We start from the raw sequence: 139,912 nt of genomic DNA, 5'->3' as shown, positions 1-139,912 counted from the left end.
CTCCGCCGTTATCATGACAGGCAAGTCCGTACCCGGGAGCTCGAGGTCGGAGACCTTGTCCTGCGCTGGATACAAGGAACGAAGGCCGGGAACAAGTTGGCTCCGAAATGGGAGGGCCCCTTCCGGGTAGCAGCTGTACCTTTTTTCGTGCATTTCGAATTTTTTTTGCAGCATCTCGGGCTTGGTAAGAATCTGAAATGCAGGATAAGGATAGGGATCAGGCACACGGTGATACTCGTGGAGTACTCACAGGCCGTGTCGTCTAGCGGGTAGCCACTGGTGCATGGCGACCGCTTCAAGGCTCTTACCATAGGAGGGTGTCGCCACGTGTGCCGCGGTAGCTCGGCGCGCGCGGCGGCAGGATTCTCCACCGTGCCTATAAAAGGGCATGGTGGCCACGGAGCAACTCAAAGCAAAGCTAAGAAGATGGCGAGTGATGCAGTAGAGAAGCGGTGGTGGTGCATTTCTCCGAGCACAAGCGCCGAGGGTGTTCCCGCCATCGCGTCCCTGCCACATCACTCCACCGGGCGTCTCCAAGGCAGGGGTTGCCGTAGAGACGCGATGGTGGTGCATGCCATCAGTGCTCAGCGCCGATGGGTGCACAGCCATCGCAGCCTTGCCGCATCCCCCCAGCAGGCGTTTCCAAGGCGAGGGTTGCCGCAAAGACGCTATGGTGGTGCATGCCATCAGTGCTCAGCGCAGATGGGTGCACTGCGATAGCACCCTTGCCACATCCCTCCAGCAGGCGTTCCAAGTGCAGAATCGATACATTCGGTAAGAGAACAGACAGCTAAGTGCATTATCCTATGCGCCTAGCTTTCTAATCTCAACGCTGGCTCGCTGGTGTGGGTCGGGTCTTGCGTGTGGCTGGAGTGTTGGAAGGACACTTGCGGGGGGAGTGCACTCCTCATGCGGCTTGCGGGTCCATCCCGTAGGCGCGTGCTTGGGAGTAGCTAACTCGCAAGTGGAGTGGTTTGCCACTGCTACTTGACCCCAGGTCGGCACTGCGGGTCCGTCTCGGGTCCCTGGTCTGGTTAAGTGAGTAGCGTGCGAGTCCCCGGCAACACAAAGCATAAACACACGGGGACAGAAAGGTCCACCCCGCGAGTCAATTTCAGGAACAAGTACCAAGTAGAACTAGAAAGCGAAATTTCTAAAAGTAGCGAATGATTACATGGGCTAATAAAACCATAATTGTTCAACGTGCCAAGCGCCACTTGCAGGAAACAAAAGTAAAACAACTAGCAGGGGACTACGACGACTGGTTGCCGGCGTCTTCTGCTGGGGGCTCCAGCTCCTGCTCCGGCTTCCTCTGCATCCGCTCCACCACTTTGTCAACGAACTTGCCCACTGCCCTGGTGTGGGAGGGACCGTCCTCGCTGTCCGACCACGCGTCCAGTAGCGCCTCGAAGGGGAAGTCGGGGTGGTAGTAGTGCACCCGGGGGAGGATCGTCTCGGCGTTCTCCCTGGCGCATGACGCTATCTTCCCGTTGCAGAACTTGGAGATCCACACGTCCAGCGCCCCGAGCTTCCTCACCATATCGGAGAAGAATGGGATCAGGGTGCTGACTTTTGTGCCGTCCACCTTCGTTGCCTGCAGCTCGAACCTCGGCAGCAGAGCGCGTACGGCCTGGGCAATCTCAAGCAGCTTCTCAGTCTCCCTCCGTCGCTGCTCCGCCAGCTTGTCTTGGTTGCTGCGCGAGGACACCACCGCGAGCTTGGCCTTCCAGAGAAGTTCCGTCAGCCGCACGATCTCCTTAGCCTTGCTCACATTGTCCTCGCCAGTTTTCACGAACTCGCCCTGGGCGGTGGTTAGCTCGGACTCGAGATGGGCACTCCTTTCCTTTGCGGAATTGAGCTCCCCACGAGTTCATGCTCCCAGGTCCAGAACTGCTCCCGCAGCTCCTTCTCTCGCCGTGCTGACGTCGCTGCCACGTCCTCCGCAGCCTTGGCCTGCTCCTCCAGCTTCACGCGCAATGCTTGAAGTTGGGAGGAGTAGCCGCTGACTAGCTCGCTCTTCTCATTGAGGCGAGCTTGAGCTGTTGCCAGCACATCCTCGTGCTCCTTGTCGGCCTTCTCCCGTGCCGCGGCCAGCGAGTCTAGTACTTGCTGGTGCTCGGCGCGTTGGGCCTCCAGCTGCTGGTGGAGCTCCGCCTCCGAGACGACCGGCGTTGTGGCCTCGTCCTTGGCCTGCCGCGATAGCCGGGTCTCCTCCCTTAGCCAGGAGAGCTCCTGCCGCTCCTTCTCGACGTCCTGCCGCACTTCACCCAGCTGAAGCTTCACGAGCTCATGGTGCTCCCTTACCTTGTTGAACGAGGTGACGAATGCCAGCTGGTGCTCCTTGATGGCGTCGAGGAACTGGTGCCCCTGATAGTAGATTTTTGGGTCCCAGGTGATTGGGTCCCAAGTCGCCCCGGCAAAGATGCCGAGGTCTGGGCTGGAGGTAGCGGCGGACGACGACGAGACCCCACTGCCATGCTCTAGCCGGGTGGAGCATCGTCCCCTTGCAGGGGAGCCACCTGCTGCTCCCCTACCAAGTCCTCCTCCACGCCCGCGGCCGTGGGTTGCGGGTCTGGTGGAGGGGCCGCGCCCCCAGCAGTAGTCGTCTCCTGCTGACCGGCCGCAAGACCCACGCCTCCGGCCTGCACGGCCGGGGACGCGCCGCCGAGCCCCACTCCGGTAGCGGCGGTGGGCGCCACCACCATCGTGTCTGGGGCGGCGGGGCTTGGCACAGGAGCCACCTCTGGCTCGTCCCCCAACTCAACGTCCTCGACGTCAGAGGTGAGGTCGATCACCGTATCGTCCGCCCCCTTGGTGGGCGCACTGGGACCTGCGACAAGGGCAGAATAAGTACTTCAAGCTAAGCTGAAGCACCCGGCGATGAGCGCAAGGGAGTTCTGGATGAGTACCTTGCGGGGTCGTCGCGCTTGCGGGGGGAGATTTGTTCCCCTCTGCCCCGGCTTCAACTGCCGGGCTGCCCCCTGTAGGCTAGGTTTCGCCTGCAAGCCAAGGTAATCGCACGGTTAAGGGTTAACGTGCAGAACGAGCATGTACAGTGGAGTCAGGGGAGGGGTCTGTACCTGCTGCGGGCTCCTCCTCCTCTGGGACTGGGTCGGCGGCAGGCATAGTGGCGGTGCCGTTGGTCCTCGTGCCGGTCTGACTGGCACTAGCACTGGCCCGGGTGCGCGGCTTCTTACTTGGCGCAGCGGGTGCAGTGTCAGTTCTCCCCCTCTTGCCGGCTCCAGCCGGAGCGCCGTCCCTGCAAGACATCAACAAAGAATCGAAGGAATCAAGGCAAGCACAAACTTGTAAATAAAAGGGGGAGAAAAACGTCAGATTACCTTGGGGGGTTGAGCTTGAGTGAGTAGCCCGTGAAGATCCCCCGCTTGGGCGGGACCGCGGACCGTCGTGGAGTTGCAGCAGCCCTAGTTGCCGCGGAAGCCGCCGAGGTGCCTGTGGCCGTTGCAGAGGTAGCCGCTGCCGTTGGCGCTGCCGACGCAGCCGAAGCCGCTACGGCAGCGGAACCCGCGAGAGATGAACTCCCGCCGGGTGATCCTGCCGCCGGCGCTCATGGTCGCTGCACCAGCGGCACGTCGTCCTCGTCCTCCACCTCCGCCTCAGGGAGGACCGTCTGGGCTCCGGCAACGCTACCAGCCTCGTCACCGGAGGACTCGTCACCAGGCCAACTGGAATCCGATCCCCCCTCGCTCTCCTCGGCCACTTGCTTCCCAAGGGCTGCGGGTGGCGGAGGCTGTGGGGCTGGGACCGGGGGATCGGACATCAGCCCCACTCGTTGCAGGGTGGGTAGTTGCCGATGATGTCGTGGAGGCCTGTGACGCCGGCGTGAAGGGATGGAGCCCCCGGGGGCAGCTCTGTGAATCGGACATCCTCGCCGGTGATTCCCTTCACCCACCCCTGGATCACCTCTGGCGTCACGCCCACGCTTTGTAGGCGTGTGGAGTCGCCGGGCCCCATGTACATCCACGCGGGGCAAGACTGCAGCTGCAGCGGTGCGATGCACCGGCTGATGTAGGTGCGCGCCACGTCCAGATCGGTGAGCCCCGCTAGCCGCAGGGCCTTGATCTTCTTGACGATGGGAAGGAGCTCCGCGTCTCGGCTGTAGCGGTCCCGCCAGCTGCCGTTACTCGTCAGCAGCTCGGTGGGCGTATGGATGAACTCGTCGGGCTCGTCCACACGACCCCAACACCAGTCCGCGCGCCACTCCTTCTCGATCTTCTTCTCGGTCCGCACGATGAACTCCGATTTCATCTTGTCGCGGGCGCGGAACGAGACCCCCGACGACATCGCACCCGACTGCTCAACGCGCAGGTAGAAGTAATGGCGGAACAACGCCACTGACGGCATCACCCCGACAAACCCCTCGCAGAGAAATTGGAAGATGGCAAGGAGGAAAAGATATGTGGGGTGGAGCTGCGCAACCTTGAGCTGGTACACCGCCATGAGAGCATGGAGAAAAAGAGAGTACGGAGGTACCAGCCTAGCGAGGATGAAGCAGGCGAACACCCGGAAGTCGTTGTCCTGGTGGTCGCCACCGGCAGGGAAGATGAGCGTCTCGTTGAACGAGGTGGCGACGGCGTGCCAAATCTTGTCGACCCCTTCGCCGTTGTAGCCGAGCTTGAAGAAGGCCCGCTTGGCCCTCATCTCCCGGTTCCTCTGATCCTTCTCCGACAGGGGCTTCTTGGGAGCTTTCTCGCCCTTGTCTACCGCAGAGCTTGTGGAACCCTTCCCTCTCTTGGGGGCCGTGGGCGCCATGGGGAACGTGGGTGGCGATTAGCAGGGTTAGAGGCGCAAGGAGGAATGGGGAAGAGGAGGAAGGACTGGGGGCTAAGTGATTTCCTCCCCAGCACAGCGGTGGGGTTTTATGGCACCCTAGCGTTGAGCAACGGTTACATCCGCACTCTATGGGTGCACTGGGGATAACTGCGTTTTAAGAGGGAATGCGCGACGTGGCCTTAACCGCCCGCAGTTAAGGGGAAGGTTAGGGCCGAAATCTCGCCCCCCACCACTCTGCCTGTAACGGCGGAGTCCCTAGAACAGCGGATGGTCGGGGACCCGAAACGACTTGGGACCCACGCGTCGGTTAGGGCGTAGCCCGGCAACCAACCAAGAATGATTTCGCCCGGGAACAGGCGTTGCCGGCGCACGCCCGGGGGCTACTGTCGCACCAGTGGCAACCGGGGTACCACCGTTGCTCAACGCGTGGGTCGCCTCGCTTGCTCCCCGCAAGGACTGCACCCCGGGCAGCACAGTGCGAGCTGCCCGGGAAGCCACCAGCCTGGCAGGAGCCTGGGCAGGGGGTGGCCCTGGAGCAGGACTAGCCGGGCTGCGGGGGTTACCCCGGATGATAGCGTGAAGATCCTCGTCAGGATGCCCCGCGGGAAGCTCACTTGCCTGGGGGGGTGTCTTCTGGCGCAGGCGCTTGCAACAGGGCCGGTGCCCAGTGCAGGCAGAGTATCGATGCCACGTGGCTGCCCGGCAGGCTCCTTTTGTGCAGGACTGGTCAGAGCATGGAGTATGGCACAAGCCGAGCATTAAATGCTCCGACAGGGAGGTGGTTTCCTGTCTAGTCAGCCTACAGTGAGTAACCTACAGTGAGCAGCCCGCAGTGAATCTAGAGCACGTATGGCCCTAGCTATAGTGCGTTTTACCGTGCATGCACGCCAGCGCAGCAAAGGCAAGCTGCCCTGGGTCTTTGTTCGGCGCATGTCCTAAGGCGCGTCCCCATGCAGACCAAGGCACCTGTGGTATCCCCTTGAGTATAAAAGGAGGACTAGCGCCACCGGTCAAAGGGTTCCGATTTTCCTAAGGTTAGACTCGAGCAAGGTTATGATCCCTAGAGATTTAGTCCCGAAGTAGCTAGTAGCCACTTAGCAGAAAGGAAGAGAACGCCCGGGGACTCCCCCGGCAACCTGTAAACACCTGTTCATTGGCTAATACATACTGAGAAGCAGGACGTAGGGTTTTACACCTCCGGGTGGCCCGAACCTGGGTAAACTGACTTATGCATTGCTACGCTCATCATTGGCCTCGCCGGCGATCGCCGGAGCGATCCCCAACTCCCACTGCCGAACCTAAAAGGGGGTGCCTCGCATCCCCGGTGTCTAAGACCCGGGCTACGACACTAGGCGACTTCTATCGAAGTTGGGGTGTCTTCTTGGCTCCTCCTCCTGGTCCTTTATATATGCAGGAACTCAGGTCTAAGGTAGAGTCCAAGTCGGTTACAATGAGGAAATATACGCTAATTAATCTTCCTTATCTTGAGTCGCAAGATTTAGCATGTAGACTCCTGGAGTCGTAGTAGGCTTCCTTGTGGGCCCCCAGCTGGGCTGCAACGGGTATACTTGAGTCGAGTATGTGGTTAGTCATAACCACGTCAACGGGTGCTTCAAGCCGGAGCAAGACATGCGGCGATAGGCGATTTTCGCCTCTGTCGTCGCGGGGAACCAAGTCCTACGGCCGTCGCGGCCCTCGCGCCGGTGAAGACGGAGGAGGAGGAGGAGGAGGAGGCCGCTGCCTCCTTCCAAGCCGCCCTGGAAGCGTCAAAGGTGGAGGCGGCACCCGAGCCGCTCACCGTTGAGGAGGAGGCGGTGATCAAGGAGGCCGAGGAGCAGTCGATGTTCGAGGAGCTGGGTGGTGGCGTGGCCAGGCCTTGGGATGGACCTCCACCCTCTCCGCCCTCCCCGCCGACCAAGAAGAGCCTGCATCGTGCTGGCCGGTACAGGTGAAGGAGGAGGCGATGGCGGCCGTGAAGGAGGAACCACACGAGCCCTGTTGCCTTGGTCGAGGTAGGAAATGGTGCTGGAGGACTCGCCGCCGCCACCGCCACCACCGCTGCCGCCGGAGGTGATATGCTTGGATTCAGATTTAGGAATGATCACCTCGTAGTTCGTAGTAGTTTTAATATTTCATGCAGTAGTTTTTATATTTCAATGTATCTAGTTTCAACTACTATGGATGAAATCTACTATGTTTTATATTAAAATGGGTCACCCCGTTGGGCGCACTCGCAGGCCCAAACGAACTCAGGCTAGGCACGGCCTTTTTATTTTGTGTCCACCCAGTGACCAAAACGGACACAAAACGTCGGCCCGCTGGAGTCGCCCTCACACCAGCTCCGGCCTCCTATTTTTTAGAAACCATCAGTAGATAACGGAAAAAACAAACATTGGGTAGTTACATGTGGGAGAGCCTCACCGACAACGTCCGCAGTCCGATTCTGCCGTGGGAGTGTTTGTTTTATGCCAAACTCAAACTCTTGTCCTATCCATTCTTACCAACATTTTGGCTATCTAGAAAATCGGTGAAGATTTTGGTGGCCCTTGAGTGGGTCAAAATTAGCAAAAAAAACAAATTAGAGTTGTCTAGAAGTCATTGGCTTCTCAAATTATTGGCTACAATCTTTATCTTTATATTTACACTTACGAAGATTTGAGTTGGTAGTCATCAATTCATCCTATCCAGACTACTCCCTAGCATGTTGAATAATCACTTGATTGCCACCCATTCAATGTGTTATCTTTACACTTATAAGATTCGAGTTGCTGGTCGTCAATTCATACTATTGAGACTACTCCCTGACATGTTAGATAATCACTTGATTGCCACCCATTCAATATGATATAGATATGCATCAGAAACTTTTGATTGTAGTTGCTTTGGTCTGACGTATGCTTTTTTGAGATAATTATTTCTCAAACAAATATTTGACGTATGCTTTTTTGAGATAATTATTTCTCAAACACATATCTTATAGTTGTCTAAATACGGCAGTACAATTTGACATACATATTTTATATATTTATAGCGAGAGTGCAATTAATTTTTGAGAGATGTAAGTTTCTGCAGTTTAGACCCTAACAAAAGAGAAACTTGCAAATTAGAAAATCAGTTCTGTGATATAAACACTTAATATGCTTACACAGGATTACTTGTGAAAAATAAAAACCCATGGAAAGAGCCTATTCATATTAAATCAACACTATTAAAATTACCTCTTGAATAGTTCCTAATTTAATCCTGTGTTGTCTTCCCAGTTTATTTGCAGGATGGATTTTGACAAATGCAACCATATGTTTAGCAACTTAAAAACACTGTCGCTTGGTGAGTGGGGTGTGGCTGATGACTTCAGTGCACTAATTTACTTTGTCATGCAATCACCAATTCTAGAGAGGATTACTCTTCAACTTGGATATAAATTACTCAAAGAGAAACTTCGATTTGATGAGGTAAATGATTTTTAGCTAGAAAAAATTTCGTTTGAAGTTATCAACAGACGTTGTTGATTAATTTTCGAATATTTCTGGTTTGCAACAACAGGAACCTATGGATGAAACTGCTGAAAGCTACATCCCCTTTGAGCAATTCGCGGTATCGAAGCATCTAAAGGTAGTCAAAATCAAATGTCATAAGGAAGATGAAAGGATTCACTAAATTGTAAAGATCATAAGTACCCTTGGAGTTCTTCCTGAACATATTTATATCGAAAGGACTGCCTATACTTCTGAGCTTGAGCGTAAGTAACTAATAATATATTTCACTCTTATTATGTTTCTCTAATCAAAATGTGTAAATATTATCAGTTTAAAAATATTGGATTCATTTAGAGATTTAAATTTGCAAGCTAGACATTTTGACATTTGTTATGCTTGAAATGAATAAATTGTTTATTAGACTGTTGTGCCACATCCACCACCTTAGTGTTGCTCATGAAAACAACCTCGTGAGTCATGACCCTTGGAGAATTAAGCAATTTCGAAAATAACAAATTAATAATTAATTCCAGAATACCTCGCTTTGATCTTCTCCATGAACTCCTCGTAGTCCAAGTCGTCGTCCCCCTCTCCTCCCCTTCCAGCAGTGACTCCACCGCCTGCCAAGGTACGTCTTCCTCCTCGCTCACGCTCACCTGCTCTCCGATCCTTTCCGGGGCGCACGCATTGAGACCAGATGTCGCCGCCTTCCTCTTCTGCCCGCTCCGATCGCCGGTGCACGCGTCCTTCGCCGCTGCCTGGGTGCAGGGCTGCAGCGAGAACTCCTCGCCACCGGCCACCGGTGCGCTTGATCCAGATCCGCCAGCACTCGGATTGAGTGGAAGCTCCTTCTTGTCGTCGGCCATCGGTAGATAAAATGCCTCAACTCGCCGAGGGATCTGATTTTCGAGTTGGGTGGACGGAGATTTGTTGATTTCTAAGGTGCCGATGTCGGGGGATTTCTCGAGGACGAGGAAGTGGCAGTATATAAAGGAGGTGTCGGCGTGGACTCTCCGTCTTTGAATTTCTTTCTTCCAAGACCGGACACGTTGGGCTAGGTCAGTTTCCAGCTCGTTAGCCCAGACTACTTGGAAAGAAACAAAGGGCATGTACAATGGTTGATAAGATTGCCTTATCTCATGTGTGACACGTCAATTAGAAAAGACAACAAAACATGTTGCACAATGGGTTATCTCTTATTGTTATATCATAAAATTAATTCTTAGATGAATAAAATTAACTAAATAAATGCTAAGAAAAGTCAAAATCTAGTACAATGGGAAATTTGCCTTATCTTTGCCTTATCATTCTGCTAAGAGAAGACTTACGTCATCCCATTGTACACGCCCTAAGTTCTACTAAAAAAATGTATTCTGCTGAAGGGGGCCCAATTATTTTGGTCTAATTTTCTTTACGAAAAGTCCAAGGCCATATATTAAAATCAATCAACCATTACGGAACCATCTTTAAATAAAGTAAAAAAGAAAATTACACGCAAGTTTTTGTAGGTAAACATTGTTGTTTTCCTCCTGCACTCACCGTTGGCGTGCCGTGGGCGAAGCTCGATGCTGCTGTTGGACCATCGAACCATGTCGGAGCCAGAAAATCGTTGTTAACGTAGCAGCCGGGATTCGCCGGTTGGAGCCAGAAGATGCCAACGATAGTGATCTGAGAAACAGACCGCCGTCCCGAAGAACAAATGACGAAGAGGGTTGGATGACCATCCAAGATCCGGCCAGACGGATCCGACAAGACTTCGCCGCACTAACTCCACGACTAGGTCGAAGCTGGCCGAGTCTGATCGATCAAAAAGGAACCAATAAACCGAAACGTGTAGACGACCTGTAAAACACAAACACTGAACCAGATCCACCACTTCAGAAGAGCAGCGACCAACCGCTCCGCACTCCTTACGCCACCGGCAGGATCGCCTTCGACGAGGTGGACGACGAGTTGACCCGCACAGTGCCACCATCACCACCATAACGCCGCTGCCGGTTGACCAAACCCTAACTTTTGAAGATCTAGTATAGCACCAAACGTAGAAGAGATAGGGGCGTCGTTCTTTGCCGGCCGGTCGTCCGGGAGACGAGATCGATCTCGAGGCGGCGTTGTGTGGCGGCTAGGGCATGAGGCTTTTTCCTAGCTATGTTGGTCTAATTTGACCACGGAATTCTCAAAAGCGGATCAATCAAGAGCCTAACCGGATTTCTCCGCCAACCTATCAAACTCGCATCTTAAAAAAAAGTTGTCAAACTCACATTGATACTCATGACATTGCTTGTATCTCCTTTCTCTTTTTGGTGAGAGTTAAATAAAGGTGAGTCCTCATTTAAAAAAAACTGTCAAACTCACACAGAAGCAGAGATGGCAGCTGCACCGGAGCGGATGCATTTCATTTCATTAAGATAAGACTTAATTTAACTAACAATAATTTTATTAATATGCAATTTATATGAAAGAAAACCATAAAATAAGTAGTATGGTTTTGAAAACGAATACTCTCTCCGTCCTATAATCTTAGATACGCACGTATTCCTAGATTATCGATTTAATTAATTAAATATGTATTTTTCTTAACAAAAAGTGCACCATTAGATACAGAACTTTCTAATAATATGATTTTTTTTAATTTTTAATTTTTATTTAATTAACTGAATTAACGATATAAGAATGCGTACGTGACGGAAGGAGTATATTGTGTTCTAAAAACATATTTTAATAAGGTAATTCTTAATCAATCCTTGTCGAACTCAAATAGGAGTACAGTTTTGATGAAAAAGAGGAAGTACATGGCAGTATATTGTTGTGATTGGCCCCAAAGCCGTGGCAATTTAATTTTGGTTTTGAGTCGAAAACCCTAGCATTGTTCGATTCCCAAAAGGTAGCCACCACATCTTTGAGTTGGATCATGGTCGGCGGCGGCGGCGGCGACCTCTTGGGCTCACTGCCCGATGAGGTCCTCCAGCACGTGCTCTCCTTCCTCCCCTCCCGCGAAGCCGTGCAGGCGTCCGCGCTCTCCCACCGCTGGCGCGACCTCTGGAGATCCACGCCCGCCGTTCGCGTCCCTGGATTCGACGCCGGCCACACCCACGGCCTCGAGCAGGCCTTCCCCACGTTCGTCAACCGCTTCCTCCTCCTACGGGACGGGGCCTCGCCGCTGTGCTCCCTGGAGATCGACGTCGACCTCAGCGACGGGGACAATTACGGCGAGAACGACCACAACCACGCCTTCATCAACAAGCAATTCGACCTGTGGATCCGGCATGCGGCGCCGACCTGCCGCACACTCGCTCTCGCCGCTTGCATCTCCTGCAAGCCCGAGATGCTCCGGCTGGAGGCCCGGCCCCTCGCCGCCTCCCGGCACCTCACGACGCTTCGCCTCTCCTGCGTCAAGCTAGGCGGCGGATCCCTCGACTTCTCTCGATGCCCGGCGCTGCTGCAGCTCGACCTGTGGGGATGCGACGTCGACGTCGAGGCCATCGCGTCGCCCTCGCTGCAGGGCCTCAGCGTCGTCGACTGCAACCTTGTGCCATGGCCTCGCCGAACGACGACTGCGACGAGGATCTCCACGCCGAGCCTCCGTCGGCTGCAGCTGTCTGATTGTGTGGGTGGCGCTCTTCCGTGCCTCGAAAGCACGCCGTCGTTGACCACGGCAATCGTACGGCTCTCAGGGGACAAAAGAGAGGACCGGGGCACTCATTGCCTGATTCTTGATGCCCTGTCGGAGGCGACGACTTTGGAGTTGACAGCTTCGTCTTATGATGGACAGGTTTGTTTCTTCTTAATTCCAGTTACCCCTCATCATTATTTTAATGGAATAAGGAATGTTGAGGTTGTCGCCTTAGAAATAGACAACATAGAGCAAAGTATGTTGATTCTTAAATCAAATTTACCAATGTGAAAAATAATTTGGCAAGCTTGCATTTTTTTATATATCTGTACATCCTTTTCTTTTATGTGTTTTTAATATATTTTCATTTAATTTGGACAAAGATCCTTTTTGTGTACTTCAGTTATTGGCCGATTTAGTTTGGGCAGGGTCTGTTTAACTCTTAACTTCCAAGATTGACATGTTTAGTCTATGCTAAATGAAAAAAAAAATGAAATGTAAAACAGGAGGCAGGATTGAAAAAGCATATCAGTATAACTAAAAAGTCAAAATCAGGAATCGAAAGAAAAGTCTGAAAATCTTGGGAAACAAATAAGAAAAATCAAAAATATTCCCAGAAACTAACTAAAAGTCAAGTAGTTTGACCTTTGTTTTTTCCTGAAAAAGTGACAAAATTATGAAGAAATCAAGAGAACCTGGAAATTTGAGAAAATACAGCATGATTCATGAGAAAATTATGAAGAAATCAAAATGTTGTTTATGTATTGATCTTCTATGGTATATTTCAGTTTTCTTTTACCTTTTCCACTTTTATGAAAACATTTCTTTTTATAAGAAAGTACAGTTCTATTTTTGTTTTCCCTGAGTTTTCTAAATATTCTAATTTTCTCTTTATTTGTCTTATATGGGCTATCAAAGTACCAATTGTGCAAAACCATATATTGCTATGTCATTGATCATACTATTCTCTTAAATATGCTGATACTCAAAGTCGAGGTCAAAGTTATCTTGGTTTGAAGTATAGAAAACTCAACAAATAATTGAGGACCAACCAACAAGATTGTTATTTTGATTAACACAATTTTCTTCTACAGGATCCAAACTTTTTCTCAGTTACATATTCTACTTAGCTAAAGTACATTTGTATAATCTATAATCAGTTGCACTCCCTCCAGGTTATATTCCAAAGGGATTTGAGATGGTGTCCTACATTTAGCAAGTTGAAGACTTTGATACTTAATGAGTGGTGTGTATATGACGACGAAACAGCACTCGCTACTCTTCTTCAGCACTCGCCAATTCTAGAGAATCTCATCTTTGAACTTTCCACGGTACCACCACTTTATATATTTTTCATCAGCTGAATATACAACCTTGTGTGTTGATTTTCTTGTCGCAAATGTGTTAATTAACTTACTATATCACTTTTATTTCGTGTATGTAGAACTGTCCGTATAAGTTGAAAGTAATCCGAAGCTATAATACATGGGAGCAGTTAACTTTTCAGCACCTTAAGACAGTTGAAATCAGGTGTCAAGTGGTCAGTTCAAAGGTTTATAAAGTCTTGAAGGTGTTAAGTGCATGTGGGGTACCACTCGGCAAAATCAATATCCAAGGAACCACCTCACAGTTTGAATGTAAGTCTATCTATATATTCTTCTACACACTGAATTGTTTTGCAGCTCTCCATCAATTATTTTCCGACAGCTAGTAGTTAAGAAAATTGTGCAATTTCCCTATTTTTCAAGCACATTATATATAAAGCTGTGTCGATTTTTCGATTGCCCTGAAACATGAATTATAATCGGTTCGCTGTGTCTTTTCATTTTGTTAACAGGTTTCAATTTTGTTTGCACGGGTTTCAGTTCCAAAGAGTGTTGACGCGATCTATATGCACTCTTGGATTTGTTTTCTCTGGATTATTCAGAAACTAGCAGGTGTGCCACTCGGCAACATGAATTATTTTTATTTTCTATGTAGGTAACTCATTGTGCCGTTGAGGTCGGCATGCGGGTGTGGTGGCGTCGGTTGTAAGACGGGGTAAGAGAAATCGTGAAAAAAACTCGAGAAAAAGAAAATAACGCACAGTGACATATTAGTTGTAATTTTAACGATGTAAGACGGGGTAAGAGAAATCGTGAAAAAAACTCGAGAAAAAAAAAATAACGCACAGTGACATATTAGTTGTAATTTTAACGAAATTAACCTACGGCGGGGACCGTACCATCACCACCAAATCCAATTTAAGATATTGGTATAGATATATGGACGGAATATGCATCTTTGGAAGCAATGCAATGGATTGATTTTTTTATTTGCTGCGCCCATCCTTCAGATCCTGGCTACGTGGATTCAAAGAGGATGTTATTCTGTTATATAACACCGCCTTAATCCCCTCCCTATTAATTACGGAGTATGATGCTTATTTGGATAGATGGGTAGCACTCTCCTTTTGTACAGCTTTGCTCTAGTCTTGTACAAGTAGGTCACTTTTGTACATAGCCCTTTTATACTTTTGTCTATATTTTTTATTAACAGAATCCTGTGGGTGGCTCCGGTGGCTCCCCTGCAGTTTCGGGGCCAATAAAACCTGTAGCAAAAATTATGTGAACAATCAAAATTTCTAAGTCCAGCAAACTTGCAAAAATGCATCAGAGACAAGCATTCAACAAACTTTGGGTAAAGAACAATAAAACAAGAGTGTCGGACAAGGAAGGTTTACAGCGGCGCGCGACCTGGTGTACCCGATTAAGAGCGCATGATCTCACTTGTCCTGAAATGAAGATGGAGCTAGTGCGCTTGAAGTTGCTTATCGCGTCATATTCCTCAACTTCACAGCACGTTCAGGTACAGAAATGCGCGACAGTTTGCCCGCATAAACTGAGACGAACATCCAGAAGCTACATAGAGCAACACCACGTCTCAATGGAAGTGCAAAAGGACAGCGCGAATTAAGAACAGGAGACGTGATTAATCAACACGTACACATCCATTACAGCCCAATACACAACAAGCAAGTTGTAATCTCTCAATGTAGGTGCTAGGTGAAGCAGAGAAAGAAATTAAAACAGGGGACTCTGTTCTTGGTTTCAGCTCTCTCTCGTGAGAGCCTTCCTTTTCATTTTCTTCAGAGATCAAAGTGTATAAACATTTGCACTCTTCTCTCTTACATGGCTGCTGTGAAATGCAGCGTTACAGTGGTCAGTGGACAGACAACTTGCCCATGCCTTCCCTTACCATCAGTTATATAGATCGGGGTGGCCCGATATTTCGATGAGATTGGTAACTCTCGATTTGGGTAGGAGATGACGTTGCGATCCGACTACGGCCCAAGAGGCAGCGCCTTAACAATCGATACACCAACTCCAGCACTCCAGCGGGCTATTGATCACGGCGGGACACAATCAACCTGACCACGAAGGTCTTTGTTCCTGCAAGCAATCGAAGAACAAGCAAAAACAAGATAAATAGCCGATGTAATCTGAAATTGCGAATATACTATATCAAACCAATGTCTCAACGAGACGATAAGTTGGGGTTCCGAAAGCGGTAAAACAGGTGGTCTAACCGACACACGCGATTACACGAAGTAGTAGCGATGACTAATTTTTAACTAAACAAAACCCAAGACTCCTTAGGGGGGGGGCTCATGGGGTATATAAAGGAGGAGGGAGAGATATTTTCGTCCACCTTGAGTAAGGAGGCCGAAATCCAACTCTATCTCTAACTTTCCTAACAAACTACAACTCTTTAGGAAACAGAAAAACAGATCTGTCAGCTTATTTTGTTCGCCACGGTCAGCACGAGTTGAATCTCTTGATGAGGCCAGATCCGTTGGAAAGGTCTTGTAATTACCTTTCCAGCAAGTACTTGTTTGCTTGATTTGGACTCCGGATGCGGCCTAAGTGATTAAAACAAATTCGCGTCTCCTGACAGCTCGGACCCGAATCGGATTCAACTTTAATTCCTGATATCTTTCTCTAGCAAGTTCCGAATCATGTGCCGTTTGATTTGTTGGAAAGTAGACTTGATAGGCTTCACTTTGAATCTTCCTTTTCAGGCTATCACACTTCATCTTCACTTTGGACTTCTAAAGTTCAATAAGATGCCTACATAATAAGATTACACAAGATAGTAGCTCCGCGTCTTTGCAAGTAACATATTAAAAAAAATTGTAATTAAATTCACCTGATTATAATTGTTATTAGATATACCAACAATTAGAATTTTAATGGTCGTATGCATGGTAATCATGTCCATATCAATCAGCCACAACGTTGCTGACTTCATGCCAGTGCCACTCGATGCCCCTGCTGCTACCTGCTCTGCAGCTGGATGGAGTCAACACACACATTACTAGGACAGTGCTTACAAAACACTGCAGCTGCCAGCTGTCCCAGTTTATCAAAGTTTAAACAAACATACATATGTGACTCAAATTCATAGTACATGATCAGTCCTAATGAAGCAATCTGAAATTCTTTACATATGTATGTTTGTGGGAGTAGTAATAGCTGGAGTAGTTTCTAACGCAGACAAATGCAAACCAAGGAAGCTTTCTTGGCGCCGACGCGAATAAGCCCCCCTGCCAGTGCCTGCAGCCTGCCCTTGCCACCGCCTCTGCCCTTCTTGGCGTCGTCGTCTAGGGCAATTCTGATCCTCGCCATGGCGCACATGGCGCGCACGGCGTCATCCCACGGGCAACTAGCCTTGGCGGCGTCCATGGCGACGGCGCGGACGCGCTCGGCGCCGCCGTGCCGCAGCTCGAAGGCGACGTACTCGATCCAATGCCCCCGCCGCCGCCGTCGGCCTCCATGGCGATCCACGCCTTGTAGACGGTGGCGTAGTCCTTGACGCGGCAGAGGGCGCTGCGGAGGAGCTGCCGCGCCTCCTTCATGTCCCCGCCGTCGGCGCTGCGTATCTCCACGCGCCGCCTCGCACCACCGCTGCGCGCAGCCGGGATCCAAGGCTGGGGCGGAGTCCGAGATCTCGTACACGCGCCGGCGCCGCTGACGCTGGGCCTTGCCGGCTCCGGCGGCGGCCATCGTCACGTCGAGCAGCTGCTATACGGCACACGGCGCGGGATCGATTCGATCGACGAACGGAACAAGAGATTAGATTTGATTCCTGGGCGGGTACCCGACATGAATGTGGGCAACAATTAGTTAGCAGAGGCTACGTGTCCGAGTCCTGTTCGGGGAAGAAGAACTGAAGCTCCGTTCTGGAAACGCGTAGTACGAGTGGCGTACGTGCCGACTACGCACAAGTTCTCCGAAAACAAGTCGGCGCCCGTCCGTCCGTATGCTAGACGGGATCCTCTGCAAGTTGCTGCCCCGGTCCCCATTATCGATCTCACCAGCTGCAAGAAACCTAACCGCTAGATACACGTCTGCGCGTAGCCCGTCGACATGGGGATGACCGTCGGAGCCGGCGAGACCCAGCGGCGGCGGCGGCGGCGGCGCGCGTACGAGTTCCTGGACTACGTCAACCCGGAGCGCGGCCGCGCGCTGCGGTGGTGCGAGGCGGCGCGTGAGCTCCGCAGCGCCGACGGCGGCGACATGAAGGAGGCGCGGAAGCTCCTCCGCAGCGCCCTCTCCTGCGTCAAGGACTACGCCTCCGTCTACCGGACGTGGATCGCCATGGAGGCCGACGGCGGCGGCATCGGAGCCGCGCGCGAGCTCGTCTTCGCGGCGAAGGGCACAGATGGCGAGTACGCCGCGTTCTGGCTCGCCTACCTCGCCTTCGAGCTCCGCCACGGAGGCTCCGGCTGCGAGCACGCGCGCGCCGTCGCAGTGGACGCGGCGCGGGCCTGCCCGCGCGACGCCGCCGTGCAAGCCAGGTGCGCCACGGTGCTGCTCCAGGGCGCCAAGAAGAAGGGGCGGGACGGCTCGGGGACGAGACGAGTCGCCATGATGCTTGCTAGTAGTACTTCAGTTCTGTAGATCAGCAGTCGCGACCAGATCAAGTTAATTGGATCGGTTACAATGTAATTTTTCTGTTCATGTGTTAAATTACCCATGACAGTGCTGACTGATCTCTGTAATAACAAGATGTTAGTTTGACAGCACTCTGTAGTAACAATATTAATTCCAATGTATCACGAGAGATTCAACCGCGCCGAGAGTTCTTAAAACTCGATGGAGTTCTGGGGATCAAATCGCTTGTATTGATCAAATCAGATCAATTGCGCTGCAAGGGCTAGCTGTACGTCGCTTAGCGATCATGTCGTTAATCTGCACTACTCTAGCTGGTCCACTGAGATGTGGTTTTGTAATCCTGTTTCTAATTATAGCAATTTCGCCTATTGATAACATTCCGTTTTTCGTGATGTTTTTGTTTGTGTGCCAAGAAAAAAAAACTGATTAATTGTGAAGAACTTGTTCCAAGATGTGATCTATATCTTGCAAAAATGTGATCATTCATATCTGCTGTCCCGCCTCCACGGCTCCCTCATGGCCGCATCGGCCCTCTTCGTCCTCCTTGTCATCCTGGGCGGCAGCAGTGCAAAGGCTTAGGCCGGCATCGAGGTGCCGCTACGCTTCTCCAGCAGCAAGCTCGCCATCGACCCGGTCGCTGGAGGCAGAACTCGTGGTTCAAATTGGTCGAAGCTGAAGTGGCGATCTCGTTGGGGCTTCTCATAGGAAGGGGCAGCTCGCTGGTGACGGCGGGAAGGAGGGGCTTCTCATAGGGGGAAGGTGGGGCCTACGAAATTAAATTCGTCAATTCATGGGCAAGCAAAACCATGATATGACAAGCCAAAATTTGTAGGTAAAGCTTGCGTCAATCCAAACACACCCTAAATTGCTCTACGTATTATAAAATGGTGGATTTATATGTTACTCGAAAAGCAATAGGCTATGGGGAGGAGCCAGTTTATGGTGGTCGCAATCGACTTAAACATTAAACAAGTGAGACCCCGCTTCCCCGAAACCCTGCACTCTGCTGGGCCGCGTCATATTTGGGGTTGGCCCAGTTGCCGGCCGGCAGCGCGGGCCGCGTCCCTTAACTATTCTCGAGCTTCGCCAAACGTTTTAAATTATTTTTATTCCTCAGGAAACAATTATTTTAAAATTGCATGCCTCCATCCGAAAAAATGACATGTATATTTGTATAAGAATGTATACAAATCAACGTCATTTATTTTGAGACGGACGAAGTAGTTGTCTTTGCCGAAGGTTGGGCTTTAGCTATCTTTGCTGGAAGCGTGCATGAGCCTTTTGCCGTGGGCCGTCGAGACTCATTGCCGGAAGTTTTTTTTTTTTTTGCCGAAGATCATTGACAGCCTTTGTCGGAGGCCTCGGTTTTGCTGTGGGCTTTTATGTTGTCCCACGACGTATCGGTTCCATTACTGAAGGCTCGATGGAAAGCCTTCGGCAAAACCTCCAGGCTCCAGTCGGCAAAGTAAATTCTTCCGATAGTGAACCTCTGTTTCGATCCCTTCTGGTCTAAAATAAAGAAATGAGAATTCTTATAACCAAATTAAAATAAAGAACATATATAAGCTATAATTGTACCGCACGGCGCTTGCGCTACTATTTGTACTCACACTACTGTTACATATCGATAAAGATCGAGCTTTGGAACTCTCCATTGAATCATTCAACAGTATCACATAGATACTCGATACTACTCCTAGCTAGATGCCTAGATCGTTATAATTAGTCACATAGATCAATCCAACAGTATCATCTCTGTGACTGTAACCCAAATACGGGGAACAACTTTACATTACATTGTGCTTTCTAATGAATCTGCTGTCTAATGAATCTGGTCTACTTCTGAACCAGGATATCACGGGGACTCGTCGGCTATGTCGCTATAGAGCAGCGACTTCTTGTTGCAGGAGCCGCGGCCGCGTCGTCAGTCGTCGAGACGACGCTCCGCCACAGCGCACATGGCGCGCACGGCGGCGTGGCGCGGGCATGCCTTGGCGGCGTCCACCGCGACGGCGCGGACGCGCTCGGCGTCGCCGTGCCGGAGCTCGAAGGCGACGTAGGAGGTCCAGAACGCGGCGTACTCCTCGGCGGTGCCCTCCGCGGCGCAGACGCGGCCCCACTCCAGGACGAGCTTCCGGGCGGCGGCGACCTTCTTCGACTTCGTCCCGATCTCCATGGCGATCCACTCCTTGCAGCCCGTGGCGTAGTCTCTGACGCGGGACACGACGCCGGCGTCGGCGCCACGCATCTCCCGCGCCGCCTTGCGCCAGCGTCTCGCGCAGCCGGGGTCCAAGTCTGCGGCGGAGTACAGGAACTCGTACATGCGCCTTCGTCGCTGGATCTCGCCGGGTCCGGCCATCGTATCGATCGACGAACAGAAGCAGAGAGCAGGAAGCGCGCTGGACTGGTGGATCCTCCTGATGATCGATGGGTCTGCTCTAGGGAAGCAATTTGTAAGCTGCAGGGGTTCCGAGTGCGCGTGCGGATGTCCGAGTCCTGTCCGGGCAAGAAGAACTGAAGCTGAAGTTTTCCGTTCTGGAACCGGAAGTGGAATCCCGTGGCATGGACACCGACTAGCTTGTTTTCGGACTTGTGGAATCGCGTCGTACAAGCCGTACGTGCCGTGCCGACTACGTACGCAGAAGTTCTCCGAATCAAGTCTCGGCGCCCGCCTGTACGTACGTACGACGCGATCCTCTGCTTATAAATTGCTGCCTGGCCGCAATGCCATTATTTCAGGAGCTGCAAGAAACCTTACGCTAGACATCTGCGCTGTATCCCCTCGACATGGCCGTCGGAGCCGGCGAGATCGAGACCCACCAGCAGCGGCGTCGGCGCGCGTACGAGTTCCTGGACTCCGTCAACCCGGACCGCGGCCGCGCGCTGCGGTGGTGCGAGGCGGCGCGGGAGCTCCGCAGCGCCGATGGCGGCGACATGAAGGAGGCGCGGAAGCTCCTCCGCGGCGCGCTCCGCTGCGGCGTCAGGGACTACGCCTCCGTCTACCGGACGTGGATCGCCATGGAGGCCGAGGGCGGCGGCGGCGGCATCGGAGCCGCGCGCTCACTCGTGTTCGAGTGGGGCTCGCTCTGCGCCGCGAAGGGCACCGACGACGAGTACGCCGCGTTCTGGCTCGCCTACCTCGCCTTCGAGCTCCGCCACGGTGGCTCGGGCTCTGAGCGCGCGCGCGCCGTCGCCGAGGACGCCGCGCGGGCATGCCCGCGCGATGCTGCCGTGCAAGCCAGGTGCGCCACGCTGCTCCAGGGCGCCAAGAAGAAGGGGCGGGACGGCTCGTGGACGAGACGAGTCGCCATGACGCTTGCTACTTCAGTTCTGTAGTACATGTCGCTATATCAGTAGTCGACCCGACCTCAGATCAATTGGATCGTACCTATTCGTATTACAATGTAATTTTGTTCGTTCATGTGTTAAGTTACACGGCATGCATGATGGTGCTGACTGATCTCTGTAATAACAATGTTCAGGTGTATAACGAAAGTTTCAACCGACTGATTTGAAACTCGATCCCCCTCATATTGTATTATTCAGGGGATCAAACCGTTTGTGTTGAATCAGATTAGTGATCATGTCGTTAATCTGCGTTGCCCCTGGTCCACTGAGATGTGGTTTGTAAATCTTTCGTGATGTGGTTTTTGCATGTTTATGTGTCAAGAAAAACAACTCAGTAGTTGTCAAGAGAACAACAAAAGAAAGAACATCACTTGAATTTTATTTTATTTTTGCGAAGAGGAGAACCGATCTATGATTAATATTTAATACTCATCAATATCGGTATAACGAGGACTATAAGTAATCTATATCTATACCTATCTAAAAAATACGGACCGTTCCCTTCATCACACGGTTTCGTCGCCTGTCAAACTTATCTCCGCCAACCCTGCCCCGCGTGCCCCTTCGTCCACTCGATAAAAAACACCCTACCTCGCAGCCTCGCTCTCTCCCTCCCCTCTCAAAACCCTAGCCAAACCCTCCTCCCCTGCTTTGCGGCACGCCAAAGCAAGCTGAAACTCAAGCAAGCTCCGAGAGAGCCAGCGAGATGGATCGGCGCAAGGGCAGCGGCCGCCGTGACGCGAACGGCGGCCTCACGGAGGCGACGGCGTTGAGGCTGAGCTTCGAGGATGCTGATGAGGTGGCGGAGGAGGTGGAGGAGAGCGCCGCCGCGGAGGGGGAGGCGGCAGCGGCGGAGGTGATCGGCAGCAAGAAGACCAGAGCCGACCCGAGCGGCGTGTCCTCACTCGCGCCGCCGTCCCCCCGTGCTCCGGGCGTGCGCCGAACTAGCTCTTCTCGTCCCCGCCTCTCTGCCACATGCGTGTCCAGTAGCAGAGAGCGCCTCCCCTCGTCTTCGACCGCCCACGCCGCCTGCTGCGCCGCCCAAACCGCAGCCCCTCTGGTCGCTGCTGGCGCGTGCCTCTCTGCCCAGGTCTGTCCGTCATCTCAAAATTCATATCCTTTAAGTGATTCTTGGTTGGATCTCTAAATTACATTGCACCATCGGCGCACCTGCTATGGTTGTCGCTGCTCCTCCCCCCGCTCCCATCCACCCTGACAGGACTGTGGGGTGCAGTAGTGAGGAGATGGCGCCGGCAGTGCAAACCCTAAAAGCAACCTGGAAGGAGACGACGGGGTTGTGTTGATGGGGAGGGGCACAAGGCTGTGGGAGATCAGGTAAATCAGGCCATGGTAGATCATGAATTTGGAGGTTTGGTGTGGCCACTATACTTATTTGTTAAGTCATATTCAGAGGCTATAAGGAAATTTGGTGTAGAAAGCACTTCAAAAGCTAAATTAAGTGTTGAGCTTGAATTGTTATATTGTTTTCCAACCTAATTGAGGTTACCTAATGGAGTTCTGTTAGTGAAGATGAAAATCCTTGCATTGCCTTGGAAGCCTCAATACTTTTGGTCATGTGTTGAAAGTAAAAACCTCTGTAGCTTTTTGCCAATGTTCTTGTAAATTTTAAATGAACTTTTGTTGTCTGTGCAGAGTTTCCACAAATACATGACTTACAAGAAGGATTACAACGAGCTGCTTCTGCTCCTCCTGCGCACACTGGTGAAGGACGTCTTGCACTTTGAGGAAATCATGTCGGGATCAACCACACGCTTGACTCACATTGAGGTTAAAGTGGATGACCTTGGTGATAGCCTGATGGGAACACCTTTGCTCATGATTCTTCCTCTAGAAACGGTGCCACCTCGGCATCAGTTAACATTTCCTGACCTCTATTTTTCCTGCCAAATACAGGCCAGGAGTTCGAAATCTATGACCTGAAGCCATTCTTCTCCAGCTCTCACTTCAGCGACAACAACTTTGTCCTGGACGAAGGGCGTGGCATCACCAAGCATCCTATTGTAGCTTAATAACTATCTAGGCCTCTGTCGATGATGAACACATACCTCTTTCTGGATTAAGAGCGAGGGATGAGTACCGAGCGACGTCCACTTGCAGCACAGGCGATGAAATGATAGGTGTTGCACGCTAGACTGGAATTCTGACATCTGTGTATTGTTTTTGTTATCTGAAATTACATTCAGAGATTTGTGTACCCTCTTGACATGGTACAATTCTGAAGTGTTGATGCCCAATGCCCTCGGGCCATGCTGAGAGATGTATGCATTTGCGGTGTATAGCGGAGCTTGATTTGAAAAATTGTTCCTCGTCAAGGTGCTCTCTCTCTCTCCCCGTTGGTCGGCCGTGGCAGCGCACGGACATTTTGCTAGTAAGAGTAAATTTTACAAAACCACGGTTTTTGTGACAGTCGTGTCGTTGGACCACAGTTAACGGAAAACCGTTCACAAAACCACATTTTGAGTCAAGTTGTCCCAGTCAGCCCGAAAGCGAGTCATTTGACGATTTTGCTTGATTTCTTACACGTGGGCCCACCTATTGTACGCCACGTCGACCCCAAACCCGACCTGACCCGTTAGCCCGTGATTAAAGCCCCAGCCCCCTTTTCACTCTAGCAAATTTTCAGGGCCGACGTGGCATCTGACAGGTGGGTCCCACAGTAAAAAAATCAAGCAAAACCGCGAAACCACCCGGTTTCAGGCTGACTGAGACAACTTGACTCAAAAAGTGTGGTTCTGCGAAAGGTTTTCGTTAACTGTGGTTCAGCGAGACGACTATCCCAAAAACTGTGGTTTTGCGAAATTTACTCAAGTAATAAAAACGGCCTTGCTATTTTTAAGGCGACTAAGAAATAATTATTTATAAGTCGACGCTAACAAGCATTCAATCTAACCACTGAGATTCATGCAACATCCATATAAATATTAAATGATGAGAAAATCTTTATTGGATGGCTATGATTGCCGACTGAGAAATAACTATTTCTAAGTCGACTGAGAAATATACACTCCAAATAAAAAATACAAATAAGTCGTTAGACCACCTAGTGAAGGCAACTATCACTTGAACGAGTCAATGTTGGACCACCATCCTTGCAGGAACCGGGCAAAACTTGTCAAAAAGAGCTTTTCGTAGTAGATGGTGGGATAGTCGTCATGCTAAGGCCTCAAAGGACCAGCGCACCACAGCATCAACCATCGCTGAAGATGAGAACCCAAAAACAGAAGAGATTCGCCGGTAACCCGAAAAAAATCACATGAATGAAACCACAACAACAAACATGAAAGCCGACCTAATTCTAAGGGATCTGCCGGTAACCCAAAAAGCCGACCGGATCAACCTGCCCATCACACGTGCTAGGTGTACCACCGGAGTGAGGACGGCACGGGAAGGACCTTATTGTAGCTGCAAAATGTCGCCGGCGCCTCACCTTCTCGATGACCACTAAAAAACCTAAAGCAAAGACGAGAAGTCCTTCCGCCGCCCAACAAGTGGCCGGACTCTGCCGGAGGCCAAGGAAGCCAGCAGAGGCAGGACAGAACAACGACAACGTCAACGAAAGGGAATGACGGGAGCCCTTGCTGCCACCACAGCTACCAGCTGGGGGATCGCCTCTTTCGGTCTCGTAACACTTTGATATACCGATTTGTTAACATAAGCTCGAATTCAAACCAAATATATTCGCTCTCGTATTCTCGGGCTAATTCACGGCTGAACACTAGCTCCGTGTCAAAGAAAAAAACAGATGTAAATGGGCCCCATTTCTTCTTGAGCTAAACACTACGAATTAGAGATGCCATGCTCACAATGTTAATTATAAATTCCTGGACGATCGATGACATGGCTAGTGGTTTCTACCTAGTTGCCTCCGGCTACGTACAGTTTTTGGGTAGTGTTCTCTGCATGTTTTTTTAAGGATATATGTGTTTGTTGCCTGCGCAATTTTCTAACAGTTTTGCTGACGAGAAGTCACCAGTTCTTAGTTAGAGATCAGTCGACATGTTTGGCCATCGGATCTTAATCCAACGATAGCAAGTAGGAGATGAGAGAATAAGATGACCCTCAGATCTCAATCCAACAGCTCCGAAACGTAGAGTAAGGTTTAAGTCATATTTCTTAAAAGAAATAATTCCATTTTACCCCCCTAAACTAATCGAGAAGTTCAAAAAACACCCTAAACAATGAAACCGGGTATTTAACCCCCCGAACTTTCAAAACCAGACACCCGACCCCCCCCCCTCCCCCGGCCTGTTTCCACCTGGTCTGGGCAGCTTTGACTGGGTTGACCAGTTGACCGGTTGACCGCCACATTGGCTGCCTCTTTGGCACTGCAATGTTGGCTTCAAGAGGCACACATGAACTGCAGCAAGTGTAATAGCAACAGTCACATCATACATGAACTTCTTGCTCATCTCTTCCGGTTCAACTCGCAGGTCATTGACCTCCTTTTCCAGCTCTTCAATCCTCAGGTCCCGTGAGGCCAATTCAAACTCCAGCTTCGTCTTCTCTTCTTTAGTCCTCCTCAGTTCATTCTTCAGGTCATGCTCCTCTGTCTTCTTCCTGGAACTACTGCAGAGATGCTCGTCCATCATCTCAAGGAAGCGCCCTCGCTCATCTGAAATACCCCAGCTACAGGCCAATCTCCCCCCTCTTCAAGGAAGTCAGGCATCTACCCGCCCCCCTCTTCAAGGAAGTTAGGCATCTACCCGCAAATCAAATCGATTAGATACAAATCAGAGGGGAAACCAGCGGAGGAAAGAGAAGGAAAACCAAATCGAATAACGGCGACGAACTAGGGTTCCTCTGGTCGCCGAAGCTAAAGAACAGAATTGAGAATTGAGCGAGAGAGAAGACAGAGACGGGCACGGGCACGGGGGTGGGTGCGGGGGTAAGACAGGCTCAGATAGCCCACCTGCCAGCGTGGCAGTGCCAGAGAGGCAGCCAACGTGGCGGTCAACGGGGTCAAAACCGCCCAGACCAGTCGGAAACAGGCCCGGGGGGTCAGGTGTCTGGTTTTGAAAGTTTGAGGAGGTTAAATACCCGGTTTCATAGCTTAGAGTGTTTTTTGAACTTCTCAATTAATTGAGGGGGGTGAAATGGACTTATTTCTTCTTAAAACTCAGGCGACTTGGATATAGCCACACCCATTTTCTAAAATGAAGAAGTGTGAATTACTACAACCAAATTAAAGAAGAAGCAGATCAAGAATACAAGATCATGAGCTCTAAGCAACAATTGGACTGCGCTAGTTTGTAGTTAAACATCGATAGACCAACAGTATTATCTGTAATCCACTACGGGAAACAACTTTACATCGTGCTTTACATTGTGCTACAATCTAACGAATCTGGTCGACTTCTGAAGCAGGATCACGGCGACTCGTCGATTGACTATATAAGTACGACGGAGTCACCCATTCCCACGCGACGACGCCGCTCTGCCACGGCGCACATGGCGCGAACGGCGGCGTGGCGCGGGCATGCCTTGGCTGCGTCGGCCGCGACGGCACGGACGCGCTCGGTGTCGCCGTGCCGGAGCTCGAAGGCGACGTAGGCGGTCCAGAACGCGGCGCAGACGAGGCCCCACTCCAGGACGAGCTTCCGGGCGGCTGCGACCTTGCTCGTCTTCGTCCCGGCCTCCATGGCGATCCACGCCTTGCAGACGGTGGCGTAGTCCTTGACGCGGGAGATGGCGCTGCGGAGGAGCTGCCACGCCTTCTTGTTGCCGCCGGCGTCGGCGCCACGCATCTCCCGCGCCGCCTTGCACCACCTTTTCGCGCAGCCGGGATCCAAGGCTGCGGCGGAGTCCAAAAACTCGTACATGCGCATCTGCCGCTGGATCTCGCCGGGTCCGGCCATCCCGGCTCGATCGACGAACGGAAGCAGAGAGCAGGAAGCGCGCACGCTGGTGGATCCTGATTCCTGAGTTCCTGATCGATGGGTCTCCTACTCTACTCTAGGGAAGCAATTTATAAGCTGCAGCCTGCGGGGTTCCCAGTGCGCACGGCTGTGTCCGAATCCTGTCCGGGCAAAAAGAACTGAAGCTGAAGCATTCCGTCCTGGAACCGGGTAGTAGGCGGTGGCAGTTCAATACTCCGTCCGTTCTGGAATCGCGTGGTACGCACACCGAAACGTATTACAATTAGAAACACAAGAAGTAAGTTTTAGAAAAAAAAAATCAGTAATTCATGATGAACTTCAAAAACAATTTGACTGAACTTTCACTAATTTGGAACAAATTTTGAAAAAATTGGAGGAAGATTCAAAACAAACAAGGCAAAATTCTATAAAAAAAACTTGAATGAAAATTCAACAGGAGACAACCACGTGGAATCTCCCAAACGGTTGATTTCAACCACCTTGTTTTTTCCGATCCATTTTCGGGTTGTCAGAAACAACTCAACTTTGCTACACACTTGTTCTCCCTCTTCTCGTCGGTCAATGGTCCACCAAAATGCCCTAGCCAATCTGGCGGTCTTTCGCTCAGCGACTTGGTAGCGCAAGGAGGACAAAAGAAATTTAAAGTCGGGCAAAAATTCTAAAGTATATAAACAATGATGCAAAAATCAAAAGTAGTCTAAACACATTAATACTAATTTGTATTGTTGTAAACATAATCACTTGGCACAACAAAATTGAAACCAATGATTTCACCTGTGTCTTGTGCCATGTTGGAGTTTTAGAGGATTGGCAGCATTTGTTCTTTGGGTGTCAATTTAGTCAGAGGGTTTAGAATTACCTGCAAATTCAGTGGTCTCCTAGTGTGGATTTCAAACAAATCATTCGAGACACTCAGAGAACATTTGGTCACCCCTTTTTTGTGGAGTGGCTGTCATGAGTTGCTGGAATATTTGAAAGCAGCGCAACAATAGGATCTTTGAAGGCATTAGACCTAGTTTCAAAGCTTGGAAAAGAGATTTCATTGAAGATATCTCCTTCCTTCAACATAGATTTAAGCCACCTTGGATAGCTCATTTTCTTCTTTGGTTGAGGCCTTTCCCTTAGCTCTGTAAATATAAACCCCGTAGGTAACACCTTTTAATGAAATAGACTCTCTGCCGGTAACCCTGCAGTTTCTGGTCAAAAAACAAAATTCAAACATCTTTTCTATATCTAAACAGGAGCACCGCACTACTTGATTTCTTTGAAAATGCAACCATGTCAACTCAACAGACCCACCATGTTGGTACGCAAACCATGCCATCTCAACAAGCCATGCAAGTATTCATTTACACTTTTGCATTGATCTATCAATTCAAACCATGCCACCTCATCAATTCTATCATGTTTTTTAGGAAAAGTTTTTTAATCCATCATTTTGTCACATGCTTCGTAGTTTTTATAGTTTTTAAATGTAAAACAAGAACACTTATTACATTTTTTCCGATTAGTTTAGCAAACCATGTCACCTCATCAATCCAATCATTGTTTTTTTGGAAAAGTTTCTCTTTTAATACATCATTTTGTCACATACTACATAGGTTTTATTGTTTTTAAATGTAAAACAAGAACACATTTAAATTATTTTACCATTAGTTTTAGCAAACCATGCCACCTAATCAATTCAATTAATCATGTTTTCTTTTTGAATTTTTATCTTTTTTACACGTCATTTTGTCACACATTTCTTAGGTTTTATTGTTTTGAAATCTAAAATAAGAATCTTTTATATTTTCCCTTTAGTTTTATTTCATTTTAATAATCTATTTATGATATTTATGTAATTCTTTTAACATGGTTTTGCAGCAATGTGTGGGGCATTATCTAATACTCCGTAGCAAAAGAGAGCAGCATTGATTTCAGAGCTAAATTCGAAAATCGCACCGAGCAATGTATTCCGCGGAAAATGGAAATGATAGGGCGGAGCAGCCCAATGAAGCCAATCACTCACTCACTAACCCCGAGCCAACATTTTTGTGCGGATGAACGAAAACAACTTACTATTAATGGGCCTCTCCAATAGGCCTTATCCTTGGTTCAATAAACTACTAGAAAAAAAGATTACACATGAAAGGTCAAAACGGTTAGATCAGATTATACATTTATACTAGCCCCTTCTCCCGGTATTAGCAAAGCATACTGTAAGAATCCTCGAAAAATAATTACAAGTAAACTTTCGGTTGTAAATCAGAGTTTCAACGTCTAACTAGTGTTCACTGAACCAATTCCAGAAATTTGTTGCGTGAGAAAAAAAAATCTGGAAGACAACAACCAATCGTGATACCCAACGATGAACAGTTTGCACAAGTATCAGCTCCATGATCAGGTGTTAGATAAATTGCAATTAACTAGCTACTAGTTTGGAGATCTATAAGTTACTACACAAATGTATCTATACTACTCCCTCTGTCCCATAATATGGCATACTTCTACTTTCTAGGTTGTTTTGATTTGAAGAAATAAAAATTAAGTGGCTGAAAGTATTCAGAGCGTGAATCAATCCGCTTTCCGTTTTTTTGTGGTTTGCATAAGAAAAGGCTGTAGAGAATACATGGACCAACGGAGATGGAAATCTTCGTGCTGGAGAATACAACAATACAACAAGTAGTGCCTGCGTCTCTTCATCTGAATGATGCACACGACCAAAGATGATTATAGACAGCGTATAGGAAAAGGCTAAAAAAGGACTACAAGTAAAGAAATGCCATCAGACTTGTGCTCTGTTTCAGATACTGAGACCACATGCAGCAGCAAGGTATTTTTACTCCGCTTTCCAAATGTTTGTCTGACCGAGGAAAAGAAAAGATGGTAACAACAACAAAATATAAAATGGCTCTTCTGGATGTCATAAGTTTTTCATATCTGACCATCTGTCTATGTCATTCCATTCTCATATTCGGAGTAGCATTTTAGAGTAATAAATCTTGGGTGTTTTGTTAGTTGGGTCCTCCCTCCGTTTCTAAATTCTTGTCGTTGTTTTAATTCAAATTTAGCTAAAACATCGACAAGAATTTAGAAACGGAGGTAGTAGTTTTTTGTGCTCTGTTCAGCTACAGAAACTACAGCAGAAAACTATTTTTGGCTCTGCTTCGTTTCAAGCCAGCCGTTTGGAGTAACTAATAATCTTCAGTGTTTGTTGGGAAAAATTTGTGCTCTGCATCTGCTTCAGGTACTGAAACCACATGCAGGCTGCATTAGCAAGCTTCTGAATGTTCATCCGCCGAAGGAAAAGGTAGACAAGAACTGAATACAAAATTGCTGTTCTAAATCTTGAAAATTCTTTCACATCATTTCTATGTGTTTAGTATATTGATAATCACATTCAGAGTAGGATGAATCTTCTGTGCTATGTTAGTCGACTACTTTGTGCTCTGTTAAGTTCAGCAACAGAAATTCAGAAACCACACCCGAAAACATCGTTTTGCTCTGCTTCTTTTTAAGCATGTAAATAACCAAAAAGTTTTGGGGTACATAAATCATCTGTGATCGTTTGCAGCAGGAGAACACGTAGACAACTACTCCCTCCGATCCTAAATTGTTGTCGAAATATTACATGTATCTAGACGTTTTTAAATAAATACATTCATATTTGAGCAAATTTGAGATAAGAATTTAGGGTCGGAGTGAGTAATAAAGTAACACAAATCAAAATAGCATATCTGATTGTCAACAATTGAAAGAAAGATCAGATGATAATTTATTACTCTATGTGTAAATTCAAATAGTTAATTACATGGATCATAAATCACATTTGTGGACACGATAAGAATAACAAAAGGAATATATTCCAAACCAATCTCTACTTATGTGTAACTACGCTGACATATGGCAGCTCGACGGAGCCCATGTAGTACTTGCCATTAGCCCTCTCCATTATCTCCGTTGGCCTCACGCTTTTTGGTTCTCTCATCTCTTCCAGCACCTTCCCATTGGGTCCGACCCTCACGGCTAGTAGGTGGCTACCAAATTCAAAGGGAAGCTCGTTCTTCTCGCGGTGCAATGCAACCCAGTAACCTCCCCTTCTGTCTTGCCTCACATTGTCAGGATAACCTGGAAGGTCGGCAAATGGCTCGGTCTTGCCAACGTTGGGCCCTTTGATCCAGTATCATAGAAGTTTGCACGAGTCGGTAGACGCAACCACGAGGTGCGTCCAGTCACGGGACATAGAGACGCCGTTCGGGTACGTGAGGCCTGACTGCAGTGTGGTAACATCATTCGTTTGTGGGTCGTACCTCATTAGACGGCCCGTCGAGTCGCCTGTTCTGGTAACCATCTCATGTTGTGATCTCTGGTAGTTCATAGAACTGTCCGTGAAATAGACTTGGCCGGTCATTTGGTCAACATCAACCCCATTGATAAAGCGGAGGGGTGCACCATCCACCTGGTTCATGAGCACCGTCGTCTCTCCACCGGCAGGTCCAACCCGCATGAGCCCCTTGTAAGAGTCAGCTATGTATAGGTTTTCCGACTTGTGATGAAATTGCATGCCGAGCGGTCGGCCGCAGTGGCTCTCAGTGACAGTCTCCGGGCGGAACTTGGACGCGGTGCACGCTTCGTTGCTGTAGTCAGGGCCGTAGGCAAAAGTGGTTCAACCTATCTTGTCGCCGTTCCATTTGAGGACGCGGCCGTCGGAGATTAGGAAAGGAGCGTGCGTGCCGTACGTGTCTGGGTCTCGGCCTCAGCCCCGCAGCCAACCCGGGCACAGCCCATTAGTATTTTTCTTTCCTTTTTATTTTTTCTGCGTGCCCCAAAGAATCTCTGAAAAAAAGTGGACATCTTTTCTGCGTGCACTAGCGGCAAGACCAAACATGAAAAAAAAAAACCGATAGGCGGATCTGAAATCAGAGGAGTATTTTATTTGTCGATGTACAATCTGACATTCATTCATCAGTGAGCCTGACAACCTGTTTGCCGACGTTGCGGCCATGGAAGAGGCCGATGAGCGCTTCCGGCGCCATCTCGAGGCCATCAGCAACGTCCTCCAGGTACACAACCCTGCCTTCCCGTATATGCGGGACAACCCAGGCAGCATACTCCGGGTACAGATGCTTGTGATCCGGCTCAATAAATCCCTGAATCCGGAGCCGCTTGGAGACGACGCAGGCGAAGTTGCTTACGCCCTCCTTCTCCCCGCCGGCGAGGTTGTACTGCGAGATGAGCCCGCAGACGGCGATCCGGCCGTGCGTCTTCATGTTCACCAGCGCCGCCTCCAGCATCTTGCCCCCGACGTTCTCGAAATATATGTCGACCCCCTCCGGGAAGAACCGCCTCAGAGCGCCGCTTAGATCGGCGTCCTCCTCCTTGTAGTTGAAGGCTTCGTGGAACCCGAATTTGGTCTTCAGGAGCTCCACTTTCTCCTTGGATCCCGCGCTGCCGACGACGTAGCAGCCCATGAGCCTGGCGAACTGGCCTACGAGCTGGCCCACGGCGCCGGAGGCCGCGGAGACGAAGACGGTTTCCCCTTTCTTCGGGGAGCAGATCTGGTGGAACCCCACGTAGGCGGTGAGGCCTGGCATGCCCAGGATGCCGGTGTAGTAGGACAGCGGAAGCTTGTCATCTTGTGCTAATTCGGGGTCGATCTTGGTGAGGAGGCCGGTGAAGGGCGGCTGGACGACGCTGTAGTCCTCCCAGCCGGTGATGCCCCAGACGAGGTCGCCGGGGGCGAGGCCGGGAAGGGAGGAGCGGAGGACCTGGGCGACGCCGTAGCCGGTGAGGACGGAGCCCGGGACGAAGGCGCTGGTGTAGGAGGACTGCCCGGGGATCGGGCGCGACATCTTCGGGCGCATGTATGGGTCGCAGGAAAGGTACAGGTTCTTGACGAGCACCGACGGCGACGACTCTGCGGCGGGTCGGTCGAGGACGGCGGCGGCGGGGAGCAGCTCCATGTGCTCCTCCCTCGGGTAGCCCTCCACGTACTCCGTGAGGATCACTCGCCGGCTCTTGAGCCCCTTCTTCTCCGCCATGGAATTTCCAATTTGATTTGCTTGGATTGGATCTAGTCTAGTGTTTTGCGACTTCTGCTTGGAACTGTAGGAGTGTATATGCTAGCTGCTGCCTCCGGTGGGTCGATTGATTGGCAATTCCTCTGCGCTATTATTGCTGCCCGTGCTTAATATGTGCTTCCAAACGTGTAACACGCGCTTGCCAATAATTGGAGCAGGGTATTAATCGCTCCAAAAGCTAGCGCGCGCACACCCGGGCACCCGGGACATCGCGATCCATCGATCCACCTGGCGTACTTATCTGTCCGGCCGATTAATTCATGTTTTTGTGGATTTAAATTCCACTGCAGCAATTGGTGATTTTGATACGCCACGATTTAACAAGTCGAGCTATCCGGTGAAAGGGGGAGGACGAGCTCCCCTCGCATTCCCGCCGACAGCGCCCGTGGAGGAGAAGGGGAGGGGAGCGGAGACGGGAAAGAGGTTCTCGCAAGGGGAAGAGAAGACATACAAAGTGAGATAAAGAAGGAACGCACCGAGCCTGCGAGAGATGTAACCGGATGGATCCTATGGCACGTCGTTGTCCTTACAAGCTGGCGGCATCCATGCAAGTATTCACAATTTGCATCCATCCTCTTGGCAACCCCAACATTGACATTGGCAGCAACTTCATCTTCCACCTTTTGTTCTTCATCCTTTTGAAGATAGTATATGGTTGTTGCCTTGCCTGAAGAATCGAACCTTCAGAGATTTCATGAAGAAGCCGATTGTTGCCACAATACCTGCCAACTACATCGTCCTCCCGCCACCATGGCTGTGCGAAGGTGACTTGGTCGGTGGAACCGAAGTAGAACCAATGCGATGGGTGATTAATTTTTTTTTAGTTGACATCCAATAGCTCGAAATCACATCCATATCCACATTTGCACGGCATAGCCCTGCTCCTCGTGGAGAACATCACCATATCCACCACCACGTCGTGCTGCTGGGATCTTATCGACCTCTCTCTCGCTTGCTTGATCAAGAAGGTGTACGTGTGGATATCTTGGAGGAGCCATCCGTTCGGCACAGAGATGATCTCAACGAAAGTAAGACTGCACCAATCACGATCTTTAAATCGTAACACTTTGTGTTCTTTAAGGGTATGAAGTTTATAATCCCCTCCTTACTCGCATGTACTAGATATGATCTTGAATTTCTTCCGCGCTTCTCGTAGGAAATTTTTTGTTTTTCATGTAACAAACCATCAATGCTCTGATACCACTGATGGGTTTGTCGCATGAAAAACAAAAAAATTCCTACAAGAATGACGGAAGAAACCCAAGATCATATCTAGTAGATGCTAGTAACGAGGGAATTATGAACTTCATACCCTTGAATAACACAAAGCATTACGATTTCGAAATCATGATTGGTGTAGTTGTACTTCCGTTGAGATCAATTTCTAAGCCAAACGGACAGCACCTCCTCGATATCTACACGTACAACTTGATGTCGTCTTTTCCTTCTTGGTCCAGAAAGCGAGGGGGGAGGTTGACGAGATCCCGACACCACGACATGTGATATAGGCTATGCATGTGGATTTTCTCCACGAGCAGAACGACGCCGTGCACATGAGAGAAGAGGAGATGGGATTGGGGCTTAGGAAAGAGGTAGCCTAGGGCTTGGTGTGACTCTCCCCCCGCACCTCTCCCTCTCTTTATATAGGGGGTTGTGGACTCTTTATATAGGCGGTTGTCGCCACAGTTTGCCATTCCTCTAAAAAAGAGTTGGTTTGCCCTTCCTCTAAAAAAAAATGGTGGGCAGAATTTGCCCCTCTTCCGAGATGGGATTGGCCGGGCAGTGAAGGGAAAGGAGTCCCAGCGCTCTCCCCACGCACGGTGGCCTCCCACCGTTCTCATAAAAAACTTTCAGGGTTTAGATCTGGCTCGGCAGCTGCAGATGTACACGTGTTGAGTACAACTATGGGTGCTGTGTACATGTGTTCACTTTGGGCAGTACTGTAATTTCTTACTAGTAATCCTGAGACTTTCTGTGCTGTTACGAAGTTGTATCGTAATACACCTAGGGAGTTTATAGAACAAAAAGAATGAACCCTCCTCGCGTTCACAGGTGTAAAATTGATTAGAAGCAGGAAACCTCAACATGATGAGTTGCTTTTCTTGTTTTCACCACGTGTTCTCACTTGTTCCCGTTTTTTTCCTTCACAATACAAAAGCAAGAATTTTTGGCATCAACAACCTTTCACCTAAAAAACCAAGAGAAACTAACATCGCATAAGAACAAACAAGTTCGACGCCTAGATTTTTGGCCACAACCAAGTGAACCAACCGAGACGCACAGCAAACAGGTGCCACAATTTACATTACTTCGATAAGATCAACTCCAGGTAGACAGACAACTTCGCTACATAGAACAAAGTACCAGAGGTATGTTTGGTGTTCTCCACCAGATGCACTGTCATTAGCTACACACGATCCTCAGAAGATGTACTCCGGTGTTTCCAGAGGGAATGGCGCCACCGTGACATCGAATGGTTTTCCTTCTGGACGGGTCAGCCTTACCAAAGGAAAACAGTATCAGATCCAATACCAACAGAAAGAAGAACAAGAAGATTCCTGTTAGCATAAGGATTCATGTCATCAATTGAAAATTCTGTAATTAACTACTCCCGACAAGTATTTGGAAAACGAGGGAGTACAACATACCTCCCAGGCACAAATGTAAATGAGCCTTCCACGGATCCAGGACTACCGTTCAGTGGAGTGCAACTCTCATAGACAAACTCTTCCTGGCCTGGTAATAGTGAAGGATACTGCAAAAGACAAGCCACAATGACTACATTTTTGTTCTTTTGAAAAGTAGCTGCGTGTTCAAGATTGCAGAATCTAGTTTTCCTTTCTGGTTCCAGCATACCTTCCCAATAACACCTTCGCCGTGCACATCCGAAACAACCCTGTCTCTGCATCGAATGATCCAGTGGCGTGATTGAAGCTGGCAGGAAGAATAGTAAACTCCACCTAGCATGATTGCCTCAGGAACTGACAGGCGAATGGAATAACTGTAAATATGTCTTCTGCCATGCCCCTGAGAGTGAGGATGTTCTGGTGCAAATACAGCAGAGGCACGCACCTATAATCATTGGATATGTCAGCCCAAAGGTCCAATGAGATCAGTCCAAGCAGTGGCATGGGAGGAAGGTGGAGGGTTCCAAACATGGTATGCCATGTGGACTTCAATCTGAATAACTAAATGATAAGACAATCTGTGGAGAGTAAAGATTTATTACCTTCACACCATTTGTCGTTGCTGACGTACACGATGGGGTTCCTTCTGGATATAAGCAGATATACCTCGATGTCTTGAGCGGACGGGTCTTGATCATGCCCGTCTGTAAGCGCCTAAGGTGCTCTTCCAACCACAAAAGTAATCCATCTTGGGGCATATCATTATTAGTTGGCTTTATCAATGATTTAGGTACACATGACATCATTTCTCCTCCTGGTAAGTTGGCAGTGCCAACGTAAAGTTCACCATTTGAACAATTGAGGAGAAACGCTTTAGGATGATACCATGAAGTTGCCACTAAGGCGAGCTTCAGCTCATTGAAAACACCTTGCTCATTCAACTCAAGATAAAATTCTTTTGTCGCTTCAACAATTTGCTCAAGTGATGATAAGTGCACATTCACACAGTGATTATAGAACACATAGCCTCCTATTATGCCAAGAGGAGCCATGCGCACATCCTCAAAGTGGTCTCCAGTAAAAGGCAGCTGACCATTGCAAAAGCGGTACAATAGTTTGGTGGGCATAGGAAGCTTGAAACCAAGATCATCTTCTGCTGATCTTATCTGAGCTTCAGAAACACCTTTATTCAAAGTTCTGAGTGCTTCAGGAAAGTTTTCAGACAACCAGCTTTTCAATGAAGTCCAAAACAATTTCACTCTCTTTACCAGAGGTAGCGGGTACATACCAAAAGACACAAGCCAAGCTTTATATGCATCCTGAAAAATTGATTACAGCTTGTCATGGACTTAACCATCTAATTTGACGCTTTAGGCAATTCTCATTGGCCTGAATTTTTTTAAAACCTCAGTCACCTAAATCTGCAAACTAATCTTGCAAACGACTTGGAGATGAGGATGGTTGGATGTGGATCCAAAGGCTTAAAAACGTGACTGAGGTTTAATAAAAGTTCAGGGAAGTGATGAATAGCCAAATCTTAATTTAAAGTGCAAAGATAGGTAGTCATTCGTAAGAATAAGATTACGTAACATCATGAATTATAATGCCACAAGAAAAGAAAATTTACAAACAATGAACAATTTGGAGTTTCTTAAGTGAACAACACCAAACACAACTACCAAAAGAGTACTTGTCTACAAAAATACAATATAATGAGTATTGTACTTTCTATGATTTATTTTTCCTAACTATTATTTTTGTTGTCACGAGGAAGTAGACCAAACATCAGGGATGAAATTTGTCAATAACAGAGAATAGCTCAAATGAATCTTTGTTGTGTATTGCACAACCACAGAGCAAATGTACAGTGGACGCATTCCAGACCACATAGTATAATACAACACCAGCAATAGCAATACCCTTTAGCAAAATAGTAGTACATTTCTAAAAGATCATGCATGAAAAGTTGATAACTGGCAACTACTTGTCAAACACTTTGTGATGTTTAGCTCAAATATGCTGGTGCGGAACATTTCTCATGCATGAGAAAGAAGCACATCAAACAACATGGAACTTTGAGTTCAGGTGCTTAACTGGACGCATTCGTAACTAACCAAGAAAATGCTGGTTATTTTAAGTTGAATAAGAATAAGATGTAGGTACTTCACTTGGATGATGAGTACATGGAGTCATGGATCATGGGGTTTACGGGATTAGTTAGATAGGTGAATACTTGATGTCTTGATCATTTTGAAAAGCAAGTTGTTCCTATTGGAAGGATTACATGCAACGATGGAAGGACTACATTGCAATAAGGTCTGCACTCTGCAGGCCCATACTATAAGCTTGTGCAGGCTGCGCACCTGCACAGGGACTCCAAAAATTAGGGGCCCCCAAAATGTTCCTGTAGTAGACAACTAAAGACTAAAGGAAGAGAATATTTGAAGAGATAACTCATTATCGAAATGGGCTCTTGATGGGTCTTTTTAAAAAGAATAAAAAAATTCTTACAATAACCACTAACCAGATATGTATGCTAATAATGACAAAGTTTGTGGCGATGAGACCAACTGTGCTATAGTTCAAGCAATAGAATTTAATTTTGAAGATTTCGCAACAAGGAAAGCCAGGTCGTCAAATTTCAACTTAGGTCGTTAGGATTTTTAAGACATGTGGTTAGGAAAGGTGTATTCTAAAAAAGTTATACTACTGGTATGAATAAACATTGTTCTTGTTTTCATATTGGACCTTCATGCACAAGCAATAGAATTTAATCTTAGATGTTCCACCTGCCACAGATTTGTCAGATACAGCTCTGAAGGCAGTAGGGAGTGGTACGATGCTATTTCAGTTTTTAAGTACATAACAAGCAAGGATAGCACACAAAAGTTGAAATATAGGTTTTGAACAACTTTATTCACTATTTGGATTACTCTGACCAGTAGCAACTCCATTTCAAACAATAAGAGCTTAAAACTCAATGATTGCTAGGCAAAGTAATGGTTGAGCAGGAGACTATTAATTAGGTAACCAGTTACTATCATGCAACAAAAACAGTATTCTTCCTCGGTGGTACATAAGAACTTACATACACATGAAATGTTCTACCTAAGAAGTGAGAACTGTAGCCCACAAGCAAAACTGCTAAAATACTCTCTTAGTAAGATCATGTATGCGAACATTAATCAACCATCTCCATGCCATATTGAACAAGTTACACACAAAAATAATGACGACGAGCTAACAACAATAGATGCATGGGAAAACAAGAAACAAATCATGATAGGGAGGGTTTACATGTCAAACTCTATGACAGATATTGGGGCTATGACATGTCATGCATAAAAGGACTAGAAATTAGAATATATATAGTCTAGGAGTGAAGTATCTACTTAGTGATCCTTCAAAAAGTAACTCCTTAGTAATTGAACCACTGTTTATTTCACTCTTATGTTTCTCATCTCCTTCGCATTACAGTGAATCTGGGTCTATTCTTCTCCAAGACGTTTCCCAACTACGGAAACAGTGAGATTGTAAAAAATAGTTCTACAGCCTTCCCTCCTACTAATTTCGACACATCTACCTTTAATATCTTCTGAAAAATGACAAAGTTCCTGCTATGTCTTCTGAATTTACTATCTGCTTGGCACAACAATGAACTAAGATCGGGAGATCAAAAATGAGCCAAGGGCTGAGTGGGAGCATAGGCCCTCACTTCAATTCATAAATTTCAATTATGTTCTTCGTACCTATTTGTATTTGTAGAAAGGCTAACCCCACCCAAATTGTCTGTTAGGTCCATCCGTGCAACGTAAGACTGGTCATAGTGGGGAGTAATATAAAGTAGTACCATGTATATGTTACTAGTCTAAGTTACCACCTCCATAGTGGGTAGTAACATATATGTGGTGTCATGCATTGTGTCATTTATTAGGTCGTAGACTCATCTTGCTTTGGTTTGTGTGATTATGGTAACATATCTAGTTACCACCCCTTCTTTTAATACCATGACACGTCACCAAAATGTCTAATTTACATCTTACGTTACTCTGTGAGTAGCCTAACAATAAACGCAAGAAAATCATCGAAAGTTCTACACACAAGGAACCACACCGCCAAGCGATAGATCCGATAAAGGTTGCGTCTTGATTCTTGTGTTCGGGCAAGTGGTGGGGGGAAAGGGGCGGGAGATCAAGCCAGAACAAGACCTTGAAGGAGGGAAGCGGACGGTCCTCCGGGTCGAGGGGCGCGTCGAGGCCGAGGTCTTGGGCGCAGAAGCGACGCCACACCGCGTCCTCATCGACGGCGGTTCGCAGGTGCGTGCTGGTGCAGGCGAGTGCGGCCGCGGTGCGCGCGCCGGCTTTGGAGATGACAGTGTCGAGGATGAGTCCCTCCAGGCTCTCCAGGCGCACCGCGCCCGCGGGCTCCGGTGGCGGCGCAGCCATCAGCGTGGCGCTCAGGCAGGGGGGTGCGGCGCGGTGGGATTTTGGCGGTGTCGAGACTCGAGAAGGACGGGACAGTAGCATCTAGAGAAAAGGGGGATTTGCAGCCAGCTGCTGCTGGACCCACAAGATAAAAGAGGGGAAAGAAGGGTCAAAATCGACAATTTTCATATTTTTAAAATTTTTTGGTAAAAAATATTCAAACTTTAGTTAAACCCTTTTGCCCGACACCAGTCGCAGTTGCATGATATACCTTGGCGTCGTCTAAGGTATTCGCAAATGCCAAGTATTAATCAACTTTTATTTGAAATTTGTTGACACGGAGAAAAAAGAAATATGAGAGAAAATAGAACTGACTCTTCGTGTAAATTCGGATTTTAAGGATATAATCGACGAACAGTTAACTAAGAGTCGACCTATTTACCATTATATGACGTCACATTTAATGTTAATAAATTATCTAAAGTCATTTAAAGACACAAGCCATTGTATGTGTTAATTTACCTTTGACTCTAGATGACCTGAAGAGTCGCCACTAACTCTATTATTGTGATGCCCTTAGCGACGAGCTACATGAGATTAGATTCAGGTGTGTTTAATTTGAGCCCAATTCTTATTCTACCAAAATATGGCTAGCTTTTTTCCCATGGTATGTTTTGCTAATGTTGAAGACTTAATGCTTAAGAAAAGGAGTTTTAACCCTTCCATTCTGCACCCTCTATTCATAATGTAAGGTATATTTTGATTATCTGGACATATATTTACTGTAAAAAAATTGTATAGTATTTCATTAATGGTTACCAAATTTCAGTAATAAAAGTGATAAAAAATTGTTTTGAAGATCAACACAACAATATAAAAATAGTTTTCAAGTTGCATGACTGGGCTAAATCATGGCCAAAGTTTGGATTTGGGAAATAATAAATAAGACCTACGTAATGGGAAGGTGGGCAGGATTTATTCTTGTTATATATAATCTTGGATGTTTTGCGTAACCAAAGGATATTTGTGTTTCGAGAAACATGTTATAACACACGCACACCCTATCGTTATGGGCACTCCGAAGACTGAGCCGACAAGTATTCAGATAATGGCAAAATTACCATAAACGTCTCACTATTGACTGGTATGTCACGTACCACTGAAAAAATAGCATTGGTTAAATATTGAAATAGATTCAGGTAAATGTGAGCACCAATGGATATATATAAGTGCTCCCCGTATCTGGATATATAATGCCAAACACACAATCTTGGATTTTGACCAACTATTAGTGCGAGCTTATACATATTAAAAAATGATACCATTGGATCCGTGTTAAAAAATATTTTTCAATGGTATATAGATAGAGGAATTACCATGCAGTATCAATAAATAAATAAATAATACTCACTCCGTTCTATAATTCTTGTCAAAATCTTACATGTATCTAGACATTTTTTAAAAATAAATACATCTATTTTTAGACAAATTGGAGACAAGAATTATGGAACGGAGGGAATATCACATTTGGACATAGTTTTGGTCAAAAATTTAACTGCTAATTTTTCTCCATAGTTGTTTTCATGGATGTCTGAAAGTCACACGCAAAGAAAATAATTTTACTAGGTTCTTAAATATTGTTACAAGAACTAGTGGACCGATGTTACCCTTTGCAGACTGACTACGCCACTGTCCAAACAAAAGTTCCTTATAGACTCTAGCAACAATTTAAATTTAGCCTGCTGGGCGCATTTGCATGGGTGTTCCTTTTTCAAATCAAGTTCGTGAGATTTTGTAAACTTCTACTCTCAACGTTTCTATGAAACATGTTACTCCGTAGTTGACTTCATGCTCAACTTATTAAGGTCATTTCTTGCAGCGAAACTTGGAAGCGGAGTTGGATACGGCAGTACTCCGTACCGTTTTTCAGAAAAAAACATAGTCATACTGTATTATCTATAACTACCTAAAAGATACGAACCATTCTGGTTTCGTTTCGTGTCCGTCGTCACTTCGTAGTTTGTCGAACCCGAGAAGATCCCGCATCGCTCTATCCTCTGCCGCCTCCGCATTAAAAAAAAAAACCCGCACATCCTACCTCTGGTCTCTTCTCCTCCCCTGAATCCCTCATCGGCTCATCCTCCCGCATCCGCCTCCCTAGCCGCCGCCGCCTGGCCTCCTCCCCCACGTCCATCTCCTCACGGGCCACCTCGCCGCCACCCCCGCTTCGCCTCCTCACCATTTTTCTCCCCGTCCCGGCCTGCACCTTCATCATCCGCGCCAGGAGGGGACTGTTGCCTCTGCACGCCATCGCTTCGGTCCTTGGGAGGCCGCCGGAGAGCGGGATCTGGCCGCTGCAGGGGGAGTCCGCAGACGCCTGGTGCGGTTCGCCGAGACCACCACCCCCTCAGCCGCCATTGAGTGCATCATCGGAGGTCACGGGGACGAGGGGCCCTTCGACGGCCACTCGGCGTCCTCGCCCACGCATTCCCCGCTCCCAGCAGACTGCTCCTCCTCCACATATGATTTTGTAGTCTGATTGCTGGAAATTTTGTTGACAAAGTTGGAAATCTAACACATCAGAAGCACTCGAGCACGCACGAAACACTTTCCCTTTGTGTCGAAGGATTGTTTGTTCATCACGTGACTCATCTGTTTCAGGGAGATGGAAAGGTTCACCATTACGGGTTCAGCAAACAGAACTGGAGAAAACAAACCTTTGCTTTTTGCCGTAAGATCCTTCCTCTCTTCCTGCCACCGCAGGCAGTATAACTGTATAATCATGTCTCTGTCCGTCCATGCTAACTAGCTACTCCCTCTGTTCCTAAATGCTTGTCATGGTTTTAGTGCAAAGTTGCAGACATGACTACATTTTGAGATTGCATACTCTCCACATGATCAAGTGATTAAAGTGCCCTTATTGTTTGTTTCAGGGGTTTTTTTCTTACCGTGGGATTGCAAGAAAAACACTTAAGAATGATTCCAACTGCTAGATACCTGCAGATTTTAGATGTTGTTGTTAATTGACATTCCACTTGTTGTTTTGCTAGGAGACCTTATGTTATGTCTATACCACAACAATGGCAACTTCAGAACTGTAGGTGATGTTTATCTCGGTTGTCATATCTAAATTAATCTTACTTACCCTACATGTCTTCCCTGCTGCAGTAACGGGTTTATCCATTGAGATCTTAAGACTTCTAAATATACTGGTATGTTGCTGCATGCTTCCTGCTCATTTACACAAATATTTCCAGTATTGTTCCTTTTGCTTGTTAGCATGCTGCAATGGTGTGACCCAGTAGCAGTAGGTTATGAGAGAAGGAGAAGGAGAAGAACATGGGATTACGAAGATTGTTGACTTTGTGCTTGCTGGGATATCAAGCCCCTCTAAAACCATTAAGATGGAAGAAAGCAACTGTAACAACAGCGGTCCATGTACATGTGTTAAGTAACTGAAATAATATTGACAAAAAATTGTTTATGAAGACAGTTACTAATATTTAGGCATCTTTGAAATGATGAAGAAAGATGCCAAGAATGACAAATTTAGACTTTGAGTCACACGTGGCATGCCAGTTGTGAGTTGCATGCAGTCAAGGATCGCAAGTGAAAATCCATTTGATTGGACTTGGAACAATTTGGTTTTCTTTTATTTTTTAAGTTGGAATTGTAACACCCAGTAAATTGTCCGTAGGAACGCTATCTCTTCAAACATGTGAAACGGAAAGCTCCAGCCGTGGCAACGCAGGAACATTTCGGTTAGTCATAAATACAGAGTATAAAATAAAATATTTCATGGCACAGAGTACACGCTACGGTTCGATTTCCCCCGATTGGGAGCAGCGCCGCCGTTCAACGCGACCACCGCCGACTCGACGTGATCCAGCAGGTACCCGAAGATCTTCTTCCTCAGCCGCTCGGCGGCCTCGGACCGCCGCGGGCCCGCGCCATCCGTATCCAGCCAGTCGTTGACCCTCTTGAGCTGCCCCAGCGTCCCGGCCACGTCGCCGTCGACCAGCCCCTCCACGTGCCCCGCGAACCACGCGCTCATCTCCTCCCCTAGCCGCCTCGCCGCTGCCTCCAGCCAGGTGATCTCCATCTCCTCCTCCTCCGCCTCCCCGGCGACGGCGGCTTCTTCTCCCGCCGCCAGCGGATTTGCCGAGGGGAAGCAGGCAGCAGGTGGTTCTTCTTCGGCGCTCTGTTGATTTTTCTTCCTGTAGAGGGAAAAGGGGGCCAGGTCGGCGCTGACTGCCGCGCGCAGCCAGTCGCCGGCGTGGCCGCCAGATCGGCGCTGCTGGTGGTTGCCGAGGACGGCGGCGGAGCGGGTGATGGCGGCTTGGAGCGCGAGGAACTCGTCCACGGTATGCTGCGGCGGATGCTGGGCGGCGGAGGCGGTTAGATCTGCGAAGGCACTGAACGTGCATAGCAAATTCATCAGGACAGTAGTGAAATTTTCAGTCCTCTCTGTTCTGGGCATTGTTTTCTGATGAGCAAATTGTTGTTTAATTTTATTTTGATTTTTGATGAACACAGGTTTTATTTTATGGATGAGTGAAGACTGAAGAGCACTTCACCTGAGACACCTGAGCACAATCTCCGCAGCAGAAGCTTCCTGCATGGCCTCAACAGCAGCCATCTCTGCAGCATCCTTATAATTCATCACTTCCTACGGTGCATCAAAACTTGCCAACTTAACAAGCCATAATTCCGAGGCTGCATAACCCCATCGCAATGTGCAGAATTACATACGGAGTATAAATTAAAGTTTATAAACAAATTGTACCGATCCGAGAGTCTTGAGGTCTGACGGAAGCGATTCCCACGAGGCGCCTGGCGTTGACGATGATGTTTTACTGGGAGGGGGAACCCTGACCATGTTGTCCAGTGATACAGTGCTGCTGGGAGGATCCTTCTCACTAGATTTGCCTGCATCACTGGAGCTCCTCTGTGCGCTGCGGGGCTTGAGGGGAACATCTGGTTTTGGAGACAGATTTGATGATCTCGACTTAGTCCTAGAGGTGATCTTCTCCTTGCTCTCTCTTCTCTGCAGTGGTTTCTCCTCCGCCATTCTTCTTGGAACCTGTGAGTAAATTGCTACGTCAACTTGCTACTCCCTCTCTTCCATATTAATTGACTTTCTATTACATGTATCTAGACACTTTTTAGGTATTGATACATTCATATTTGGACAAATTTGAGTCACTTAATATGGGATTGAGGGAGTAGTATTTTATTTCAGCTAGCTGTAACTGTGATCAACAGTGTGGCAAGCATAATATTTTGTTTCTCCTCGGTTCATGCTAGTCACTGTTTTTCAACATCATCAGCAGCAAATTCAGTAGTTTGTCATGTCACACTAGTAGAACACAAAGGTCTTAAATTCCTACTACTGAGTACAATTCTGCTGTCTTACGGTTGTTTGGACAGCAGTTATTTCTCAGGACAGTTTTTAAGAAGATTGCAATGCATTATACTCCCTCGGTACAAATCAACGTCATTTATTTTGGTGCAGAGTGAGTAATATTTTACACTTACACAGAAGAGTGACTAGCTTCAGTACCTATGACAGCGACTCTAGGACGCCAAAAAAAATGGTTAACTGACACATCTAAAAAAGAAGAGACAAACTGGCAGTTGTAGAGAAACGATCATGAATGAAAGGCAGAGATTTGGCACAGAACCATGAATCTTATTAGGTGCACCTAATTCATTTTACGTTTCACTCAAAGATAAGCACTCAATCAAGTAAAGGCGAGTTGCTCGATTACAGTAGTCAGAACAATTAGCTGTTAGAGACACTGTGATCAGATCACCTGCCCTGTTTACGAAAAATGGTTGTGATGTCCATCTCAAGAAAGTTACATGGGTCACCAATCACCACTGGCCAACTAATCCTGTCTGAACACAGATTAAGGGAATGGTTGATATGAAATTTCCAATGATATAACTAACTATTTCATAAGTTATCCCTGATGAAAGAGAAGTGCTGAAGAAATGCACTTTGTTTCTTCCAAAATAGATGACAATTTAAAGTTTTGCGCACTCTTTGATGTACAAGTTTCACCATTATTTTTTTCATGAATATTTGTAAAACATTATGAAGTTATGATAGTATAAAGATAGCATTTGGAACTATACTGTTCTCACCTAATGAACCTAATTTTTTTTATGCACATCACTATAGGCAAATTCTGACAAATTCTTTTTTTGAGGCCAAATTCTGACAAATTCGACTACATGCTTTGTTCATGTCATGTGTTTTAGAAGAGCGGTAATAGCCACATTTTCATCAACATCTTTTGGACAATCGGAAAAAAAAATTACTATAATTTAGGACTTCTTTTAGAGAAATATATTTTAGGACATTAATGGAGTAAAATGAAAATGAATATAACTTGACAAGCTAGTAAGTGATCACTAATGACTGTGATGAGTCTTACGGTTAAATCTATATATGAAACTCCAATAATCATGTGAAAAATGTGTGCCCGGGTCCTCTTTTATGAAGAGATCGTTACCATGGGTGCCTGCCGATACAAACTTCATCGGTTTACATTATACTACAAACTCACAATGATTCTTCAGAGCAAACGGCAGAAAAACTTCTAAACGCCAGAAGAACACCGAGCAAGAATTGTAGTACTCCTATTTGTACGCAAACTTACCCCGTCACGATCTAGAAAACACGAACCAATTAAACAACGAAGAACTCACCGAGCTCGCTGTCCCCTCGCTCCTCAGATCACCGTTCTCCGTCTCCTCCTTGTGATCACCAGCGCTCCCCGTCCAGCCCCAGCTCCTCCTCAGCGCCTTCGGTCCAGAGTGCTCCGGCAGCGGCAAGCTCCTCGCAGCAGCAGACGACCTGCTCGGCCTCTGTCCACAAGACGAAGCCGGCCGCGGTGCAGCCGCACTTGCAGGCGCCTGTTGCGACGACGGAATCGAATTCCTCCTTGCCGTCGGTGTAGGAGCAAACCTGACGACGGCCGGTCTCCTGGCAGTGGTGTCCATGTCCTCGCTGATGCTCGGGAGAGAAGACGTGGACATGTTGAGCGAGGAAGACGACTTCTTGACGTCCCGTGAGATCGACCCGGGTCGTCTGTGTGCTGGGAAGTTTGATTTCTTGGGTTTCTCCATGGCAAGCAATATCAGAATCAGCTATGCTGTTACCTTGTTAATTTCTTCGAATGTTAAGAGGTAGGCAGGTGGAGTAGCTAGCTTGGAGCTTGGTTAAGACCTTGATTTGGGGTGGTAATTTAATTGGTTGGTGCCTGCCGGTCGGAGTTCACTGGCTAGCTAGTGATCTGCCGGCAGTTTCGAAGCAATGCTCGCAGCCAAGTGGCTATATAACACCATAGAAACCGACGGGTATGGTAATCATTGATCAAATGCGGCAGATGATACAGTAAAGCTTGCAATTCAAGCAAGTTTTTCTTTTCTTCCAATACAACGATAAAGAGACAAGAGTATTTTTCATGTTTTAACTATTATGAAAGTGTAGGTTTTGTCACTCAAATTCTTTTCTGTTCGACAATCTAAACCTTGTAGATTTGGTCCTACTAGTAGTTTGGCTTGGTCAAACTTAGTTTTGACTGACTTGAGGCGGCGGTTAGAAGGTGGTTTGTGGCACGACAGCTAGTTAGAAGGTGGTTTGTGACAATCCAAGGAAGATTTTGTTTTTCCCATTGATGTGTTAGACCTTTATGGAAATTGGATAAATAACTACTTCCCCTGACCCAAAATAAGTGTTGCATCTTTTCTTTCAAAATGAGAGAATCTAAACAATGAAACGTGTCTCGATACACACGTATCAAGACAAAATTGTGACACTTATTTTGGGACGAAGGAAGTAGGAAACTTCAAGGTGTGGTGTTTCTAAAAAGAAAAACCCGGTGTGATGGAATTTGGTGTCTATCCAAATCTATCTCTTCAGGACCTGTTTTCAGAGTTCGTCATATTTATCCTTGAATATGGACTTGAATTTTTTTTAGGGTAAACAGTAGGCCAAAAGACCTACTGCGCAAATATATTAAAATGATGATATGTACAATGGAGAAAGAAATGAAAAAATCTATCTAAAAGCCTCAATCCATTCTTTGAATGAGTGATAGCCTTTTCTTTTTGCCCTATGAAAACTAAATTGAGTTCTTCTTTGAAAATTTTCCTACATCTGTAAAGAGAGGGAGGCACCCCTTGAAAAATGAAGTCATTCCTTGTCTTCCATATGCTCCACGCAGCAAGGGATGTAATCTCCAAGTGAAATGGGATCTTCATTTCAGTTTTAATAGCAGCAATATTATCATGAATAGATGCTTGAATTCTAAATTGAGGGCATAGATAATTCCAGCAAGTCATGGTGAAGGGGCAATCAAAGAATAGGTGATCTCTTGTTTCAGGGACTAAGTTGTTGCACATGACACATAAGTAAGATCGTAGGTGGGAGTTCTTCTTCCGTAGCATACCTCTAGTATTCAGTCTGTCGATCAAAAGGAGCCAGAAAAATACTTTGTGCTCGAGCTGGCAGCATGTGCTCCAGAGCCAGTGAAGTCTTCAATTTTGGGCTTGGTGGTACTCAGTGGCAGGCCCAGATAAGTGAAAGGCATTGAGCCAATCTGACACCCCAATTGTTGGGCAAAAAGCTGACCTCTATCTTCATCATATTTAGTGGGATAGAATTGGATTTTTGGAAGTTAACTTTGAGGCCAATTTCCTGATGAAATTGAGTCAAGAGATGTTTGAGAATTTGGAGTTGATCTTCATCAGCTTTCATGATAATCAATATGTCATCAACATATTGAATAATGGATAACTCAGGGCATACCATGGAAGGAATTGGTCTCTACAGCAGTCAATTGAGCATGGCATTGTTGAGGGTGGTTTGGAGCAGATGTGCCACAATTACATAGAGTAATGGGGAGAGAGGATCTCTCTGTCTAACGCCTCTTTTGCAGTGAATGATCTTGCCAGGTATACCATTTAGAAGGATTTGAGAGCTGGCAGTGTGAAGGATGAGGGAAATCCAATTGCACCATTTATCTCCAAATCCCATAGCCATTATGATATGAATGATGGCTTTGTATTCTACTTTATCGAATGCTTTTTCAAAATCAAGTTTAAGCAGAATGACCTCATTTCCAGTTTGTTGGCATGTATGAATATATTCAAATGCCCATGCCAGGCAATCTTGGATAGTCCTGGTTTTAATGAAACCATATTGGTTGTGATGAATGAGCTGAAGGATAATTGACTGTAATCTATTGGCCAAAATTTTGGTGATGAGCTTCAGAGTGCAATTGAGCAGGGAAATGGGTCTGAAATCATTGACTTTGTCAGCATTGTCTGTCTTGGGGATAAGTGAAATGTAACATGTGTTGATGTGAAAGGAAAACATTGCCCCTGTATGGGTTTTGATGAATGATGAAGAACTAATGAGTTACACGGAGTGTTTCAGGTTTTAGTTCCACAGAAGAATAAGTTTAGCCAGCATCGATGACCCCTAAAAATTGAAGTACATGTACCAGCTTGAATTATGAAGAACTCAGTGAAGAACGGAGAAGAACGTTGAAGCGTATCTTCCTTGATAGTTCTTTCCGTAGCTTTTTTTTATTTGAGTATAGGCACGCCGTACTATTAAGGGGGGGTTTGAAGTGTGAAGCTTGTTTAGGTGAAAGCTTATTCTTCATGTTCAGCTTAGGCGAAAACCATTTTGTGTGAGTGTTTTTCGTCGGAGTGAAGAATGAAGCATTTCAGGCTTCACAGAACTTCCGCATGAAGTCTTCACTCTGATTTCAAATGTGTTAGAAAATCTTTGTCGCATTGAGCTTTGATGGTGTTATCTTTCTGTTGTGAGACAATGGGATGAAGTGTGAGCTGGAGACTCGGTGCTCACTTTATCCAACAGGTCGCAACGGTTAGATCTATGAGGCCGAACGGATTCGGTGGTGATCCCGAAGGAAACTGTTTTGAAGAACACCTGAAGAAAACCCTTAGAGCTTAACTGAGCATGAAGAATGAGATCCCCTCTCTAGCCGAGCACCTGAGCTTATTACTCTTCGTGATTGGCATCGCCTAGACTGCTAAGAGTCAGTGTTGAAAAGCAATCGAAGCTTGTCATTCGCCATCAACCAGTCTGTGAAGATCCGGAGATCACCTCAAGATCTAACACGAGTAACTGGGCGAAATTTTGGTCTTAGCTCAGGACGATTGGGTGGACTTGTGTGTCCATGAGTCTTGTGTGACTCAGTCCCCTCAACGGAAACGTAGAATTGTGCCAACAATATGAACTTCGGGAAACAAACAACCGTGTCTTTGTGTTCTGGTGATATCGTTCCTCACTATTGTTTCCTTACATCTGTTGAAGTAAATCTGCTGTGATTCTTCTTCTATTGCTACTGATGTATTCTTAATCTTGTGTTCTTCATTCCGCTCAACTCTAAAATTAGCTAAGTACTTAATCTCTGTAATTGAAGCTCTGTGACTGTTCTCAGTCTCCAGTCTTCAAAATTTGAAGAATCTAAAAACCGGTCACATTCACCCCCCCCTCCGTGACGTACTTGATCTTTCATGATGCATGCCAGTGAAAGTGTCCCATCATGAAATTGTTTATAGAGATCATAGGCCAGCATTTTTTGATGAACAGTGTTGAATCCATCAGGCCCAAGAGATTTATTGGATGGGAGCTGTTGAACCACCTTCTCAATTTCTTATTTGGAGAATGGAGCTTCCAGAAATGTGAGATCCACCTGATTTTGAATAAGTTGCTGGAGTGGGGTGGCCATATCAATGTTCTCAGTTGTGCCCAATCTATCTTTAAATGCCTGCCAGAAAAGGGCAGCATTGGCATCATGATCATATATCAGTGAATCATCTGCCCTCTTAATACATGGTATTTTGTTTCTTCTGTTATGGATAGTGGCAAGGGAGTGAGTTTTTTTTTAATTTTCATCTCCCAGGTGTACCCATTTGATTTTCCCTCTTTGTCTCCAAATTTTTTTCTGATCATTTAGGCAGCTCTGAAGTTTATCTTTGCATCGGGTTCTGAAGTGTCCTTTCCCTTTCAGTAAGTTGCCTAGAATCTTTAATGCCATCAAGAAGGAGGATCACAACATTAAGATCATCAATCGTTGATACGAGATCAGGTTTGATCTTTAACCATTATTTCATGGCATTCCTCAGGAGTTTGAGTTTGACACTAATTCTTTTGTCTGCAGGTTGAATGTCGGAAGGAAGGTTCCAGATTTCAGTAACTAGCTGCATAAATCTAGGTATATTCATCCAATGATTTTCAAATCTAAAAATTTATGATCTGGGGATGTTGGTACCAATTGTGACAACATATGGAACATGGTCAGAGGTAGACTTCGCAAGGGGGGATGCTTCAGTGCTGGGATAGTTGATTGTCCAGCTTAGGGAGGTGAAACAGTAGCCAAGTTTCTCAAGAAGTGATGAATCTTGCATATTACTCCATGTGAATTTTCTGCCCTTAAGTGGAATCTCCACCCATCCAAGGTTGCTGATGGTTTCATTGAATTTTAGCATATCAAAAATGCTTCCACCAGGTCTATTTCTGTCATCAGGTGATCTGAGGAAATTAAGTGCAAGCCAGTCAATATCTTCATGCATAGCGATGGAGTTAAGCCAGTCAATGAAAATGTTTCTATCCTCCTCAATACATGGTCCATATATATCAGTGAGAACCCAAGTTCTGTGTGACCTCATGCATTGAAATTCAACAAACATCAAGAATCTGTTAGAACGCAGAAACTTTCCAGAAAATATAGCCCCATTCCAGATGATCAACAATCCACCAGATCTGCCCACAGATGGGAGGTAGAGGAATTTTTTGAGGCGTCTTGGACAAAAGTTACGAATGAAAGCAGAATCAACGTCTGTTCTCTTAGTTTCTTGAAAACAAATGACAACACAACCACTTTTCTCAATCTTATTGTGAATCTGGACCCATTTCTCTTTGGCATTGAGGCCCCGGATATTCCATGATAAAACTTTCCAGTCTTGATTATTCATGGGGAACTAAATTTGGTAAGGGCATTGGATTGCATACTAAGAAACAGATGCACATCATAATATGGTTCACACAGAAGTTCAACTTGAGACATAAAATGGTCAGGGGTGCCACATAATAATTATTACAGACCACATAAGTTCAAAATAATTATAAATGCTACTAAACTTGCATATCAAGGGAGTCTACCCTCATTATTTCTTCTGCTTCTTGGGTTGTGCAGCATCAGGAACCTGTTCTTGTTCTTCTTCCTGGGGGCAGCAGTAGGAGCAGTCTTGCTGTCAGCCACAAAGCCAAACCTCTCACTGAGGCTACGAATTACCTTTTTTGAAATCTCAGGTGCCTTAGCAGAGTAGGCAACGCAGTGCCTATCAATGCATGATTTGTGCTTACATCCACCTTACTTCTGACTAATTCTGGGGCCCCTCCTGACTTCAGTCACAACCAGTGGTGGTCTTCTAGCTTTCTTGGCCTTCAAGGCAGATGTGGTAGCATTGAGAGTTGGAGGTGCCATGAGCCTGTTAGCCTGAGGATTGAGGAAGCCATTGGTGATCTCATTAGCTCTGGATGCTAATTTGCAAGTGGGTGCCATTTGAGATGGGCAGACAGAAGGGATCATGAAGTTTCTGGAGAAATCAGAGTTGGCCCAGTCCCCTCATTTGAGATGCTGGAAAGAAGGATTTTCTTGGCCCAGGCAAAGTGCTCTGGTGAAGTGAGCAGAGCAGTGAAATAGTCAATCCAAGGACCAGGAATGGTCACTGTTGCCTGTTGCCTCTGAGTGGGTCTGAAGAACTTCTGCCAGATTTCAGTCCCCTCATTTGAGATGTGCAATTTCTCCATCAATGGCTGATCAATATCACAGTTCATCAGTGCAGGGAAATCTTGGACATGATGAGTAAAGTGTGGGGTAAAGACATATCCAATGAACATATTTGCCACAACATTAACAAGCATAGGAACAAGAACATTCTGATTGGCTGCATCATTTCCTAGGTCCATGAGCTCATCCATATGTGGATGTTCATTCATCTGCTCCAAGATAGGGTCAAGTGGGTTGTTTTCATTACCCATCACCATGAAATCGTTCAGGTGAATAGCTGCATTCAACACAACATGATTGGGCTGAGAGATACCAAGGGCTGCAAATATGGACTCGCATGGAAAACGTCAAAACATGAAAGTTGTTACTCACATCTGTGGCTTTCCAATGCACATATATTTGGTCGTCCAAAATGGACATTATTTACCAAAAAATGCGGTTACGGGAGTTCGGAAGTGGATGTGACGGGATTTAGGTTGTGCTACTTTGAGTATGATGTTTAGGTGAAATAAAATCCTTTGAACTTACCATGCATATCGCATAGCTTGAATATTTTTAAGCTCAAAACAAGAAGGGAGACGAGACAACGTTTGGATTTTCTTGAGACTTAAACTATTGCATAAAAGTTTGAGTTTGAAAATCATTATTCTTCGTGTTAAACGATCTTTACAACGAACCTGAAATGACAAAATCTAAAGAGAAACGGACAACTTCTTCCATGTGGAGTTGATAATGGAAAATGGAAGAAGAGTAGAGGATGCACTACTTTGGATCATTGTGCTATCATAAAATTAACTATCGACCCCTTCCTTTTCACAGAATAATCAGATAAAAATGAAAGGAACACACGACATTATTTTGACAATTTGGATATTCGTAACCTAAATATTTACTGCTAATATATTTGACCATAGGAGTCCGCCTCATCATAACATGTAGTGTCTATAGTTTCCTCGGCATCTTCCCATGAGAGATGTAAGAAAATCACAAATTATCTATTTACTAATCCTTCGGTTCCTAAATATTAAATGGTCTAACTTTGTTCTAAATCAATCTTAAAGTTTGGAAAAGTTTTATACTTCAAATAGTCTACCAACCTCTGCAGTTCTAAAATAATTTACTAAATCCATCATGCCAAATATAAATTTTAGATATTAGCAGATCAAGTGATCCACCTGATAAAGAAATTTGACTTAGAATAAAGGTAGATAATTTTATACTCCCTCCGGCCCAAATTAGACGTGGATTTGTATAAGCGGTACAAATCCACGTCATTTAATTCGAGACGGATGGAGTATTTAAAAATGAAGGATTGCTAAAAGTTAAAATGTAAAATAAACACCACGTAACAAAAAAAAAACGAGATATCTACACCGTCCTTTTTTATTACAGCAGCTATTTATTCTCCTAGAAAAATCTGTTAATTCATCACTCGCTATATTTCTGAAAATTCGTGTAAGAGTAGCGAGGGACAAGCGCAAGTGACTCCAAAGAGATAGCACACAGGATTCACAGCCGCCAACACGCGCCGCGGAAGAGCCGAGAATGCTCCTCCTTCTCCTCTCCGCGCTCCTCGCCGGCGCCGGCGCCGGCCTCCTCTTCAAGTTCGCCACGGCCGATGGTAAGACCGCATGTTCATTTTCTCCCCCATCCACGACCAATCCAACCTAGCCCTATTCCATCCAATTATTTCTCTTTGTGCTTCGTTTCCCCTTTTCTCCCGCAGATTGGGGCTAACTAATCCCTCATGTTACTGGCTCCGCGCAGGGGATTTCACGCTCCTATCGCGTCGCTCACCGCGGCGGGAGAAAGTCGATGGGAAGGTTGTTGTGGGGTTATCACTTAATTCTGTGCTCTGGATTTGCGGTTCATGTCTTTGTATTCATTATCTAAGTTCCGTTGGTTTGCCTTTTCGTTTCTTTGTTGTCTTTCAGGTTGTGTGGATCACGGGAGCGAGCCGTGGGATTGGTAAGTGCTGTTCTGTATCTCCTGAACCTGGTGAACTTCATTGCAAGAAAAATAAAGATTTTGGTTTACTAAATTGGGCTTCTTATGGCGTCACTGTCACCCTTTGTTGCACTTATGATTCATGGTTGTGAAGCTGTTGTACTTGAATTTGTTCTCAGAGCAGCTGAGCAGGTCCTCATTGCTAAACTTGGTGTATTACTTAGCCTGGGGTGACAGTCACAAAGTGAAGAATTGCCTATTTGTAATTTTACAGCTGTACTATAGCTTGCATATCTCTAGTTATAGACAGGACTTTTCACGAGGAACAGAGGATGAATTGAGTAAACTGTAATTTTTTCCTTTTTGTTAATTGATCAAGGAGGTAGGGCTGTTCATCATTAAAAGGCGGTTACAATTTCGATCTAAAAAATGTTATAAGGTTGTATGTGTACTGTGTTTCCATGCCATGCTCATGCTTGTGTTTATCTTCTGAGTTTAGGTTATTATTTTGACATTTTGTAATACAACTACCTTCTTTTGAGAACATTGGTGTTCACATGTTTTGTAGTTCTGCAATGACATTGGCCATAGAGAGGTTGTGGGTATCTCAACTGATGCTCCTGTTCCAAAATGTAAGAGGCCCACACATTCCAAGATTTAAGTTTGACCAACAATTACACCAATAAAATATGTTTTATCTGACATGAAAGTGATATCACTGAAAAATGCTTTTCAGTATGAACCAATTGATATCACTTTTTCCGGCAGATGGCCCAGATTTTATTAGTATAACCGTTAGTCAAACTTAAACCTTGGGATCTGTAGACACCTTACACTTTGGGACGGCATGAGTGGAAATATGTTAATCACTTAATCAGTGACTGGTAGTACAAGAAAGGCATTCTAGATCTTGCGGTGCCTGCTAGTGCTAAGTCGCTGAATGTAAGCAGAACGGCAGCACCTTTTTAATGCTACTTGGATGGTTTATTAAGCCAGATGGAGAACATAAGCAAGAATCCCTAACCATGTTCACAAGGCGCTAAATGTTGGCATTTGGTGCACTGCCACTACTAAAAATACTTTGAAGGTTTAGTGGCCGTTTATCAATATTTTGCATTTTGTTATTATATGGTCAATTCAGCAAGACATGTTCACTTTCCATTGTATTATCTCATATATGTTACTCCCTCCGGCCGGAATTACTTGTCACTGATTTAGTACAACTTTGTACTAAATCTGGGACAAGTAATATGGGTCGGAGAGAGTATTTTAATTGGTAGATACCATCCTGTTGCTAAAATCTGTGGATTTTTTATTTTGCTAAATTTAGCATGCTGTTCCACCATAACCAGCTATAAATGGTTTCTTGTAATGCCAGGGGAGGTTCTTTCAATGCAGTTTGCGAGCTTAGGAGCAAAGCTGATACTATCTGCACGTAACAAGGAGGAGCTTGAGAGAGTGAAACATAACATTGTCTGTAAGTTTGGAAAATCTCTGTATGCATATTCAGAATTTCCGCTAGCAGGGTAGTGGCAATCTGAGTTCTCGGTGAAGTTTGAATGTCCTGCATTTCTTGTTCTCTTAATCTGCGAAGGCAAGCATCCAGAAAGCAGAGTTGAAGTGTTACCCATGGATTTATCATCTGATGAAGAATCTCTGAAAGAAGTTGTACATGCGGCGGAATCTCTCTTTTCAAGTGCAGGCATTGACTATATGATACATAATGCAGCCTTTGAACGTCCAGTAAATATCGCCAAACATTTTCTGATGTAGTTCTATCTTCCTAAATATCTATTAATCTTGCTATACCACCACCAGTTTCTGCTTGCTAAGTATATCAATTATATTGCAGAAAAGAGGCGCTCTGGAAGAAACTGAGGATGGTCTTAAGGTATGTGAACCATCTTTAATATTCTTTACATCTCTATGTGCCATATAACTTTGTGCTAATTGTTTCTTGTTTGGCAGGCAACTTTTAATGTCAATGTATTTGGAACTATTACTTTGACTCGCCTTCTTGCACCCTCAATGTTGGACAGAGGGATGGGTCATTTTGTTGTGGTATGTCGGAATAAATCTTGCTTCTCAATTGGAACTTACGGTCCCATGGTTTCTATTAGTTTATTAGTGTAATGAACTCGCTTTCTTACAGATGAGCAGTGCAGCCGGAAAGGTCCCCACGCCTGGTCAGGCCCTTTACTCTGCTTCCAAGCATGCTCTGAACGGCTACTTCACCTCTCTGCGTTCTGAGGTATTAAATATTGCATCGTTACCTCATTAAGTTTGCATCATAATCCCATCTATATACATGTTTCTTAATCACTTCTGTTATTTCCATAATCCCATCTGGCCATCTGGGCGTGCTAAATTATCTTAACTATTACATAGTTACCTCATTAAGTGTGCATCATAAGCCCATCCATACACATGTTCATTAATTACTTCTGTTATCGCCATAATCCCATCTGGCCATCCGGGCGTGCTAAATTATACTAAATATTGCATCGTTACCTCATTAAGTTTGCATCATAGTCCCATCTATATAATGCTTGTTAGTCACTTCTGTTATGGCCATAATTCCATCTGGCCATCTGGGCATGCTAAATTATACACATGTGAGTTAACCATGTCTGATATGGATATGTATTCATAGATAAATCTTTTTCCTGTTATCAGTGACATGATCTGTATTTTGTGATAAATTAAATTTTGTAGTTGGATAGCTCTTGATAGATAATTGGTCGTTCCCTTTTATGTTTTGTTAGTTGTTTCAGAAAAAAAAATGTTTCTCAAGCTATATACTTCTATGTGATGTATCTACTATGTTGTATGCTGCAGTTATGTACAAAAGGCATTAAGGTCACTGTTATCTGTCCTGGACCAATTGAAACACCACAATCTACTGGTGCAACCTCTTCATCGCAAAGGCATTCTTCAGAGGTTACCTTTTTTTTTTTACTAGAATTCATTTTTCTTTTCTTTCTTTTTTGCCAAAAACAAGTGGTTCACTGGACAAAGGCAACCCAAATCCTCACCTTGCTAGTTAGGTGCAGCGTGCTATGCTGTGTTTCTTCCTAAATCTTCTGTAAGAAGTTGCAAAAAATCAATTGCCCTGTTTTACGGATCAAATTAAAGTTAGATAAGTATATGTTATCCACACATTTTATCTCATAACAATGGCAGAATCAAATAAGTTCTCATAATCCAGCAGTGTTACACTTACGATTTCACATTCTGCTCATGTCCTAACATGTTACAACCAACTACTTGCCAACTGTCAAAAGTATTCTCAGTCTCCTTCACCCATCCTTGTTTTTTTATGCATTTTTGCTTATCCTTTTTAACCTCGCAGAAACGTGTTTCAGTGGAAAGATGTGCTGAACTGACAATAGTTGCAGCAACTCATGGACTGAAAGAAGCATGGATATCATATCAGGTATATTTTACTTTCAACATGGCTGCTTAGACCATTCAGTTGGCCTGAAGTATTGAACTTATTATTAACACCCAAATTAGAAAATTACCAGAAGGTTCCTAGAAACTTAATAGGGTATATAGGTTATGTCTACATCAGAAACAAAGTACTCCCTCTGATCCTAAATTCTTGACTCAAATTTGCTCAAATATGGATGTATCTATTCTTAAAAAGTGTCTAGGTACATGTAATATTTCGACAACAATTTAGGATCGGAGGGAGTATAAACTAGCAACTTTGTGCCCACATTTTTTTGAGCACTAGCAATAACAGTTAGCTAGTGGTATGATTGTCTAGTAAGATGCTTTATCATATAACAGTGTCATCAGCACAATCATTGTATTGTGGTAATGTATGGGTTTTGTAGCTTGTACCATTAGATCCTAGCAACTTACTGGTTTCCATGTCTAGATTCTAGTCATTACCCTGTTAGTGCCTCTATTCTATTACCAATGTTGTGCACTACTGCACTGTTGATTCTAGAAAGTGTATATAACACTAAAGAAATTATTTTATGTTTCCACTATGCATATAGTCCAATATTTTCCATTCTGTATTTATGTTGCATCTTAAATGTGGATTTTTGCTGACTTCCTTTGCAGCCTGTGCTGGCTGTTATGTACTTGGTGCAATACATGCCAACAATTGGTTACTGGCTTATGGACAAGGTATATCCTGGATCATATCTACTATAGCATTTTTGCTTCTTTACGTTACTGGTGAAACAGTATTTGTTCCCTCCTGTCACAAAACATGTGGACAAACATTATTTTTAACATCTCAAATATCCAGCTCTGGTTACACCAAAATGAAAGACACATTTATGTTGAAAGTACTTCATGATGTCATACTTCAACTCCGAAATAGTAAAAAATCACTTTTCATCCCCCAACTGTTGTTAGAGTATAGGGCCCATTCGGAACACAAGGCAGGAACATGAAAAACATATGGATCGGAGTGGCCATTGGATAAATAGCACAGGAGCAGGAACGGAAAAGAGAAGCCATTTGGAATATAGGATATAAAAATAAAGGAATTTTTGGAGGCAAGCATCACTTGAAGGATGATATGGGAGAAAGAGAGTTATTGCCTTGGACTTCTAATAGGAAAATTTCATTGAGCTTTGGGCAAATGTTTAATTTCCTCCACCATATTCTATAGAATTTGAGAGCCATTCCATTTTTCTAAAGGGGCACATCCAATTCCTTTGTTCCATAGCATTTCAATCCACATTTCCTCTGTTCCAACTTCCAACTGGGGTCTTAAACTATTGCAGGGCAGTTTTTGGTGATGTGGCGGTGGTTTTGAACCCCAGTCAACATATTGGACACATACATTGTCTAAAGGAAATTTAGATTCTGGAATTTTGAAAATCACAAAATTGCTTAAAAACCCAGAAATATTTTGGAAATCAGGAATTTGGAGAAAAAACACAAATACGTCGAGTCATATGAATGCAAAGAATTCAACTTCAATGCTTAGTGTTTTTGGCAATTCTTTGTGTTTGTAGAAGCAATAACATTTCAGAAATAAAAAAATAATCTATTTTTCCCTTTACTTTTCTGAAATATTTGAGATTAAACAAAATTGGTTTGTCTTTGTTTGATTTTTCAATAAGATTTTGGTTTTTGCAATGTGTTCCTCAGAGTTTTCCCTTCTGTTCTAAAAAAATCTATCAACCATCTTATGACTGACCATAATCACCGTTTATTTGTTTTTCAGATTGGTGCAAAGCGTGTGGATGCAGCCGCAAAGAAAGGCAACGCCTACAGTTTGAATCTCCTCTTCGGTGGCAAGAAGTCGGCTTGATGAAGTTGCTCATTCACCAGATAGGAATTCTTGATAGGAATTCTTAATAGTCATATACAGTCTTTCTGGATTATGTAACTGGTTAATTTTCATTACAATTGTATATCTAAAAGGACCAAAGGAAAGCAAGGTGGAGTACATTTCAACTCGAGCACATGTCAGCGTTCCAGCTTAGTATTTCCATGCAAGAATGGATCATCCATATATTAGATTATTCATTTTTCTTGTTTTCTGCATAGTAGGTTGCTTTCACGTTCAAACTGTTTTAATGAATAGTACTCCTACATTCCAACCAAACAAATCTAGATTTCTTCAAACAAAGTGCATCTGTTTATAAATCGCCTACATGTTCAGGCATCTTACGACTTGCCAATTAGCACAACACAAATATCTTGGACGCTTGCAGGTCAAATATGCAGGGCACTGTGCCATTCACCACGGGGCAAGGTGGTATACATTCAGATATAAATCCCAATCCCTGCGAACATTGCATTCTTGTTGTGCAATGCATCTAACGTTGCAGAGTTTTTTCTTAAGGAACATTGTATATTTAAGCCATCCAACAATGTAGTTGATTGTTACATGACTGCTCTGTGTGTTCCAGAATATAAAGCATACTCCTTTCTTTTCACAAAGGTTGTGGTCGAAGGCTTGTCTTAACAAAACCAAATACACCAACCTTTGTGAGCAGGGAGTATTAGGTTTCATTAAGAATGCTTTTGACCAAAAATAACAGCATCAGTACATAATTATAAGATACAAAACCATAATTATCAGTAAATAGTTTTCAAGATGAATCAAGTGATACCAATTTCATGTCATATAAACCACATATCAATGAAGTAATTTTTTGTCAAAGTCTTATGTTAGCGGAACTTAATATGTCTTATATTATGAAACAAGTACTTAGATGTCACAACTCACAAGATTCAAAAGATTTTTTGAAAAACGTCGCAAGTACTAAATGTCACAAGAATGGTCTTTTGTCTGACCTCCAGATGTTACAAATACAACAAGCTAATCCTTCAACCTTAAACAAGGTATATATGTATCTTCAGGGGTGCATTCTTCAGAAAATACGACAATGGATAAACGATGCAAGTGAGCTAGTGTATAGCAGTAAAACATGCAGATTGAATTCTAGTGCTTCCATCCGTTGAGAAAACCTTCTGGAGTGTACGGCTCCAAAAATCCAATGAACTGCACATCATGTGGCAAGGAACAGTGACATGATTGCGCAACACACTGGAAATGTCACAAAACTCGAGTTTACAAGATCCCATTGCAAATACACATGATAGATCTAGATAATGGGAACTTATTAAAATGAAGTAACATATAAAACCGGGATCTAGTTTTAAAAATCTCACCAGAACAAACATAATGGTGAAAACAGATTTTGATTTGCATGCTCCATTTGAGAGCATCAGCTTTTTGGATGGGATTTGTGCTCAGAATTTGAATAGGGCCTGGTTTCTTGTGACCTTTGCGGCATCTTACTGGATGACATAGCAGAAATGACATGACAATGCATAATCTACAATATAAATTGATTATGCAAGTTGAAAACAAATTTGTCATGTATGTGGTTTTCAGTTCATGTTAAATTTGATACCATGGTGATATTCACGTATTAGCAGCGTAGGTTTTCATATGTGATTTGTAAGCACATGCATAAGACAGAAAGGGCAAACTATGAGTAATTTGTTGACACTGCATAAAATTGACCAACGGCCTATGATACAGCTTGAGTAAACAATAATAAAAGAACTATGCGGCAATCTGAGGTGCATCATTTGTTACATCAGACTGGATCCGAAATGAGCAACAAAATAACAAAATTGTACATGTACCTTCAAACCATTATGAGACCATCTGGCACCGTAACCTTCACGGACACGGATTTCAAAAACAGGCCCACAGGGCTGAGTTACATGAACATTCATCCAACAACAGTCGCTTAGCAAACAGTGAATGACTTCAGATGCCAGTTGATTCTTGTTCAGATCTGAAGATAAATAATTCAACTACAGATACCATCATTGCAGTCTCCAACTAGATGAATTTTAAGCTGGAACATATCTTTACCGCTTCCATGGAGGCTGCCCCACCAACCATCACTACTCCTGTGAACATGTTTGGCCAGTGCCCTTGCAGCATCAGTTAAAGAACAACCTTTCACCTCCATTACAATAAGACACCACCAATCTTAGGTGCAAGAGAAAATTTACAAAGTGGTAGCTCTGTAATTTTTAAGAGCAGCAAGATGTTTCGATGGGATAACATGCCAATAGAATTGGAAGGTAGTCGTAAGAGATGAACTTACAGTTGGTTGGTGTAGTTTCATACAAGATGATATCAGTACGGATCTTGGAGGAGGAACTCCATCCGGAACTGTTCCTGCTGTGTTTGCCAGACCGAGGAGTCTACCTAATCCATCATAACCTAATCGCTGGAAAATAACAGGAGGTAAGTGGGAGAAGCACAGAACCAGCTCCTTGAAGTACTACAAGTGCCCATATATGATTATTCGACATAACATCAACTGATGGAACTAAATAGTATTTGTTGATAGACAGAACATGAATCAATACAAATATTACTGGTTACGAATGACCCATTATGCTGTAACAAAATGTTCATCAAAACTCCTAGCTACAAAGTTTACGATTACCAGCTAAGTGGCAGGCGTGGCTTGTTCTCAGTACATAAGAAATGACTTCTAGTGTTATTCAGTGTATTTACAAAAGCACATAAATATGAATTAGAGACACCAGCCTTTTATATTAAAAAAGCAGAAATAAAAAATCTATGTCGTAATTCAATATCAAATATTCTGGCAACAGTGCAAACAGAAATGTTGAACCAAATGGGAAAGAGTGCCACTCACAGCAAGAAGCCCTGTCATAGTTTCATAAGGTTGTCTTGCTGGCTTTGAAACAGATATTGCCAAGACTCCACTAGAGTTTTCCTTTTCCTCTGTGTAGAATTTCCTATATACTTTAACACCTGTATATGCAGATAATTCAATCCATTGTACTCTGATCCTTACAACTGCACATCTAACCTTTATATATGATAAAAAATCATCATATGAGCAACAAAGAGCATTCATTGATACAAACATGGGCTATGCCAGACATTATGTAATTAAGAAATGTGGACCCACCCACATATCACAAGACCTCAGTCTCCTCTTTTTCCTTTTTCTTTTTTGCACAATGAAGTCTGAAGATTGAACAGCTAGCATGCATAACATGCACCCTTGGAACTGAATTAAATTATATTAACTATATTTCCTGCAAGCCAACAACAATCAGTGCATCATGGATTCCGGCCCAGGTTGCAGGCTTGTGTTGCAGAACATTATGGACCGCCTATCCAACACGCAGAAATGGCCAAATATCACGAAACGAACGGCTCCTAGGGTGCCTGGTTTTAGTGACCTAAATATGTACAAGGCAGTACGGCAGTTACATTAATATCACCACCAGCTGCTGTCTACACATGTTACAATTGCGGACTGTGTTACATATAGACGCTGTTATATACTTATATCAGTCAAGATTTACACAAAAATATTGTACAGACTGGAAAGCCAGGGGATAACAAGTGCAAAAATAAGCTATGCATCGTGATAAGTAAAGATATTAGTTCTTGAAAGGATTAACTCATGGATGACTCAAGGTACAGACTCCATGAGAATTAATGAAGTTTCGGAACACAATACAAGTAAAACTGAGATGATATAAAACTAATTACCATCTTCAATTGATAAAATGCCAGGAAGAACATTTGAGATCATCTCTTCTTGCAGCATCTCCAAGAATGAACTGTATTTTCTAACTGCCTGAAAATAAAAATAAACATTGGGGATATCCGACTCTAGAATTAAAAATTAGTAAAATGAATTTGTGCATGTCAACAAAGACTATTTGATCAATTATATACTACGAATCATAAAACTGAAGCACATATTTTAAAATGGCACCAATAATAGAATTTCCTATTGGATGCCTATGTCTGGAATAATTTCAATGATCATTTGAATTGCTAAGAGATAAGAGAATATTACTTGATCCATCAACCAGTATTGCAACAACAAAATGAGAAATCAACGGCGAATATAATAAGGTTACCTCAACTTCAAGCAAAAGGCATTTATTGAAGAGCAACCAAGAACCTTGTGTAATACTGGGACAAAATGGCAACAAAACAAGATTAAATGAATAACTTACACGTTGAGCATACAAAATTACTATCGATAAGAAAACATGCAGAAGTGCTCATAGAATAAGCACGCTTATAATAATTTTTTATTGCAACGACACTATAAGGCTTCCAAGTAGCAAGGCCTACACCATGTCAAATAATTCTACAAGCAACAAATCTCACAGTACATATTGGAGTGGACAAGCATTCAAGAAATTAAGAAACGCTACTTGGGTCCACAAATTATTGGAACATATGTTGTATCCTCAAGCTTTTAACTGAAATGGGAATATGGAAGGCCCAGAAATAGAGGGGGGCATATTGGGTGCACTGGCACCATGAGGTAAATTCGTCAAAAATTCTGAAAAAAACAGAAGGATAAACCAGGATATGAATAGCAGTACCAAATTCAAATATGAGGTGAAGAGTATCATGTTGATACTATTCACGGTCTGATTTGTCAAAAAAAAAAACTTGAGCTGTGAATCGAATCTGGATCTGAATTTTGAGACATGGTAGATGCATGTTGTATGAATACCGTCAACTTTTTCAGAACTTTTTGGATGGCTAAGTAGAGAGCGACTGCAGTAGCTAGTACATCTGAAGGTGCAAGTGCACCCTAATGTCTCCGACATAGAGTAACCTGAATATATGCTAACACCTAAATAGAACAATAAAATTATAAATTTATAATAGTTCCCGCCTTCATAATGTAACTCAGATAGATGTTCCAAGTTGAGCTTTGACAATAAGGTTGTAATGTTTTTACAACATATTTCCACATAGAAATTTAGTCTTCTGAATTTAAAATCAGATGTGCTTACCGGTTGTAATTACCGGCTGCTAATCTCCCTTCAACATTCTTGGTTCCAGCTGCAGGAGCACAAGATTGAAGTTAGAAAATGTAGTTGACCAAAAAGAATACATACAAGTTAATGCCCTGCAGCTTTATCCTGAACCATTCAAACCTGATGAAAGTGGAGAAGGGATTAAGGCATTATTCAAGTGAAATTCATAATTTCAAGATGAAATGCAGATCCTTTATTATGCAAATTGCACCCAGATAAAATCACCAAAATTAGCATATTAAAGAAAGAAGTAACGACTAGTATACACATAAGGAAAGGAAAAAAAATGTGAATATCAGCTTGATGATAGCTATACTGAACCACGAGAAAAAGATTCAGAGTTACCACTGAGTTGAGTGAAGTATGGTTCTTGAACATGTAGCACAAACTCCACTCCATCATACATCTAGTCAATACAGATGACAGTAATGAGCAACAAGCATACAGATTGCAAGAAAGGATTTTGACGTATCCCACTGGTATCCAATTTATTTACTTTTTCTGGAAATGGAAAATCCTCCAACATGTATGGGGTATGCATCCAAACGTTCCATGTAAATTGGCAGTATTCACCCCTGATACAGCAGTTTTTGGGTGTATCGATGCTTTCTGTATTTTAAGAAAACTGTGTTCTGAAATCTCCAAATAATTGGCCAAAAAATACACGTGAACACGTGGGAATACACTACTAACTTGGAGAAATCACGAAAAAGTATTTTCATTTGCAAATTGCACAAAGAACAAGAAATAATCAAAATTATTTGGACACCTCATTTGTGTTTGCACAGCTCAGAGAAATGAAGAGATTTTCATGGAAATTTGGATCACTACGTTATAATAAAGCAACTTGTAGATGTGTTTTTTTATTTGAATGCAAAACAAAAATATTGGCCCATTGTAGTAGCACTGTAGAACCTATTGCAATTTCCTTTGCTAGGTGTGCTATTTACAGAAAATAGGGAATGCTGTACACTTTCTCTTCATTAAATTTGGTACTCTGTCCAGGACACTGCCCCCAAAAGAGACAATGTGCATATATACAGGACTATAGTGCAAACCATTATTCCTTTATCTTTACCCCCATAAAGATCACAATTGTTGGTCGCGGGTTGTTAAGCTTTGGGCCAGGCCACAGTACAATATTCTTCTTAAATATGCAGTATATTTTTAGTTTCTAGCATGCTTATTGTTCTAGTAATCATAATAATTCATAACCAACACATGCTAAAAATTTACCATCCTAAATGTCTTAAAGACTGCAGCAAACACATTGTTAACTCGTTGAAACTTGAAAATCGTTCAACCATGAACCCATAATTCTTTCTTTTTCCAAGCTTTTAAAAGTCTAAGACTTTTTTTAAGGAAAAAGTTTAAGACTTTGAGAAGATGATTATTGCTCCTACAATCTTTTCGGCTCCAATTTTGTTTCTGTGACTACTAATGGACCGAATCACCTAAAATTAAAACAAAAGTGATTAAAAGAGAGGAAGAAAGCAAAGCGGAGAGACATTACCCGCTTCAACTCGGCACCCTTCTCTAGAAGGACCGCCTCCCACTCCCTATCCCTCTCACGCGGCCCGTCCTCTTCCGCAGGAATCCTAAACGCCCCCGACCCAACTGGGGGTTCTGGGAGCTGCCCCTCCTCGATGCACCCGGCAAGCTCCGCCGCCAGTTTCTCGCACAAGTCGTCGTCGAGGAGGCGCGAGCAGTAGGAGGGGGACAGGGGGAGGGCGGGATCCGGGGCGGTAAGATGGGAGGAGAGGACGAAGCGGAGTAGCTCGCCGAGAGCGGACGAGAGGGGAACGGTGCCCACGCCCGGCGACGTCGGCGAGGAAAGGTGTTCGGTGGTCGTCATTTTGCTTGTGCCGAGTTGGAAGTTTGAAACAGACAGAGGTTACTCTGTAAACTGAATGCTGAAGGCACATCTGTACAGATAAAATAGACAGTAACAGATTTCACTACATTATGATAATGGCAACAAACACTTCGAAGCATTTAGTTAAAAAAATAATACTACTTGAAGCACTTCAGGCAAAATTTCTAAAGTGACATCTGTCTATCTTACAACTGAGTAGTTCATGACAAGCATATGTCCCTATTACATGACATGAACTGAAAATACACTTGAATCATTTAGTTTAAAAAAAATACTTGAAGCATCAAGACTGTAAGAAAAACACCTAAAGTATATTATGAGCGAGGGCGGAGGACCGCCGTACCTTGATTTTTGCCTCAATTACGAATTGGGGAAGATTAAGGAGATGCAACGGGAAGCTAAAGGACGGATCTGTTCGTGGGGTGATGGGAGGAGAAACGGTCGGGAACGAGAGAATTGAAGGGGAGATAGATACCTGCGGTGGAGGCGCTCGCACGAGGAGGAAGACGAGCGATGGAGCGAGGGGGCTGGGGCGCTCAGCAGCGGGACGGGGAGGGAGGGGGTGGCGTCGCTCGTTCGAGGAGGAAGACGAGCGACGAGGTTGGGCTGTCGGGGCGCTCGGCAGCGAGATGGGCCAAGGGAGGGAAGGTTGCCAAGCAAAGTAAATAAAAGGAAATATTATGCTGTCCTGTTTTCATCAGTGTGAAGCCCTAGCCGCCAGAGAAAAAAAAATCCTGTTAGGAAAACCACGGATCAACATCTGACATCGTTTTAGTACCTTCTTTGTAAGGTTTTTGTGTGTTCTTGGCAGCGGCGGCCTAACGGTGGATGCGACGACGCTTGGATTAATGGTCTCTCGGCTCCATCCCCATTCTGGCGTGGCTATCATGATCTACTCCATGGAGTTTGTGGATCTCACGGCTCGTAAATTCGTGATTTTGATCATCATTATCATCGGTTTGGCTATGATTTAATGGTTCGACAACCTGTCTTGCGAGGGGTGTGTCCCCGGCCACCGCACGTTCAACGATCTTAAGCTCTCACCCGCTGGGGTAGGAGGCTCATGTGGCTCAGCAAAACCTATAAGGTTAGTCCAGCTTATGCAGGTTTGGTCTTCTACTGTTTCGTCACCAGAGATTTGGAGAAATATCAAAATGCGATCGGCGTGGCTAGAGAACTTGGCTTCAAAGACTTTTATGTAACTTTTGGTTTATCCAAAATCTTTGTTGTCATCTTAATTTTTCGATCACCTGTATTTTGTTCGTTGAATAAATAAAGTAAGATTGTTGTTCTTGAAAAACAAAAGCAAAGCAAAAAAAAGTGAGAGATAAATGAGCTGAGAGCTCCCACCTTAGGCCTAGCTGAGAAAAAGTAGTTTAATAATTTATGTGATGTCCAAAAATTTGTGGCTAGCTGATACAGTCTGGCCGAAAATAGGTGGTTCTGTTGGCAAATTAGCAAAAACTGTGAGCTAGCCAGACAAGGCCCCCAAAAACCGTGTGAAAGATCGAGTATGTCTTCAAGAGAGGGGGGGGGGGTGAATTGAAGATTATCAAATTTTACTTCAAATTAAAACAGATTCTTCAAACATGATGAAACAAGTGAAGACAGAAAGCAATCCTGAGTCTTAGCAGAGTTACAACAGCGGAATACAATGAAGAAAAATAGTAACTGAAGACAGTTCAGAACAGTTCAAACTGAAGCAAACAGTTAATGAAGGCTAAAGATAAATAGGTGAGGAAAGGTATCACCTGGACACAGAGACACGATGATTTGTTTCCCGAAGTTCAGATTGTTGGCTCTCCGTTGAGGGGGTTGAATCACACAAGATTCGCGGACACACAAGTCCACCCAAACCTCCTGAGCTAAGACCAAATTCTCGCCCAGTTACTCGAGATAGATCTTTCTTCGCAGAGGCGATCTTCAGGCCTTCACAGACTGTTTGAGGCAAATCACACTTTGATTGCTCTTCAACGACGCCTAGCCGTCTAGGTGCTGCCAAACACCAAGAGTAACAAGTTCTTCAACGTTCGGCTAGGAGGGGGAAATCATTTTCTTCAGCTCAGCTTAGCTCTAAGATTTTTCTTCACAAAATCGTTTTCGAGATCTCCACCGAATGATAGAGGGGGTCGGCCGCTTATATAGCCGGCCCGAAAAAACTAGCCGTTACCGACAGTTGGACCCCACTGAAGTATTGAGACACCATCGGTCTCGAGACACCTACGGTCTCCATCTTCCACCGAAGACATTTTTCTTCAACTGCCAACGGTCATCGTAACAAATAGTTTGACTGGTCAGACCAAAAAACAACACCACGTTTTTTCAAACATTTTTGAATTCAAACTCCTTTTGAAAACAAAGCAAGTCTTCAGTCTGAAGAAACTGATCCAGGAACATTCGAGCTCTTCTTCACACATGAAGACAGCGAATCTCGAAGCAACCTAGACTCAACTTTCTTCAGAACGAAGACACACAATTTTTATCCTAAGTTGAGCATGAGGAAAAAGAATTCTTCACAACCAGCTTACCGCTTGGAACCCCTCTTAATAGTATGGCTTGTCCTATACTCAAAATGAAGACAATTCTTCACAGAAATTCTAGGAAACATCTTTAGCCTACCCGTAAGCCTTGATGCTTCAAGCCTTCTTCCTATCTTCAATTTTGAGGGATCACCAACGCCGGTTGGAACTCTTCATCCATGTGACTAAGCATCTGAAACACTCAATTTGCACATTAGTCCCTTAACCAATTTGTCATGAATCATCAAAACCCATACGGGGGCACATGATTTGCTTTCAATCTCCCCCTTTTTGGTGATTGATGACAACACTTGGTTAAAGCTTCACAGATGAATAATGAAGAGTGTAAGTTTTAGGGTTCCAAGCTATATGAAGACTCCCCCTGAATGTGTGTACTATTCAAATAATGTTACTAGGTAATGAAGTAAAACAGATGCACAGTGACTTATGATGCATGAGGAACTAAAATGCATGAAGAATGAAATTGATTACAGGCATCCAGAATTCTCATGCAAGAGGCAATGTTAAGTTTAAGTCACACAAAATAGTTCAAAGTCTTCAGACGCGGAACGAAAGTCTTCAAAAATAATGAACGAGAAAACCCCTTGAAGAACTCCCTCTAAAACTAACCCAAAACTCCCCCTAAATCTTCTCCCCCTTTGGCATCAAGACATCAAAAAGGGAAAAGGCACTAAGCTGGAGGCGGAGGTGAAGACGCAGCTGCAGGTGAAGCCAGTAGTGGAGTAGAAGTCGCTGCAGTGTCTTCAACATCTTCGGGAGAATAGCCATCAGAGACTTGCAGGGTTGCTTCAGGAAATACATCAGAAGGTGCAGGGGCTTTAGCTGGTACAACTTGAGTAAGCTTTTGAAGAACCAACCGAAGAATGTCTTCAATTCTCTTTTCTGAAGCACGGCGATCTTCTTCTATCTTCTGTTCTCGTTCCAACCTTAACTTTTCAGCTTCATCAAATTTCTTCTCCAGGAGAATCAAATGGGTCTTCAATGAATCTTCAGAGGTAGAAGAATTCGTATTGGTGTCCAAAGGCATTGTTTTTGCATTAAATCTATTGAAAAATTGAATGTTAAAAAAATGTTATAAGAATTTAAAAATACAAACAAACACATTAAAATACAGTAAACACATTAAAATACAATTTGCAATTATAAAATATAAATATTAAATGTTATATGTCTGTTATACGAATCGTCCTATCTAAACATTTTTTTTGTTATTCGCCTATGATTATGAGTATCAGGATTTGAACTCTGTTGGTGGAGTCATGCACTCACAATTCCACCACTACAACAAGAGGTGTTTCTCATATTGGGATATCCTGTTTGACTCAGTACTGTATTCTTCTTGTGCAGATACAGGAGTTGATGAGCTCATCTGGGATATCTCTTTTGCAATCCACACGACGGTAATTCATCTCTCGTGGCTTGGAAGCAACTCCAATAGATAGATCCAACATCTCCTTCAACTGGGATATTTCGTCTGAGAAGAGGAATCATTACTTGTCCTCCACCTCGATTTCCTATAATAAATTTCTTTTGAACCGAATAAAAATTTAATTAGTAAAAATGAAGACTCGTTTCAAGCATTTGGCAAATTTGAAAGGATTTAATACAAGATGCAACTATTGCTGCATAGCTGCATATGCATTACAAAGTATTAACAGTGAGTTTTTTTTACGGTACCCCACATAAGTATGAACCGTCCAGTTTTGTCAATCCAAGGGCCAATATGATATGGTACTCGTATATAATTCTTTCGAAGTACCATCTCTAAAATCAGTGGAGTACCTTGATGATAGAGGTAACATTGTAATCAAGAAATTGGTTAATATTTTTCTCGTAAATATACTCTTTGATTCCACCGATATGAACCCTAATCCCCTAATTGACTAGTGTGGCGACAGGGAGGGGGCGGCACTGCGCCAGAGAGGGCGGCCGGTGAGTCGCCGGAGCAGAGCCAACTCCCGTCATTTATCAAGTCGTTTACGCAAGCATCTCTCAGGGCACTCTGTTATCTTTCCAAGATCCGCCTTCGGCTTTCCACAGTGAATATTACGAGTGCGCATATGATTCCGGCAACGAGATCTACACCGGACTCCGAGGCCTACAACGCCGGAATGCAGCGCCCGCGCCCGTCTTTCTTGTGGCGAGATTGATCCCAATTCCCAATACATTCATTAACATATCTGTTGTAGAATTCGATGGGAGAGAAAATATATATGAGTAGAATCTCAATTCCGAATACACGTGAAGCCAACCTACATGCGTTTTCAATTCACGGACAAATTGCAGAACATGTAGAGCTGACGAACGAACCGGAGAAAACGGAGGGCGGGAGGATGGATGAGGAGATGGCGCCATGCAATAGAGAGGAGGGCGATGCTATACAGGCGACTGCAAGAGCTAGGCGTGCGGCAGCAAAATGGATCGGGCTAGCGGCGGTGCCGCCACTGTGATTGCTCTGAATTAACCAGGCGAACGAGATAGGAAGAAGAACATCTTTTTCTTTCTCTCTCGTAAAATGACTAAAATGCCCTTCATAATGGACGGCTATATCAGTTTGGCACTCCGCTCTGTGTTTTTGTGTTGTTCACCGCAAATGATGCTGCAACTGCTAATGAACAGATCGGTTGCTCTACGATATTTAGACTTGATTATAGGGTTGGTTTACTAGAATCCGATACTTGCGAATGAGTACATTGGATTGGCTTCCCTCATCTCAAGAAAGGAGATGTTAGATGTGGCATGTTTTTTTCCTATTGGCCCATTTATGTCCCAGCTGGACTTTTTTTGAAGAAATTGTTTGCCTTGTTTACAAGCTAAACTTACTTGTGTGCCGTTTGCATGCGAGTTTACGATATAATGCCAATCTAATGATTTTTTCGCACCGTACTAGTAAGGTATAAGACTTCGATTTGATCTTTCATTTATTGTTTTGTCATGTTCCTTTCTACTTGACTTATTTTAGATGGATCATTTGTTTCTTGAGGAATTCACATGTGTTTTTGTAAAAACCGGCAACTCTGGGCTCTTTCCAAGATGTGAGCTATAATCTTGCTAGAGCTATGATACATATCTACACACAAGACCACAAGGGGACCCCTAGCCAATGTCACCCCCCTTCTCCACAATTGATATTCTGGATTGCTATGATTTCACGAGCAGACATCTGACAGGGAGATAAAATTCTTGACAGGCCTAACTTCATGGGTACACAATGTGAACACAGGAGGAATGGAATAGGATGCAGCCCAAAGGTGACTTCAACTAGAGAACTTCCATGGTTTCCTTTTGGCAGATTTTTGTGTGTGTGTTCACTAGAAAAGTAATTTTGAAAAGTGGAAATTAATACATTATGTTTTCTTGTTTTGTATCAATGTAAGGGTCTTTAACTTCAACATGATTTTTTTTCGATCTATTCACTAGAAAAGTAATTTAGAAGTGTTTTGAAGCTACTTGAAGTGTGTTAAGTGGAATAATTTTGACAGATTGTATACTACAATCAATTTTGTAAGGAAGGAAATTCTTTTGTACACAGTGGTTTATGTATTAAGAATGAGCATGCTTCAAACACAACGATGTTTTCTTCCATGGGAAATATATAATGTTGTAGTAAAATAAAACTCTTATATGGGCCGGGCCGTAAATCCTAGGTGGCGATGATTAGGTCAACATTTTTCTACATGGATCAAGATGCCAACATGGCGTGGTCAATCCTACATGGCAATAATCAAGACAAGTCAACAAGTTAAATCTCTCATGTCATGGTCAAATGGTGGAATGAGTTTGAGTAGGAGGCAATAAAGGTGTAGGATGAGGCTTTTGGTCCATGGTGGACCATGGACCAACCCCTAGTTTCCCACTTGGTGCACACCAAAGTTATGGACCAAGGAGCTACTTTTACCAGTTTGCCCTCACTTTTTTCTCTCCCTCAAAAGTAGTCATGGTCTTTTGTCATGTACCCTATTTTATAAATACCCCCCATGGGGGCATGTACCATTCACTCTCAACTTGAATAAACTCAAAAAGAGAGGGCTAGAGTGCTCCCTCTAAGGTTCGCTCTCGAGCTCCGCTTTCAACTAAAAGTCGACCAGCCTCCAGGAATCCTTTTAGGGGACTCTAGTTTCGAGGCTCCGCACTAATCTTGGTTAGCACGGGATCGAAGGAGAAGGGGTTGGGTTAGAGTTCCGAGGGTATCCTAACCTCGATACTTGGAAAGACGCGTTTGGTTCAAGTACGAGGCAGCCCCGACGAATCTCTCGCTAAAGATGTCTTGAGAAAATCCGCTCGGCCCAAGCACTTGGCTAACAACCCTCTCGAAGCCTTTCCTAACATAGGACTAAGTCATACCCGCAGGGTCGACTGATCTATTCAAAAAATATCGATTTGTCAACTTCTCAAAGTATACGGCGACATTCGCTATAAGACCGGCGTACACACAGTACTTTTATACACGCACTTGTGCCATCGAGCATTGGCAACCCTTACTCTAATTGTTGTCAAGAACAACAACATATAATATTGTAGATTTGTTAAGCAACGAAAACCATATAACATGAATGTATATTTTAGGAACTGAAGTTGAAGAAAATCACCCACATGTCTTTTTTAAAATGCCTATGATGATAGAACATAGCTGATACATTGCTGATCATCCAGGAGCTTATATTTGAATTTTTCAGTTTATCCTCGCAAAGGACATGATGTCTCCAAAGTTATCATCCCAAACAAAATCATGTAAGCTGCCTAAGGCCTAAATATCCTTTTTTTTTCTTTGTTGATATGCATGCTGGATGGGCAAACCTAAATGTACTAGCAGATTCAAGCTACTAAAATGCTGATTAAGTTTGTTGGTTGCAAAGCAAATAAATGACTCGTAATGGTCATACCAAAATTTTGGGTCTGAACCAAAGTACCAAACACACCCATAGCCTTATGTTTCGGGGTGCTTAGAGCATCTCCGGCCGGCCCCCCTAAAGGCCCCCCTAAACGGGCTTGGGGGGCACCGACGAGTAAAATCCGACTCAGCCGGCCTCTCCAAATTGTTTTTTTAGCTGGCGCGGCAAAAAAAAATTAGCCGGCGCTCCGAGGCCGAACCCAACCCACGGGGAGCGAGCGAGGGCGCCGGCGAAGCGTTTTATGGTGCGGGCCCTCTTTGTCGGCGCCTCTCACCGGCTTCTGCATTAATCGCCACCGGCTTCGCCTCGGCTTCCCAGGCGAGTAATGGCGGTCACCGGGTCAAACCGCCATCCTGTCCCGTCAGCTTCCACGCGGCGCGTCCCCACGCATTCCCAACGCCTGTTTCTCGCCGTGTTCACACCCCCGGTGGGTTAACTTCGGCACCCATTAAAGGCAGCACCGGCCCAGAAAGCTCGCCCCTCGCCAACCTCGCCCTCCTCTTTGCCCCCATCTCCTCCTAGCCATGGCCGACAACTGGCAAGACCGCCACTGGCTCCGCCTCGATGAGGCCAAGGTGTTGGTGCGGGCCGGCTATCCCGCGCCGCCGGACTGCCGCCTTCCCCACGGATGGGTGCTCAGCCGGGGTGGCAGGCCCGTGCCACCGCCGCCGACGGGAGCACGCCGGTGAGAGAGGATTGCCGAGCACTTCTTCCGCAACCTAACGCCGCAGGAGCAGGCAATGCCGGAGTGGGACCGCCACACCGGCAGCGCCTGGACGACCTTCTTCGAGAAGGAGTGCGGCCGGCGAGTCCACGATCTTCCGCACCCGACGGTGCAGAACAACATCGCGGGCCGCCACGCATTCTGGCAGCAGCCAGGGCGATCCCTCGATGCCGTCCTGGCCCACATTGCTGCCGGCAACGAGCCGAGGCTCGACGGCGAGGCTCCTCCTCCACCAGGGCCGGCCGGACGCCACCACTACTTGGGCGGTGGCACCAGGCTCCTCTTCGGCTTCCTTGGCGGCGCGCACGCTGTTGCTCCGGCTCATCCTCTTTCCGAGCACGGCGGGCCGCGTCGCCTCCGCGCGGCCACCTCCGCCTCGTTCGGCCGAAGCCAGAGCCGGAGTGGACGCAGAAACCGGACTACGAGCAGGCCGCCGTCCCGCACCGTCGCGACGACGACCCGAAAGAATTTCAGGGTCAGCGCGCCGTCAAGCGTGCCAGCGAGGAGGCGTAACGGCAGTGACTCCTGGGCTACACGGCCTCCGACGCCGAAGTCCAGGCGTGGCTTGACTACGAGGCGACGTTGTTGGAGATATGCCCTAGAGGCAATCCTGTGATGATGTTATTTCCTATGTATTCATGAGTTATTGTTATTGTCCTTGAACATCATCACTGATATGTATCAATAAATACGTGATTTGTTTGTGAGACTATGTATTCTATGATGTTGTTCTAATGGTCCCTAGTCATTGAGGTTATGCGGACACATAACCTAGACTAGCAATGTGAATCAGTATGATGGCTATGTTTCACAAGTCATAGGGCAAGGTGTTGCCGACTGATAGCATGAACTCGACAATGAGATTGTTGAGTCGGCCAGACCCGCACTGAGACACAACGAGATGATTGTCATTTGTTAGTCTCAAGTACGATGTATATGCCAGTCCTAGACCTGAGGTCATCGCATGAGCTTGGGATGTGAAGCGGCCTACTTAGGGGTTGCCAAACACTACTCCGTAACTGGGTGGTTATAAAGGTAGCTTTCGGGTTTGCTGAGAAGCATGCTGTGAGTCATGGTTGATCAAGATGGGATTTGCCCCTCCTGTTCGGAGAGATATCTCTGGGCCCTCTCGAGTGATCAGATTCGGAAAGCATGGCCATGCGACTTGGGTTAAGTGTTAACCCGTTCGGGAATCTGTATCACAGGAACGAGAAGAGAGTCGAGCTATCCACAAGGATGACAAGCACTTGCCTTGAACTCGACACACATATCGTGAGGCAAAAGGAACGTTGCATATGACACATTGTATGGTTCGTCAATATACCTTGTGGTTACTCGGGAGTTGGCACATGCTCCTAGGTGCCGCTACCAAGTATCGACTTGAGTCGGTGCCAGTGGATGAGTAAGGTGTTACTCGGACCCGCATCCGAGCTCGTAGTCGTGTCGGTCTGACCGTGAACCTGTAGGGTCGCACGCTTAAGGGGATAGGACCGAATTGGATCGGATCCAACTCGTATCAGGCTTAGACTCCTAACGGGCCTCAAGTGTTGAAGCCCACCAGGGAGGTCTATATAAATGGAGGAGGCATACCTGGTTAGGGTTACACCAATCCAAACGCGAGTTAGACTCGGCCGTCACACCTCCACGCCCAAAGCCTTGCGATCGGATCTAGCAGTCCGCCGCACGGAGTTCCTCCCTGTACGTGTGGATACCTCGGAGGCGCTGCACCTGCGGTGCTTGGACGAACTTTTCGTGGGATCGGCGAGGAGGAGCAGGCTGTTCGACTACTCGGCATCGACGCGCTACATCGACTCTACTTCCGCTACGGGTCTGCGCGTCTAGTGGTAATCTCGTGATCCATTATCTACAGCATTGATCCGGGCGAAAGCGGTAGAAATTTTATTTTGTGCTAGCGTAGCGTACCGCGTTCCCCAACAGACGTGTGAGGCGGTGAAGAAGGAGCGCTGGTGAAGCACGAGCCGGGCGTCATCGTCCTCGACGTTGACAACAACGACAGCGGCTTCGACTTTGACTCCAACAGTAGCTTGGGCAGCGGCGCCTCCTAGCTAGATGACTAGGCTAGGGTTTGATTTCGTTTTTATTTTATTTTATAAATTATCGCAAATTTCAATGAAATGTCGCCTAATTTGAATAAATTTTGCCAACTTCAATGAATTTTAAATGGCGCCTCAATTTACTATCGGGGTCCGGCTGGGACGCAGCCGGCTCGCAAATTATTCTTTGTGCCGGCACCCCCCTCCCTCCCCCCCCCCCCCCATATGGCCAAATAATGTGGCAGGCCGGACGCCATATTGGGGGGACGGATGAAGTGGCTAGGGAGTGCTCATGCACTGTTAGGATCCTTAGGGTGCACACCCAAAAATAGTAAGTCAGATTCCCTCCTTTCTAAAAACGGAAAGTTTTATTTCCTCACAATCGCATCAGCTCCGGAGTTCTGATCCCGCACCAGCGTTCCTTGTCCCCGCGGGTGGACCACGGTAGCCTTCAAAATCAGGCTCACGCGAAGCAAGTAAAATGGCTGGCAGGCAAAAGTTGCCTTCTTTTATCCCTCCCCCGATTACATCCTCTTGTCTAGGGGCTCGTTTCTTACTTCTCCCCCTTCTTACCTCCCTGTTCCTACTTGAAGCAACTCTTGATCCAGTTAAAAAAGAAGGTGCCCCAAAAGGATTTGCAGAAGGTATTGAAAAAGCGAAAAGGCACTTCTCTAAACAAAACCTAATCCAAGTTACTTATGCTTTGTTTTGGCACCCAATTTCTGCAGGAAAACACACAAATCATCATGTCTAGAAAACAAATGTGGCATGGATCCATACTCCTAAACCCCATAAAATGACATATGGGCCAAGCAACAACTGGCCATGCTCCTAGTATTTATGTTCACAGAGAAATTTGTGTCAGCAAAAGAAAACTATGAGAAAATTAAGTGTTGCAAACCCTTTGATGGGCAAATAAACTATGCATACTATGATGCTTCAATATGTTCACTACAAAACCAAAAAGAAATTTCTGGACTATCCATCCACCCTCCTCCTTTTACAAGTAAAACATCAACATGTTCCTACAAGCTACAAAGAACAAACAGTACTGCATATTGTGGACTAGGTGGCCACATGTTGTGCCCCCACTACTTTGTTCCTTAGCAAAAAAAAAAACAGCTAAAAACACACATACTATGCATTAATATGAACATTGTTCCTTGCTGTGTAGTCCAACTTCTGATTTTTCTTCCTATGACTCCCATCATCTATACAAAATCCTTGGCGAAAACACCTGTAATTAAGAAGATGTAATTTACAAAATAGTTGTCACACATTGCTAGCAACACCTAGTCGCTAATTTGCCTAACCAGTCATGCAAAAGAAAAAAAAGGCGATGTAATGAAAAAAAAGATGAAAGCTCCTGGTCTCTAATTTTCCATGCAATACCTGTCCAGAAAACGGTTCAGTCCGTCGAAAGGCAACTTGTAATCCATAAAAAAGAGCAGTGAAGCAACTACTAGTCAATAATATGCCTAATAAGTCATGCACCTTCTATAAAAATTAAATCGATTAGCGAAGGCAACTTATAGTCCGAAAAAAGAATGAGTGAAGCAACTACTAATCTATAGTTTGCCTAACCAGTCATGTAACGGTTATTCAAAAAGAGCTCAGTTAGCTAAGGCAACTTATAATCCAAAAAATGGACAGCGAAGCAACTCATAGTCAATACTTTGCCTACCGTCGAAAGGCAACTTGTAATCCAAAAAATAGACAGTGAAGCAACTCATAGTCAATACTTTTCCTACCGTCGAAAGGCAACTTGTAATCCAAAAAAAAGAACAGTGAAGCAACGCCTAGTCAATAACTTGCCTAATCAGTCATGCAACTTCTATTAAAAAAGGTCGATTAGCGAAGGCAACTTATAATCCAGAAAGAAGAATGAGTGAGGAAACTACTAGTCGATAGTTTGCCTAACAAGTCATGTAACGGCTATTCAAAAAGAGCTCAATTAGCTAAGGCAACTTATAATCCAAAACGTGCATAGTGGGGGAAACTCCTAGTTGATTATTTGCCCAATCATCCATGCAAGTGATATTCAAAAAATAGTTCGATTAGCTAACGCAGCTTATAATCCAAAACATGGAAGGTGGAGCAACTTCTAGTCGATTATTTGCCTATAATCAATCCTGGGACTGTTATTCAAAAAATTGTTCAATTAGCAAACGCAACATATAACCCAAAAAATGAACAGTGAAGCAACTCGTAGTCAATAGTTTGCCTAATTCTTGCAATTAGAGGTGACTTTGGGTCTGCAAACTCATGCGACTTTTGGTACTTCTCAGTTTGGTGAGATTAGTATAAGTACAAGCCTGTGAGTTGTATGAATCTGTGAGACATTATCATCATCATCGTGATTGTAATTATTTTGTAATTTGGAATCATCGGTGCCTGAAGGAAATGCTAGTGCATATGGTGTCTCAGATGACAGGCATATGAATTTGATATACATGTATCACTGTATATGTTTCAGATTATAAATACATCAATATGTAAGCACCAGTGCCTCTACGAGCCATATGATAAATGTATATGTGTCGGTGTGTGAGATATATATAATAGAAACTCTATTAGATACCTAGGGTGAAGAATACCTATGGTCGTTCTGACTAGCCGGACGACCGGACCAACCTGGCCACCCGACTGAGCGAGGCGCCCCAGCGACGTAATTTTTTAAAATAAATTATGATGGGAGACGGGGGGCGGTTTCTCCCGAGCTGCTCCCGCGTGCCCACCTCTCCACTCGTTTTCGGGTCCAGTCGATTTGGGTTCCCGTTGGCGAGTGGCGACCGCGACGAGTGTAGGCGGCGGGTTCTGTCGGATTTCTGCTGGAATTTCAGCGAGGCGAGGCGGCGACGGCTGTGCCGTGGCGTTCGTCGGCGACGGAAGGGGCGAGGAGCAGCTTACCTCGAGGTCGGTTCTGATTTCGACGGCGTGACCGTCCACACGGACCAGCAGCCCCGAGCCCTTGATATCCACCGGCGGCAGTGGCCGCCCCTCTCTCTCCCTCCCTCCCTCAGGCCAAGAGCATACGGGCGAAGATGCTTCCTCTCTCTCTCTCTCTCCCTCCCCTGATATCCATTCGGTTCTGATTCTCTCAACCACCTCCGGCGAAGCCGACTCTCCCTCCACTTCACCCTGGTCGGCGGCGGCTTCGCACGGCTCGACCGTCGAGGGGCCCTCCCGCACAGCACGACCTCCGACCTCCCTGAGCCAGTGCCTTGCTGCCAATCAAGAGCTCCATGATTAATTTTCTGAGACGAATTTTACTGCACTGCTAGCTAACTTTGCAACAATTTGCACAGCCGCAGGTCCTCATCTTCCCTCCACCATGTGTTCGACGAGATGCACGCCCGCCCGCCCTCATCTACTGTTAAGATGAGAAACACCTGTTCATGTCTGTTACCTGTTCGGCGGAATGCCTGTGAGAGATGTGTTTATCAAGCAAGTTTCCTTTAGTTCTTGCAAAAATTAAAATGAAGTTGATTTTATTTACACTTTTCATTTTCGATTTGATTTACCTTCGCGCAAGCAGCTCCCAGATGAGGAAGAGTACTAAGCTTTATCAGATTAGTATCATCTTCTTTGTGCAAGCAAAAGAAGTTTTCTAGAGATTTCAATTCTGACCATACCATATACTTTCATTGCAGTTTATTAATTTTTACCCCTCTGATGTTATCAGTTCATTCTTGACTGTTTCTACATTGAAAGGGGCATGTAAAATCTGAATGCAGTACTGTTTTTCGCCCAAAATATCAGGATTCGGTGCAGTTTTGGCTAGAATAGAAGTGCCAGACATCTACAATTTTGAAAGATGATATATGCAGTTGTTTTCTCATCAGGATTCGGTGCAGTTTCGGTGGGAGAAGGGAGCAGTGGAGTTTCATTTCATGCCATTAGGAAATCAGGAGGCTGGGGTGATATAACCAAGGTGCAAATGGATCCATTGTTGTTGCTGCTTCTGCTGGGAAAAAACAAATTCAGGCTATTGACGCCTTGCGAAGCTATTGCACCTAAACTTGTTATCTAGCTGGCAAATGAGCTTGCTGTAAAACAAAATAGTTGACAAATGAGCTTGCTGTCAAAAAAATAGTTGGCAGTTGAGCCTGGCGTTCACACGCCTATGAGATTTTCTCCTGCTTTACTCGTTATGCTTCTTGTTTCTGCCTTTAGTCTCGTATAAGCTTGAATTTTTACCCCTCTGATGTTTTTTCTAGAGGTTTTTATTCTGACGATACCATGTACTTTCCTTGCAGGTTCTTAAATTGGATCCACTAGTTCAGCGGATTTTCGTTGTTGCTCGTCAAAGATCTTCTAGGTATCTAAATTCGTAGACTAATCTCCCACTCGTTTTATGATTCTGTCTGAAAGGGATAAATTCTTGCATGCACTTAATTCCAAGGTGTTGTTGTATGAGCAGGATCTAGCTTTCTTTAGTATCCACTAATTCGTTTGGATTCCTGATAAATATGAGGAAGATGTCATAGAGAACAGGATAAATATGGCAACAGCCATCGTTCCTTACCTTTTTTTCTGCAGAATTTTTTGCTAAAGCCAATCTCCTTTGTGGTAGATTCGTGTAGCCCTTATTCTGCTGACCATGGCACTCATTGTTAGTATAAATTTGCTGATTTCGAAGTTGTTCTACGACGCCCTGAGAAGTTCGCTTCTCCATGATCTAATCGTCGTCTCACAAGTAGAAACAACAAATGCTTTAATTGTGCATATTGCTCGCTAGGTCTCTCCCTCCAAATCTCTCTGACTCCCTCCATCTCTCCAATGTAGTTCTGTGTGCTGAGGTCATTAATGCCTTCTACAAGGCTCGTGCTCAGGTCTATATTTATAATGCCGTATTGTTTTCTGTTATTTTACATCTACTTGGAGCAAGTTTCTCATTCTGCTTTTGTAGCATAAGTTTCTTGATCTTCTGTTTTTTTAAGGTCGTCCAAAATCCTTCTAATAGGAACTCTTACAAAACCTTAATAGAATGTGGTGTTTGCAGGAAATGGAAATTAGAGAGATGGATTTAAAGGCAAAGGTTGACGAGTTAGCAAGGAGCAACAGGCTACTCAACATAAAGCATCGGCAACTACTTCTGAAGCTACTGGAAATGCTCTGCTAGAAGTTGAATCATTTTATTGATCTCAAGTTGAAAGACTTGGAAGAGAAGGGAGAGTTGGTATGACATTTCGTAGTATCTTTTGTGGATCTAGAACACATATTCAATTGTTGGTGACTATTTCCCCTTACACAGAACAGAAATTATTGAAAGACAAAGTGCAAAGCTTGGAGAAAGTATGGTCATTGGTTCAAGAAGAATCTTTGAAAAATCCGAGCCCTGGTACATTTCTCCATGCATATTAACCTTTTTATTCACTAATCGTACTTTCTTCATCTTTAGTTGCAGAAGTATAGGCAGCATAGATTGATGCAGTGCCAATGATAATTAGTCTGGTGGTTCTCTTTACTTCTTAAACAGCTAATTAATCAATGTAGTAGTTTGTATCTTTAAACAGCTAGTGTGAAATATGAAGTCATTAGTATAATTACACGTATTGTGAACATTCAGCAGTTTGCTTCCCTAAAACATTGAATTCCTCGTTTTGTCTTTAGTACATGCAAGTTTACTGAATGCATACTGACTGAATGTACAGGAACATTTTTTTATTGCCTGTAGTACATGATGGTCCGTGTAGTACATGATGAACTGACATTTCAAAATTGTTTAAATTTACTTACCTTGATTTCTCCTTTTAGCCTCACAAGGTGTGCACTACATAAGGTTTACACAAGGTTCAAAGTCAGGCAAATTTTTGCAAGAACCCAGTTCAGCTTCAGTACAAACAGCAATGACCCATGTGCCACGCCAAGGCAGGCCCCAGCAGCCACCAAGGGGATTGTTAGACTTCAAGCTTGCCGGCAGTGTGTTCACGAGTGTGGTGTGCATCTTCTTCAGGAGCACTCTGCATAGTTAGTCTCAAGATGCATATACCTCTTTGTTTTGTTTTGCTTTCTGAACTTCGTGAAGTACTCACAAGCCCACCACATTTTACCTTTTGTAATTCATTCACGTTTTCTTTTATACAGTAGGAAAAACTTCCACGATATAAGAAATATTTGATACAATAAATATTTGATGTGATTTTAACAATCTAGCCATAATGTGTACAATCTGGTTGTATAATGTTAATTACGTCGGGCAATAATTTACCCAGTTCACCGGTCAGCTCGATTTCGTGCGCAGCAACGGCGGATCGTGGGGCTTAATCGTGCGGCAACTGCATCTAACATAAATTTACGTCGGACAAACGAAATCGTATAGTTAGCCGTGAGTATAGTATTCTGAAGGTGCATGCAACATAAATTATGAAGGTGCATGTAACATAAATTACTTCACATGCAAATGTAAAAAAAATCAAAATTCCAAATGTCAGAAGCTGCATGGGACGTAAACTTATGTTGCATGCAAACAAGCTCACCGCACGGGCGTGCGCTCGATGCCTGAAACCCCATGTAACTTTACGTCACATGCAAGGAAACTGAGGGGTGGAAGCACGCTCGGACGCTAGGTTGGGTGCCCCAGGGAGTCAAATAGCGCGACCATATATATATATATATATATATATATATATGAATCTGTGAGATATATGTTCCTCTCAGTAATACTCATTTTGTAATCTACTAATTTGCTTGCTGGATATTGATGCTAGCGAAAATCAATGTCGAATATTGATTTCTGTTCCAATCATTTATGGTCATTCTGTAACCTGTAATCTGCTAACTGATACTAGTGAATATTTATGCTAACTAATGCTGGCTGAAACTGTTGTACTGCTAATTGGTGCTTGCCAAAACTCTACAGTTAACTGATGCTGGCATCACTGGAAGAGAGCAAGGCCAATTCCTTCGCTAACTGATGCTAAATGATATTGCAGTTAGCATCAGTTCTCTAGTGCTAACTAATGATAATTGCAAGCTAACCCTAGAAACCCAAAATTGCTTATCCCGTCCAATTAAACTAGTCTGATTTTAGAAGGCTTTGCCTAGTAGGCTAATATGCATTTGCGGTCTCTCATCCGATGCAACAACTGCAAAGAAGCAAAAACAAAACACCTTGCGAACACACAATAGAACTCTCTGTTGCAAAAATATACAGAAAAAAGGATGTATATCATCTCATCTAAAACCTTGTAGGCCCTCTGTATCATCACCAATATGAACCGTGTTAGCTCATTATTGAACTGTGTTTGGGATGCAACATTATGAAGTAGGAAAACAACACTTAGGCTGGGCAACACATCTCAAACAAGCAGGCCCTAGCCACCTAGACGCGTGACATTAGTTTTGGGTTAGTTCTGTAACATCTACACCCATATATAGGACCCATATATAGGCTCTAAACCATCTGCAGCCCCCTTGTAGTAGGCCCTAACCAATCTACAAAAGAGTCACACAAAAAGCACACAGCCAGAAAGTGAAGTTCCCTCAACACAACATAAGTCAATCCTTATCCAACTCCTGAATGAAGCAACTTATTAGGACTAGTACGACTTGTTATCACAAAAAGTTGCTCACAAATAAAAAGGAAAAAAGGATACGCACAAACATGCCTAACAAAACAGGTTACGTGTTAAAATTGCACGAACAGAGGATGAAGTTTCCATAGGTAAAAAGCAACTACAAAAACTAATCTAGTTTTTCGCTTAGGTTAAAAATTGCATGACCATGGGATTCACAGAAAACAATTCTCTCTGTCATTTCTCTACTGCAAAAATGGACGAACAACAATCCTAGAAAATAAACAGAAAATTGCTTCTAGAACCTTAACCTAACCATAAACAACCCATTGGACACAACTTACATCAACCAAAACCAACTAAAATGCTTGACGATCAGGTTGCATGTAACATGCCAATCATGAACAGAACAAAGCATGGACAAAAGAATAGTACAGCTATCAGTTACCTATGCAAAAGCCATTGGTAAAACACATCTGATATGCTACTAAACCTAGAACACTAGGCTAAAATATAATGAAACAAATTTCAATTTCCTGATTAGATTCAGCAACAAAAGGCAATGTTAGAGCGCCTAGAAGCAACAGATCTATGGATCATCATAGTACATGCGCATCGTGTTGCTTGGATGAGGAACTGCAGAGGAAAACGGCCCGAAAAATAGGGGACAAACGAGGAAGGACAGAGGTGACCTGACCGAGGAAACTCTCTAGATGCGAAGCCCGTAGTCGATTCAACCCACCAGTGGTCAAATGCGGCGACCCCCGTGAAGTCGATGCGCCCGTGGTGGTCGAGGTGACTCGCAGAGATGCTTTTGGGTAGTAGAACATGGATCAACGGTGCAGTCGCCTCCGCGTAGCCCCCACGAACTCCCCCCCGCGACATGCAAGAGGAACCGCGCCCTCCAGCTTCGCCGCAAAATTTCGCACCTTCCGCCAGTTCAGCAAGCAACCCCCGCCACCACACGCCTCCGCCGAATACACAACTCCAGGCACTGGATAGGACCGACCGCGCGGTTCCACTGCTCCAAGGCGAATACCCCGGCCGGAATCGCTGCTGGAATCGGAGGAGAGAGAGAGAGAGAAACAAGGAGGCGAGGGAGACCTTCAGGTCGGGGGAGGCGATGGGGATGAGGAATGAGGAAGAGACAAAGGCACTGGCTGACACATGGGGTCCACTACAGAGCACCAACGAATCTCAAAGGGCTGCTGTCTTAAGAGGATCGCGCGTGCTCCAGGGTGAATCGGACGATGGAGAAGCCTGTGCGCCTTCTGTTCTCAATTAGTGCATATGCACTTTCAAGCAATTAGGTGCAAATAATATTATTTGTATTTCTAAAAAAAATATTATTTGTACATATTTTGGCTCATTTCCACTTAAATTTTCCGCTCTGATCGATGTGCGGCTGAAGCGAGGTAGGCCGCCATGTCCATCTCATATCCGACGATATTCTTCCACGAATCGCATTCGCCATCGGCCACCTTGTTGACCATTCTTGTTTGAAGATTCAACGCAAATATGCCGTTGTGGCCGCTGCCCTGTCCCAGCGTGAACAAGACGAGCCCGCTCATGTCGCAGAACCACCGCAGCTTTAGAGTGTCCTGCACATGTGGGTCTGCGCGCGTCATCTTCATCTGATGCATGAGGACAGCTTCCTCGAGCCTACTGCCTTCTTGTCTACCAGAGGAGATGTCGTCTCCATCGATGGCGAAATATGAGATTTTTGCCACAAGGATATCGTCGCCCACCCCGAAGTAGATAAAGAAGAGGCGGCGGTTATCCGGCGAAACGCCCAAAAGGCGCTTCTCCGGCCAGCAATGAGGCACGCAGTAAGGCAGCAGGTGCGGCTCCATCGTCGACTCTGGACCTAGGCGCACCCCGAGCGCGCCATTATCCAAGGGCCAGAAGGCGGTGCCACGAAGCACGACTGCCTGGCTGAGGCGGAGCTTCCATCCGGACACCTTGAATCCAGTCTTGGCTTCTGCTCCCACTGGCCAGTGTCGCAGGAGTAGCATCTGAGCGCCGCCAGGCCGCGGCGGCTGTAGACGAGGAGGACGCGGAGGTATGCCAGAGAGCGCGGCGGGTCTTGATCGTGGCCCGTGATCACCGCGCAGCCGTAGTCCCGGAGCTTCTCCCTGCCGCACAGGGCCGGGAGCGTGACCTCGCGGCCAGTAATGGGGTTGCAGACCACGAGCCTGAGGCCATCGCGGTGGCAGTCGGGCTGGAGCTCTAGCACGAGGAGGCCGTTGCGGGACGCCACTGGACGCGAGTGCATGAACTGAGGCGGCCACTGGCGCTGAGCAAGCTGTGGATCAGGAGCCGCCGGGTCCGGGACGAAGCGCATCGGGCTGCGCGTGTGCGCCGTGGGCGCGTCCTTATCCTGGTGGAAGATGCCGAGGGCGGCGCGCCGGAGGAAACGGCCGACCGGCGGCAGGGCGTTGGAGATGACGGCGGAGTTTGCCGCCACCACGCGCGCCCACCGCCTGCACGCGGCGGAGCAGCGGACGACGTCGGCCACGTGGTGGCTCCTTGCGAAGACGCTGGCGAGCGCGTCGTCCGGGAGGGACGTGCCGCGCGCTGGCACCGCCTTCTGTAGGGCGCGGCGGCGGAGGCGGAAGCGGGACGGCCTCGTCGGCGCCGCAGCGGAGGCATGGTCGATCGGTGGACCAAGTCTTGGTTTAGAGAGAGCCCAATCTGATGCGACGCGTAGGGCTGGACCAGGCCGGTGTTGTAGGATCTCCCGACTTTTTTGGCAACTGATGAATTCCGACACGCCCCTGCTTGCCCCGGTCGGACGCGGCTTGCCTGCTCCTTGGCTGTGCTGATCTGTACTCCCCGTCCGCTCTTTTAAAATCCAACGGTTCACGTCAATTTATCTCCCCAGCTTTCTCATGTCCTGGAAATTTTTGCCCAAATCATGAGCTCATGAGCTTCACACAAGAACTTCCATTGTGGTCTGCAACGGAAGTTACAGAGCCGCTTCCTGTAGCAATGCTCGATCTCCATCTCGTCCTCGCCCGTGACATCAGGTGCCAGCAGCCCAGTAGAAAGGGGCATCGGCAATGCTCGATCTCTTCTCCTTCGGCGGCAGAAGCAGCCTGATTTGGTCACGCGTGCAGAAAGAGGAGAATTCAGTGGCAATGGCCAGCGGGTGGAGGAAAAAAGGCCATCCGAGGCAGTTGCACGCGTCGAGGTCGGCTGAAGAAAAGGAACGAGCGAACGGCTGAGAAGGAAATACACGATACACATGAAAAAAAAAGGAAATACGGAGGAGGTTGCTTGCTTTTTTTTTTAGCACTAGCCGAAATGCTCGTGCGTTGCAGCGGGACAACAAACTTAAACGACACCCTCGAAAATATGCATCAAAATTTTCTTTCTTCGGTCTTCTTTGACAACGCCTCCACTGCAACACCAGCCTCTCCAGCTACGACGCCCTCTGGACAGAATCGCACGTCCCATTGAAATCTGAATGCAGTTACAAAGATAATTAGTTAACTATTACTGTACTAACAAGCAGCAGCAGAAAAGACAGCTAGGTTGTGGACATTACGGTTATTCCATAACCTTTTTGGAAACCAAGTGTGAGATGATACAGTTCTTTTTATGCAAAATCTCTTTCTCGAATGCACGATTTTTATGCAAAATCTCAAAGGATAATTTCTCAAAATTTCTCAGAACTGTGAGTACAATAAACTAGAGAAATGAACAGCTTACTTCTTCCTAGAAAACAGTTACTGTAGATTCAAGCTCCTTGACATAACGTTAAAAAATCGTAACATCCTCATCTCTCTCTTTTGCATAGATTTTGCTTATCTCTGCAGAGCCTATAGAAGCAGGATAAGTAATTTTATATAAATTGGCATGGAAATAAAAGGCGTTAGTAATACAACACTTATTTGCCTAGCTTCAATCGCAGCAGCTACATTCTCCTCTGCTAACGCCATTGCCATCTGAAGCCTGTCACTTAACTTAAGTATATCTGCATCGAGATATTCATTGTCTTTACTTAACATTTTAGTACTATTATTTAGTTTTTCATTATCTGACATCAAACCACCCTTTTCAGAAGAATTAAGCAATGGAATTTCGATCTCCAATCCCTCTATGACCTTAGCTTTGTCTTCCAACAGCGCCAATCAAAGGAACAATTCTCACCTTTCTAGGTGGCATATCCCTAAACTCAATTCCTCACTGGCATCACAATCTGAGGCATTTTCTACGGTAAGCATCCCTTCAAGTGCTTGTAATTCAGCTTCAGATTGTTTGTGTAGCTGATAGCCCCTTACTGGCCGCCGTGGCCGTCATCGACTTGTCTTCGTTGCCGTGGCCGTCGTCATCACGGCTGCCGTTTACTTGAACCACACCCTGCCGACGGTACCCACTACCCAGCACGAGGGCGGAATGGATGAGGCCGAGGATGGCCGGGTCTCCATCCGCCAGATGCCCAATCCCATCACTGGCATCTGGTGCCCGCTTCTCAGCGCCTGCACCGTCGCCGCCGCTATCTCTCGCTCACTCGCTCGCCGCGGAGTCGGACCAGCGGGATCTCGAGGAGGTTTCGCCGGTGGGCGAAGTTCGTGGGGCTGCCAGACCAGATGGTAGCCTGGTAGGAGGAGGGCTGTCAGTCGGCTGCGGAAGACAGGTGGGGCGTGGCGGGGTCGAAGAAGAAAACAGGGAAAACCGAATACATACCGTGGATGGTAAACGTGCGGACGGAGAGCACGGATAGGAGCATCGCGCAGGAACAGGCAAGCCACGTCCGCCCCGGTCGTTGTTAGATCCAATATATATGGCTATGGGTTCGGGCGAGCGGAGCTATTGGGCTCGGAGTCGGCTCGCTTGGGCTCGAAGAGGCCCATTAAAACAAAATGTCATGCCTACTGCTCTGAACACCGACCGTGGGCCTGTGCTGTCTTGTCCAAGGAGGAGGGTCAGCCCAACTGCCTGTGATCGAGAACCTTCTAAAAAAAAGACTAGCTTGAGTACGTTCTTAAAGCGTTTTTTACGGAGCCGGTACCTGCCGGAGTTTTATCCACCATAAAGTTTCATTAAGATTCTTCCTGTCTTTAAACAGGTTCCATCCGAAGGCGTTGTCCCTACCACATGCAGTTGCGGGCGCGTGACCAGTCACAGTGCATGCATAGGGAAGTAATTAATTGCTTTGCCTTTGCTGCTAGCTCTAACCACTGCATGCATGCGAGCATTTATGGCTAGGTACTGATAGCTCCAAAATTTTAAAGATGCCTCATTGAAAATCCAAACATGCGATTGTTTTATTGATGCATCATTTAAAAAATATGTGTGTACCATTGAACTTTCATTGAGAAATCATTGATATTTCATTAGCACCAATCATTATTCCAATGTTTAAATACTGAAATAACATTGAAATACTAGTTTTATTGAGACACAAATAAATATATATATATATATGTTTATATATGTTTCAATCGGTAAGATTTGAAATTATTCCTATATGATTGAAATTGTATAAGAAAGTTTCATTGAGACACCAATGTTTCAATCGGCAATCTTTAGGACACACTAACGTTTCAATAGTTAGATTCTATTTCAAACCTTTGTAAAACACATCATTTTCAACTTTGTCATTTTGAACTTGCAGCACTACTGTTTCAATGAAAGTTTCATTTAAATCTGCTCCAAATTTTTCGAAACTTTTTCTGTAGGTCGGAAACACTATCTCAAACCAACCATCAAATTTTCATCAAATTCTGAGTCCGTTTGGACCACCAAATAATTTGTACAATTATCAAAACGTGTTAGTGTAGAACTAGTATCGGTGGAGATCGGCCGAGATTTTGAACTTGCTCGAAACTTTTACTCTAGGTGGGAAAGACTATCTTAAACAAACCCTCAAATTTTCATCTAATTCTGAGTTCGTTTAGACCCTCAAATAATTTGTACAAAAATCAAAATGTGTTAGTGTATTATTGTCTTTCCCAATCAGCAACCACGTCCCATCTAGGGCCTGGGACCCACGTCTGGATAGCTAGCTGCAGGCAACAAAAATCTATGGAACCTGAAAAGAAAAGAACGAATCTCGAACTAGAGGATGAACGGTCAATTAAATTCCAGTGGGTACCGGCTTCAGTAAATTAGAATTTCCGCTGTAACTCTGCGGTGGAAGAGCTCCTGGATTTACTGGGCACAGCTGACAGTTCCTTCTCATGCTTCAAATGCCTCAGTTAAGCCACTGCGAGTCTGCGACAGCCCATCCGTATTTGAGTTCTAACGGAGGCACATTGACCTGCAATCAGGAAACTCCCAGTTTTGCTTGGACGATTAATTCAGGGTGTTCCATTCTCTAGTACTCACTCGGAAGCTCTTTGCCCTTAGGCTATTACAACGTCATCTTGGGTATTGACTGGTTGGAGATTCATAGTCCTGTCGAAGTGCATTGGTTTGAAAAACATACGACATTTCAGTTCCAGGGATCAGTGATGAAACTACGACTACTTCCTAATGTTGCTGAGTGTGCTATGATATCGGCGGTGCATGTGGAGCAGTGGATGTCACAGCATTCTATCTGTCACCTCATTCATCTGTGTGCTATGAAGGATGATCCAATTGAACAAGCGTCCGAATTAGAGCATCTCCACTTGCCCCACACTCCCATATGCCGTCCGGCCTGCCATATTTTTGAACCATATGAGGGGGCGCGGCGCAAAAGAAAATTTGGGGCCTGCCGTGTCCCAGTCGGGCCCCCAATAATTTTTTCGAAGCAAATTTAAATTAGGCGACATTTCATCAAATTAGGCGATATTTCATAAAGTTCGGCGGCATTTCATTAAACTTGGGATAATTTGCATAACTAAAAAAAAACTAGTCGTCTAGGTGGTCCATCCATGAGTCGCCAACGTTGTCGCCGCCGTCGTCGTCGCCGTTGCTGTCGAAGTTGAAGCCAGAGTCATCGTCGAAGTCAAGGACGATGACTCCCAGCTCCTGCTTCACCGGTGCGAGTGCCGCCTCCTTGGCCGCCTCGTCCGCCAGCCAGGCCTCGACCTCGGCCTCGGACGCGTAGCTGAGGAGCCGGCGCCGCTCCACCGCCTGCCGCTCTGCCTCCTCCCTGCTGGCGCGCTCGGCGGCGCGCCGACCAGGGTACTCCTTCGGGTCGGAGTCGTCGTAGTGCGAGATGGCGGCGCTCTCATATTCTGAAGGAGGCACCCACTCCTTTGGCTCCGGCTTCGGCCGGATGAGGTGGAGCAGGCCGTGCGGGGGCGACGCAGCCCGCTGTGTTCGGGCCGAGGAGGAACCTTGATGAGCCGGGGCATGCGCGCCGCCGAGGAGGATGACGAGCCGGAGCCATTGCCCAGGTAGCGGTGGCATCCGGCCAGTGGAGGAGGGAGGGCCACGTCTCTGTTGAGCCGCGGTTGATTGCCGGCGGAGATGTGGGCAAGGACGTCGTGGACGGAGCGCCCCCGCCAGAATGCACGCCACCCGACGATGTTGTTCCGCACCGTTGAGTGCGGCACATCGCGGACGGCGCGATGGTGCTCGTCGGTGAAGAGACCGGCCCAGGCGGTGCCGGTCTCACGATCCCACTCCGCCGAGGCCTGCTGCTGACAAGGCGGGCTTGCCACAATAACGCGAGGCGCTGGTTCCCCCGCTCGCCTCCCTGTGGGCTGGGTTCGGCCTGGGGGCGCCGCCTAACTTTCTGGGCCGTGCCGGCTAAAAAAATATTTTGGGGAAGCCGGCTTGGTCTGATTTTACGCGTCGGTGCCCCCAAAGCCCGTTTAGGAGGCCTTTAGCACGTCCTGCTGGTGCCCCGTCAGGAGTGATGGAGTGCTTGAGCTGGCACTGCCGGGGAATTGGGAACCCCCGGACAGTTCGTGATCTGCTGCACCTCTCCCAAAGCTGCGATGCCAATATTGTCTTCCTGTGTGAAACGCGTCCAAATAAAGAAAATTTCCGTCGTCTTAGGAATAGGTTGGGCCTTAAAGGGTTTGCGGGTCAAAGTAGTAATGGTCTTAGTGGAGGCCTTGCTCTGTTTTGGCATGAAAGCTTAGAAGTTGAAATAATAGAAATAAACGATCGCTACATTGATACTTACATTCGTGTGTCCCCTGATGAGCCGAAATGGCACTTGACCTGTGTGTATGGAGAACCACGTACTGAACACCGTCACAGAATGTGGGATATGCTGACCTCCCTCCATCGCAACTCTAATTTTCCTTGGGTGGTTTTGGGCGACTTCAATGAAGCCCAATGGCAGTTTGAACACTTCAGTTGTACCCAGCGGTCTGAGACTCAGATGAGGCTGTTTCGCGACGCCCTGACAGAGTGAGAACTCTCAGACCTGGGCTTTACTGGAACGTCATACACCTTTGATAACAGACAAGCTGGGAGAAAGAACGTCAGAGTTCGCCTTGATAGAGTAGTTGCTAATGATGACCGGAGGTATCTGTTTGCTGAATCGGTAGTCACCCACCTCACTTCCCCTTGCTCCGACCACTGCCCCATCAAGCTAAGCCTTCTGAAAGAAAATCACCAATTTCCAAAGAAACCAGTCCGGCATTATGAAATTTACTAGGAAAGAGCCCCGAAACTGCCAGAGATCATAGCCTCAGAATGGTCTCAGTTGGGACCGAGTGGTGATTTGGGAGGAATTACGGTACATCTGCAGATGTTGAGGAGTAAACTTCATCCGTGGGGAAAGAAAAAGTTTGGTAACCTTTGCAAAGGAAGTGGCAAAATCCAAAGAGGCCCTAGAGAATGCGATAGCTGCTGGATCTGATCCTCGGGAGATCCGTCGCCTATCAGACCTGCATAACGAGCTCCTGTACAAAGAGGAGATGCTCTGGATGCAACGATCCCAGATCGATTGGCTAAGGGAGGGAGATCCAAATACTGGTTTCTTCCATAGCAAAGCAACTTGGCGAGCGAGAAAGAACAAGATTAAGAAGCTGAAAGATGACCATGGGAATTTGCACACTAGACATGAAGAGATTGATGAGATGGCACAAACTATTTCAGGAGCCTGTTCACGGCTGACCCGACACTGAATCCAATCGAAATCACCGATCTGATTGACCATAAAGTCTCGGATCGGATGAACGTAAGTCTATGTAAGACCTTTAGTGAAGAGGAAATCTCTGATGCTTTGTTTCAGATTGGGCCGGATGGGTTTCCAGCCCGTTTTTTCCAACGGAACTGGGCTGCTCTTAAAGAGAAGATCATTCTGGCTGTTCAAATTTTTTTTGAGACGAGCGTGATGCGGGATGGGGCTAACGACACCAATATCGTCCTGATACCAAAGACGGATAACCCGGAGAGCTTAAAAGATTTTAGACCTATCAGTCTTTGTTCGGTGATGTACAAGATTGTGGCAAAGTGCCTACTGAATAGGCTCAGACCAATTCTCAACGAAATCATTTCCCCCAACCAAAGCGCATTTGTGCCTGGCCGCCTAATCACCGACAATGCCCTCATTGCTTTTGAGTGTTTTCATGCGATTGAGCATAGCACAATTCAAGAGAGAAATGCATGTGCATATAAACTTGATCTATCTAAGGCTTACGACCGTGTCGATTGGAATTTCTTGGAAACTGTCATGTTGAAGCTGGGCTTCGCAGCACAATGGATCACTTGGATCATGGCATGTGTCAGGTCTGTGAGTTATTCGCTTAACGGCTCCCGACTGGAAAATTTCAAACCCACAAGGGGATTGAGACAGGGAGATCCCCTCTCCTCGTTCCTTTTTCTCTTTGTGGCGGATGGACTCTCAGCCTTGCTTCAGAAACATGCTAATGATGGCCTGATCGGCCCTTTGAAAATCTGCAGAAATGCCCCGGGTATATCTCACCTCCTTTTCGCAGATCATAGCCTTCTCTTTTTCAAAGCTGATCCGGAACAGGCTCAAAAAATCAAAGATATACTTGGCACGTATGAGCACTGCACTGGTCAGCTAATTAACCTGAGCAAATTCTCCCTACTGCTGGGTCAAACATGCCCAGATGATGTCGGGGATAGATCAGAACAATTTTGGGCGTGGATCACACTGATTTTGAAGCCAAATATCTCAGACTGTCGACACCTGAAAGGAGAATGAACAAATGAAAATTCCAGAGTTTACAAGACAAGATGAATAAGCGTTTGGTCCAGTGGGGTGAAAATAATCTCTCTGCTAGGGGGAAGGAAGTTCTGATCAAAGCAGTTGTTCAGGCCCTTCCGACGTACGTTATGGGTGTTTTTAAGCTTCCCATCGGACTGTGTACAGAGCTCACCCAGATCATGGATGATTTTTGGTGGGGAAAGAAGGATGGAAAGAGGAAAATGCCTTGGATAGCCTTGGACTCCATGCTTAGACCAAAATCTCATGGTGGTATGGGCTTTAGGGATCTGCACCTTTTTAACCAGGCACTTCTAGCTAAACAGGCGTGGAGACTGGTCCAAAACCTCGACAGCTTGTGCGCGCAAGTCTTGAAAGAAAAGTATTACCAAACGTAAACATAATTGATACTGTCTTCACGGGTAACCCATCATCCTCTTGGAGGGCCATTGAATTTGGTTTGGAACTCTTTAAAAAGGGTACCATCTGGCGTACTGGCGGCGGAACTCAAGTGCGTGTGTGGAGGGACCCGTGGATCCCTAGAGATGGTAGCAGAAGATTGGTCACTCAACGGGGTACCTCCCGGCTAAGATGGGTATCAGACCTGATAAATGAACAGGGGGAGTGGGATATTGAGAAAGTGGAACACAATTTCCTCCCAATTGACCGTGAAGAAATCCTGAAAATTCGCCTTTCCTTGAGATTTCTGAAGACAGACTTCCTTGCGTGGCAGCCGCATCGGCTCGGACTGTTCACTGTCAAAAGCGCATACCATTTGGCCCTACGAGAAAAATTGAATGAGCAGGGTGTTGGAGATATGCCCTAGAGGCAATCATGTGATGATGTTATTTCCTATGTATTTATGAGTTATTGTTATTGTCCTTGAACATCATCACTGATATGTATCAATAAATACGTGATTTGTTTGTGAGACTATGTATTCTATGATGTTGTTCTAATGGTCCCTGGTCATTGAGGTTATGCGGACACATAACCTAGACTAGCAATGTGAATCAGTATGATGACTATGTTTCACAAGTCATAGGGCAAGGTGTTGCCGACTGATAGCATGGACTCAACAATGAGATTGTTGAGTCGGACAGACCCGCACTGAGACACAACGAGATGATTGTCATTTGTTAGTCTCAAGTACGATGTATATGCCAGTCCTAGACCTGAGATCATCGCATGAACTTGGGATGTGAATCGACCTACTTAGGGGTTGCCAAACGCTACTCCGTAACTGGGTGGTTATAAAGGTAGCTTTCGGGTTTGCTGAGAAGCATGCTGCGAGTCATGGTTGATCAAGATGGGATTTGCCCCTCCTGTTCGGAGAGATATCTCTGGGCCCTCTCGAGTGATCAGATTCGGAAAACATGGCCATGCGAGTTGGGTTAAGTGTTAACCCGTTCGGGAATCTGTATCACAGGAACGAGAAGAGGTTCAAGCTATCCACAAGGATGACAAGCACTCGCCTTGAGCTCGACACACATATCGTGAGGCAAAAGGAATGTTGCATATGACACATTGTATGGTTCGTCAATATATCTTGTGGTTACTCGGGAGTTGGCACGTGCTGCTAGGCGCCGCTACCAACTATCGACTTGAGTCGGTGCTAGTGAACGAGTAAGGTGTTACTCGGCCCGCAATCCGAGCTCGTAGTCGTGTCCGTCTGACCGTGAACCTGTAGGGTCGCACGCTTAAGGGGATGGGACCGAATTGGATCGGATCCAACTCGTATTGGGTTTAGACTCCTAACGGGCCTCAAGTGTTGAAGCCCACCAGGGAGATCTATATAAGTGGAGGAGGCGTACCTGGTTAGGGTTACACCAGTGCAGACGCGAGTTAGACTCGGCCGTCACACCTCCACGTCCAAAGCCTTGCGATCGGATCTAGCAGTCCGCCGCACGGAGTTCCTCCCTGTACGTGTGGATACCTCGGAGGCGCTGCACCTACAGCGCTTGGACGAACTGTTCGTGGGATCGGCGAGGAGGAGCAGGCTGTTCGACTACTCGGCATCGACGCGCTACATCGACTCTACTTCCGCTACGGGTCTGCGCGTCTAGTGGTAATCTCGTGATCCATTATTTACAGCATTGATCCGAGCGGAAGCGATAAAATTTTTTTATTTTTTGCTAGCGTAGCATACCGCGTTCCCCAACACAGGGGGTGGAGCAAACAGTGACCATCCTGATGGGCAGCGCCTTGTTTGGAAGAATCTATGGCAGTCGAAGGTCCCTCAAAAGGTCAGAATTTTTGGCTGGAAAGTTGCCAACAATGCTCTGTCCACTAATGCAAATCTTAAGCACAGACAGATAGACACCCTCCCAAACTACAGTATCTGTGGCGCTGACATTGAAGACTCTTTTCATGCCTTGATCTTATGCCCACATGCCAGAGCGTTGTGGGGTGTTATGGAGGATGATTGGAAACTCCCTCACATCACCGACGTTGCTAATAATGAGCCGGGATGGATCCTCAGTTGTCTGAACGGCCTAACAAAAAATCAGGGCGTAGTTGTTCTCATGACCCTTCGGAGAATTTGGTTTGTGCACAACGAAATCACCCACGATAAACCCATGCCGACCATTGAAGGCTCCCATCGCTACTTGTCTAACTACATTGAAACTCTCCTCCTTGTGGATCAACACCAGGAGATTGATCTGACTAAGGGAAAACAGGTTATTGACGTGTCTAAGATGACCACTGAAGTGAAGGCCAAACAAAAATACGCAGGATTCTCCTGGATCCTGGTTACCGCCTGGCCCTGGATCTCCGAAAGTAAATGTGGATGGATCTTTCTGCTATGATGACAAACAAGCTGGTATTGGAGTCATAATCCGTGACGAGAAGGGAGTGCCGTTGCTGTCTACCTGCTTGTATCTGCAGCCCTGCTTGGACCCTTTGGATGATGAGTTAGCTGCGTGTGAAGAGGGTATGATTCGAGCAACGAGGCACACCCAGGTCCCCATTTTCCTGGAGACCGACTCTGCTGAAGCAATCAACCTTATCAACCATCCTGAACCCCCAAGATCTAGGTACAGGACCGTATCGCTATTCTTTCAGATAGACAGGATGTACCGCTCAGGAAGATACATCGGTCCCAGAACTGTGCAAGTCACTGGCTGGCAAATTTTGGTTGTACTAGTTGACGTGTGTCTGAGTGGTCTGGGCCCTATCCCACGCCACTGTCAAATGTAATACATGATGATTTTTCTGCTCCTGATTAATATATTTTTTTCCCTGCAAAAGAAAAAGACAAAGAGGAAGACGGCGGGCAGGAGGTACGTGCACGTCGCCGGCCTGCTCGGAGAAGACGAAGTAAGAAGGGGCGCGGTCGCCGCCTCCTCCTCATCGTTGCAGCGGTAGCCCATTGCCGCCCGGCCGACGAATTAAAGGTACTGGAGATAGATGCATCGATTGATTCCTGGGACTCTTCTCTGCTACTAAGCTCGATCTAGTGCTCTGCTGCTTATATACACAACACGTTCTTTCCGCCTGTGCATTGGATTGGACGAGCTTTCTAACATGCCATCTTCAGCAGTAGCCCTTATATCGATGCAGTAGCCCTTATATCGATGCAGTAGCCCTTATATCAAGGCTCCTAAGGCTGCCTTTGTTTACGCTGGAACTGAACTCAAGCTAGCTGGAGCTGGAAAAAACTAATTTTCTGCTGGAGCTAGAAGGCTGGAGCTGAACCTGACTTGCTGTTCGTTTAGCATGACACTGAAACTGTGGCTGCTCCTATATGTAAGTGGAATGTCTGTAATGCCCTTGTTTGCTGCAATTTTTTATTAAACGCTGAGTTTGATGATGTAAGCGAAAATGACGAGTTTAAGAGTTAGTTTTGACATAAAAATAGTATTATTTAAGTTTACCAATGAGAAAGATACTACTAATGGATCCATTGTCATAATTAATCGTAGTCTAAAAGTTAACCATACAATGTCATAACAGATAATACTAATATTAAGTACATTTTTCCATATCCTCATTATTCCCTATCGGCCATCAATCCGTTCGCAATAGCTTGACGACTGGCATTCATGTTCACGTTGCCTTGTCCCTCATGGTTCCACCCATTTGTGACAACCACATGCCCTGGTGGCATGTAGTCCTCATCACGGTCACACTTATCAAAATCCTCATCGAATATCTCACTCTCTCTAATGAAGTTATGAAGTGCCATGCAAGCGATGATAATCTTGGTTTGCTTCTTTACTCGATAACTCGGGATATCCAATAAGATGCGCCACTTTTGCTTCAACACACCAAATGAGCGCTCAATTACATTACGGAGTGAGGAATGAGCAAAGTTGAACAACTCTTCTTTACCACTTGGTGGTCGCCCCATGCGGAACTCAGGTAGATGATATTTTTGTCCTCTGTATGGTGCAAGATAGCCAGTGTCATTGGGATAGCCAGGATCCACAAGATAATATTTGCCTGCACCATGATGTATGTATTAGTACGAAAATAACGCATACATACAAGAATGGTATATGTGTGATGCATCAAAGAAATTGTACCTGCTGGAGGGTGTGGAAATCCCTTCTTGTACTTGTCAAGTGTGTCTCTGAATATTCTTGTGTCATGTGCAGAACCTGGCCACCCAGCTACTATAGAGGTGAATCGCATGTCGAAGTCACATACTGTCATGACATTTTGAGTGGCATACCCATGGCGACCAACATGGTTAATCATCTCATCAGCTGGCACAACAACTGGTATATGCGTACCATCGATTGCACCAATGCAATTATTGAAGTGTGGATAAAACCTAGAGTCACGAAGCCTGTCATGCATGGTTCTGAATTTGCGATCGAAGGGCCTTATGATGTCTCCTGCCATTCTATTCAAGCATGCCAACACATGGTTGAACTTCCTGTGGATAGTGTCAGTTGATCTATGAAAGCGATTGTGCACTTGGCTCACAGATTGGGGACCACCAACAGTCCATAGAAACATTGCAAGAGCCTCTTCAGAACACATAAACTTTGTCCCCTTCAAACCATAATGTTCTACCAGCCTGTCATGCAAAGCATCAAAACAAGGCCTGGTCATCCTATACATTTCATAACAGTCTTCTGTAGAGCCCAAAGTATCATAGGTCCACTGTTGACCGGTGCACCTATGCTCCCTCCTCTTCCTCTTGTTAAAATATTTTCTAGCATGCAGGTAGAAACCAAAAAAAACAGCCACATTTCGGTTGCGTCTCTTTTTCCTGAACTTCCTCTTCTCGGTAGCAACATTAATATCTCCATCACTTGAGTCACTTGAGTCACTCTCGGCCTCTGTTGATGAACTCATCTAAAAACAGCATCAAGTAAAATATGTGAGCAGCAGCAACAACTATACAATAGCAGCAAGAAAACAGCAGCAGCAACTATACAATAGCAGCAAAAAAACAGCAGCAACAACAAATCTGAAATAAATTGAAGGATACAAATACATTGTTCAGGTCACACACAATATTACGAAACAGTAGCAGCACACACAAGTCTGAAATAAATTGAAGGATACAACACACAAGTGAATGAATTTCTAATGCCTCTTCCTGTCCGCGTACTGCCTCTTCAACCACTGGAGCCTCCCCTCACTAGTCTTCATAGCATAGAAGAAACACCTATTTTCAAGTTTACCAAACAACTTTGTTGCAATATAGGTGCACCGGTCAACAGTGGACCTATGATACTTTGGGCTCTACAGAAGACTGTTATGAAATGTATAGGATGACCAGGCCTTGTTTTGATGCTTTGCATGACAGGCTGGTAGAACATTATGGTTTGAAGGGGACAAAGTTTATGTGTTCTGAAGAGGCTCTTGCAATGTTTCTATGGACTGTTGGTGGCCCCCAATCTGTGAGCCAAGTGCACAATCGCTTTCATAGATCAACTGACACTATCCACAGGAAGTTCAACCATGTGTTGGCATGCTTGAATAGAATGGCAGGAGACATCATAAGGCCCTTCGATCGCAAATTCAGAACCATGCATGACAGGCTTCGTGACTCTAGGTTTTATCCACACTTCAATAATTGCATTGGTGCAATCGATGGTACGCATATACCAGTTGTTGTGCCAGCTGATGAGATGATTAACCATGTTGGTCGCCATGGGTATGCCACTCAAAATGTCATGACAGTATGTGACTTCGACATGCGATTCACCTCTATAGTAGCTGGGTGGCCAGGTTCTGCACATGACACAAGAATATTCAGAGACACACTTGACAAGTACAAGAAGGGATTTCCACACCCTCCAGCAGGTACAATTTCTTTGATGCATCACACATATACCATTCTTGTATGTATGCGTTATTTTCGTACTAATACATACATCATGGTGCAGGCAAATATTATCTTGTGGATCCTGGCTATCCCAATGACACTGGCTATCTTGCACCATACAGAGGACAAAAATATCATCTACCTGAGTTCCGCATGGGGCGACCACCAAGTGGTAAAGAAGAGTTGTTCAACTTTGCTCATTCCTCACTCCGTAATGTAATTGAGCGCTCATTTGGTGTGTTGAAGCAAAAGTGGCGCATCTTATTGGATATCCCGAGTTATCGAGTAAAGAAGCAAACCAAGATTATCATCGCTTGCATGGCACTTCATAACTTCATTAGAGAGAGTGAGATATTCGATGAGGATTTTGATAAGTGTGACCGTGATGAGAACTACATGCCACCAGGGCATGTGGTTGTCACAAATGGGTGGAACCATGAGGGACAAGGCAACGTGAACATGAATGCCAGTCGTCAAGCTATTGCGAACGGATTGATGGCCGATAGGGAATAATGAGGATATGGAAAAATGTACTTAATATTAGTATTATCTGTTATGACATTGTATGGTTAACTTTTAGACTACGATTAATTATGACAATGGATCCATTAGTAGTATCTTTCTCATTGGTAAACTTAAATAATACTATTTTTATGTCAAAACTAACTCTTAAACTCGTCATTTTCGCTTACATCATCAAACTCAGCGTTTAATAAAAAATTGCAGCAAACAGGGCCATTACAGACATTCCACTTACATACAGGAGCAGCCACAGTTTCAGTGTCATGCTAAACGAACAGCAAGTCAGGTTCAGCTCCAGCGTTCCAGCTCCAGCAGAAAATTAGCTTTTTCCAGCCACAGTTTCAGTGTCATGTTAAAGGCACCCTTAGCCCTTATTTTGGAGCTGGAGCTTGTTGATTTGGGGCTTCCTCTTAAATTTTTAGCACTTATTTTTGTTCCATCTTCGGCAGCAGCCCTTTATACTAAAGCCCCTATTTAATTTTTCTATTTCGCTGATATATGGGGCCTATATGTCAGTGGGACATATTCATTTTTTTCTTGTCTTCTTCTTCGGTGAGCAGGGGCAGCAAGGGCGTCGGCGGTTCGGCCGCGGGCGAAAGAGGAGAGGTAGGCGAGAGGGCGCCGGCGGGCGCAAATGAGGGCAACAGAGAAAAGGCGGTCGCCGGCGGGCGAGGCCGTGCACGGCGGCTCGGCCAAGAGCTCCGGCGACGAGCGGGGACCGGCGGCCAGGCGCAGCTGTGGGTGGTAGAGAAGACTCGGGGCGGACGATAGCGCGGGACGGCACGGACGCGGCGCGGCCGACGGCGCTGGAGATTGGGGCGGCCGGAGTTGGGGGCAGCACGGGAGATGGGGGCGGCGCGGGAGATGGGGGCGGCCAACGATGCTGGAGATTGGGGCGGTCGGAGATGGGGGCGGCGTGGGAGATGGGGGCGGGGCTCGAGATGGGGGCAACCGGGGGGCGGCGGTGGAGATGGGGGCGGCCGGGCAGCACTGGAGATGGGGGGGGGGGGGGGGGCGGTAGCACTGGAGACGGGGGCGGCGGAGGCGGCTGGCTGGCCGGCGGTGACGGAGGTCGGCTAGGGAGGCGAGATGCAGTGGCATCGTGGAGGAGAGGCAGGAGAGAGAAAGAGGAAAAGTGCCGTGGCAACAACAGGGGCTCCCAAGGAACGAGGGCTTTGGGGATAGATCTAGGGCCCTCCGCGCTGAAGACGATTTTTTTGCTTGACTTCTAAAACGGAGCACGGACTTTGTTTAGGGTCCCGTTGAAGATGCGCTAAGGTGGCATATGCATGCATCACGTAACCAAACAGTACAGGGCTCACGCGGTAGATCGATCGATCTACGGATGATCGATCTACGGATGAGATTTATGACGCTTTCTCGGCTGCCAAAAGTTAAATGGGATTTCCATTTTCAGTTTTGAGTGAATCTATTTACTAAAAAAATTAAATGGGGTAATTTGTGGCAAAACTTTTGCTAAATGAGGTCAAAAAACGGAAATATCACTAAATGTGGTAAAAGCTGTAAAAAGACAAAAACTTGAGGGTACAAAACGAAATTCACTCTTTCGTAAAAACAGGCAACTATGGGCTCTTTTGCATGAATTATGTCCAATATCTTAGGTAAAGCATCGCTAGAGCTATGATACATATCTACACACAAGATCATCAGGGGAGCCCTAGCCAATTTCAGTCCCCATGCCTCTACAATTGATATTCTCGATTGATATGATTTCACGAGCGGTCGAGCAGACATCTGACAGGAAGATAATATTCTTGCCAGGCCTGATCTTATGGGTACACAAGATCATCAGGTGAGCATGCATGTATGGCGCAGGAGGAATGGAAAAGGATGCAGCCCAAAGGTGAGTTCAACTAAAGAACTTCCAAGATTTTATTTTCTCCTCTTGACAGATTTGTTTTGGCGTGTGTATTAATTAGAAAAGTACTTTTGAAAACTGCAAATTAATAATGTTTTCTGATGAGGAAAAGTTCAGTTACTCTGGAGAGCACGGCGCCTCCGTTTATAGTGCTAAAACAAAATCGCTCGCCAGAAGCACATGGCGTGCCGCTTGTCGCCACCGCCGCCCAGCGCTGCCACAACCACATGGCAGCACGGTCGCCATGTGGTTCCCATGTGCAGAAGACATCTTTTCCTCGCTGCCACCGCATGGTGGAGAGAGAGAAGGAGGACGATCCCCCGCTTCCATATTGCCAGTGATGTGGTGGAGAGAGAAAGAGTGAGCGGCAACCCTGCAGCCATATGGCCAGTCACGTGGGGGAGACATAGAGATGCATGTGGGAGACGGCGCAGGGGTCGCGTGGTGGAGGGCTGTGTTGTGGAGGGGGGCGACGGTGGCGGGCAGAGAGAGTGATACGCGGGTGGAGAGATGCATAGCTTGGTGATAAGGGATGGCCTGATCTTCTCAGAGAGCAACGTGGATAACTTGTATGATTCTACAAATCTTCCGGCTGTTCACCCGTCGCTGCACGACGAACTTGCAACCCAATGGAAATTCGCAACACCACACACTTGCGCAGTAGTCCGCCGACCACAAGCGATTTCGTAATCTTCCAATTCTCAACGGAACGACAGATTACGCTCGAACTTTCAGTAGACAAAACACCCTATCAAAACGAATATGGTGTAGGTAAAATTCCTGATCGAAACAAAGATAATTATATCATTTCAGATGAATGCTTGGAGCAATTCAACAAAAAGGTTCTGAATAAGCTAAAATGTAGTCTCTAACCCTAGACGTACCCCTTGTATATATAGGCGAGGGGCAGCCCAAACACATTACAGACTCAGACTCAGACTCAGACTCAGACTCAGACTCAGACTCAAACTCAGACTCGACTCATACTGGATTCCGACTCAAACTAGAATTCGACTGACTAGAATTCAACTCAAATATGGACTCGCAGATCCGGGCGCCCCTTAGACGTGCCGGGCTCGTCGTAGGCTGTCCTAGTGCGCCTCGTACTCGTACTCAACTTGTGGTGCAACCTGAGTATATCATCCTTGTCGTTGGCTGCCCCTTGCACACAAGTCATTCTTCTAACTTGTATCCTTCATCTTTACTTGCGGTGCGCCTGCCTCCCTATCATACCTCGCGCATATCCTGATGTTGGATATCAACACTTGAGGATCCGTGTCCACATGTCCTGGAGTGAATATCCACATAATGACCATATTATTGTTCAAACCAGATTCATCAAAACTACAGAACTTGAGTTCAACGAAAAATACTATGAGTAGATCAAAATCCCAAAATCTTCCTTTTTTGGAAAACCAAACCTAGTAGCCAAATTAGGAATCATGTAATCATTACAATGCATCTCTTCTAACCACACAAGTGTGGCTTGCAAGTACACTAAATGTACTAATATGCACCTGTCATGTGCAAAGAGTGACGTTTCGAAAGAAGCCACATGATCGCGAGTCTACATTAAACCTCCCCGTGGCATTGATGGGACTCACTTTTTATTAGTTTGATGTATTTGAACTTTTGCTTGGCTTGTATTAAATACTTTGGATTTGTATTTGAACCGTTATACTCCATCCGATCCTTGTCGTCTATTTTTTTTATGGATGAGAGGGTGTAATGGACATGTGTGTGATATTTCATCAATGGAACTGGGCGTGCTACCGTTTGACCCAGAGGCACATAATACACAGAGGGCCGGACCGTTGCGGGTCTGGCTCTAACATGGTACTAACTAACGCAATAGGGTTCATCTTTTTTTTGCGAGTGATGTTTTGTTACAACACTAATAGCAGTATATATGGCTTAATTGGGTTTCTTCTATATTACCTTTGTTTGGAAAATTTACGGGCACGTGTTGGGCACACCTTTGCTTTTTAGAATACCTATATCTTCCATTTGAACTAAAACCACGATAAGAATGATGGAACATAGCTAATACATGTGCATCAACCGATGCAGATGCCGGGGGTATTCCCTCACTTTAAAAAACATAGCTAATACAATGGTCATCTAGAAATTGCATGTCTTCCGGTGTACTCCCCCTTTTTCATAATTTTTGTCGAAATATTACATGTATCTAGACACATTTTAGAAAATAGATACATCCAACTTTGAGCAAATTTGAGACTTAATTATGAAACGGAAGGAGTATAATTTAGTTTTGTTTTCCCCTTGAAACTCACGGCCATTTGAGCTTTTTCGAGCGTCGATCTCGCTTTTTTTTTGGCTCAACCCTAAATTTTCTATCCAACGGCTCAAACAAACGAAGAATCAGCGGATGATGCACAAGCACAAGCACAAGCAGCGGCCAGCGGCGGCGTCTCAAACCAAAACCCTCCGTTCCCCTTCCTCCCAGTTCTCCCCTCCTGCTGCTCTCCACTCTTCTCCTTCCATACTCAATCCACCCTCTTCGATTCGCGAGTGGAAACCACGGCCATGGACGGCATCGAATCCAGGTACGAGATCCCCCGGACCGCCGAGTTCCTACGGGCCCGCGCCTACACCCGAGTCGCCCTCCAGGTAATCTCTTCCTTTTGTTTCTCGAGATTCTGTTCACCATTAATCTGTTTCACTCCCTTTGATTCTGATCAAGTATTGCTGCTTTAGTTCCCGGACGAGCTGCTCAAGGACGCGGCGGCGGTGGCGCGGGCTCTGCGGAGGGAGCTCGGCGGCGGGACCAAGCTGTACGTGATGGCAGACACCGCGTACAACTCGTGCTGTGTCGACGAGGTGGGGGCGTCCCACATCGACGCTCAGTGCGTCGTCCACTACGGCCATTCCTGCATGAGCCCGTGAGCCGCTTCTTGCCTTCCTCATGTTAGCTATCCTGTTCCTTACAAGAGGTTGGAGTTTGTAATCTGGACTTGCGAAGGAATACTCCTTTATTGGTTTTTAGAAGATTAACTAATATGCAGGCTATAAAGTCGAGAAAACATGTCTGGCATAAGGTTTTGCTTTGGAATGGGAGTTCATATCTCTGTAGCTGGTCAATTTCTGTATTTCTTGGATAAACGATTGGATGTTTCAGATTGTCATTAGGGGCGTTACAAATTAGTAGGTTATCATTTCAGAGATGGTCTGTTGTCTAGAGGATGCATTGGCAGCTTGTAGTTTAGCAGCAAACTATCGATAGTTAATTGAGTGACTTCCCTATTAATTTGCTCATGATGTGAGAGGTTTATCATATCAATATTTCAGTTATATGCGTTTACACACTTGTAACATAAAATCATTTTGAATCATGTTGGTATGTTTATTGGAAGTTATTACCTTTTAGTTACAGATAACACAATTTTGTGCTGACAAGAAGAAATCTAAATGCAGAACATCAAATTTGCCAGCTTTCTTCGTATTTGGAAAGGCACCATTAGATATCAGTGCGTGTTGCCGCTCATTGCTGGATTGCTTGAGAGAAAGCAATAAACCCATTCTTGTATGGCTCAAACTATTTCTTATGCTGAAAATTGTGCTCCAGTCTATTGAATTAGCATCGATTCTGTTCCTTGTGATTTAATTCTGGATTCCCTAACTTTTTCTAATTACATTGCATGATCAACATACAGAAATATCTTTCCTACTGAAATAAAACTACCCTTTCTAGCTATGTCAAATATAGGAGTTAGAAAAGACAGCATTTCCGGTTATAGAAATTATGTTCCTAACATTTATTATTGACAATATACTTTACTGGTAAGTTTAAAAGTAATATCAATTAGACCATATACTACTTAAGGGAGTACACACAATTGATTTAGGTCATTCTCTAACCTAACCCTAAAGTTACATAGAACAAAATCAGATTGGGTTTCCTGTGGTTTTGTTGTTGTGTTGCCGTTAGTGGCTACATCTGCATGAAATCAATCTTTTTTGAAAAAATTAATCGTATTATGTAACACATGCTTAGGGTCTTCGTAGTATTTATTTGGTCCCTGCATGTTTGCATTACTACTATTTATTTAGACAGCGAAATAGCTGATCAAATGTGCCGAGCTATCAATTATAGTATTCACTTATTCTCCTTGTAATAGTATTTTTTTGCTGCTTTGGCTTATTAAATAGGTGTTATGTGGATTAGAGTACGCCTATGCATTGGATGATCTTAAAGGAGCGTCTGTCGAATTATGCAAATCAGATTCTTGCAATTCTGAAATTCAGTATGCAGAAGATCTTTGTTCGGAAATGAATCCATCAACAAGTCCCACTGCAGAAAAGCAATTTCCTCAACCCAATGGAAGCACTCATAATGATGATTTGTCTTTACATAGTGATGATGTGACCACATTTGTGAATAGTTGTTGTAATGTGGAAGGGAACACCCGCAAGTATAATCTTGGAGGCCTTACATGGGGTATATCCATAAATGAGAAAATGGAGGACTATTTGTTATATTGGATTGGACAAGATAACTCCGCTTTTGCTAACATTGCACTTACTTTCAATAAATGTGATATAGGTTCGTTTTCTTATTCCTCATTTTATGGCTAGTTGAATAATTAGTTCAGTGCAAATCATGTTTTGCCTAGTTTTCTAGTTTGGCCCTAGAATATATGAAGTTACAATCCAGTTTACTTCTCTTGACATATTTTTGAAGTGCATGCTTGTTTATTTTACAACCTGTATTCCTTATACTCAATTATTCTATGACTTCTGCTGAACAATTTATATTGTTCACATACAGTAGCCAGTAGATCCCTGCAATTTATTATGGGCCTGGCAGTAGCTAGTGCATGCTTGTCATGCAGTAGACTGTTCCAGTATCATTTCATATCATTAGTTGAAACACCCTTTTATTAAACGTTTGCTTCAAAGAAGAGATATTTATAATGAAATGTATGTGAATATTTGTATGCAGTTAGATATGACACAATAGCAAATCAATTGTCAAGGGATGTCTCTCATCTGATGAAAATTCTTAGGCGCAGGTACATTTTTGTGCAGCATATGTATTTTTATTTTTCTGTGAAATGCAAGGAAGCTATCATCTGTTAGTATTAATACAATACCAATTCTTTGCAGATATTACCTTGTGGAGAAGGCAAAGGATGCTAATATTATTGGCATTTTGGTCGGAACTCTAGGCGTTGGTATGTAATTGTTACCTTCAATATTAAAAATAATTACACTAATGTTAGGTTGGTGAGCTTGGAAAGCAAAACTAGCATGCCCTTGGTTCTGCCACATGAAATTGAGGCATTGCTTGGATTCAACTTCATATTTAGCATTGCATTTCTTAATCTCAGTGTAAACTTGCCATGAGTTGAGCTTCGAAGTTCGTGCATGTTGGGTTTAATTTGGTCCAATCTATTTTGGTCTGATTGGTTTGCGTGAAGGCTGGTTCGACTGGTTTGAAGCAGTTTAAAGCAGGACATATGAATGAATTGTCCAATTTCTTTGGTGTTTTGACTGGATCAGGCCCTGTTTGTTTTTTCAGGGAAAACAGTAGATTAATGATCTACTGCAATATATTATTAAATAAATATACTGTTTAGTCCCTGGTTATCTTTTCTTTAGTTGAACTTCTATTTTGTTTGGTTTCCATATACTCCCTCCGTCCAACAAAGGATGTCTCAAGTTTGTAAAAATTTGGATGTATCTAGACATGGCTTAGTGTATAGATGCATTCAAATTTAGTCAAAGTTGAGACATCCTTTGTTGGACGGAGGGAGTATCATAATTCATTCACTGCACTTGACTACCGTTATTCGCTCAACTGATCATCTTTATGCTTGTCATTTTGGTGCAAATATTTAACTGTAGTCATGTGGCACATTGCATTGTTTTATGATGCAGCTGGTTATCTTAACATAATTGAGCAAATGAAAGATCTGATCAAAGCCGCTGGAAAGAAATCTTATACACTGGTCATGGGACGGCCTAATTCTGCAAAACTTGCCAATTTTCCTGAGGTGCTACTGAATTCTAGACTGTTCTCGCTGCTTCTCATATGAAGATTAACTGACCTGTTCTTTCGATGGCAGTGTGAAGTTTTTGTATATGTTTCTTGCGCTCAAACTGCTCTATTGGATAGCAAAGAATTTTTGGCCCCAGTTATCACACCATTTGAAGCTGTATTAGCTTTTAGCAGGTACAGTGCATTATTAACGCTGGTAGTATTTATGCATTTGTGTTATTCATGGTCGAATTACGAATTTATACGAAGTTGTGGTTACATGTCGCTTCAAACTTGAAGAATATTCTTTTTATCATTATCTTTTCAATCTGCAATACATTTTCAGGGGAAGAGAATGGACTGGGGAATATCTTTTGGATTTCAAAGAGTTGATCACTTCAGAGAAACCAGAAGTTGGAAGCAAAAGTGAAGAAGCACGGTTTTCTTTTATCAAAGGTGGCTATGTGGAAGATGATTGTCCTCAAGGTATCATGCACTTGGATCTGACGTTCCTGCAACATTATCTATTGAGTTCTGTATTTCATGTGGAAACCTTGATAGAAAACACCATATTCTACATCAATATCCTGGCCTCATGGTTCATGCATTTCCTTGACTCATCTTTTTTATACTAAACCATACATGTTTTCATATTATTTATTTGTCCCCACAGACGATGAGGAGAATTCAGTCACATCACTTGCACTGGCTGATGTAACAGAGAAAGCCCTAAGCATCCGAAACCAGAACAATGATGCAATTCTTTACCAAGGAGGTGCGAACTCTGCGATTGAGTACCTCAAGGCACGGTCCTACCGTGGTCTCACTGGAGAATACCAGGGTCCAGTACCAGACTCGGTCTTGATAGGCAGGGCAGGGAGAGCTGCTGGTTATTCCAATGAGAAAACAAATAGCTCACAATGAAGGAATGCTGCATGCGGTGTGCTGCGGGCCCTTCATTTTGGTGTGGAAATTTAGAACATCTGTTTTTACTTGGTTATTCTTGTCGTGCGTCCACAGCCAATATGTTTTGCTGCGTTTTGCTGTTCTTCCAGTTTTGTATACTAGAACTTGCTGCATTCACAGGGGAAATTTTGTTACGAGCCATGAGCGATTTAATGACGTGAAGGAACACCTGTGCATTGTGGATGTCTGTACAACTGTGGCATTTATCTAGATAGAAGTTGGGATGTATGCAGTTTGCCAATTTGTTGTTGTTGAGAATAGTAAGTTTGGTTGATCTTGTGACTATTTCACGATTGCACTTTGATTCCACGATGTAACAATGTGACGTTGGATTGGCTCATCAAATGCTGGACTTTATTCTGCACGTAAATAATTTGCCTGCCCGTCTTGTGCCACGGACATGTGGCGTATTGGGACACCCGTCAGTGAGACAAGATTAAGCACATTATAAAAGTGCAATGTAACGTGGGGCATATGATCAAGTCTGTTCTCGGCTCAAAGTTCATGGCCGCTGCTAAACACCGGGCGAGCAAAATTTACAATCAAGCCAGTGGGACCTTTCGTCTACCAGCTAATGAATCGTGTTGTGCTGAAACTCATTTTATATTTTGCTGTGAAAGAATAGATATAAGCAGAAAATATTTATTTTATATTCTCTCTGTTTCAAGATTGACACAGTTGTTTCATAAAGATTGACACAGTTTTAAACTAGAGCCAGTTCAAAACCGCGTCAATCTTTATGGGACGGAGGGAGTACGATGTTAAATATTCGTTGATCAAACAGAAAATAAACAAAAGCTACTACACGATCTATTTCGATGCCAAGCTTCAGCCTAGTAGCACGAGAGCGCGAGATCCTTTTCCAGCAATCAGCACACTCCCGACTTCTCTGCGTCTTCGTGCAAGATCGAGGTCTTGTTTGGGCTCTTAATGGAAGAAGCAGATATGAATTGGGGAATAGTTCATTCATTCGTTCATGTCTTTCTTACACAGCCACAAAACACTTTCTTAGCGCACCCAGCTGCACGCGCCATCGGCATCGCTATTCTCCGCCTTCTCCTCTCCGAGGCGACTTCACACTTTACGCCTCCCCTGGTCTGTCATCCTGAGGCTTGAAATGACCATGACGCTTGAGGTGGATGGGCAAGCAGGAGCAGCAGCCGAGGTTTGCGTCTGCGGAGGCGCACGGACAGCTGCACTTGAACGATGACGGGGAGCACATGAAGTTCCGCATCGGCTACCACCGAGCTCGCTAGCGCTTCCCAAATCCCAAGGTTTTTTCTAAAGCTTATCTAGCTTCTTTAGAGTAAGAATAATAGTTGTAACAAACGACTGGTCATAAGTCCTTTATAGCTATCTAATAGTTAGCATGTACAATAGTTATAAAAATGTAATATTTTATTAAAACATGTCACACATTTCAGCCTCACAGACAACTTAGGAGCTTGTGCTGCAGCTAGCTATTAGTTTACAGCCTGCTTCATCTTATCTTCTCTTCAATTAAGCACAAATATTATATTTAGCTTATAGTCCCTTATTATTTTTTGCTCTTAGCGCTTCCACGAGTGACAATTTATTTACAGGGTCTAAGTACATATAGATGCTACGTATCACTAGAATGCATAAAAATATACTCCGTCAGTTCCGAATTAACTGATGTGAATTTGTAGTTCAGTTAATTCAGAACGGAGGGAGTATAATGTTAGCTGGTTCCTTCTAGTTTTGTCTTTAATTTAAAGAAAAGTCTGATCAAGTTGATCGAAGAATTAATCTATCAACATCCACAACTTTCTGTTTACAAGAATTTTTTAAAAAACATTTGAAGGGAAATATCAACAACTACAAATTAGTTTTTATTATATTCGTCATAGTATATATCTTTGTAATATAATTATTTCAGATCGAGATGTTAGTAGATTTTCATATAATTTTGACCAATTTTAATTAAAATAATATAAAACAAAGCTAAAACATTTTATATTTTAGAACAGAGAGAGTAATGAGTACATACCATGTTTTAGAACAAAGACGTAGGCTGGCTGGTGAATTGGATGCCAGTGCACTTCCTACGTACATATATTCTGATCCTTTGGTCTCGCAGCACAACTTGCTATGCCTTCTTGTTATTTTTATGTGTGCGCGTTTGTGCGATGTAGATGCTCGATCGATCTAACGCTCCGGATTAACTAAGCTATTTGGCCGGACTTGTCTTTCTTCTCCCTTCTGCTAATTATCCTTGATTACATACCGGCGTCCGCGTGTTTCACTGGGCCGGGTGCTTTGTCGATCGAGCTACCGTGTCTGGGCATATCTTCATTCTCATTTAGTTTTTTTTTTGGAGAGGATTCGATTCTCATTTAGTTGAGTCAAGTCTTTCGCCAAGTCAATGCCTTGAGCTAAGTCAGTCTTGAGCTGTCTAGCAGAATCTCGTCGTTGAAGAGAAGTGGCTTTTAGAGTTTCAGTTCGCCATTTTGCTCCTGTCAGCTAAAAGAGAGGATGGGGCTTGACGGCCTGGTGTTCCCGGAGCGTGGTAGATCAACAGCAGCATCGGTTCGCTTAGTTCGAGAGATTCAAAGCTGCAGATTGCAAGAAGTGGAGCATGGCCGGTGCCAAAGGCCTACGTTTCTTTCCTGTGAGAGTTGTGTGTTTTTGTCAGAACTGAAGCCTGAAACCTGTCCAACTGTTGCCGCAATCTTTAGACAAACAACACCAGCTCCATTTACCATTTCGCGTCGCCCATGAGCTTGCTGAAGCAGCCATCTCCAATCGTGCGGACATATTTCCCTTTTAATATTATTTTTGACGGAACCCTTTTAATATATTCACTGTTGGAATTTCTCCTGTAGCTAAAAAAAGTTAAACTAATTACCGTTTTGGGAGGACAATTTACGGTCCAACAACATCATGCACGTTCTACTGTTGTTGGTTTTAAAATCTTGCGTTATTGTTTATACCTTTTTTAGGTCCTATTTGTTTGGGCTTCTGTTTCAGTTTTTGATGCTTCTAGTTTTCTAAAAAACACTTATCCTGTTTACACATGAAGCTGAAAAGCACGTCCAAAGATGAGCTTCATGTGTAAATGAGAGAAGTGCTTTTTAGAGGACTAGAAGCACCAAAAGTTAAAGCAGAAATCCAAACTAACATGGCCTAAGCTTGGTGTACTGGAGTATTTGGAAGCATCGAAACACGGTGGTCTTCGACGGGGCGATGCCGAGCGCGCTTCACATCCTCCGCAATTGGCCAGGAAGGAGATGCTTGGCGACGTGTGGGATTGTTCGTGGGTTTGTTACTTTTTTTGTGATTTTAGATGTAGCGTGGATGTTGCGTGAGTAATCCCTGCAATTGATTAGGGTCTATCCACGCATTAAAGAAGAAGATACATCCTGCAGGAATTTATTGCGTTGTCATTATTTTTTGTATTTTCAGTGTTAACTTGGCTGTGATTAGGGTCTCCAATGATCATATGTTTTGTAGTAAAAGTAAGCATCGAAGAACCCAACGCAGAAGTAAATTAAGACATTTTATTGGTGTATCATCACATATAGCGGCATTGCACATAGTGACAGTTTTGTGATACCTTAATAAATGTGTCTACAATTAGGTAGAGACAGTGTCTCTAAGCAACGAAGGAACGCGGAAGAGGTATGGCTACAAGAATTTATTGCGTCATCATCATTTGTCTATTTTCTGTGCTAATTTTGCTGTGATTAAGGTCTCCAAAGATCCTAATTTTTGTCGAAAAAGTAAACACGTTGAAGAACCCCCAATGTACAAGGAAAAAGGTCCTTCTTTTCTCTCCTTTACCTTCCGGCAGGGGTGGAGAGAGAGACTTGATATTTTATCCTGTCTCGTCTTACACTCTTACTGACTCTATATGTAAGTGGCATATAGCAAAACAAATCATTAAAGTGCAGAGAAAAATTGGGACAGATGATCAAATATGTTCCCAAGATAGCACATACATATCTGAATCACGGCCAATCCGTAACACTCGGTACTAGTTCATTGTTCTTTTTTATTGAGAGTATCTATTTTCTCAGTCGTCCAAGAAATAGTTATTTCTCAGTTAACAATCGTAGCCATCTAATGAAGATTTGATTGAATCAAAAGATTGCTATCATCGACAAAAAAATAGTTATTTCTGTCGCCTGAGAAATAGCAAAACCGTTTTTTATTTGTTTTTGTGAAGAAAAGGAAGCCTTATCACTCATGAATAGGGTTACAGTCCAAAGTTACAATTACTCATAGAGAGTTTGATGTCCGATGCATTCTATTTTCGAACTCCGACATCTGCATCAATCTATACACACACCGTGATGTCCGATACACAATGATAAATAAAATTATTCTAGTAGACGAGCTGGTGGCAACGATCTTCATCTCAGGCGTCCTTTCGTTGCGTCTCGGCCGTTGCGGTCGCAACAGCTGACGTTAACGCTGCCCGGACAAGGGTTGAGGTTGATGGCCGGGCAGCACCCGCAGTAGAAGTTGGGGCTGATCGGACACGCCGCGTCACCGGACGACGGGCAGCAGCACGACAGGCACGGGCAGCAGCATTGCCAGCACGACGGGATGCATGGGGAGCACGGGATGCAGTTCCCCATCTGCAAAGCTATCAGGGTAACGAGAGAGCGCTTAATTAGCTCCAATAAGCGTTTCTAGCTAAGCAAGTTTCTTGTATTTCTTGCGTGTATTTATAGGTCCAAGTGGTCCGGAAGCATACGAAAGCATATAATGCTCCATCCCCACTAGCTAGCTATGATTGAAGTAATACGTACGCCATGGCTGGGGAATTGGATGCCGGTGGTTTTTTGGTAGCGCCCAGTCACACTCAACCTACGACGTATATATTCTTGTGATGATCGATCCACTAGCTAGCTCGCTCATCTCTCCTTTTGCTCTGATTTGCCTTTTTTCCTCCGTTTCTCCTGCTCAATTTATACCCTCGTGTTGGGCGTGTTCCACTTTCGACATCTTCAACAATAGTTATTACACACATAGAATGTACTAGCATATGTGAAGAAGAGATAAATATCACAAGTAAGTAGTAGTTACTTGAATAAGTAACCGTATCTAAACGGATACCAAGAAAGAAGAGGAGACATGTAGGTCTACGAAGAAAAGGAAAGAAATAAGAAAAGAAAAACATATTGAAAAAGAAAGAGAACAAAATTAGTACAACTATAATTGGAGATGCCCTTAAAGTCTTCGATATGCACATTTTGTAAGATCGATGCTACCGGTCGGCATGAAAATATATGAATAATGGCAGATAGAACTAGAGAAGCGAATTTTTGTAGTTTCGGTGGGAAGCCAAATAATTTTTGCCTACAAATTTCTAAGTAGATTGATTAAAACTAAAATTAAATTCAAATTTGGTCAATTATCTAAATCTAACAAATTTTTGTCAGCCATTGACATCTTGATGATCTACTTTGATAGCAGAAATTCGTTGCATGCAGCCAAGGGCCACCTTAAACATGTTATCTGATTTCAGGGGCCGAGGACCCAGTGCAGCGAGGTGTGGTGCTTGCTATACCTTAATTTGACCGCACTTAACCCCTATTATTCAGGTATGGCGGCATTAGGTCCCATTGTTTAGGCTGGAGCTTATACTTATTTTGCTACTAGGAACTATAAGTCAACTAGCTAAAACAAACACCTCACTTGCAGCTGGCTGGACAAAGAAATTCCAGCCGAAATTGCACACAAGCACATGTTTCGTTGCTTCTCTTCTTGAGCTGGAGCTTGTTCAAATTCCCATGCGGTTGCAAGTGCCATATGACGTGAAATAGGTACCAACATTCAAAGGGAAACCTTGCCCCTATATGGGTTTTGATGAGTGATGATAACATGGTTGAGGAACTAATGAGTTACACGGAGTGTTTCAGGTTTTAGTTCCTCAGAAGAGTTGGTTTAACCAGCAACGACGACTCCTAAAAATTGAAGTACAGGTACTGGCTTGAAGTATGAAGAACGGTGAAGAGTGTGAAGCGTAGCTTTCTTCATAGGTCTTTCCGTAGCTTTTTCTTCACTTGAGTATAAAAACGCCGTACTATTAAGGGGGGTTTGAAGTGTGGAGCTGGTTTAGGTGAAACCTATTCTTCATGTTCAGCTTAGGCGAAACCTTTTTCTGTGTGAGTGTTTTTCGTCGGAGTGAAGAATGAAGCATTTTAGGCTTCACAGAAACTTCCGTGTGAAGTCTTCACTATGATTTCAAATGTGTTTGAAAAACTTCGTCGCTTTACGTTTTGACCACGTAATCTAACCGTTGTGAGACAAAGAGATAAAGTGTGAGCTGGAGTCTCAGGGATCACTTTATCCAACGGGTCACAACGGCTAGATCGGCCGTGGCCAAGGCTATATAAGACGACCCACCCCGAACGGGTTCGGTGGTGATCCCCAAGGAGATGTTTTGAAGTACACCTGAGAAAACCCTTGGAACTGAACTGAGCGTGAAGAATGGGATCCCCTCTCTAGCCGAACACTTGAAGCTTGTTACTCTTGGCATCACCTAGACGGTTAGGAGTCGGTGTTGAAGAGCAATCGAAGCTTGTGATTCGCCATCACCAGTCTGTGAAGGTCCGGAGATCACCTCAAGATCTACCACGAGTAACTGGGCGAGACTTAGGTCTTAGCTCAGAAGGATTGGGTGGACTTGTGTGTCCGCGAGTCTTGTGTGACTCAGCCCCCTCAACGGAGACGTAGGATTGTGCCAACAATCTGAACTTTGGAAAACAAATCCCCGTGTCTTCGTGTTCTGGTGATATCGTTCCTCAATCTTATACTTTCTGTTGATGTACAATTGTCTTACTGTTCTTGTCTTCACTGCTACTGCTTAACTAGTTCATCTTTCTTCATTCCGCTGCAACTCTAAAATTTGCTAAGTAAAATCTCTGTTGTTGAAGTACTCTGACTGTTTTCAGTCTTCATTTTTTGAAGAAAACTTAAAATTGGTCACATCCACCCCCCCCTCTTTGACGTACTCGATCTTTCACTTGGTATCAGAGCAAGGTCTCCTTGTTTTGGTTTAACCACCTGAGGAAGAAGTATGTCTAAGGAAGGGAAGTTACCTGTTCTTAGCAGTACCAATTATGCTTTTTGGAAAAATCGAATTAAGACTCACATCATATCTACTGACCCTTGTGCTTGGGAAGCAGTCACAAACGGTTTTGTTGTTCCTCAGGGCCCCATCTCTGGATATGATGCTATATCTCTGAAGAAGTATCAAGCGAACGCCAAAGCCTGTGATATCATCTTCTCAACTGTCAGTGATGCTGAGTTTAACAAGATCCGTAACCTTGTTGATGCCAAGAAGATTTGGGATCTTCTTGCTGAAGTCCATGAAGGGACAACCACTGTCAAAGATTCTAGAGTTACACGCCTCGTCAGTCAGTTACTTGTGCGTGAGCCCAATGAGACTGTTTCTTCACTATATGATTGTATGAGCACCATTGTGAATGAGCTGAATACTCTTGATGATCACAATATCACTGACTTGATGCAAAACAAAAGGTTTCTTCGAGCTCTTCCCATGGAGTACACCACTGTCTGTGAATTGATCAAGCATCGGCCAGATTTCAAGGAGTTAACCCCTACCTAGGTGCTTAGAAGAACTGTGTCCTATGAGCTTTATCAGGAAGAAAAAAAAGATGATCCATGGTCCCGGATCCAGTTCGAAGAAGAACATTGCACTCAAGGCCAAGAAATCATCCAAGAAGATCGTTAGCTCTAGTGAAGAATTTGAAGACTCATTTTCGTCTGATGAAGAATGCAACTCCAGTGATGAGCTTGCTCTGTTTGTAAAGAGATTCAATAAGAAGTTTGGAAGAAAGTTCGGAAACAAACTGAAGCATCAAGGTGAATCCAGCTCCTCCAAGTATCGAAAATCTGCTCATCGGAAGAAATCTGATATGGCGAAAAGAGCTTGCCTCAACTGTGGCAAGAAAGGGAACTTCATCGCTGAATGTCCCGAGAAAGTTGATGAAGACAAGGAGAAGAAGGGATTCAAGAAACACCCTCACAAGAAGAGCCAAGATCGTCACAAAAAGAAGGATTGGAATAAGGACTCTGCTCACGGGAAGAAGGAAAAGTATTACTCTAGAGCACATGTTGGTGAATGGAATTCAGATTCTTCATCGTCTGAAGAATCACCTGATTCTGAGTCTGAAGACGGCGTCCCCGGATTGGGCGTAGCTATTTCATCTGCCAAAGAGAAGACTTCATTGTTTGACTCTGCAGATTCACCATCTGAAGATGCCTCTGGAGACGATCGCAACTCACTATCATGCTTCATGGCAAAATCTTCTAAGGTATCGTCCCATAGTGAAGTTGAAGTAAATTCTAGTGATAATGATGAAACTGATAATGAAGAATCTGAACCCATGACATATGAAAGACCTTAGTTCATTGTTGAGAAGCAAGAAGATTTGCTTATCACTGAGATTAAGAAGAGCACTAACATGGCTAATGAACTCAAAAGACTCAAGTCTAAGTTTCGGGTGATGGAAGAGTCTCATAAGGATCTGAAGAAAGTTCACGCTGAGACTAGTCTTAACTATGTTTCGATTAAACTCGAACATGATAATTTAAAGAACTCTTATGAGGATCTCAAATATGTGAATCTTGATCTCAATGCTAAGTTAGTTAACTTACCTCAAAACGATGATTCCTTTGAAGTATGTTTTAAAATGCAATTCTTCATTGAACAATATTTCTCAAATCACTACTTCAAATGCTGTGACTCAAACTGATTTCCCTGCTTCAATTGATTCACCTGATGTTGCTTCTAGCATTACTATTGGTGAATCTTGCACTGTTGTCACTAACCCTTCATCTAGTGATCTCTCACTGGTTCAAGAAAATGCTAAGTTGAAGAAGCAGATTGAGGCTGGTATCCTCAAGTGTTACCAAGGGACTGAAACCTTGAACCAGATTCTTGGTCTTCAAATTCCTCGCTGACGCCAGGAAGGTATCGGTTTTGAGAGAAAATACAATGTCAACGATGATGCTTGGCTCCCTGAGCAATATCCCCCTACAACATTTTTCCAGGGAAGAGAGAAGTATGCTGAGGTTCCCAATTTGTGGGAAACTTGAATCCTCGCAAGGATGCTTCAAAGCATCCTAATACTTCACGTGCTCACCCGATATTCCATGTTAATGAATCTTACATTCTGAGAATGGGTAAGGATAACAAAGTGAGAGCTAATTTCACTGGAACCATAATGTGTGGAGAAATGCAAAACCTCAAATTTGGGTGCCAAAATCTGTCATTACATTTTTCCGTGATGCCTTGTGTTCTTCAAGTTCTATTAACATGCAGGAACCCATGAAGACATGGGTGCCTAAACGTGCCTAACTTTCTTCGTAGGCATATGCATCCGGAGGAAAGGAGTGGGTCATGGACTCCAGATGTACGAATCACATGACCGGTGAGAAGAAAATGTTTAGCTCTTTAGAACTTGGTCCTCAACATCATGAGAACATCACTTTTGGTGATAATGGTAAAGGAAAGGTAATTGGTCTCGGCAAAGTTGTTATTTCTAAGGCAAATGACTTGTCTATCAATGAAGTACTTCTTGTTGAATCACTTGTATATGATCTTCTATCTGTTGCTCAACTATGTGATCATGGACTAATCGTTTGCTTCACAAGACCATATGGGTATGTTACTTCAGAAAAGGATAACTCTTTTGTCTTCAGAGGGCGAAGAAAGGGTAATCTCTATCTTGTAAATTTTGAAAACTCCTCATACTCACCCCCTATGTGTCTAGTTGCAAAATTTTCACTAGGGTGGCTTTGGCATAGAAGACTCGGTCATGTGGGCATGAAGAATCTAGACAAACTTGTCAAAGACGACCACATCCGAGGCTTGAAGAACGTCTCCTTTGAGAAAGATCGTTTATGCAGTGCGCGCCAAACTGGAAAGTAAATCGGAGCGTCTCATCCCGCGAAGAACGTCATGTCTATTTCAAGACCTCTCGAGTTGATTCACATGGATCTGTTTGGTCCTATTACATACATGAGTATAGGAGGTAACTCATATGGATTTGTGATTGTTGATGATTATTCACGTTTCACTTGGGTGTTCTTTTTGGATGATAAGAGCACAGTAGTTGAGATCTTCAAGAAGTTTGCACGAAGAGCCCAAAATGAATTTGAAGTAACTATCAAGGGCGTGCGAAGTGACAATGGAACATAATTCAAGAACTTGATGATGGAAGAATTCCTCGATGAGTTTGGCATGAAGCATGAGTTCTCTGCACCTCATGTTCCTCAACAAAATGGGATGGTGGAGAGGAAGAACCGCACGTTGATTGAAATGGCCCGGACAATGCTGCACGATTACAAGACTCCTAACCGTTTCTGGGCTGAAGCCATCAACACCGCATGCCATGCTTCAAATCGATTATATCTTCATCAACTCCTGACAAAAACTCCATACGAGCTCATCTCCAACCGCAATCCTGATGTGTCATGCTTCAGAGTCTTCGGAAGCAAATGCTACATTCTCAACAAGAAGAATAGACGAGCTAAGTTTGATTCTAAATGTGACGAAAGTTTCTTCTTGGGTTATGCCTCGAATGCACATGCTTATCGAGTTTTCAACAACAACACAAAAGTTGTTAAAATTGCTAAGGATGTGCAGTTCGATGAAACTAACGGCTCCCAGGAAGAGCAATTGCCAATGTCTGTAGATATTGAAGAAATTTCAGGAAATATTCAAAAGATGGCCATTGGTGATATTCGTCCAGAAGAAATGAAGCAAAGTGAATTTGGAATCAATAATGAAGAAGGTGCTTCACAAGCTGAAAAACCTAACCAAACTGGAGCTTTCACCCCAGCTGAAGAACAAACTGCTGCTTTAAATGAACCACAACTTAGCACTGCTGGTGGTGAAGTACATCATCCGAAGATTTGGAAAAGAATCCAACAGGATCATCCTGTCGATCAAATTCTTGGAGATATCAGAAGAGGTACTCAAACTCGCTCACGTGTTTAAAATTTTTGAGAGCACTTCTGTTTTGTGTCTTCAGTTGAGCCGAAGACAGCGGATGAAGCATTATCGGATCCGCATGGGATAATGGCTATGCATGAAGAACTGAATAACTTCAAGAGAAATCAGGTCTAGACCTTCGTTGAAAGGCCAAGGCAAAATGTCATCGGCACTAAATGGGTCCTAAGAAATAAGCAAGATGAAGACGGAATCGTCATGAGGAACAAAGCACGTCTTGTTGCACACGGCTTCACTCAGGTTGAAGGTTTGGATTTTGGTGAAACCTATGCCCCTGTTGCACGTCTTGAATCTATTAGAATTCTTCTTGCATATGCTAATCATCATGACATAACTTTATATCAAATGGATGTGAAAAGTGCATTTTTAAATGGAACAATTGAAGAACTTGTTTATGTTGAACAACCTCCTGATTTTGAAGGCTCAGAACATTCTAATCATGTCTATAAATTTGATAAGGCACTCTATGGCTTGAAACAAACACCTCGAGCCTGGTATGAATGCCTCAGAAAGTTTTTAGTCAAAAAGGGTTTCAAAATTGGTAAAATTGATCCAACACTTTTTACAAAGAAAATGAATGATCTCTTTGTGTGTCAAATATATGTGGACGATATTGTGTTTGGTTCCACTAATCCTGGTTTCAGCAAAGAATTTAGAAAGATGATGCCGGAGAAGTTTGAGATGTCCATGAAGGGAGAATTGAAGTTTTTCCTCGGTCTTCAAAATCAAACAAATGAAGAATGAAATCTTCATCTCTCAAACGAATTACATCAGGAATATGCTGAAGAAATTTGGGATGGAATCTGCCAAGAAAATTGAAACTCCAATGCCAACGAATGGTCATCTTGACCTCAACACTACTGGTAAACCAGTGGATCAAAAGGTTTTTCGTTCCATAATTGGTTCTTTACTTTACCTTTGTGCATCTAGGCCAGATATCATGTTGAGTGTTTGCATGTGCGCAAGGTTTCAAGCAAATCCCCGAGACTGTCACCTCATGGCAGTGAAAAAAATCCTCAGATATTTAGTTCACACCCCATGCTTCGGTCTCTGGTATCCCAAAGGAGTTTCTTTCGATCTTGTTGGCTATTCTGACCCAGATTATGCTGGTTGCAAGGTTGATAAAAAATCCACTTCCGGCACTTGCCAATTCCTCGGAAGATCCTTAGTGAGTTGGTCTTCAAAGAAGCAGAACTCTGTTGCTTTGTCGACGGCTGAAGCAGAATATGTTTCAGCAGGCAGCTGTTGTGCCCAACTTTTTTGGATAAGGCAAACCCTCAAAGCTTTTGGTATCTCAGTGGATGTCGTTCCTCTCCTGTGTGATAATGAGAGCGCCATAAAAATTGCCAATAATCCCGTCCAACACTCTCGCACGAAGCACATTGATATTCGACACCATTTCCTCAAAGATCATGTGTCCAAAGAAGAAATTTGCATAAACTTTGTGAGGACAGACAAACAACTCGCAGATATCTTCACCAAACCTCTTGACAAAATCAGATTCTGAGCTGAGGAGTGAATTAAACATGTTGGATTACCGGAATATCTCTTGAAGACTTGCATACTTGTGAATACTCTTGCATTCATGTTTACTTCATTCTGCATTGTCTTTAGTATTTCCGTTCCTCATTTTGTGTTGTTTGTTCTTCTTTTCGTTTGTCTTCAGTAGGCTTAGAAGCCTGTTGTTGTTTGTTTCTTTCTTCAAATTCATCTGTGCAGTTGTTCTTCACTGCATTTGCCTGTTACTGTCAGATGAAAATGAAACTAAGGACACCATAGAACCCATCTATCTTATCTATTTCTTGTCTGTACACAAAGTCTGTTCATCGTAACTCATGTATCATCGTAATCCTTGTCGGTGATGTAAGAATTTCCATTCTTCAAAAATGAGTTTTGTTTTTTTTGGTAAAATCGTAAGTCTTCAAAGTTCTGAAGAATACCACTTTAACGGAATCTCCGTTTTAGCCGTAGTCTTCACGAATCTTTCTGAACGGTAAAATCTTATCCCTATGGAAAATCAATTGTACGGTGAAACCCTAGCGAAATTTTGGGATAAAAGATACCGGTAAGATCCTCTTTTTTTCACCTCCCTATAAAAGGCCACCATACCCCTCCTCTGGAAAATCACTCCACCGCAAATTCCCCAGCTCTCTCTCTCGCCCGGAAGCTCTCGCGTCTCCTCCTCGCCGCGACACTGCTCCTGCCCGGATGAGTTCTTCAAGCTCCAATCTTCATCAGCGCCGTCGCTGATGTACATCGATTCAAGTCGGGAACTAAAGGCAAGCGTCGTTTTTCCCCTCTTAGATTGATTCCAAGTAGCAAACGTATCCTGATATCCTCCGTTTGCTGCAGTAGATTGACTGCTCTCGCCAAATTAGGGCTTTGGGGTTAGGGTTTTGGTGATTCCTCTGTTCTTCACCGAGCTCATCTTAGCTACACTTCAAGTCTTCATGTAATTCCTAAAATTAGATGAATCCTCAACTGTTCTGTAGATTGTTGTGTTTGCGTAGAATGATTTACTCTAAGATTCCGAAGCTCTATCTAAATCAGATCTAGGTTGAAGCTCTCTTGTAGAATTTCAGTCTAAATCTGTAGCTGTCTTCGTTGAAGAACTGAGCTGTCATTCTTCATAAACATGGTCAATTTGCTTCAGCTAAAACTCTTGCCAAAATACTTTGTTTCTGAGAATTTGTGTACTTCTCGCATGTTCTTCATACCCTCTATTTCACAGGTGTCACCATCTCAGATTTGACCAGGTCTAGCAATGACTCAGAGAAAGAGGCTCAGTACATGTTTGATTCAACGCCTGAACCCTCACCGCCTGCGTCTCCGCATGTTAACATAGAAGACTCAGATGAAGAAATTGAGGAACCAGTTGCTCTGAGAGTGACACCCTCTCTAGGAGTCAGATTGAAGTATGCTATCAACTCCCCACGACCAGGTGAAGTTCTGCCCAGGCCAAGAGATTTAAGGATGTGCCTCCTCCCACGGCTGAAGAAATCTTCATTTTCTATTCCTCAGAAGACGATGTTGAAGAAGAGACCAGGATGAAGAGAAAGCATCGTCTCCCGCACATTATTCGTAAGCACTCCCATGTGCTCGCAGCTGAGATCAGAAGAAGAACCAAGGAAGCCGAGAATGCCAACATGTACTTTCCTGCTCCTAAGCTGGGACACTTCAAGATTGTCTGCAAGGATGGAGGACCTCACCGTGAGGAATTCAACAAGAAAGCTCTGAAGATCATCAGAGACATCAATTATGTTGACATCTCCAAGAAGCCCAAGTCCAAGAAGGCTTCAGATGCTGAAGACAGTGATGTTTTCCTGTCTGAACCTGTAGTTGAGCTGCGTGGTCCAGCCAAAGCTTCTAAGCTAAAAGGTTCTTCATTGCCTCCTCAAGTTCCTCGCAACAAGCTCAGTGAAGAATCCAAGGGCAAGGCTAAGATGCCAGAGAAGAGGAAGGGCTCTGAAGATTCAGAGAAACAGTTCAAGAAGGACCTGAAGAAAGCCAAGAGAGCGTCTGCGGTTGGACCTGGTTCTTCATCGAAGGATGCCGCGGATGTTGCCGCTTGGCTTTTGGAGAGATTCCCTATCATCCTCAAGTCGTCCAAATCGACCCCGTTCTTCTTGCTGCCTTTGAGGAAGGATCGCTCCCAGATCACCTCATGAGCCATGTTGAAGGTCTTATTGTTGCCAAGGCTCAGGCTGAAGAATGGGAGCTCAACCGAAGTATTCGTGTTGCTCGAAGAATAGAAGATAAAGAAGAACATGCTGAGAAAGAAAAAGCTGAGAAGGAACGTGTCGAGAAAGAGAAAGCAGAAGCTGCCTTAAAGAGGAAAGAAGAAAAGAAAGCTGCTAAATTGCAGAAGAAGAAAGCTGAAAAAGAAGCTGAAGAGAAAAAAATGGCTGACCTCATCGTCCTAGAGAAAGAAAAGGAAATTGCTTTGAAGACCCAGGCTGAGCTTGAGAAGAAGAAGAAGAAGAAGGCTCTGCTTGCTGAACAAATGAAGCAAGCAGCCAAGAGCATAAAGGCTGATAAAGCCAAGAGCGAAGCCAGGAAGAAAGCCGCCAAGGAGAAATCTCCTGGAGAACAAGGTGGTAATGAAGAAGTGGACAAAGAGAAGACTGAATATGAGAAAACGAGGGATGCCGCTTGTGAGATCCAGCACAAGATTGGTCTCAAGGCCAGAAATGACCCAGCAGCCCCCTCGGATACCGAAGAAAGTCAGAATTTACCAGCGCCAGTCTTACCGAATTAAGTTACCACGACTTGCAAGGCGTCAGAGATTGCTGAAGTGAAGAAGACTGCCAAGGAATTTGGATTGAGAATCAAAGTTTCTGCTAGAAGAAGTCCCTCCACTTCATCGTCTGTGGCAGATCCTCGGAAGAAGAAAGCAATTGACACTCCTGTGCTAGATACATCTAATCTCAAGCTTACTTCACTCCTTGAGGAACCGGAACAAGCTGCATCATCACCAACAGTACTGTCTGAGCAAACCGCCCAGCAGGAAGAAGAAGGAGATGAGGTATTAGGACAAAACAAGGAAGAGCTCGCTCGTCCTGAAGAACCCCCCATCCGCAGCTCTTTGCCCCGGACAGATTCTGTGGATGCCTCTGCTGAAGAAGGAATAACCCGTGACTTCGAAGCTGAAGCCACCCGTGACCTCAACGTAAATGATGCAGAGACAGACGCAAATGCCCCCGTGCCAACGCCGCAAGTTCATGTGAAGAAAGCTGTTGTGAAGAATGTCGCACCGTACGAACCGTCCAACCCAAGCTCCTCAAGTGATGAGGAGGAAGAAGAAAAGAAGGAAGAAGAAGAAGAAAAAGAAAAGGAAGCCACGCAAGAGTCTGATGATCTGATGGAGATTGACCGTCTGTCGGAAGATCTGTTGAAGACGGCGCCCAAGAAGAAGCGATCTGGAGTGGCAAAGGATCGTGAGGACAGGACACTCTCTTGGATGCTCGTGAGATCTCAAGCAATGTCTGAGGACAACCGTGAGTTCCTGTCTCCGAAGCCCAAAATACCAGTCTCCTCCGACCGTGAGAAAGTAAACTTCAAGGCCCTGAAGAACGCAGAGCTTCGCCTTGTGAGGCTGAACAATGGGCTGAAGTACAAGGAGGACAGATCAGCTGAAGACCCGAGATTCTGGTCTTTTGAGCAGCAAGATTACTATGCACAGATTCTTCTGCCCAGGACACACTTTGCAAAGATGAAGTATCTTAATGATGATTGGTTTGCTTACAATCGTCAGAATGGTGTCATGCCTGCTGCCAATGTGCTCAATGATCCGAATCTTCTGAAGTTTGCTGAAGCCTGCCAGAACTGGAACGATGAACGCATTCTTCAGTTCTATGCTACATTTGGCAGGAAGGTTTGTAAGTTTGAAGACTACTCCAAAGGCTATAACATTTACTAGATGACTGATGGAGACAGGCACAGTTGCACCTCCCGGCACTTCAAAGAGTTTCTTGGTCTTGCTGAGTTCCATGGCCAGCCCAAGATACATGAAGAAAATGTTGCCTCAGATGAAGACATCGCCATTCTATATGAAGAAGGATTCTTAGGCGCCTTCGGAGGACTTTCTGGGTTGAAGCCTGAATAAAAAATCCTCAATGACATTCTCCGTTTCACTCTCTCTCCCAAGCAAGGCAGCTCAAGTGAAATTGCCAGTCTTCACCGCAATCTGCTGCTTGCCGTCTTCAAGGGTGAGAAGAAGGATTTTGGAGATTACATTCTTCAGACTATAACTCATGCCTCTGCCGACCGTGTGCGTGCACTGTCTTACGCTCCTCAGATCATGAAGATCATACTGCAGTTGTCTGAGAAACGCTTTGAATTGGAACATCAGCACAAGTACTTCTCGTTGAAGCATCAAGACCCAGAGCCGTCTCTGCTTCCTTCTACTTCAGTGTCTGATCGCCCGTCCAAGGAGTCCTCACAGCCAGTTCCATCGCAACCGCAACTGAAGCAATCACTTTGTCCATCTGACTCACAGTATGAGACCAACTCCGGCACGGATGGTTCTTTGAAGAACCTGATAGTGAAGCTCTCCTGGAAGATCGACGATCAGCAAGATTTGCTCAAGAAGCAGGTAGCTCTTTTGAAGAATCAAGAGGTGCTGATCAGGAAGCTGATTTCCCGCGAAGACAAGACAAGTGGCATGCTTCAAGATTTCCTTGCCAAGCACTTCCCAGACGTCCTGAAGCCTGAAGACAGCGAAGCCACTCCAAACCAGTAATCTTCAACCTTTTTGGCATCTTGATGCCAAAGGGGAGAAGGAGTCAAGGGGAGGGTTTCGCGTTTATTTGACTCAGGGGGAGTTTGCTTTTTATTTGGTTCTTCGTTCTTCATAGTTTGAAAATTTTAAGTTATATCCGTCCGTGGTTTAAAACATTTGGTTGTGTTGAAGTACACTTACTATTGCCTCTTGCATGAGGATTCTGCAATGCCTGTAATAATTTTAATCTTCATGCATTTTCGTTCCTCATGCATGCATGTTTACTTCAATACCTTGGTGCTGCATCTGTTTCCTTCAATTTATGAGCATATATGAATTCTTATTATTGCTGCTCTAACCTTGTACACGATGCACACCCTTCCTTCTGAAGAATATGAAGATTTCCTCACACTCCTAAAGCTCTTTGCACTTGCATTCAAAAGCAATCTTAAATAGTGCATATCTTTAGGGGAAGTCTTCATATAACTCAGAAGCTAAAACCTACACACGTACTATTAAGGGGTGGTTTGAAGTGTGGAGCTGGTTTAGGTGAAACCTATTCTTCATGTTCAGCTTAGGCGAAAACCTTTTTCTGTGTGAGTGTTTTTCGTCGGAGTGAAGAATGAAGCATTTTAGGCTTCACAAAAACTTCCGCGTGAAGTCTTCACTATGATTTCAAATGTGTTTGAAAAACTTCGTCGCTTTACGTTTTGACCACGCAATCTAACCGTTGTGAGACAAAGAGATAAAGCTTGTTACTCTTGGTGATTGGCATCACCTAGACGGCTAGGAGTCAGTGTTGAAGAGCAATCGAAACTTGTGATTCGCCATCCACCAGTCTGTGAAGGTCCGGAGATCACCTCAAGATCTACCACGAGTAACTGGGCGAGACTTAGGTCTTAACTCAGGAGAATTGGGTGGACTTGTGTGTCCGCGAGTCTTGTGTGACTCAGGCCCCTCAACGGAGACGTAGGATTGTGCCAACAATCTGAACTTTGGAAAACAAATCCCCGTGTCTTCATGTTCTTGTGATATCGTTTCTCAATCTTATACTTTCTGTTGATGTACAATTGTTCTTACTGTTCTTGTCTTCACTGCTACTGCTTAACTTGTTCTTCTTTCTTCATTCCGCTGCAACTCTAAAATTTGCTAAGTAAAATCTCTGTTGTTGAAGTATTCTGACTGTCTAGATTAATATCTGAAAGAAGTTTCCGGCGTTATAATTTTTATAATACATAATTCACATTTTGTTGGTCTAATTGGTGGTCAAAACAAAATCTTGAAATGCGTGCGTGCCTTATATTATGGAATGGAGGGATTATAAGTTTCAGAAATATGTGCCGACAATTTGATTTTATATCATATAATTAGTATTGATGCGATAATGTTTGAACAAAGTTTTGTCTTCACGAAACACAATACTCCTTAAATTATGAAAGATGGAGTGTTACCTTGGGCCAGTGCACGGAGCAAAAGCATGCTTTAGGTATCTGGAAAATGCCAGACAACTCGTTCAGTGTATACAATATGAGCATTTTTTACTCGTGACAAAAATTTGAAAAATGTGCTACAACTCATTATGTTATGTTATACTGCACACACTATTCTATAGTCGGAAGGTGGTCTAAAATGGAGGAGCGCCTGTTTATCCAGCTATCGTGGAACAACGATGAAGAGAAACGAGGCATGTCCTTGTCATTTTTGTTGTCCATATGTGCTCAACCGAGAATCGGTGCTATGAGCAACTAATCGTTCTAAAACTTGTGTATAAAAAATATAAATGAAATGGATTTATTAGAATGTTGGTTGCCTCAATTTGATGGTTTGACGACCTCTTTGATTCGTAGAATTTCGAAAACTTAGAAATAATAAAGAAGAAAAAAGTAAGAATATGATAGGATTGCATGTACAAAAGAAATGAATGAAAAACATGGAAAATTGTAGAATTTGGTGTTTGATCGTAAGAATAAAAAAACACATTAATCCGAATAAACATGATCAAATTTAAACCAAAAGCAAAAGTAAAGATGTAATGTTGTTATGCAACTTAAAACCACCCGTACTGTCGTTCGTGCGAAGAAACTTTAAAAGAAGCCCAAATAGAATGTAGTAAAAAGATCATGTGTTATTTTTCTTTTTCTCTCTTCAAATCAAAGAAAAGTTTCATCTGTTTTCCCCGTACTCCGTTATTTCGTCCTTAGTGCTCCCGCCATCGGATACGAGTAACCCTTTCCCCACCCCAAGGCCCAAGCAAGTTTCCCTCCGACCAGAAATCTCTCCGGCGCCGCCGCCGCCATGCTCCGCCTCCGAAGTTGCATCCTCTCCCGCATCGTCTCTTCTCCCGCCACGTCTCTCCACCGCCTCCTCTCCGTCGCCGCGCCCGCTATTCCCCCAAGCCCCAGCTTCGCCGTCGAGGACTACCCGGTCGAAACCTGCGGCCTCACCCGACCCCAAGCCCTCAAGGCCTCCACGAAGCTCTCCCACCTCAAGTCCCCAGCCAATCCCGATGCCGTCCTCGCCTTCTTCGCCGGTCTCGGCCTCTCCAGAGCCGACGTCGTCGCCGCCGTCTTCAATGACCCGAGGTTGCTCTGCGCCTCTGTGAAGAGAACCCTGGGGCCTAACGTCGCTGGACTCACCGGCCTCGGTCTGTCGAATTCTGAGATCGCCCGCCTGGCGTCTTTGTCCTATGGCAGATTTCGCTGTAGATCCATCGTCCCCAAGCTGCAGTACTATCTGCCCCTCTTGGGCTCCTGCAAGAAGATCCTCCGGTTGCTCGAGCACAGGTCCTACATTCTGAAGGTCAGCTTGGAGAGGGTGGTCAAGCCCAATGTAGCGTTCCTGCGGGAGTGTGGGCTAGGTAGTTGTGATATTGCCAAGCTGTGTACCGTTATTCCGACGATGCTCACCTCCAACCCGGAGCGTGTCCGGGTGAAGGTGGCGTGTGCTGAAGGTGTACATGTGCCCCGTGGCTCTGGGATGTTCAGGCAAGCACTTATGGCTGTCACATACCTCAGCAAGGAAACAATCACCGCCAGAGTGGAGAACCTGGTGAAAACATTCAGATGGTCAGATGGTGAGGTCGGTATTGCTTTGTCTAAGGCTCTGTCGTTGCTTGCGCGTTCCAAAGACATGCTGCTGCGCAGATCAGAGTTCCTGATATCCAATGTGGGGTTGGAACCGTCATACATTGCTCATCGGCCAGTAATGCTCACTTACAGCCTGGAGGGTCGGCTCAGACCCCGGTACTATGTTTTAAAGTTTCTGAAGGCAAATGGATTAATAGATCGCGATAGGGACTACTATCATACAGTCGTGGTCACCGAGAAAGTATTCACGGAGAAGTTCCTACGCCCTCACAAGGAAGCTGTGCCACACCTTGCTGAAGACTATGCGGCCGCTTGCAGAGGGGAAGTGCCAACTAACTTCAGATTTACATGAACCAAGAATGGGCTATGAAAATTGGTAACCACGATGGCACAAAAGAATTTTCACTTTGCCTTGTAAGCCGGTAATTCTTGTTTCAGTGTTCTTTGCCAAATTGGATGTTGGTGTTCTGCTATAGTAGGAACGCACAGAGAGTTAGAGGAAGGGTCTACAACATGCTCTCTGGCCCTGGCAGCAATGCACAAGGCAGCAATACAGAGGAATGTGCTCAAACAAGTGTTCTAGTTGAGGATGGGGGGGAGACTGGGAGAGCAATACCCAACAATCTGCAGTTCATAATTAAGAGAAGTGTGGATGTGTGAAGATTCTTCTTTTGCACGACCTGGAATGGTGGTTGTGTGAGTGTTTGATGTCCGTTGGTTATGTTACAAAGTCTGCACTTTTTAGGCTTTTGTTTGGCCTAAAACTCTGCTGTAATGATCCACTTGAATGAGAAACCTGATGCTTTTGTTATGTTATGAAACTCATGCTTCAGTTCATGTCAGTTTTTGTGTCGCTGAATTATTATGGTCTGTTGCACTGATTAATAATGTTGGTCTATTGATTTGTACTCAGTTGATATCAATTTTTTGATGTGCATTCTATGCCCAGCATGGTTTGTGCCAATATGCCTTTGTTTCGCCTATATATTATTCCTTAATAAATCTAGTGATGGCCTCTATTTGTTTGCTTTTCACACTTTTTCGAGCTTGTAGTGATGCCCATGATGGCGTAACAACAGAAGCGGGCCTTCAACTTCGACTGTCGCAACGTCGTCGATGCTAAGAAGCTCAGGGAGATCGGCTTCATCGTCTACTCCATCGGCAAGCCGCTCTGTTGCATTGGCTTGCGGTGGACATGCTCAAGGGCCGAGTCCTGCGAGTCTGCGACGGTTGTGTGATACTGTGTTCCAGCAAATAGGATGGCTCTGCTGAATTTGGCTAGGTGATGATGCTCTGGCCTTTTGTTCTGCATGCTCAGATTCGTAGACTGGTTAGAGCATCTCCAGCCGCGCCCCCTAAAGGCCCCCTAAACGGGCTTGGGGGCGGCGGCGCGTAAAATCCGACCCAGCCGGACTCCCCAATTTGTGTTTTTAGCCGGTGCGGCCCAAAAAGTTAGCCGGCGCCCCCAGGCCGAACCCAACTTTGGGGGGGGGGGGGGGAAGGGGGGGCGATCGGGGGCGCCGGCGGAAGCCGAAAGGCAATGCGGGGCACACCTGTCGGCGAGATAATTGTTGTTTCCCTCAAAATTTTCGGCACTGTCGCACCAGTGGCACCCGGGGTACCACCGCTGCGCGACGCGTGGCCCCCTCCCCCGGGTTCCCGGGAAGGTCTCATCCCGGGGAGCGCCGACGAGCTTCCCGGCAAGCTACCAGCCCGAAAGGGCTAGCGGGGCTTTCGGGAATATTCCCGCTTAGGCACCTCCTGGGAAGCTGCTTCCCGGGAGGAGGTTCCTGGGTGCGCTAGGCCCGGGTGCTTCCTGGGCCGTCTTGCGGGGACTGGGGGTTCCCGGACGCGTGCCCCCGCCTCGGGTCATGGGGCCCACTGGACAGCGCCGCGCGGGCGCGTGACGGGCGCGGAACGCGCGGTCCCACTGAGGCAAGGAGTAAGGCGCGCGGCTCAGTAAACGAGCCGACCGACGGGTAGTTACCCGTCCGGTCGAAGGAATAGTGGTTGTCCAATCCTACCCTAGGGTCCTAGGCCCCTAGCAGCGGAGGTGGCACCCATGCATGCCACCAGCTCACCAGGGAGAGTTGCGTGCCTCCCCGTTGGACACTTGTAGTACATGCACCGTGGCACATGTGGCTTCCCCTTATGTATAAAAGAAGGACCCATGCCAACGGTCTAGGAGGTTAGAGGGTTGACGGGTCAGACAGTTGGGAGGTTAGTCAGTTGGTCAGTTAGTTGGTTTGGACGAAGCTCGCTCGATAGATGCTTACTGGCTCCAGTAGGCAGCCAATGGTGAGCGGTGAGGAGCGCTTAGCCACTGAGAGAAAGCCCGGGAGCTTGCCCGACAACCTGTAAACCTTTGATCCGTAATCAATATCAGTTCAGATAGGCAGGACGTAGGGTTTTACGCCTCCGGGTGGCCCGAACCTGGGTAAAAAACGTGCGTGCATCTGTTCTTGGGCTAGCGCGTACCCCTAGCTCTTCGTCTCGCCGGCCCTGTAAGGCCTCATCGCCCGTGCCGGCGATCACCGGGTCTCCGCCCCAGACGCCCCTACCGAACCTAAAAGGGGGACGTGGCCGCACGCCCCCGGTGTCGGAGCACCGAGCGACGACATCTGGCGCGCCAGGTAGGGGGCGCGGGAGTGGACAGCGCCGGAGATCGCCGGCAGCGGAAGTTCCCATCGGCATCGGCTTCACTCTTCTTCGTCGACGAGCCTTGTCACCATGCCCCCCAAGCGGGCTGGTGATTCACGCATAGACCCGCGTGAGGCCCCAGCGGCGCACACGCGGTCGCACGACGTGCGACCCAAGTCGGGAGCTCAAGAGAATCCCGAGCCCTCGAGGGTGCAGCAAACGCAGCTGCCTCCACCGCCTCCCCGACCGTCGACCGACAATCGGCCGAGGGGGCTGGCTGCCCCCAGCGCTGGGGGCAGTCGGGCGAGCACGCATGGCGTCGCCCGGGCCAGCCAACTGGTGGAGTCGCGACCCGAGGATGCCCCGCGGTAGCGGCACCCGGAGCACGCCGCGTCATGGGCGACCCCTGGGGGTTCGCACCCTGCGCACCCGGAGGCGTCCGGGGCCAGGGCAGGAAGCAGCCGCTCAGGAAATTGGTTGCCCCCCGTGCGAACCCCGGCTGAAGCCATCGTCGCCGCGCGCGTTATGGTGCGGTACGAGCCGCAGCAGGGCACGCCGGCGCACGAGACGTGGGGCGAGGAGTTGGAAGCGCTTCTCGCCCTGGCCACCCAACAGCCGCAAGGCGAGGGTGCCCCGGTAGGCTCCGGCCACGGGCCGAACTCAGAGCGCGAAGGCGCCCCACCCGCCTCGCGACAGGGGGAGAACCCTCCCCGTCCTCAGCGGGGCCTGGTAGACGGGGGCCCGGAGGGGTCCTCGAATTCGTCGCCCACCTTCCCGGGGGGCGATGCGCGTGGCATCTTGAATGCCCGACAACAGGAGGATCTGCGCCCGCGCTTGGAGCGCCGGCGCAGATGCGAGGTGGAGCGCCAACACCCACTGGAGCAAGAAGATGCTCCCCTGGGCCCAGAAGACGGCTGCACCGCGTTCGTGCGCGAGTTGCGGCGGGGGGTGTGGCCCCGTAAGTTCCGAGCGCCTGCGCTCGGTACGTACGACGGGACCGCTAACCCCAAAGATTTTCTCCTGACCTATACGCTGGGCATGCATGCCATCGGCGCCGACAACAAGGTCAGGGCGAACTGGTTCCCGATGGTCCTGAAGGGATCAGCGCGAACCTGGTTGCTCAACCTGCCAGCCGGATCCGTCGCCACCTGGGCAGACCTGCGCGAGCAGTTCGTGAGCGCGTTCCAGGGCGGCTATAAGCGCCCGGGAACCATGGCGGAGCTGCACACCATCGTGCAAAAACCAGGAGAGACGTTGCGGGACTTCGTCAACCGCTTCTCCAATCTCTCCTATTCTATCCCGGAGGCGGAGGCGGCCGCCATCATCAACACCTTCGCCATCAACGTCCGCGACCCCAAAATGCATGAGAAGCTGAGCACGCATCCGATCCGGACGACGCAGGACTTGTACGCCTTGGCACACAAGTGCGCCATGGTTGAGGAGGGGCGCCTAGCGCCCGAGCTGGCAGCCCAGGCTGCCGCGAGCCCTGGCGAGGGCTAGCAGAAGAAGGTTTCCCGTAAGCGCAGCGGGAAGCAAGTCCTCGCTGCGGACTCGGGGGCTCCTGCCGTGAGGCCCACGAAGAAGGCCTCGCCGAGGGGAGAATCTGGCGGGAAGCAGGCCGACGCGTTCCGCTGTCCTATCCACAACAACTCCACCCACGACGCGCAGAGTTGGCGCGTCCTGCAAGGGATCAAGCAGCGGCGGGAGCCGCGCCACGAGGAGCGCCGCACCGCCGGCGCCTGCTTCAATTGTGGCGACATCGGGCATCTCTCCCGAGATTGCCCGAACGACCCCAGAGCGGGTCCGAGGCCGGCCGGCGGTGGTGCCAGCAGGGTTGAACCCCAAGGAGGGCGCAGTCCGCCCCTCGCTGCGCGGGAACGCCCTCCTCACGGGCGTGACAGGGCGCGCGCCGAGGAGCAGAGCGAGTCCGAGCACTCCGGCGGCGACGAGCCGGGCTTCCAGGAGCCTCGTGGCGTCGCCTGCATCCATGGGGGATCTTACGCTCTCCCATCCCACACCGCGGTGAAGCGCCTCACCCGCGACGTGTGCGCGCTGTTGCCGGATGCTTAGCCGCAACAGCCGCTGAGGTGGTCGCACGTGCCGATCACCTTCAGCGCCGACGACCACCCGGTGCGACAATTGGGTTCCGGGGTAATACCCTTCGTCGTCTCGCGATCATTAGCAATATGACGGTGACCAAGGTGCTGGTGGACAACGGAGCGGGGCTTAACCTCCTGTCCGCCAGGCTGGTGGAAAAGCTCCAGCTGCCGATGGAGCAGCTGAAGCCCACCGAACCATTCCGGGGGGTGAACCCCGGGATCGTGCGCCCGCTGGGACGCATCACGCTGCCGGTCACCTTCGGATCCCGGGAAGCATTCAGGACCGAGTGCATAGTGTTCGACGTGGCGCACACCCCATTGCCCTACAACGGGATCCTTGGTCGGCCGGCGCTGATCAAGTTTATGGCGGCTACGCATTGCGCCTACGGCGTGACGAAGATGCCGTCCGTCTATGGAGTCCTCTCCATCGGGTGCGATCTCAAAGACGCTGCTTGGTGCGTTGGCGAGGTCATCCGGGCCACTGCTGCAGCTGACGCCGGCGACGAAGGTGTTGTCGAGGACGACGCCCTGCCGGGTGACGCCCCGGCAACGAAGAAGGCCCGCACCACCCCGCAAGGGCTAGCCGGAGGAGGCGCGGGCTCGAGCGCGCGTCCCGGCAAGGGGCGGGGGCTTCGGGAGGAGGCCGCCAAAGTGAAGAAGCTGCCCCTCCAAGCCGGCGACATGGAGCGCACCGTTACCATCGGTGCGAACCTGACCGCCGAATAGGAAAGCGCCCTCGTCACCTTCCTCCGGGAAAACGCCGACGTGTTCGCCTGGGAACCGTCGGACCTTCCCGGAGTCCCCAGGGAGGTGATTGAGCATCGGCTCGCGGTGCGCCCGGACGCGCACCCCGTCAAGCAGAAGATCCGGTGGCAGGCACAAGAGCGGAAAGATTTCATCAAGCAAGAGGTGGGCAAGCTCAGGGCTGCCGGGGCGATCAGGGAAGTTTTGTACCCCACTTGGCTGGCTAACCCTGTAGTAGTGCCCCAAGGATCCCTTCCCTGTACCCCGTATCGACCAGATAGTTGATTCTACTGCTGGTTGTGACCTGTTGAGTTTTCTGGATGCTTTCTCCGGCTACCATCAAATCAAGATGGCGGTCGAGGATGAGAAAAAGACAGCGTTTATCACCCCCGGTTGGCTGCTACTGCTATACATGCATGCCTTTCGGGTTGAAGAACGCGGGCTCCACTTTCCAGCGCGCCCCTGCGAGAATGTTTGGGGCCCCAGCTAGGCCGCAATGCAGAGGCCTACATGGATGACATCGTCATCAAATCGAAGCGGAGGGACTCACTGATTGATGACCTGCGGGAGACATTTGACAACCTCCGCAAGATCAAGCTCAGGTTGAACCCTGATAAGTGCACCTTCGGTGTCAACTCCGGGCAACTTCTGGGTTTCTTGGTTTCACACCGGGGGATACAGGCCAACCCGACCAAAATAGAAGCCATCGAGAAGATGGAGGCACCCCGCAAGGTGAAAGATGTCCAGCGCCTCAACGGCTGCGTTGCCGCGCTTGGACGCTTCATCTCCAGGCTGGGCGAGCGTGCCCTGCCTTTCTTCCGGGTAATGAAGAAGAAGGGTCCAGTCGACTGGACTGCCGAGGCCGAGGCGGCGCTCCAGGAACTCAAGCGATACCTGAGGTCACCGCCCATCCTCGTCGCCCCTAAGTTGGGCGAGCCGCTGCTACTCTACCTAGCGGCGACTGACCAGGTGGTCAGCTCGGTGCTGGTTGCCGAGAGGGAGGAAGACGTCCCGGGGATTGGGGCTGCGGGGCAGGGGGCTGAGCAGCCTCCGGCAACCACCTCAAACCCAGGGACCACCCCAGAGCCGGCAACCCCGGCGCCTCAGAAGCGGTTGGTGCAGCGACCGGTGTACTTCGTCAGTACTGTGTTGCGCAACGCACGGACAAGATACCCGCAAGTACAGAAGCTCCTTCTGGGGATCCTCCTTGCGTCCCGCAAGTTGCGCCACTACTTCCAAGCGCACCGCGTCACGGTGGTGTCCGGGTTCTGCCTCGGGAGGACCCTCACCAACCGTGAAGCCACCGGGAGGGTGGCCGAATGGAGGATGGAGCTGTCGGAGTTCGACCTACACTTTGCCAACTCCAAAAGCATCAAGAGCACGGCCCTGGCGGACTTCGTCGCGGAGTGGACGTCCACGGGCGTAGAAGAAAGTGAGTCGGAGACCGGCCTTCCCGGCAAGCTGGACGAGAGCCACTGGGTCCTCTACTTCGACGGTGCGTTCAGTCTCCAGGGAGCGGGGGCCGGGGTCGTCATTGAGTCACCCACAGGGGACCAGCTGCGGCTCGCCGTCCAACTCGACTTCGCTAACTCCACCAACAACACGGCGGAATACGAAGGCCTGCTTGCCGGGCTGCGGGCTTCGGTCGCCCTCGACATTAAGCGCCTGGTTGTTCGCGGTGATTCCCAGCTTGTGATCAACCAGGTGAACAAGGACTACGATTGCCCTCAAATGGCACCGTACGTGGAAGAGGTTCGCAAGCTAGAACGGAAGTTCAAGGGTTTGCGCTCCGAACACATCAAGCGGAAGGACAACTTCGCTGCTGATGAGCTGGCCAAGATGGCAGCAGAGCACCGAAAGCCTCCGGCGGGGGTGTTCTGTCAGAAGCAACTGGCTCCTTCAGTCACCCCCCAGACGGCTGCCGGGGACGCCCCTCCGGCAACCGAGGGAACCCCTGCAGCAGCAGGGGTCCATGCCGCTGATATGGCGACATGCATTGGCAGAGAAATTCCTCCCTGGACGGAAGAGATCGCCCGCTATTTGAAAGGGGAGGCTCTCCCGGAGGACGACGTCGCCGCGGAGCGCGTAGCGCGGCGAGCCAAGATGTACACTATGATAGACGGCAGCGTCTACCGCAGGCGTGCAAATGGTGTCAAACTCCTCTGCGTGCCGCAGGAAGAAGGGTGTGCACTGTTGGAGGACATACATCGAGGCACATGTTCACACCATGTGGCCTCCCGGGCTTTAGCTGGCAAGGCTTTCCGGCATGGCTTTTACTGGCCCACGGCCCTGGCCGACGCAGAGCGGCTGGTGAGGACGTGCGAAGCGTGCCAGTTCCACTCGAAGAAGAGCAACCAACCAGCCCACACCTTGCATGCCATCCCGTCCTCGTGGCCGTTCGTGGTTTGGGGACTAGACATCGTCGGCAAGTTACCAAGGGCGGTTGGCGGTTACGAATACTTGTTTGTGGCCATCGACAAGTTCTCCAAATGGGTGGAGGTGGAACCAGTGCGCAAGGTGATCGCCCATGCGGCCATCAAGTTCCTTAAGGGCATTGTGTGGCGGTTTGGTGTTCCTAACAGCATCATCACCGATAACGGCACGCAATTCACGAGCGCGGCGTTTCATGCCTACTGCGAAAACATGGGCACTAAGCTGCGCTTCGCGTCCGTCGCTCACCCGAGGAGCAACGGACAGGCGGAGCGAGCCAACGCAGAGGTTCTGCGGGGGCTCAAGACGAGAACCTTTGACAAGATCAAAGGCCATGGGAAGCACTGGATCGAAGAACTCCAGCCCGTGCTGTGGTCCATCCGGACCACACCTAGTCAGGCAACGGGCGAAACTCCTTTCACCCTTGTCTATGGGGCAGAAGCGGTGCTGCCCCTCGAGCTCAAGTACGGATCTCCTCGAGTACGCGCGTACGACGACACCAGCCAACACGAGCAAAGGGCCGACGATCTAAACTTCATCGAAGAGCTTCGGTGCCGGGCTGCTGTGCGAGCCGCGTAGCAGCGACTCCGTCGTTATCACGACAGACGAGTCCGTCCCCGGGGGCTCGAGAACGGAGACCTTGTCTTGCGCCGGATACAAGGAACGAAGGCCGGGAACAATTTGACTCCGAAATGGGAGGGCCCCTTCTGGATAGTGCAGGTGACCAGGCGGGGGCTGTCCGCCTGGAAACCGAAGACGGCTTGCCGGTGCCCAATAGCTAGAATATTGAACACTTCCGCAAGTTCTACCCGTGAAGCGGCGGAGCCCGACCCTCAGGTGATGCCGCCGATGCATACCTCTCGAACTAGTGTAACCGGGCAGCCCCCGTGTGTAAACCGCTAGTTAATTGTGAATAAAGATAAGTATTTCACCCCTGAGCTTTGTTCTTGCCCTGTTCATTCGAGTGTTTTCCCCCTCTTGCCTCCTGCCTTCGATGCACAAAGGTGTCTTTCCCTACTTGGTTGTGAGCACGAAAA

General features: G+C 45.9%; 10 protein-coding genes, 5 long non-coding RNA genes and 2 pseudogenes across 27 annotated transcripts; 8 read left to right on the top strand and 9 right to left on the bottom strand.

Annotated features, from left to right (window-relative positions):
• The first annotated feature begins 11,181 nt into the window (after positions 1-11,181).
• Positions 11,182-13,950, top strand: LOC104585008 (F-box protein At5g03100). The gene is made up of 4 exons (XM_010240886.1): positions 11,182-12,042; positions 13,059-13,214; positions 13,328-13,520; positions 13,721-13,950. Exons 1-4 carry the CDS (start codon positions 11,182-11,184, stop codon positions 13,762-13,764), a joined length of 1,254 nt encoding a protein of 417 aa, XP_010239188.1. The 3' UTR covers positions 13,765-13,950.
• A 16,890-nt stretch (positions 13,951-30,840) lies between these two features.
• On the bottom strand, positions 30,841-31,816 carry LOC100844197 (annotated as a pseudogene).
• Positions 31,817-31,960: 144 nt separating this feature from the next.
• LOC100839344 (2-alkenal reductase (NADP(+)-dependent)) lies at positions 31,961-33,263 on the bottom strand. The gene has a single exon (XM_003577580.4). The coding sequence runs from the start codon at positions 33,085-33,087 to the stop codon at positions 32,005-32,007; it is 1,083 nt and encodes a 360-aa protein (XP_003577628.1). The 5' UTR covers positions 33,088-33,263; the 3' UTR covers positions 31,961-32,004.
• A 1,927-nt stretch (positions 33,264-35,190) lies between these two features.
• On the bottom strand, positions 35,191-40,294 carry LOC100838832 (F-box protein SKIP16). Of its 2 annotated transcripts, none has more exons than XM_010239472.3 (5): positions 39,962-40,294; positions 36,356-37,072; positions 35,983-36,198; positions 35,775-35,881; positions 35,191-35,684 (listed from the first exon to the last, which is right to left on the bottom strand). In XM_010239472.3, the coding sequence occupies exons 1-5, from the start codon at positions 40,277-40,279 to the stop codon at positions 35,627-35,629; spliced, it is 1,416 nt and encodes a 471-aa protein (XP_010237774.1). In that variant the 5' UTR covers positions 40,280-40,294; the 3' UTR covers positions 35,191-35,626. The 2 variants fall into 2 exon arrangements, with proteins under 2 accessions (XP_010237774.1, XP_010237773.1); XM_010239471.3 differs by having other exon boundaries at positions 35,191-35,625.
• A 1,902-nt stretch (positions 40,295-42,196) lies between these two features.
• LOC106866881 lies at positions 42,197-45,465 on the top strand. 4 transcript variants are annotated; one of them, XR_001408004.2, is made up of 3 exons: positions 42,197-42,908; positions 43,346-43,389; positions 43,875-45,465. It is a non-coding gene; the product is annotated as an uncharacterized LOC106866881 (long non-coding RNA). The 4 variants fall into 4 exon arrangements; XR_001408003.2 differs by having other exon boundaries at positions 43,489-45,418; XR_001408001.2 differs by having other exon boundaries at positions 42,208-43,389.
• On the bottom strand, positions 43,865-47,512 carry LOC106866879. Its single transcript, XM_014903240.2, has 2 exons — positions 46,895-47,512; positions 43,865-45,260 (listed from the first exon to the last, which is right to left on the bottom strand). Exons 1-2 carry the CDS (start codon positions 47,312-47,314, stop codon positions 44,940-44,942), a joined length of 741 nt encoding a protein of 246 aa, XP_014758726.1. The 5' UTR covers positions 47,315-47,512; the 3' UTR covers positions 43,865-44,939.
• A 6,965-nt stretch (positions 47,513-54,477) lies between these two features.
• LOC100838520 (dehydrogenase/reductase SDR family member 7) lies at positions 54,478-60,438 on the top strand. Its single transcript, XM_003577577.4, has 12 exons — positions 54,478-54,640; positions 54,787-54,842; positions 54,954-54,987; positions 56,345-56,443; positions 56,561-56,709; positions 56,819-56,857; positions 56,935-57,027; positions 57,119-57,217; positions 57,805-57,906; positions 58,319-58,402; positions 59,044-59,109; positions 60,164-60,438. Exons 1-12 carry the CDS (start codon positions 54,565-54,567, stop codon positions 60,248-60,250), a joined length of 984 nt encoding a protein of 327 aa, XP_003577625.1. The 5' UTR covers positions 54,478-54,564; the 3' UTR covers positions 60,251-60,438.
• Positions 60,439-61,156: 718 nt separating this feature from the next.
• On the bottom strand, positions 61,157-67,224 carry LOC100838225. Of its 5 annotated transcripts, none has more exons than XM_010239469.3 (10): positions 66,824-67,224; positions 65,656-65,716; positions 65,287-65,335; positions 64,390-64,444; positions 64,013-64,100; positions 63,141-63,259; positions 62,577-62,702; positions 62,339-62,432; positions 62,104-62,258; positions 61,157-61,495 (listed from the first exon to the last, which is right to left on the bottom strand). In XM_010239469.3, the coding sequence occupies exons 1-10, from the start codon at positions 67,163-67,165 to the stop codon at positions 61,391-61,393; spliced, it is 1,194 nt and encodes a 397-aa protein (XP_010237771.1). In that variant the 5' UTR covers positions 67,166-67,224; the 3' UTR covers positions 61,157-61,390. The 5 variants fall into 5 exon arrangements, with proteins under 5 accessions (XP_010237771.1, XP_003577624.1, XP_024319363.1 ...); XM_003577576.4 differs by having other exon boundaries at positions 61,157-61,450; positions 66,824-67,223; XM_024463595.1 differs by lacking the exon at positions 61,157-61,495 and adding an exon at positions 61,732-61,749 and having other exon boundaries at positions 66,824-67,223.
• A 4,316-nt stretch (positions 67,225-71,540) lies between these two features.
• On the bottom strand, positions 71,541-72,207 carry LOC112268877. The gene is made up of 2 exons (XR_002960367.1): positions 72,037-72,207; positions 71,541-71,906 (listed from the first exon to the last, which is right to left on the bottom strand). It is a non-coding gene; the product is annotated as an uncharacterized LOC112268877 (long non-coding RNA).
• Positions 72,208-80,645: 8,438 nt separating this feature from the next.
• LOC104584568 lies at positions 80,646-86,088 on the top strand. 5 transcript variants are annotated; one of them, XR_732338.3, is made up of 5 exons: positions 80,646-80,796; positions 81,242-81,330; positions 81,656-81,717; positions 82,402-82,740; positions 83,157-86,088. It is a non-coding gene; the product is annotated as an uncharacterized LOC104584568 (long non-coding RNA). The 5 variants fall into 5 exon arrangements; XR_002960127.1 differs by having other exon boundaries at positions 80,646-81,330; positions 82,402-82,578; positions 82,659-82,740; XR_002960126.1 differs by having other exon boundaries at positions 80,646-81,330; positions 82,402-82,578; positions 82,654-82,740.
• Positions 86,089-86,246: 158 nt separating this feature from the next.
• On the bottom strand, positions 86,247-87,973 carry LOC106866701 (annotated as a pseudogene).
• Positions 87,974-88,169: 196 nt separating this feature from the next.
• On the bottom strand, positions 88,170-89,676 carry LOC112268730. Its single transcript, XR_002960124.1, has 3 exons — positions 89,609-89,676; positions 88,631-89,519; positions 88,170-88,381 (listed from the first exon to the last, which is right to left on the bottom strand). It is a non-coding gene; the product is annotated as an uncharacterized LOC112268730 (long non-coding RNA).
• A 9,303-nt stretch (positions 89,677-98,979) lies between these two features.
• Positions 98,980-99,623, bottom strand: LOC104585007 (protein ALP1-like). The gene is made up of 2 exons (XM_010240885.3): positions 99,515-99,623; positions 98,980-99,431 (listed from the first exon to the last, which is right to left on the bottom strand). The coding sequence occupies exons 1-2, from the start codon at positions 99,621-99,623 to the stop codon at positions 98,980-98,982; spliced, it is 561 nt and encodes a 186-aa protein (XP_010239187.3).
• A 1,520-nt stretch (positions 99,624-101,143) lies between these two features.
• Positions 101,144-101,787, top strand: LOC112268661 (protein ALP1-like). Its single transcript, XM_024454583.1, has 2 exons — positions 101,144-101,252; positions 101,336-101,787. The coding sequence occupies exons 1-2, from the start codon at positions 101,144-101,146 to the stop codon at positions 101,785-101,787; spliced, it is 561 nt and encodes a 186-aa protein (XP_024310351.1).
• A 4,297-nt stretch (positions 101,788-106,084) lies between these two features.
• Positions 106,085-110,982, top strand: LOC100837924 (2-(3-amino-3-carboxypropyl)histidine synthase subunit 2). Its single transcript, XM_003577575.4, has 10 exons — positions 106,085-106,306; positions 106,394-106,578; positions 107,111-107,219; positions 107,846-108,239; positions 108,639-108,708; positions 108,803-108,870; positions 109,577-109,692; positions 109,765-109,871; positions 110,023-110,162; positions 110,350-110,982. Exons 1-10 carry the CDS (start codon positions 106,223-106,225, stop codon positions 110,598-110,600), a joined length of 1,524 nt encoding a protein of 507 aa, XP_003577623.1. The 5' UTR covers positions 106,085-106,222; the 3' UTR covers positions 110,601-110,982.
• A 379-nt stretch (positions 110,983-111,361) lies between these two features.
• LOC112272340 lies at positions 111,362-114,153 on the top strand. The gene is made up of 2 exons (XR_002965998.1): positions 111,362-111,916; positions 113,606-114,153. It is a non-coding gene; the product is annotated as an uncharacterized LOC112272340 (long non-coding RNA).
• Positions 114,154-130,095: 15,942 nt separating this feature from the next.
• LOC100842672 lies at positions 130,096-131,821 on the top strand. Its single transcript, XM_010239468.3, has one exon. The coding sequence runs from the start codon at positions 130,172-130,174 to the stop codon at positions 131,312-131,314; it is 1,143 nt and encodes a 380-aa protein (XP_010237770.1). The 5' UTR covers positions 130,096-130,171; the 3' UTR covers positions 131,315-131,821.
• The last annotated feature ends 8,091 nt before the right edge of the window (positions 131,822-139,912 follow it).

The sequence above is a fragment of the Brachypodium distachyon genome, chromosome 4, assembly GCF_000005505.3.
Source record: "Brachypodium distachyon strain Bd21 chromosome 4, Brachypodium_distachyon_v3.0, whole genome shotgun sequence".
Classification (NCBI taxonomy): Eukaryota; Viridiplantae; Streptophyta; class Magnoliopsida; order Poales; family Poaceae; genus Brachypodium; species Brachypodium distachyon.
Note: the sequence above shows the minus strand (reverse complement) of the source record. Positions and strands in the feature narration are given on the sequence as shown.

Coding starts and splice junctions, on each gene's coding strand:
- LOC106866879 (XM_014903240.2), bottom strand. CDS start 47,314: ATGGAGAAACCCAAGAAATCAAACTTCCCAGCACACAGACGACCCGGG. Junction 45,261..46,894: donor GCGAGGGGACAGCGAGCTCG/GTGAGTTCTTCG, acceptor ATTTACTCACAG/GTTCCAAGAAGAATGGCGGA.
- LOC100837924 (XM_003577575.4), top strand. CDS start 106,223: ATGGACGGCATCGAATCCAGGTACGAGATCCCCCGGACCGCCGAGTTC. Junction 107,220..107,845: donor AAAGCAATAAACCCATTCTT/GTATGGCTCAAA, acceptor CTTATTAAATAG/GTGTTATGTGGATTAGAGTA. Junction 109,693..109,764: donor AACTTGCCAATTTTCCTGAG/GTGCTACTGAAT, acceptor TTTCGATGGCAG/TGTGAAGTTTTTGTATATGT.
- LOC104585008 (XM_010240886.1), top strand. CDS start 11,182: ATGGTCGGCGGCGGCGGCGGCGACCTCTTGGGCTCACTGCCCGATGAG. Junction 12,043..13,058: donor CTTCGTCTTATGATGGACAG/GTTTGTTTCTTC, acceptor CACTCCCTCCAG/GTTATATTCCAAAGGGATTT. Junction 13,521..13,720: donor AACCACCTCACAGTTTGAAT/GTAAGTCTATCT, acceptor TTTTGTTAACAG/GTTTCAATTTTGTTTGCACG.
- LOC104585007 (XM_010240885.3), bottom strand. CDS start 99,623: ATGCGATTCACCTCTATAGTAGCTGGGTGGCCAGGTTCTGCACATGAC. Junction 99,432..99,514: donor ATTTCCACACCCTCCAGCAG/GTACAATTTCTT, acceptor ATCATGGTGCAG/GCAAATATTATCTTGTGGAT.
- LOC100838832 (XM_010239471.3), bottom strand. CDS start 40,279: ATGCTACTGTCCCGTCCTTCTCGAGTCTCGACACCGCCAAAATCCCAC. Junction 37,073..39,961: donor GTCCGCTTCCCTCCTTCAAG/GTCTTGTTCTGG, acceptor TCAATTTTTCAG/GATGCATATAAAGCTTGGCT. Junction 36,199..36,355: donor CAACGACAAATGGTGTGAAG/GTAATAAATCTT, acceptor CAATGATTATAG/GTGCGTGCCTCTGCTGTATT.
- LOC100838225 (XM_010239469.3), bottom strand. CDS start 67,165: ATGACGACCACCGAACACCTTTCCTCGCCGACGTCGCCGGGCGTGGGC. Junction 65,336..65,655: donor ATACTTCACTCAACTCAGTG/GTAACTCTGAAT, acceptor GTGCTCCTGCAG/CTGGAACCAAGAATGTTGAA. Junction 62,259..62,338: donor GGGCAGCCTCCATGGAAGCG/GTAAAGATATGT, acceptor ATTTATCTTCAG/ATCTGAACAAGAATCAACTG.
- LOC112268661 (XM_024454583.1), top strand. CDS start 101,144: ATGCGATTCACCTCTATAGTAGCTGGGTGGCCAGGTTCTGCACATGAC. Junction 101,253..101,335: donor ATTTCCACACCCTCCAGCAG/GTACAATTTCTT, acceptor ATCATGGTGCAG/GCAAATATTATCTTGTGGAT.
- LOC100842672 (XM_010239468.3), top strand. CDS start 130,172: ATGCTCCGCCTCCGAAGTTGCATCCTCTCCCGCATCGTCTCTTCTCCC.
- LOC100838520 (XM_003577577.4), top strand. CDS start 54,565: ATGCTCCTCCTTCTCCTCTCCGCGCTCCTCGCCGGCGCCGGCGCCGGC. Junction 57,907..58,318: donor CGCAAAGGCATTCTTCAGAG/GTTACCTTTTTT, acceptor TTAACCTCGCAG/AAACGTGTTTCAGTGGAAAG. Junction 59,110..60,163: donor GTTACTGGCTTATGGACAAG/GTATATCCTGGA, acceptor TTTGTTTTTCAG/ATTGGTGCAAAGCGTGTGGA.
- LOC100839344 (XM_003577580.4), bottom strand. CDS start 33,087: ATGGCGGAGAAGAAGGGGCTCAAGAGCCGGCGAGTGATCCTCACGGAG.